Source organism: Amblyraja radiata, chromosome 29, assembly GCF_010909765.2.
Source record: "Amblyraja radiata isolate CabotCenter1 chromosome 29, sAmbRad1.1.pri, whole genome shotgun sequence".
Classification (NCBI taxonomy): domain Eukaryota; kingdom Metazoa; phylum Chordata; class Chondrichthyes; order Rajiformes; family Rajidae; genus Amblyraja; species Amblyraja radiata.
In genome coordinates, this window is record NC_045984.1 from 24,180,167 (window position 1) to 24,324,345 (window position 144,179).

The 144,179-nt window shown below is 41.6% G+C and overlaps 3 protein-coding genes across 10 annotated transcripts; 1 reads left to right on the plus strand and 2 right to left on the minus strand.

Moving 5' to 3' along the window:
* Nucleotides 1-13,676: 13,676 nt before the first annotated feature.
* sf3a2 (splicing factor 3a subunit 2) lies at nucleotides 13,677-25,039 on the minus strand. The gene is made up of 9 exons (XM_033046917.1): nucleotides 24,966-25,039; nucleotides 22,543-22,701; nucleotides 22,380-22,451; nucleotides 21,075-21,121; nucleotides 19,471-19,580; nucleotides 19,058-19,107; nucleotides 17,995-18,135; nucleotides 17,161-17,229; nucleotides 13,677-14,550 (listed from the first exon to the last, which is right to left on the minus strand). Exons 2-9 carry the CDS (start codon nucleotides 22,666-22,668, stop codon nucleotides 13,798-13,800), a joined length of 1,368 nt encoding a protein of 455 aa, XP_032902808.1. The 5' UTR covers nucleotides 22,669-22,701; nucleotides 24,966-25,039; the 3' UTR covers nucleotides 13,677-13,797.
* A 151-nt stretch (nucleotides 25,040-25,190) lies between these two features.
* On the plus strand, nucleotides 25,191-37,768 carry plekhj1 (pleckstrin homology domain containing J1). Its single transcript, XM_033046918.1, has 7 exons — nucleotides 25,191-25,562; nucleotides 27,270-27,337; nucleotides 28,559-28,625; nucleotides 31,853-31,943; nucleotides 33,350-33,413; nucleotides 36,749-36,839; nucleotides 37,393-37,768. Exons 1-6 carry the CDS (start codon nucleotides 25,469-25,471, stop codon nucleotides 36,803-36,805), a joined length of 441 nt encoding a protein of 146 aa, XP_032902809.1. The 5' UTR covers nucleotides 25,191-25,468; the 3' UTR covers nucleotides 36,806-36,839; nucleotides 37,393-37,768.
* Nucleotides 37,769-42,786: 5,018 nt separating this feature from the next.
* dot1l (DOT1 like histone lysine methyltransferase) lies at nucleotides 42,787-120,184 on the minus strand. 8 transcript variants are annotated; one of them, XM_033046909.1, is made up of 29 exons: nucleotides 119,806-120,184; nucleotides 96,764-96,807; nucleotides 96,229-96,303; nucleotides 92,407-92,470; nucleotides 90,940-91,168; nucleotides 90,623-90,717; nucleotides 89,981-90,043; nucleotides 85,762-85,817; nucleotides 83,417-83,496; nucleotides 82,397-82,465; nucleotides 81,283-81,389; nucleotides 80,941-80,982; nucleotides 79,433-79,510; nucleotides 77,740-77,968; nucleotides 76,059-76,172; nucleotides 70,678-70,769; nucleotides 69,454-69,555; nucleotides 66,694-66,831; nucleotides 66,047-66,172; nucleotides 59,581-60,065; nucleotides 58,663-58,801; nucleotides 56,138-56,290; nucleotides 54,866-54,983; nucleotides 53,586-54,220; nucleotides 52,017-52,219; nucleotides 51,306-51,385; nucleotides 49,154-49,333; nucleotides 44,900-45,512; nucleotides 42,787-44,376 (listed from the first exon to the last, which is right to left on the minus strand). In XM_033046909.1, exons 1-28 carry the CDS (start codon nucleotides 119,884-119,886, stop codon nucleotides 44,929-44,931), a joined length of 4,461 nt encoding a protein of 1,486 aa, XP_032902800.1. In that variant the 5' UTR covers nucleotides 119,887-120,184; the 3' UTR covers nucleotides 42,787-44,376; nucleotides 44,900-44,928. The 8 variants fall into 8 exon arrangements, with proteins under 8 accessions (XP_032902800.1, XP_032902799.1, XP_032902801.1 ...); XM_033046908.1 differs by having other exon boundaries at nucleotides 92,407-92,494; XM_033046910.1 differs by lacking the exon at nucleotides 49,154-49,333 and having other exon boundaries at nucleotides 92,407-92,494.
* Nucleotides 120,185-144,179: the final 23,995 nt, after the last annotated feature.

The window sequence follows — 144,179 nt, forward strand, 5'->3', positions numbered from 1 at the left end:
CGCATTTGTCTTGTATCCCTATAAACCCTTCCTATCCGTGTACCTGTCCAAATGTCTTTTAAATGTTGTTATAGTACCTGCCTCAATTGCCTCCTTTGGCCGCTGTTTCGATATACCAATCACTTTCTGTATGGAAAAAGTTGCTCCTCAGGTTCTATAAAATCTTTCCCCTCACACCTTAAGGCTATGTCCTCTGGTTCTTGATTCCCCGAGTCTGGGTAAAAGACTCTGTGCACCTACCTAATGACCTCATACACTTATCACCCCTCATCCTCCCATCCTCCAAGTAATACACGCCTTGTCTATCCTCTCCCGATAGCTCAGGTCCTCAAGTCCTGGCAACATCCTCATAAATCTTCTCTGGACTCTTTCCAGCTTAATGACATCTTTCCCATAGCAGGGTGACCAAAACTGAACAAAATACTCCAAATGTGGTTTCTTCAATGCCTTGTACAATGTAACATAACATCCCAACTTCTATACTCAATACCCTGACTGATGAAGGCCAATGTACCAAAAGCCTTCTTGACCACCCTATCTACCTGTGATGACAATTTCAAGGAACCATGCACCCGCAAGCCTAGATCCCTCTGCTCTACATCACACCCCAGAGCCCTGCCATTCACTGTGAAGGTCCTGTCCTGGTTTGACTCCTCAAAATGCAACATCTCACACTTTTTTGTTTTTTTTTTTGTTTTTTTTTTTTTTGTTTATTTTATTAGAAGTTAATACAATACAAAACAATACAGTGGCACCTAATTTTAGGTGCCAACTATGTCATACCGTAATCCATTCTATGTACAACCTCTAGTTTTATGTTATGAGTAGGCAAGACAAGAAAAAGAAAACAATAGAAAGGGGAAAGAGTGGAAAAATAGATGGTAGAGAGTAGAAAAATGTGAAGTGTGGATATAAAAAAAAAAAAAAAATAAATAAAATAAAAAAAAAAAAGTGGAAAGTAGAAATAGAAGAAAAGGCCCCTTAAAAGAGAATTTTTCAAATCTATATTCGGAGATGTAGATCTATCCACGTCATGAACTGAAATCAGCAATCCTTATGGTACCGCTGCATCACATGATTCCAAAAAGTCGATGAAAGGAGACCAACTCCTTAAGAATTGGTCATATTTATCTATTAGTCGGAGTCTCATTTCTTCAAGGCGTGCTATGTCCATCATATTCCTAATCCACATTTTAACAGTTGGTATGGTTGTATTTTTCCAAAATTTAATTATCAATTTCTTTCCAATTATTAACCCATAATTAAAAAAAACATTTTGGTCTTTATTTAAATTGGTATCTTCTCCTATTATTCCAAATATAATCCATTCCATTTTGGGTTCTATTCTTGACTTGAAGAGCTTTGTAAATATATCAAATATATCGCTCCAAAATTTATTCAACTTTGTACATCCTACAAATGAATGTGTTAAATTAGCGTTTTGAAACAAACATTTATCGCATCTGGGAGAAACGTTTGGATAAAATTTATTCAACCTCGTTTTTGAATAATATAGTCTATGTAATAATTTGAATTGAATTAAATTATGTCTTGTATTAATAGAACAGTTATGTGTATTCATCAAATACTTTTCCCATCTATCCTTCGAGATCTTTATCATTAGCTCATGTTCCCAATCTTCCCTTAGTGCTTCTGTTGAGGGTGATTCTCTATCTAATATATTATTATAAAAGTATGAAATTAATTTTTGTGAATCAGCCTTAATATTCATTGCTTCTTCTAAAGGGTCTAAAAATATAGTTTGAAATCTATGTATATATTTCTTCATAAAGTCACATACCTGTATATATTTAAAATATTGACTATCCTTCAATTTAAATTTTAATTTTAATTGTTGAAATGATAACAGTTTACCCAATTCATACATATCCCCTACTTTCCTAATCCCCAGTCTATCCCATTGTTGATATGTGTTGTCGATGAGAGAAGGTTTGAATGCGGGGTTGTTCACTAGTGGGGTTAGTACTGATAGATTATTTAATTTCAAGGATACTTTTATTTGTTTCCAAATTCTTATTATATTGTGAATAATTGGGTTCTTCTTGTATATTATACTATTCAATTTTATCGGTGAGAGCAGGATCGTTCCTATATCGTGCGGGTAGCACTCCTCTTTCTCCATTCTTATCCACTCCAACTGCTGAGTGGAACTATCCAGCCAGTACATTATGTTCTTAATATGCACAACATCTCACACTTATCTGCATTAAATTCCATTAACCATTCCTCAGCCCACTTGCCTAACTGATCAAGACCATGTTATAATTTGTGACAACTATCTTTGTTCCATTCGATACCACCTACTTTAATGTCACCTGCAAGCTTACTAATCATGCCTTACACATTCTTATCCAAATCATTGATATAGATGACAAACTGCAATGGGCCCAGCACTGATCCCTGAGGCACACCATTAGTCACAGGCCTCCAGACAAAAAAAACAACCTTCCACCCTCACCCTCTTATCCTGCCATGAAGCCAATTTTCTATCTAATCGGCCATCTCTCTCTGAACCCCACATGATCTAACATTGCAGAGCAGCCTACCTTACAGAACCTTATCAAATGCCTTGCTGTCTGTGTGGAATTTGCACGTTCTCCCTGTGACCGTGTGGGTTTCCTCTGGGTAGTCTGGTTTCCACCCACATCCCAAAGACATGCGGGTTTATAGGTTAAATGGCCTCTATAAATTGCCCCTAGTGTGTAAGGAATGTATGAGAAAGTGTGATAACTAGTGTGAATGGATGATTGATGGTCAGCATGGACTTGGTGGGCCGAAGGGCCTATTTTGATGCTGTATCTCCAAACTAAACGAAACTAAAAATCTCTAAACTAAAATTATGTCAATTCACATCTCTTCCTAGAATCACATCTCTTCCTAAAAACAAGAGAGTTTTAGCATTATGTGGATAAACAATAGATATGAAATTCAAAATAAGCCGAGGACAAATATAGCTGTTAGACATGCCTTGAACGTAGCCAATACTACTGCTGCTGCACAACTAAAACATTTTCTGAAAAAAAATTCCTCGACAGTCACAAAATGCATGCAAAGAATTGGATCTCGTGAATGGTTGTCCAGTCTTTAGGCAGAGAAATGGTGACCCTCTATAAGACTGGTGGACGGCTAATAGTTCTGTGTAATAACTCAGCTGGAGCTCTGAGAGTGAACCAGAGCTAGCTGCTGGTGCAAGTCTTGTTGTTGCTTCATTACTGAATTGCCTTTCACCTTCTGTCTGACGGACCCATAAAGGCCACAACAACTGTCTGCTGAACATGGATGTAATAACTGGTTACGTTTCTAAATCCACCCTTTGTTAAGATCTGGACGAGTGAAGTATTCACCTCTGAGCTTTACAATGCAACGAAGATGGACCGCATGAAGAATGGTCTCAACCCGAAACATCGCCTGTCCATTCCCTCCACTGATGCTGCCTGAGCCGCATAATTCCTCCAGCAATTTGTGTTTTACACAACATAAAATTGTTTTAGTTTGAGTTTAGTTCATTGTCATGTGGCCCGAGGTGTAGTGAAAAGCTTTTAGCGACCTTTAGCTAGGGTCTTGAAGTAAATTAGACCTTTCAGCAAAGTTCACATTTTTCAACAAATGAGATAGGAAAGTGTAAAATGAAACTGAATAAAAGTTAAGAGTTTTTGTTCCAATAAATAAAACTCTGAAAGATCTCAAGTGATTCACCCAGTTTATTTCTATAACCCATTCTCTTCCCATGTCATTCACTCATCATATAGTCCTGATTCCATTCATGTCATCCTTCAGTTAAAGTAATCGGACTAAAACACGATAGAGCAGTAGAAATATTCAAGTACTCAAAGGTTACATTTTTTTAAATGTAGAAATCCCTTGCACTACCCACTGGACTAGGAAATATTTAATTTAAACACTGAGGGGGAATCAGATAGGAAGAGGTAAGATAATAATTAAATCACATTGCATTTGGTAACATGAGGTGATTTCCTTTTCATAGGATCACACCAGTCATAAAGTCATACATGGTAACATGGTATTTGGCCCACGGTTCTTCACTGACCATCAAGCACCCATTTACACTAATCCCATATTATTTCCCCCAGATTCTATCATTCATCTACATACTAGGGACATCTTGCAGTGGCCTTACAAACTGTACCCCTTTGGCATGTGGGAAGGAACCAGAACATTTTCTTTCACAGGCTCATGAACTCTACCCTGGTTCTCCCCACCAGCTGTCTACATTAGGGCGTAAATTTGCGGAGGCCAGTTAACCTACCAACCAACATTTCTTCCGGATGTTGGAGGAGGCTAGAGCTCCCTGAGAAAACCCACACAGTTACAGGAAGAATATGCAAACTCCACCCAGAGAATGTTGATGGTCAGGATTGATCCCAAGCTGCTGGAACTGTGAGATGCCACTGTGCCACCTATCTTTAACAACACCTAATATGCGTTCCAACTGAATCTTACAGCACTGTAATATAGATTGAAGGTGCTTACAGCCGCATTTGATCTAGTTCAAATTCAATACAACATAAAACTCATTATTTTGTTCCCTTCTAATTTTATTTCACTTTTTGTGTTAATGAAAAGCATTATTATGAGTTTGGACTATATATCCTAGAGTAAACTCAGAACTTATTGTCCATTAATCAGTACCATTATTAATTGTTAAAAAAAAATATTGGAAGACAATTTTTATTTTCAGTGGAATAAGTTTTTTTTTTCTTACCTTCAGAAAGATGCAGAACCATCAGCCTCACCATTTCTGCAGCAGATTTTAAATGAAATGCCAAATTTCTCAGAAGGAGGAGAGCACTGTGCCTTTGCTTTGCACCAGAACAGATCCCAAACGTGGCCGCATGGCTGTCATTGTACAAAGCCACATCTTCAATGAAACGGCGTTCATACCCAGTCGTGGCACCGATCACTTCCAGGTAATTCATGCTTTGCTCATCACTTTGCAGCCTGCACACTGGCTCTCTAAAAGCACTCGGACTTCTTGGCGGAGACCTCGTATCCCACTCTTCACGTAGGTTTGCGTTTGCTGGTTCTCCGTCAGAAGAGAGCTTGCTCTGGGTAATTTTACTGTCCTCGCTTGATGGTTGTAACAATCTCGGTCCTGCTCCTGGTGCAGAGAGAGAGTCCGTGTCACACGTTGACATGCTATCAGCAGAGCAGTTTTCTTGTGCTTCAGCCAAATGCAAGTCAGAAAAACCATTTGACTGGATGGTGGCCGATTCTACTACATTTTCATCCACTTCCCCGATGTTCTGCTCCACTGGAAGAGCGCAAATTAACAAAAAGAGAAAAGGAGAGACAACAAAAGTTGAGACAGCTTCCATGATTGATCTGGCTTTGTCGAGGACTGAAGGAATGCAATGCAAGTGTTGGCTTTGTCTTTGTAAAGATAAGCCTTGTTGATTGTGTTACATTAAAGCTGGTGAAGGAGTGTTTCGTAGATATTTATAGAACAAAAGCAGACCTTGTATTTTCTTTCATGGATATCATACAATGGCAAATGTGCCAAAAAGTTCTGGATCAACATTCTTTTTTGTGCTACAAGTTTAGCTGCATCAAAATCCTGTTACCTTGAAATGGTGGGATGAAGAAGGAAACTGGTGATGAGATTTGTATTTATTTTAATTGTTATCTAAGGAGCAAACTTAAGACTCAATAACATTATGCCAAGACTTTACTATAAACATCCTAATAAAAATTACACATGTATTGAGCAAGTCAAACAAGTTTTTGATTTTTTTTTTTCTCACACATAATGATCAGAACCATGTTATCAGAATGAGACACAAAAATGCAGGAGTAACTCAGCAGGTCAGGCACTATCTCTGCAGGACTTGGATAGGCCCCATTTCAGGTTGGGACCCTTATTCAGACTTATCATAATGTTATTTTAATACACAAATATGGAACACTGTAGCAGAATAAATTACGGAACCAATGAGAAGAGTCCTTGACTATTGATCTGAAGACATGAATATAAATATCACCAATTTATAGATATAATTCTATAGTTTGTGGTCATTTTCATAATTTCATAAAGATATAAGACCAGAATTAGGCCATTCGCTCCATCGAGTCTACAATCATGAAAACTATATTTTTCCTCTCAATCCCATTCTCCTGCCTTCTCCCCATAACATTTGATGCCCTTACTAATCAACAACCTATCAATCTCTGCTTTGAAAATACCCGAATTTACCCAAAAAACAACCTTGACAGCCGTCTGTGTCAATGAATTCCACGGATTCACCACCCTCTGGGTAAAGAAATTCCTCATCTCCTTTCCACAGGTACATCATTTTATTACATAGAAAATAGGTGCAGGAGGAGGCCATTTGGCCATTCATTGTGATCATGGCTGATCATCCACGATCAATAACCCGTGCCTGCCTTGATTCCGCTAGCCCCTAGAGCTCTATCTAAATCTCTTTTAAATTCATCCAGTGAATTGGCCTCTACTGCCTTCCGTGGCAGAGAATTCCACAAATTCACAACTCTGGGTGAAAAAAGTTTTTTCTCAGCTCAGTTTTAAATGGCTTCCCTTTAATTCTTAGACTGTGGCCCCTGGTTCTGGACTCTCCCAACATTGGGAGCATTTTTCCTGCATCTAGCTTGTCCATTCCTTTTATAACATTATATGTTTATATAAGATTCCCTCTCATCCTTCTAAATTCCAGTGAATACAAGCCCAGTCTTTCCAATCTTTCCTCATATGACAGTCCCACCATCCCGGAGGGTAACCCCATGAACCTATGCTGCACTGCCTCAATAGCAAGGATGTCCTTCCTCAAATTAGGAGACCAAAACTGCACATAATAATCCAGTTTTGGCTTCACCAGGGCCCTGTACAACTGCAGAAGGACCTCTTTACTCCTATGCTCAAATCCTCTCGTTATGAAGACCAACATGCCATTAGCTTTCTTCACTGCCTGCTGTACCTGCATGTTTACTTTCAGTGACTGGTGTACAAGGACACCCAGGTCTCGTTGCACTTCCCTTTTTCCTAATCTGACACCATTGTGATCATAATCTGCCTCCTTGTTCTTGCTACCAAAGTGGATAACCTCACACTTATGTACATTATGCTGCATCTGCCATGCATCTGTCCACTCACCCAACCTGTCCAAGTCACCCTGCAACCTCCTAGCATCCTCTTCGCAGTTCACACTGCCACCCAGCTTTGTGTCATCTGCAAATTTGCTAGTGTTACTTTTAATCCCATCATCCAAATCATTAATCAAACGTCACCTATTTCCTTCGCTCCATAGATGCTGCTGCACCCGCTGAGTTTCTCCAGCATTTTTGTGTACCATCCAAATCATTAATATATCTATAAATTACTAAAAGTCTGATCTTGACCGCTTTTGGCCCACTGTGATGCGATTTCCGAGAGAACGCCGCCACCTACGGCCATCATTTTTGGCCACCTCGCTCGGAACCCCCCTCCGCCTTCAGGGACCAGAGGATTTTTCCCATCGATGAAAAATCAGAGAGATGTTAATGATTTTAAAAAATTCGCCATTCTCTCTGCTGCCCCCGCTGGCGGCAGGGGGGAGGGACTATAAAACCCGGAAGTGTAGTCCCTCACTCAGTCTCTGCCAGACCCAGGAAGCGAGAGGGTCACGGCTCTCTGAGCTGCGAATAACACTGAACGGACGTCTACTCTACGGTGAGTTCCCTCGATGCGGCTGTAAAGTGGCTGCTGCCCAATTGTTTGCCTCGCCTTTTTAAAAAGTTTGTGTTCACAAAATGAATTTTGGTTGTCAGTTGGCTGCGGACCAATTGTTTGCATCGCCTTTTTAAAAAGTTTGTGTTCACAAAATGAATTTTGGTTGTCAGGTGGTGGGCCTGATCTCAGACAACGACGAGAAGGCCTACCGGGAGGAGGTGGAGCTGATCATGGACTTTAGGAGGGCACAAAAAACGAAGGAGCTGATCATGGACTTTAGGAGGGCACATCATCCGAGGACGTACACTCCATTGAGGATAAATGGGGATCCTGTGGATAGGGTGAACTGTTTTAAATATCTGGGAGTCCACATCTCCGAGGATATGACATGGGCATCACACGCCTCAGCACTCGTGAGTAAGGCAAGGCAGCGCCTTTACCGCCTCAGGCAATTGAGGAAATTCAGAGTGTCTCCGAGGATCCTCCAGTGCTTCTACGCAGCGGCGGTGGAAAGCATCTTGTCCGGGAACATTACCATCTGGTTTGGGAATTGCTCTGCCAAGGACAAGAAGGCTCTGCAGAGAGTAGTGCGTTCGGCCGAACGCACTACGGGAACTTCACTTGCCCCCCTGCAGGAACTATACATCAGGAGGTGCAACTCCAGAGCCAACAATATCATGAGAGACCCCTTCCACCCCTGCATCGGACTGTTCCAGCTGCTACGGTCAGGCAAACGCCTCCGTTGCCATGCGGTGAGAACAGAGAGGTTGAGAAGGAGTTTCTTCCCAGAGGCCATTCGGACTGTAAACGCCTATCTCACCAGGGACTAACTCTACTGAACGTTTTTCCTTCCATTATTTATTATGTAAAAGAATATGTGTGTTATGATTGTGTTTATAGTTTGTTTGGTTGTTTGGTTGTTTGTCTTTTGCACAAAAGTCCGCGAGCATTGCCACTTTCATTTCACTGCACATCTCGTATGTGTATGTGACAAATAAACTTGACTTGACTTGACTTGAGGTGGCTGCTGCCCAATTGTTTGCCTCGCCTTTTTAAAAGGTTTGTGTTCACAAAATGAATTTTGGTTGTCGGGTGGCTGCAGCCAAATTGTTTGCATTGGCTTGGCTTTTAAAATCGTTGCAACAGTTGGCTGTCAGCCCAAGAATCCATTCGGCCCACAATGTCTATACTAGCCCTTTGGAAACTTCGGCCCACAACACCCACACTAGCACAACAGAAAGCCCCCCCCCCCAATGGCGAGCAATATTGGAATTGGTGGAGAGATGGAATATTGCGTTGGTGACCAGCCCTCCCGTGTGATGCTGGGACCCAACGGGTCCCACTTAGTCTAGTATTGTAAATAATCACGGCCCCAACACCGAGCCTTGTGGCACTCCACTTGCCACTGCCTGCCATTCTGACAGGGACAGTTTATTCCTACTCTTTGTTTCCTGTCTTCCAACCAATTCTCTATCCATGTCAATACCCTATGCCAGCACATCCTTCTTCAGAAATGGCGCTCAAACCACTCACAATATTGCAAATGTGACCAGCGCCTTATAGATCCTCAGCTTTACATTCTTGCTTTTATTTTCTATTTTAGGGGAATTGATAGGATGAACGCACAGAGTCTGTAACCCAGGGTAGGGGAATCAAGAACCAGGAATGCTGGTTTAAGGTGAGAGAGGAAAGATTTCATAGAAGGTAGGCACAAAATGCTGGAGTAACGCAGTGGGACAGGCAGCATCTCTGGAGAGAAGGAGTGGGTGACGTTTTGGGTCGAGACCCTTCTTCAGTCTGTTAATAAGACATTTGCAATATTTCATCCAAAGTTATTGGATCATTTTCTGCAGAAACTACTGAAGAGAAAATAATCAAATGAGTAACTAGACTGGGGTATCTCACAGTGCCATTACTGCGATCCAATTGTTAACCATCTCAAAGCAAAGCCTTTTCTGACATCTGACATTATGTTACAAGCACCACAGGTTGTTGTTGGAGATTGTTTGAAGCAGCTGTTGCTTTATCAAAATCCCCGAGCTTAATGGACAAGTTCAGAACACAATGCTGATGAGAGATTACATTAACATCTTAGTTTATTTTAGTTTAGAGATACAGCGCGGGAACAGGCCCTTCGGCCCACCTGGACTGCGCCTACCAGCGATCACTGCATATTAACACTATCCTACACACGGGACAATTTTTACATTTACCAACCCAGTTAACCTACAAACCTGTACGCCTTTGTAGTACATGCTTCGACAATTGCTTCTACAAACAATTGTTAAAAAAATTAATTACATTCAAACTTGCAGCTTAAATTCTAGCAATATGCAATTGAGGTTGCAAACCAGTAATTATTAAATGTTTGAATTTTAAATTGAAGTTGAAAACACACCCGTCAACATTCCTACTAAAATAAGCTGTTATGTTGCTTGTTCCTGTACTCCTGTCCATAATTAATAAATACTCAAGTAAACATCTGCAATGGTGTTTCCTAAATGATGTTTCCCAGCTCAGCTGTAAATGAAAAGTGAAATATTGAACTATTAACTGTACATAAAAGTTATATAAGTAAGTAAGTTTATTGGCCAAGTATTCACATACAAGTAGCAATGTTACAAAATTTTGAGATTTTAAAAATCAAGTCTGTAATTTATCCCATCAGATAAAGCATAAAAAGAAGTTTAATTTGACACCTAATTCACTTTCATATCTTCAGTATTAAAAAAGTTATGGCCATTTTCATACTCGGAAATTAGCATCTTGTTCCCTATTGCTTTTCCATTGACTTAACACAAAAGCTGTGATCGAGGACAGTCAAAAGCCCATAACTTTCTTAAAAATTAAGAGAACTGAAAGAAATGTTCAGTTATTATAGATTGAAGCATTCTGAAACAAATATGAAACAACTTACTTAGATGAAATTAAAGCATATAATTAGTTAGTTACCTAATTGTAGCTAATTATAAAATTAAATTACTAGATCTAAACATCTATCAATTTCTTAAGAATAGATTAACATTTTTAAATAGCCTGTGTCCAAATAACATTCACACAAGAATTCACAATATAACATAATTTTTAATCTCATTGTCATGGATTTATAGGCCAAATTGAAGGAATTTAATGTTCAATACCTGTAAATGAATGGCCATTTAAATCATCTTGCGAGTGGGTTTTTCTGGAACGCGATCATTTGGAACGTTGCGGTTGCAGTGAATTTAATCCCCATATCGGCATGAAAAATACTGCCGGTTCGTATGGGGAAAAAAAATCACCGTTTCACAACGTAAAATGTGAATTAAAGGCATCTTAAGGAGCACTTTTATACATAAAATAAACGGCTTTCTTTTACCTGTTCCGTACCTGAAATCCGTCCCCGCTGTCGGCATTGACGGCTTTAGAAGCTGATTTTAAAATTACTCCAGCGCTGAACTTGTCGGGCGATTAAAAAAAAAAAAATACACAGAACGCCCGTCGGAACGATTCTTCAGCAAAAGCTTGCACTCCAACCAAATATATTCCAGGACAAGGTAGGAGAAACCCGTGTTTTAACCCCGCCCCCCCCTCAAAGGCGCCAAAATCCTGGGTGACAGGTCTGTTTGTGTGGCCTTGAATGCTCGCACCGCTGCCTACAACTCGGGCCTGGTATCAGGAAACATGGACGTCTACAAGGCAGAGTCGTACCGACTGCGAAGGGCGGTGAAGGACGCAAAGAGAAGGTACAGAGACAAGATGGAGTTACAGATGGAGCAGCAGGACACCAGAAACCTGTGGCAGGGGCTACGGATTGTAACCAACTACCGAAGCACCCCTCCCTCATCCGCAAGTGCCGGCACCTCCCTAGCTGATGACCTGAACTCCTTTTACGCTCGTTTCGAGAGGGGCAACACCACTCCAGGTCTGCCGACTATCGACAATACCGACAGCGGGCTGGCTACCGAAGCTGAAGGGAGGAATGTGCAACATTCTCGCTGTCCGAGCACGACGTGAGGAGGGCTCTGACACGGGTGAACACGAGGAAAGCTGCAGGCCCCGATGGCATCTCGGGGCGAGTACTCAAGTCCTGTGCTACGCAGCTAGCTCCAGTGCTCACTACATTCTTCAACCTCTCCCTGGACAAGTCCGTGGTCCCTGCCTGCTTCAAAAAATCCATCATTGTACCGGTACCAAAAAATGCCTCCCCAGCCTGTCTGAATGACTACCCTTACCTCGGTAGTCATGAAATGCTTTGAGAGGCTGGTGAAGAATCACATCTGCGCCTTCCTCCCTCGGAACATGGACCCGTTACAGTTCGCATACCGTCCGAACAGATCCACGGACGATGCGGTCTCCCAGGTCTTGCACACCGCTCTCTCCCATCTGGACAGCCAGAAGGGGGGCTACGTGAGGATGCTGTTCATAGACTACAGTTCAGCCTTCAACACGATAGTCCCCACCAGACTGGCCGGGAAGCTAATGGAATTGGGGCTCAACACCTCCGTGTGCCTGGGTCCTGGACTTTCTCACCGCCAGGCCCCAGGTAGTCAAGATGGGAGGGAATACATCGAAGTCCCTCACCCCGAGCACAGGATCACCCCAGGGTTGCGTCCTCAGCCCCCTATTGTACTCCCTGTACACACATGACTGTGTGGCTAGGTTCAGCTCCAACTCAATAATTAAGTTTGCTGATGACACTGTGGTGGTGGGCCTGATCTCAGACAACGACGAGAAGGCCTACCGGGAGAAGGTGGCTGGTCTAGCACTCTGGTGCCAGGATAACAGCCTCCTCTTGAACATCAAAAAAACGAAGGAGCTGATCGTGGACTTTAGGAGGGCACATCATCCGAGGACGTACACTCCATTGAGGATAAATGTGGATCCTTTGGATAGGGTGAACTGTTTTTAATATCTGGGAGTCCACATCTCCGAGGATATGACATGGGCATCACACACCTCAGCACTCGTGAGTAAGGCAAGGCAGCGCCTTTACCACCTCAGGCAATTGAGGAAATTCAGAGTGTCTCCGAGGATCCTCCAGTGATTCTACGCAGAGGCGGTGGAAAGCATCTTGTCCGGGAACATTACCATCTGGTTTGGGAATTGCTCTGCCAAGGACAAGAAGGCTCTGCAGAGAGTAGTGCGTTCGGCCGAACGTACTATGGGAACTTCACTTGCCCCCCTGCAGGAACTATACATCAGGAGGTGCAACTCCAGAGCCAACAATATCATGAGAGACCCCTTCCACCCTTGCAACGGACTGTTCCAGCTGCTACGGTCAGGCAAACGCCTCCGTTGCCATACTGTGAGGACGGAGAGGTTGAGAAGGAGTTTCTTCCCAGAGGCCATTCGGACTGTAAACGCCTATCTCACCAGGGACTAACTCTACTGAACGTTTTTCCTTCCATTATTTATTATGTAAAAGAATATGTGTGTTATGATTGTGTTTATAGTTTGTTTGGTTGTTTGGTTGTTTGTCTTTTGCACAAAAGTCCGCGAGCATTGCCACTTTCATTTCACTGCACATCTCGTATGTGTATGTGACAAATAAACTTGACTTGACTTGACTTGACTTGAAATCGCGCACAGGGCCAGTGGCAGAATTGCAGCGCCGCTGAAGGTAAGTATTGTAACATACCTAATACAAGGAATTTGCCTTGGTGCTCCACCCACAAGTAACATGACATACAGTGACAGTTACGAATGACCCAGAAAACACTAAACATTAATAATAATAAGACATTAATCTAATTCAACCATACCTACTTAGATTAATCAGACTTAAGAGCTTCAATAAAAATACCCCTTATAAATCTTATCATGTTCGGCACGGATATTGTGGGTTGAAGGACCTGTTTCTGTGCTGTAAATCATGAATTACTTTTTAAACCTACTGAGCCATAAAGATCTGAAATAGTGAATACTTACTAATTGGAATAATTACATTATTAAAAATGTTTGTAAATGAACAATAAGGCAGGCACTAAAAATCGCTGTCAAATTTATTTAATGGTCGGTGAAGTATCGCAAAGTATTGTACATTTGCAAGACACATAGATACTACCAAATTAACAATTAAAGGCCAATCTACAAAAGTTATATTGATGTAAAGTTCAGTTAGGAGGAGGGGGCATACCAGGGGGTGGGAGAGGAATAGGAGGTGCCCCAATTTGTACAGACTCACTGGGGAGCGGAGGCCTTAACATTGGCGGTAGAGCTGGAACAGGGGACGGACCCGGAATGTGGATCATAGTGGGCAGTGGAACAGAGGCCGGAGTGGGAATCGGAGCAGAAATTGAAGCTGGAGGCATGCCCTGCGGAGCCGGGGGCGGGCCTTGCGGAGCTGGGGGCAGGATCTGAACAGGGGGCGGGCCTTGTGGGGGTGGGCCTTGAGGGGGAGGGCCTTGTGGGGGCGGGCCTTGTGGGGGAGGGCCTTGTGGGGGTGGGCCTTGTGGGGGCATGCCTTGTGGGGGCGGGCCTTGTGGGGGCATGCCTTGTGGGGGCAGTCCTTGTGGGGTCGGGGGCATTCCGTGTGGGGTCGGAGGCGGTCCCTGCGGGGTCGGGGGTGGTCCCTGCGGGGTCGGGGGTGGTCCCTGCGGGGTGGGGGGAGGTCCCTGGGGAGTGGGTGGTGGTCCCTGTGGAGCTGGTGGCATTTGTGGTGGCACCGGGCCTCCAGGTGGCATTGGCGGCATGGGCATGCCTGCCGGTCGCGGAGTTGGCATTGCGCCTGGCGGCATGGGGCCCCTTGGTGGCATGCCATTGATGATCGGTGGCGGCGGTGGTCTGGTCTTCAGTCCAGGGGGTCCAATGGGCAAGGATTGTGGCTGTAAAGGCTTTTCCATCTTGAAGTGGAACTGAAGGAAAAACTGGGGAGAGAAAAAAAAGCAGGAGGTCAAACTGATCCCAGCACAACATTAAATGAATAGAAAAATACTGAGAGTTAGAAAGGTCACATTATCATCAGCATGGCCATGCAACGTCTCTAACTTTCCGTAGTGTATTGATAACGACGTAATGATATAAACTAAACCAGCTTTGTGGGATGAGATATAGAGAATGGGAAGATATCGCATGGTAAACAGTACAGCTACTGCCTCACAGTGCCAGAGACCTGGGTTCGATCCTGACCTCGGGTGCTGTCTGTGTGGAGTTTGCACGCTCTCCCTATGACCACGTGGATTTCTTCTGGGTGCTCCGTTTTCCTCCCATATTCCAGACGCGCGGATGTGTAGGTTAATTGGCCTCAGTAAATTGCCCCTAGTGTTTAGGAAGTGGATGAGAAAGTGGAATAACATAGAACTAATGTGAAAGGGTGATCGATGATCAGCATGGTCCTGGTGCGCTGAAGGTCCTGTTTCCACGCCGTATCCTTCGATCAAGCAGTAAACAACACAACTGAGCATATAACAGAGAGAAAGAGGATTCTAAAAAAATGTAAATCTGCAAAGAACTGTTCTGAAATGGGCAGTCAAACGATGAAACACACTCCCATTAACCATATTAATTCTTTATTCAGGCCTGTTATGCTGCAGCAAGTAATTATTTCATTATTCCGTGTCTATACATATGATAATTACACACTCTTGACTCTTATCCAGATTCTCAACTTTAATCCTGAACCTATTGTATTTAAATTTGTAAACTCTCATGGTGAATTAAAAATAGATGACGTGGATGGGAAGCTGTAATCTTTAAAAATATATATTCAATACACAAACAATATCTGACAAAGTACATACATGATCAACATGATAGCAAAATTGAAACCCATTAAATAGGTACTGGCAGTGTGGATTAGCTAAAGGACAAAACATGAAGGCACTAATAATTAATGTTTGCTTTTCCAATTTATAGAGGAGGTCTCTGAAGATTTGGAACAGGAATTAAGAGCTGTACCTTTGAACCCTTTGAAGAGCACTGCTGTTATTTTTGATGTATATTAATGATTGTGTCCGTGGAATTATTAATGGCAGAAGATTATTTCAAAATGTTTACAAAACACAGAAACAGAATAGCAGTTAGTTGGGGAGCAACAAGCTTTAAATGAACAAAGACAAACTGATCGTGTGAGCAGGCACATGGTGAATGAAGTTTAATATAGAAGTAAAAAAATGATGTATTTCAGTGGAAGAATGAGTAGCGACAACTTAACTAAAGGAGCCTAATTTTAAAGGCAGTTCAGTTACAGAAAGACCGGGATACTAAATTACATATTTTTGAAGATGATTGGGAAATTCAGCCTAAGCAATTAAAAGGTATACAAGCCAAAAACATGAAATTAAACCAAACTAATAAACAAAAGCAACGGTTCCATTTCAGTTGAAATATTGTTCCTTATTCAGGGCACTACCTTTTTCCAAGTAGACAACAGCAGAAGTTAACCAAAATTACAGTTAGAGCAGTGCTGCAGTGTCAACTATTTACATCAATGATCATGAAGATAAAATTGAGTGTTTTGCAGCCAAATTTGTTGATGGCACAAACAAAGATAGGAAAGCAATTGAGAGGAGAGAGAGTATGCCAAGAGACATAAGAAAGAGTAAGTGAATTGTGAGTAAATGCAAAAATTCTGCCGCTGACGTTTAATCTGCGGAAGACAAAAGAAACATTTTCCTCTGCGTTAAGTTTCAAGCATGCCAGCTTATGGAGCTAATGGAGTAGGAATTCAACAACGTTAATTCTACCAGATATTTGCAAGCTAATTTGCAAGTTAATTCTACCAGATGCTAAGCGCACAGTCTTTTGCCCAGGTTGGAGCATATTAAGAGCAAAGGTTGGATAGTCTGGCTTTGGATCAATTGGACTTCAGAAAAGTGAAACACATAATACACTGAGGAATTTGGACAAGTTAAATGTGCAAAGGATCTTTCCTCCAGTGGAAGGATTTATAACAAAGAATCGTTATTCAAAAATAAGGAGTCGGTTTAAGACAGACGATGTGAAATTCTCACTTCAGGAGATTGTGATTTATTGGAACTTTCTTTCTCAAAGGGTGGTGGAGCAAGCCTTTAACCACTTTAAAGCCGGGGGTGGCCAGATTCTTGATAAGCAACGGGATAGACAGCGATGCAGAGCTGAGGTTTTGTTCAGATCAGCCTTGAACGTGTTGGACGTCAGAGCAAGCTCAAGGGGATGTTAAAGCGACTTTGAGTCCTTGAAAAGCGCTATACAAATAAAATGTATTATTATTATTATTATTATTATTATGTGTGACCTATTCTTGCTCCTAATTTGTTTGTTTGTTCCAATATACTACAAATGAACATTCTGCGAGCAAAAGGCTTCCCGATCTTAGCTTTTTTCTAGTGCTGTTTAAAAGCTATTCTGTTGTGTGACCTTTTGCAGAAATGCTATTATCTAGAGACCTTAATAAAGCTGTGCTGCATGGCTGAAAAGAAGCTAGTCATAATCAAAGAATATAGACAACTTAGTTTATGCAGAAATGATCTGGAATGATAATGCAAACACAAAGATACCTGTTTTGTTTCTCTGTTCCAGTGTGTCCAAAACTTCCCCTCAACTTTATCAATTTCTCTACTCGGTACCTGAGGGCAATAAAAGATGTGTGGAGAAGATTGGTTTGTTACTTATCATTATCAATGATAGATATTTCAGTGCTATAACTAGTTCTTTCAATAGTCTAAACAAAATGTCTGCGGTAGGAAAGATAGAATTTAAGCTTTACTCTGAAATAAAAAGGTGATGAAATAAGCAGACCTGTTAATGTAACATTCACCTAAAGCAATTTATTATTTGAGCGCAAAATAAAATGGAAAAATATGGTCCAAGCACTTTTCCAAAATCAACTCCATTTGTTTAGACTAGTTTATTTGCTGGTTTCACAGTTTCATCTGTGCTCCATTTTGCAAAATGATCCACATTTAACAAATCTCCTCTCATCCCCATTTAACAAGTGTCATTTCTAGCCAAGGGATTTTCTCAAATGTTGCCACAATCAATGACTCCCATTGCACAAGTAGTACGTCGGTACTTAAACATTATAGAAAACGAATAAGACCTTAAAACCGGTTTCAGAACTTTGTTTCGTATGACAAATAGGTTCATAAGACTATAACCTATTCCTCTTAATTTCACCCACAATTCAAATTATTTAAATTCCCTTTGGTCTAAATTTCCACAGATTTTTTAAAAATAGATAAATAAATTATTGGCCAATTCATTTTTTTTAAACTTGGAAAACAAACTAAATATCTGGAATAATGTATAACTCTTGTGCGTGGGAAAACAATATTTATTTTGCCTCTCGTGGCATTCCCGAAATCACCCATCAATTTCCCAAAGTGAAATACCTTAAAGGAAATGGTCTCGTATGGCTCAGCTGCAAACAACAAGTATTGCCAGCGTCTGTCAGGTGGTTCAATTCGTTGTTCGTACGCAGACATAAACCGATGGCGTGGTATTACAGTTTCTGCGATTTCTGGATAATCAATCTAAGCAATAAAATTGAAATGTATTTTAATTAAAGCAGCATGTCCTAGATATATGCATGTAGAATGTGACCACTAATCAAAAGCATAACATAAAGAAAAAGCTTTGAAAGTTGATTTGTTTCCTCACAAGCAAAATGTGATAACTTTTCTCCACCAATCCCATCCACTATAAGGCCAACATTGCATGATACAGGCTGCATAATTCCACATTGTATCATTTGGGGTTTTATTCCACATGAAAGGTGCAGAAAAGGAATAGGCCTTTTGGCCCATGTCAGTGCCAACCATTATGTCATGGTAAACTAACCTCATCTGCTTAAACACGAACAATATACCTCCATTCCCAGCATATCCATGTGCCTATCTTAAAGTCTCTTAAATGCCACTATCGTATTTGCCTCCACCACCAACCCTGGCAGCTCGTTCCAGGCACTCTCCACCCTCTGTGTAAAAGAAAAAGGTCCCGCACATCTCCTTTACACTTTGCCTCTCTCTCCTTAAAACTAAGCCCTCTAGTCTTTGACATTTCCATCCTAATGTAATAGTTGAACAATTCACCTAAGCTTTATAATAGAGGTGTAAAAGGAACAAGTTTATTCAGCCCATGAGTCATACAGACATGGAAGTCAGGTTCATCTCACTATGTTAGCTGATATTTGTTGCACAGTTGTACAATTAAGTTTAGAGCCCGAGGGAGAGGATTTTACTGTACATGTCAGTACCCGACGACCAACATTTGGAATGGATACGATAGCCTGATCAAACACCGAGCCAATACATGAGAATTGATCATTTACTCAAGGTAATAGTAATCTCTTAGATTCACGCTCCACTTCTTTTAGAAATGAACAGAGGATTTACTGAATGTAAGAAGAATGGTTTCTATCGCAATCAAAGCACACAGAGCACAAAAGGATTTTACCTGAAAAAGGAGACTTTGCTGTCCCACTTCTGAATCTCTTTGTTTGGTCACTGTAAAAAGAAATGTTAACCCTTAATATATTTGATAAATTGGGTAAATCCTTTCTCACCACTTCTATATTATCCCACTTTCTCATCCACTCCTTACGCACGAAGGTCAATTCACAGAGGCCAATTAACCGACAAACCTGCACGTCTTTGGGATGTGGGAAAAAACCAGAGCACCCGGAGGTAATCCATGCAGTCACAGGGAAAATGCTCAGATCCTACATAGACAGGTCCTGAGCTCGGGATTGAAAACGGGACTCTGGCACTGTGAGGCAGCATCTCTACCAGCTGTGCCACTGCGTAGCTAAAATTGTTGTAATATTTTTTTAACAAAATAGCAAGCGATTGCCAAAATGTCACAAATACCTTTGTAGCCTGGCCGACCAATTTTGACAAATTTCTTCACCTCCACTTTAACCTTCTCAGGTGCTGGCTGTGCTGGTGATTCCTTTGCCTCTTTCGCTGCGCGTCGTGCCCTGTATTCAAAGCATTGATTAGATCCCTTGGTATGGAACAGCCACACTTGTCATACAAATTCTATCTCTATATTAACTGTCAAAAATTAGTTCCTGAAACAATACCCATTCATCCAAATTTTGCATAAGCATGCAGTATATTATGTTAAATGTCTCATCCCCATATCTGCAACACTTCCATCAACCACATTAGAAAGTAAGTGACCATCGGTGCCCCATTTCTAGAAGGAAGCACATGCAGTAGCCTATATCAATTGTTTTCTAAAATTGCCATTTTTCTGTATTCAGAAATTATTTAACTCTTAAATCAGTCACGGGTATGACTAAAGTTATCTTTCCTGCGTTAGTCTATCAAGAAAATTAAAGTGTGCAGAAATAAACACTTTCAACAAAGCAAGCTTAAACCCAGGCTGATACATTTTAGAGCTGTTGGTTCTTGTTAATAAATCAAGAAGACCCAGCAGATGTACCATTAAAGTCTCTATTTCACCTCAAATGCATAAAGATGTGGTTCTTTATACTTCAGAGATACAGCACAGAAACAGGCCCTTCGGCTCACCATGTCTGCACCGACCAGTAATCACCCCGTACACTAACACTATCCTACACACTAGGGACCATTTACAATTTTACCGAAGCCAATTAACCTACAAACCTGTACGTCTTTGGAGTACGGGAGGAAACCTGAGCGCCCGGAGAAAATCCATGACTGGTCACAGGGAGAACATACAAACTCCATACAGACAGCACTAGTCAGTATCAAACCAGGGCCTCTGGCACTCTAAGGCAGCAACTCTACCGCTATGCATTGTGCCACTGCGGTCTTTTAAGGTCTCATAAAGCAAAAGTAGAGATGTGGTGTAACACAGCACTGTGCATTAGCATCATGGGGTACAGCCTGTGCTCACAATTCCTCGTGTGGAAAACTCTGACATTAGTCACATTATCACAGGAATTGCTTATTTACTGGGGAAGAGATAAAAGGGGATACCATGCAGTGAGCCCATTCGACTACTGAACTGTGAGCAACAGAATGAAAGATGCCTGCACTCTCTCGAATGAACAGCCGCAAGCCTAAAACTCTAATCTTGCTATTGTTTTCTCCTTACCACAGTCAGAGCTTTGGTACCTTGCTAAGTATTGATGGCAAGAGTAAGACATTGAATGCATTCTCCAAATAAACACCTAACTCTTTCACAGAACTGACATTGGCACTTTAATATTTTCCATTTCAGACTTAGGATACCTAAATAATTTATTTCCCATACAATGTTCTTTGGGGGTAAACATGCAATTAAATTTGCCTCCCTTTCCTCTCTCTTTGCAACATTTACATTCAATACCCTGATTCACCGTGAAAGCAATATTCAAGTGCAGTATAGAGATCTTAATTGCATTTGTAGTTAAATCTCTCAGAACGAAAAAGCATGCTTCTTTGAAATACACCAAATGTCTCAAATTATGATTTCACATCCAATATATTTACACACTTACAAATTAGTCTGGTGCTTCTTTCCTTGTGTGTGGGCCAAATAACTCCCCTAGAGAGAAAAATTAAATCAAATTAAAACAGAGGGAATCCATCGCACAAACACATTCATATTGGAAATGCTGGAGTAACTCAACGGGTCAGGCAGCATTCCTGGGGAACATGGAGAGGTGACGCTTTGGGTTGGGACCCTTCCGTTACCTACCCATGTTCTCTCGGGATGCTGCCTGACCTGCTGAGTTACTCCAGCATTTTGTGTCTTTCCTTGGTAAACCAGCTTCTGCAATTCCTTGTTGCGATACATAACTAACTTGTTTATTGAGAAGATATTTAATCGCATTGCTGACTATACACCATTCTGTTTATTTCAATTCCACACTTCCATTCAAACCTCTCCCCCATGACCTCCCAACTCACACAATGAAGATACGACTCCCCCTGGCTTCACTTTTCAAACTGAAAGTTTTACATTCAATTGATCAGCTTCTGTCATTTGTAACATGGCCAATGTGGTCTTCTCCCCCTACTGTTCTTTTTATCTTTTCATTCCACATCCCCTCAAGGAGGCTATGGTTCACCCTTACATCTTCAATAACTTCCCATTCCCTTTCCTGTGCCATCTTGGTGTGCAACTGTGAGAAATAAAAGACCTTTTACCAACTCCCTCCTCACCATCCAAGGCCTCAAATAATCTTGAAGCACAAATCAATAATTAACGTGTACTTTATATTTAGTATCCTGTATTTGCTGCTCATGATGTGGTTTCTTCTACACTAGAAAAAACAAACAGAACTGGGGCTCTTTGGAAATGAAGAACAGGAAGAAATATAGTAAAGGATTGTAGGAATTTACAACATTGATTTTCTTGCTTTTAAAAAAAATTCTGTATAGTCAGCAATGAAAAGTAAAGATCAATAGCTTAGTTTAATTCAGTTTATTGATACATCATGGAAACACACTCTTCAGCCCACTGAGTACACACACCTTTTTGTACTAATTCTATGTTATCCCACTTTCTCATCCACTCCCTACACACAAGGAGCAATATACTGAGGCCAGTTAACCTACAAACCTGCACATCTTTGGGATGTGGGAGGAAACCAAAGCACCCAGAGGAAACCCACACAGGAGTCACAGGAAGAACGTGCAAACTCCACACAGAGAGCACCCAAGGTCAGAATCGAACCTGGGTATCCAGTGTTGTGAGGCAGCGGCAGTACTAGCTCAAGAACCATCTAGGGGTGAGATGAGATTCCATCCCCTTGCAGTTTCAGCTTAAAACAAAATCATCAAAGTACCTTTGAACTTACCTCATTATTGTGAAGAGTTAAGCAAAGTTTACATTCGTAAGAACCCAAGTGATTTTTCATAAAATAAGGATCCTATAAAATGAGAAAAAGAATAGTTATAATGAGGTAGCATGAATGAATGCAAGTAACGCAAGTGCACAAATCACAGGGACCAAAGTTTAACCTTATTTATGTCAATGGTTTCCAACGCTAACTGTCTCAGCCGCTCTCTTCGATCTCGATTGCTTTCAGAAGAGGAAGCGACCCCGCCGCTCCCAGTCTTTCCTCCTGGTCGATGTTGAAAATCCATGGTTACTTGATAAACTTTATCTTAATCCAAAATCTGAAAGATTTAAAAAACAAAAGGGCAGACATATTAGCCCGGAATGCATTCCTTCCTGGAAACATAAGACACAAGGAAATGCTGATGCTGATTTACAAAAAAAAGAAATGCAGCAGGTCAGGCAGCATCTGTGGAGGGAATGGATGGATGCCATTTCCCAACCCAAAATGTCACATATCCATGTTCTCCAGAGATGCTGCCTGACCTGTAAAGAAACATTACTTGCTTCACCAGTGATTTGGAAGTGATTTTAGATCACACCATGAATGGCAATTCCTTGACATGGTGATCACAGAGGTAAAAGCACAATCATAGAGGACATTTAGTAAACCTGACTGGCTGCCACTGATCCCCCATATCTATATAGCTCATTCTTGATTTAGAAAACAGGGTTTCCCCTCTTCCATTACAGATGAGGCTCTCACTGGGGTCTCCTCGATATCCCACAGCTCCGCTCTTGCTCCCCCTCCTCCCATTCGCAACAAGGACAGAGTCCTCCTTGTCCTCACCTTCCACCCCATCAGCCGTCGCATACAACGTATAATCCTCCAAAACTTTCGCCACCTCCAACGGGATCCCACCACTGGCCATTACTGCCCATCTCCACCCCTTTCTGCTTTCCACAGAGACCGTTTCCTCCACAACTCCCTCGTCCCTTCCCACCTAAACCACCCCCTCCCCAGCCACTTTCCCCTGCAACCGCAGGAGATGCAATACCTGTCCCTTTACCTCACCCCTCGACTCCTTCCAAGGACCCTGACAGTCTTTTCAGGTGAGGCAGAGATTCACTTGCACCTCCTCCAACCTCATCTACTGTATCTGCTGTTCCAGGGGTCAATCTCTATACATCGGCGAGACCAAGCGTAAGCTCGGCGATCGTTTCCCTGAACACCTCCGCTCAGTCCGCCTTAATCTCCCGGTTAGTCAGCACTTTAACTCCCCCTCCCATTTCCAATCTGACCTTTCTGTCCTGGGCCTCCTCCATTGTCAGAGTGAGGCCTAGCGCAAATTGGAGGAACAGCACCTCATATTTCGCTGGGGAAGCTTACACCCCAGCGGTATGAACATTGACTTCTCTAACTTCAAATAGCCCTTGCTTTCTCTCTCCATCCCCTCCCCCTTCCCAGTTCTCCCACCAGTCTTACTGCCTCCGACTACATTCTATCTCTGTCCCGCCCACTCCCCTGACATCAGTCTGAAGAAGGGTCTCGACCCGAAACATCACCCATTCCTTCTCTCCAGAGATGCTCCCTGTCCTGCTAAGTTACTCCAACAATTTTGTGTCTAGCTGATTCTTAAATGGTCTTTAAAATACCCAGCAAGCCATTCAATTGTACTATTACCACTCTGGACAGAGAAAATAATAAAACAGTTGTATCAACTGGTATCAACACAGGCAAATTCGAACATGTCAAAGTCACCTCCAACCCTATCAATCTGACAAAGTGAGTCTTACTGACATCCAAGAATTGGGAGAGTTGTCCCACAGTCTAATCAAATGGCAGCATGAAATGGTAAAACACGATTTGATGAAGCGGGCAAAATGCAAGATAGCACCAATAAAGTCCGGGACATGCCCTGTGGGACACCCATAGGTAGCAGCAGTGGTAGTGGTAATGGTGATGTTTTAGTTTTTTAGTTTTAGAGATACTGTGCTGAAACAGGCCCTTTACCGGGAGAGTCTAAGACCAGAGGACGTATCCTCAGGATAAAAGGATGTACTTTATGAAATGAGATGATGAGGAATTTCTTTACTCGGAGGGTGGTGAATCTGTGGAATTCATTGCCACAGACTGCTGTGGAGGACAAATCAATGGGTATTTTTAAGGTGTAGATTGACAGATTCTAGATTGGTACGGGTGTCAAGGATTATGGATTTACTTCATGGATCATGTTGTTGCCATTTAATTCTACCGGCAGGCTACTGCTCGTCATTTACATGAGACAAGCTACTGTTTATATTCAATGTTATCGCATTGTTTGCCCTTTCACTGCAAGTTTATAACTGTGCAAAGGTAGAAGAGTTAAAACACGGTTGAAAATCCTCGAAATGTAATGATGATGATACATTCTTGTGACTAGTGAGAAGTCAGAGGACAGCAGGCCTCGGACGCCTGGCCCCTAGCATCAGCGAAAGGGGGAGCTCGGTCGTCAGGTCCGGAAGCTTCCATCGCGCCATTCCCTTCCCACCCCGCCTGCCCTTCTCCTCTCCGGCGCCGTGAGCTGAGCTGAGCCGGTCCCGGCCCCGGTCCCGGTCACCTTACCTATAGCGGCCTCGCCGATCACACCGGAAGAAGGTCAAAAACCCTACCGGAAGAAGGTCTAAAACCCTACCGGAAGAAGGTCAAAAACACCGGAAGAAGGTAAAAAAAAAAACACCGGAAGAAGGTCAAAAAACACCGGAAGAAGGTAAAAACCCTACCGGGAGAAGGTCAAAAAACACCGGAAGAAGGTCAAAAAAACATCGGAAGAAGGATGTTCTTCAAACAACTTTATTGACACCGGGCGACGAGCGGGAGGCGACGAGGCTGCGGTTTACTCGCTGCCGGCAGGTTAACTCCCCCACTGTTTTCACTTAAAGCGGGTGTCAGAGTTTGTGTACTATGTGCAGCAGTTGTTTAAGGTCTCCCCCCGATCACCGCCGGCTGCAGTAGTCGGGGTTCCGGGGGCCTCCCTCCCTCCGTCTCTCCGTCTCCCCCTCTCCCCCTCACCCCCTCAGTCCGCGGCGGGCGGGCGGGCGGGTGGGGCAGCAGCGGACGCCGCCATCATGAGGTACAACATGAGGGAGCTGCTGTGTCTATCCAAGCAACCGGCGGAGAAAGCTGCCGAGCTCACCATGAGGGGGCCGAAGCGCAGCGACGGTGAGGACGAGCCTGGGGTCGCGGCCGGGGAGAGCTGGCTGTCACAACGGGGGTCGATGGCCCTGTGGGAAGTGGAGGGGCTCCGGGGGGAGAGGGGGGTGTGTGTGGAGGTTCCCAGAGGCTGGAGAGGCCGGTGGTGTGGGGGTAAGGGGTATTGTGGTTATCTGGGGGAGGTGGAAGGGCTGTGGAGGGGGGGCATCTGTGGGCTGGAGGGGCTTGAGGAGGGAAGAGATCAAGAGCAAAAGACCTGTCACAGCAGGGGTTGCTGAGCCGAATTGGCAAGAGGAGGCACTGGGGAGACCTATCACAACAGGGTGGGGTGGGGGGGGAGTAGGGGCTGGTTAGGCAGAAGGGTATAGGGGGGGGGTTGCACGTAAGGTCACTGGGTCATAGGGCTTGACGTACGGAGCCGCTCAATCCATCTGGAGAACATCCGTAACTTCCGGTATATGTTATTAATGCAAGAAACGCGTACTTTCCTACCTGTTAAAAACCTCCAAAATGTTGAATGTTTGTGCTGTAAAAAAACGTGGAAGTCGGGGTAAGTGTGAGAGACATGTACCCAACTTCAGAATTCCAAAAGTGAAGCGAAATGAAGGTAAATAGAAGCGAGAGCTGAAGGGACAACAACAGCTAAAGTGCTTGGCGAACATTGGCTGTGCAGATATCGGAATTGAAAATATTGGGAATTATCGCGTTTGCTCACTGTATTTCATAAAAAGACCTGTCACAACAGGGGTTGCTGAGCCGAATGGGCAGTAGGAGGCACTGGGGAGACCTATCACAACAGGCCGGGGTGGGGGGAGTAGGGGGCTGGTTAGGCAGAAGGGTATAGGGCATGATGGATTTAATGCATAGACATATAAAGTGATGCACACTAGCAGAAAGGAGGAGAGATTAAATGATACAATTCTGAACGAAATGGAGGGGCAGAAGGGACACAGTTTGTGCATTAAATCCTTGACTGCGACAGCGTGAGTGGAGAGATTTGTTAATGGTAGAATATAGAGCAGAACAGTACAGCGCAAGTACAAGAAATGCAAGGAACTGCAGATGCTGATTTACGAAACAAGACAAAGTGCTAGGGTAACTCAGTGGGTCTCTGGAGAGGCTGCCCAATCAACCGTTTGAAAAATGGTCCTTAACTGAAATGTCGCTCATGATTGATCTTTGGAGATGCTGCCTGACCTGTTGAGTTATTGCAGCACTTTTGTCATTTTCAGTACAATTGAAGACCCAACAAAGTTGTGATCAGATCTGTTTTAAAGTTGAATTTTGATATGATTGTTTGTTATTTGGGATTTAAATGAACGATAGCCACATTGTACAGGTTCCAATAAAACTAATAAAATTCACCTAGATTATTAACCCCTGTCTCTGTTTTCTTCCAGCTATTATGTATTTATACTTTCAACTGGGGTAGCTTTAGTATAAAATATTAATTACACTAAGCCCTTTTTAATGGTGCTGTAATTTTTGGCCTCAAAGTTCAGTCAGCTATTAAATGTATGAAAACTAGAAGTTGACTTCCATGACTTCTATCTTAGAAGAGCAGGTACAGGGTTTATCTCCACATCCACCCATATGTCTGAGATTATGCACTATATTCTATATGAAAACATTTAAAGTAATAATAATGCTTTGCACATATGGCTGTAGAACCGTTAACATTTTTTCTGGTAATATCTTCATTTTCCTTTTATTCAGTTGCAAAATGTCGGCTCGTGAAACTAGTTGTCAACTTCCTTTTCTACTTCAGAATTGATGAAGAGGAGGTAAGACTGCTTCATAGTTTAATTAGAATGCAGAATACTTGACACAATTTTATCCATTATCATAATCAATACATCTCCTGTCAAAAAGCCTCCAGTGATACCACAAGCACATAATTCTTCAACAGAAATATTTTGCTGCCTCCCGTTTAATAATAATAATAATGGATGGGATTTATATAGCGCCTTTCTAATACTCAAGGCGCTTTACATCGCATTATTCATTCACTCCTCAGTCACACTCGGTGGTGGTAAGCTACTTCTGTAGCCACAGCTGCCCTGGGGCAGACTGACGGAAGCGTGGCTGCCATTCTGCGCCTACGGCCCCTCCGACCACCACCAGTTTACACTTCTTTGTATGATGCATTCCTGCCTTGACCAGTTTATTGTATTCCTCAATCTGGATATTGTTGTCTGAGATTTTTCATGATTACTCTTCCAACCTACCATAACTTCTCTATAATTTGCTGATTGGCCACAGGTCTAACCCAAAAGTCACCTCTCCATGTTCTCCAGAGGTCCTGCCAGACCAACTGAGTTATTCCAGTCTTTTTGTTATCCCTCTTGTCATGTTTGCATGATATCCCCAGAATGCTTCATAACCTCGCTGCCATCCTTGCTCTGTTACTGTAAATCCTCAATGCTAACACAGGAGCTAGCCGCATCAGTCTATGTATGCATATCCCCCCCCCCCCCCCCCCCCCCCGACCAGCTTTTCTATGGCATGGCATAATTCTTGAGAATACAAGATGCAATATCTACTTTTCTTTACATTCATTTTAAATTTATCGATCAATGTTTTGTGTCATTACAATAGTTTGGCGATGTTTGGATAAATAAAAAACAATTATGACCTGTTTTCTCTTAAGACAGTAACGTACATAAAGGAAAATGTTTAAGAGCTGGCTATTTTCTTGTTCCATCTTGTTGTATAATGCATTTCAGGCCAAACTTTGATAAATATTTAATTTCTTGATACAGTAAGTTATTCATTGACATTGGCAGAGGAGATTAGTTTAACTTGGCATCATGTCTGGCACGGACATTGTGGGCTAAATGACCTGTTTCTGTGCCGTAGTGTTCTATTTTCTATATTTGTTCCATGTCTGCTGAACTTGCCAGTTGAATGAGGGTGGACATATTGTCAATAAGGAAGCAGTAACGATTTTGACAATTGTTTGTATTCAGAAATATGTTAACACACTGATGCCATTTATTTACCAGCCCGTTGGTGCCTTGTTACTTGAGCAGTGTAAAATCCAAAAGGAAGATGACATTGGCTTCTCATTAGGTAACTTGACTTTTACTTCTACTTCCTGTTAGTAATAATTGGCAGGTGAACGTGGATAATTATTAACTTCTCTGATGTGATGCATATTAACGAGGTTGTTGAATGTAATATACAGCATTAAAATATTACGCTATTGATTAAGAACATCATGGTAATAGTCTGTGATCACATTACTGAGGGATTGTACAGTCGGGCTATATGGGTGGAGCTCAGACATAAAATGGGGATGATCTCTTTGGGGCTGAGACTGCCATTGTCCCATGTCTTATATGGGGTGGAGTTTGTCATATGTGTTCAGGCAAAATGTAGAGGGCCCTACAAGGGAGAGGGCAAAGCTTGACCTACATTTAAGGAATTGGGCCAGTGACTGAAGTGTTTAAGAGTGAGTACTTTGGATCAGTGACCATGGTTCTATTAGCTTTAAGATCGTTTTTAAATAAGGATAGGGCGGGTCCACAAGTTAGTTCTAAAATGGGGCAAGGCCAACTTTGATGCTATTAGACAAGAACTTGCAACGGTCGACTGCTGAATAATGAAAGGCCTGGGTAGAAAGGATGTGGAGAGGATGTTTCCACTAGCGGGAGAGTGTAGGACCAGAGGGTTCAGCCTCAGAATGAAAGGGCGTACCTTCAACCAGAGGGTGGTGAATCTGTGGAATTCATGAGAGTTTCAGACTTGCAATAACAAAGTTATTTTTCTCACAGGGTTTTCAAATGCAAAATTTGGAAATTGACAAGCAGAATAAAGTGGTCGGGGGTGGGGGGGAAGTGGAAGAGGAAGAGAGGAGCGAGAAGCAGTCCTGGGTGTTTTCACATGACCTGCCCGTAGTAATTGGACACCATTGTCTCACAAGAACTCAAGCTGGTAGTTTCACCGTGGCTGGCCGTGGAAATTAACAAGTAATCTCTTCCACTGAGAAGTGTGAAATTATACTCTATTAAACAGTGTAAAGTCTAGCCTTTAGTATTTTTTAGCTTGCAAAAAAAAAAAAATGTGACTATTAAAAAGGAATGTGTTTGAAAATCCTGTGGGGGAAAAGTAACTTTGTTATTCCAAGTCCAGAGAATACCTGGATCATAATTTGAACGACTTTATGATCATTGTTGCCCCTCTGGCAATTTCACCGTATTAGGAATCGGTAGTGAATCCTCCCTTGCTAGGCTTTGCATTAGATAGATGAAGATTCTATAGGGTGATTTCACGAAAGGTCACTGGAGCGTAAATCCCCACTCACGTGACCGAAAATTTTAACTGGGGGACAAGCGTCATTTTATGTTAGTGGATGGGAAGTACATGTTAGTGGATGGGAAAACACGCACTTTCACACCCGTTAAAAACATCGAAAACGGCCAGTTTTTGAGCTGCAATTAAGTGAGCCAGTCGGGGTGACCGTTAGGAACAGCTACCTAAATTTACAGATTTACAGACGGATTTTTCACTTTTAATACTTTTCATCTAACAAATGAATAAAGATAACAAAGCCAATAATGCCACTTTTGATGAAATGCAGCGAGCAAACGCGATAATTCCCGATATTTTGGATCTTTAAATCTCCACGAAAAATGTCCGCTATCAACTTCCGCCTTTTTGGCCCCTTCAGCTCCCTCTTGTATTTACCTTAGTTTCTATCTTTTTTTTGGACTGTAAATTTAGGCAGCTGTTCCTCACGGTCACCCCGACTGGCTCACTTAATTGCAGCTCAAAACCTGGCCGTTTTCGATGTTTTTAACGGGTGTGAAAGCGTGTTTTCCCATCCACTAACATGTACCGGAAGTGACGCTTGTCCCCCAGTTAAAATTTTCGGTCACGTGAGTGGGGATTTACGCTCCAGTGACCTTTCGTGAAATCACCCTATACATGAGGTTGGAACTCCTTACCCTATTCCATTTTCTCTATTACGTTTCTGACTGAGCGCTATCTCTATTGCATGTTGTCTTTGACGCTTCAACCCACAATTGTGCCTCCAGTTCAGAGGCTGATGTTGCCTTCTACAATTTAGTGATCATTAATCTTTCTTTATGTTGTTGATTTTTTGTAACCATTGTGACTAGATATTGGAACACAATTCCGCTTGAGCAACTTGTGGCAATGTTTGCGCCGTCGGGCCAAATAAAGTGCTTACCTGCTTAGGGAAACCTTCCAAAAATATTGGACTAATCCCAACATCTTTTCCATTTTCCACTGTAGCTGCCTTTTGTAGCTTTTGGAGGAGACTGCCTCATTATAATGGTGAAGATAGACACACAATGTTGGGGTAACTCAGTGGATCAGGCAGCATTTCCGGAGAAAAGGAATAGTTGACGTTTTGGGTCAAGACCCTTCTTCAGACTGAAGGGGGGGGGGGGGGCAGTGGAGCTGAGGAGGGGGGTTTGTGCACTCGAGATGTACAATTTAGGTTTTGTACAACTTAGTTTTATACTGCCTTTGCTGTCAACAAGGATTTTTTTTCATCTGGTGTGCTGTGTTTGTAATTGTCCCGACAGCGTCTTCCTAACAAAATGCCTTTTTTTTGGTGGCAAAAAAAACCCATTTTGTCCAGTTAAGAAAATGTTTTATTTCTCTCTTTATTTCTCAAGGGGACATGGTATTGGGGGCAGAGACTGCCATAATTCTAAAAATGTTCATTTTCTTTATAGTTGTCCTTGTGTTGATAACTTATCACTTCAACAGCCATCTGCTTTCACAAAATTTGATTATGCAGAAAATGAAAGTACAGAACTTTTGTACAAGTGCTAATGTTCAAGGCTACATTTTTTTAGCTTGAATCACTGCAACACCATGTTGTGCTGGCATGGTTTCTTGTGACTTCTAAACCTGTGGAATGAGCACCTGTAGTTTGTCAATGTTATCATCAAGCTTATTTAAGGAAAGTCTGCTGGTTTAATGATGTTTCTGACATATTTATAATGTTGCAACTTGAGTTTCTGTAACTCCAAATTTATATTTATTTGTGTCAGATTATGGGGCGTTTTTATTTAGTTACAAAATACACTTTAGAGAGGTAGTATTTTTGCCTCGTTTTAGTGCCGATGTGAAATTATATTGGCGAAACAAGAAACTGCAGGTGCTGGATGACACAAAAAGTCACAAAGTGCTGGAGTAACTCAGTCAGTCAGGCAGCTTCTCAGGAGGACATGAAGCGATGTTCTGTTTTGGGACTCTTTTTCATTTATAAATGTGGTGATGACAACAGCCAAATAAACAGTATTTTCGTTATTTGATTGCAGTATTTGTAGATGAGCCAGAAAGAAAATATTCATTTATGTGTGACACTAAAGAAGAATGTGAGGAGTGGATTGAAGCTTTGACAAAAGCTAGGTATGTAAGTGAACAGCAATGTTTGCCACCTTTATTCCTGTAGTCTTAGAGGATTAAACCGTGAGACCTTCGTTAAAATAACTTATGGGCCTATTTTATCAAAGACGCTGTGTACACAGCCTAAAATTATAGTAACTAGTTAATTTTAAGTTTGTTTACATTAAACTTGTCAAGCAGCTACCTATTTCTCATGACTGTTGGGTCATGGATTTATTGTCAATTAGACATCTCAAAACTTGCAGTTGAATTTATGATGGAGACAAAGTTCAGCTTGACTGCTGTGATGAATATTAATGTAGGAAAAATCAGTAGAGCATTTGAAGTGGTAGCAAGCTTCATGAAAAAATACATTTAATGCTTTCCATGTTTTAGTTACAATACCATTTGTTATTTATTGCACAGAATTTTAATTAGCAATGAATTCCATGTTCCAACAATGAAAGTAAATACCTTGACTTTAATAATGCCAAGTGATATATATATAAAACCCACATGGAGAACGTACAAGCTCCGTACAGACAGCACCCGTAGTCTAGTTCGGACCCGATTTCTGGTGCTGTAAGCACTGTAAGGCAGTAACTCCACCGCTGCGCCACCCTTGAATTGCTGATTAATTTTGAATGCTGAATCTGTTGGTTCACTTTGCCGTCAGACTCTGTGTCGAGTCTTGTGGAGCTCCACCTTGCTGAGATATGCTAGCCTTTGCTGTGTGGACTTGTTTACTGGAGCTAGGCACAGCCCCAAACCCTAATGATGTTAGTAAAGATTGCAGGATGCAGAAAATAAGGTAGAGGAGTTCCCTTTTCGTTATAATTAATTGGATTTTTAGCTAATTCTACTTTTAGCATTTTAAATGACATTTAAAACAACTGTTTAATTGCTTCTGTGTCAGACATTCAAAGACATTTAAAATGTATAAGGGCTTTGACAGCCAGGCAATGCTTGAAGCACGAATTTGCCAACTGCCAGTTTGTGGTATGGGACAATCGCTGTATCTTTGGAAGTTATACTGCCATTCAGTTTATGTTGATGAGCTCTGGATGATTCCTATCTGCACTTGACCCATCTCCCTTGGTTTGGCCCATATTCCTCTACACTGCCCATTTCCTGTACCTGTCCAAGTGTCTTAAATGTTGTTATAGTACCTGCCTCTATCTCATTCAGCAGCTCATTCCATATAAACATCACCCTCCATGAAAGTTTGTCCTTCGGGTACCTATTAATCTTGTCTCGCACCTTAAACCTGACCTCTGGTTCTTGATTTCCCTTAGCCTAGATTAAAGATGGCGTGCCAATGGAAATAATATTTGACTTAATGCTTTGGGTGTGAAAATATTACGATTCGAGCATGGTATTAATTTTTCAATGTTTTGGTTTTATAGATTTCAATTGGTTTTGTTTTTCAGCTATGAATACATGCGGAAAAGTTTAATTTTTTACCGAAATGAAATTAAAGAAATAACTGGAAAAGTGAGTTATTTTTAATAAGCTTTCAAATGTGATTCATTACTGTTAAAATCTATTGAATAACTTCAGACGGTGGGCCGAAGGGCCTGTTTCCATGCGTTGTCTTTTTTAAAGTAATGTTTTAGTTGAACGACATCTGAATAGTATAGGAAAGAGTTACAAGCTGTAGACAGTCCAGGTGAGACAGAGGTTCACACTCGCCTCCACTATCCTCATCTGCTGCATCCGGTGCTTCTGATGTGGCCTCCTTGACATCTAAGCACAGACTTGCCAACGATTTTGCCGAACACATGCCAAACAAGACCTACCGGATGTCCTAACTCTTTCTCTCTCTCTCTCCACCCTCCCCCCCTTCCTTCATTGCCATACTGACCTTTTTAACCTTGGTCGCCTTCATTGCCAGATTGAGAAAACACACAAGCTGGAGGTACAAAACCTTATTTCGCTGGGGTATGAACATTGAATTCTATTTTAGGTAACTAACCAAACCTTTTCCTCCCCATCGACATTCATTGTGCCCCGCCTAGACTTGCATTAATTTCTCTGCTCCCACTCCCCCTACATTCCCTCCCCTGGTTTCACAATTTACAACTTCGTCCATCAACTCCCCCCTCCCCTGTATCCACCTGTCCCTTGCTAGGCTTTGTCCTTCCAGCTCTCTTCCCCCTCCCACGATCAAACAGAATTGGCCGGAAGAAGGGTCCCAACCCGAAACGCCACCTTTCCATGTTCTCCAAATTTGCTGCCTGACCTGCCGTGATACTCCAGCACTTTGTGTCTGTTTTGTAAACCAGCATCTGCAGTTCCTTGTTCCTAGCCCACATCCCTTGAATAGATTGGGTATTTTTTAAAGTGGAGATTGATAGGTTCTTGATCAGTAAGAGTGTGAAAGATTACAGTGAGAAGACAGAAGAATGGGCTTGAGAGGGAACATTTTATTTGCCATGATTGAACGACGGAGCATACTCGATGGGCCAAATTGCCTAATTCTGCTCCTTTGCCTTATTTATTTCCCATCTGCTGATGTTGAGGTAACTGGCCTAGTATTTCCAGCTGTCTCTCTCAGTCTCACTCCTTTTTTAATTAATATTATTGCCTTCCAATCTGTGAGAACTCTACCAAAATCTAGGAATTTTGCAAGATGACAACAGAGCATCATCTTATACCATAACCATAATTTTCAACCCCTAATATGCAGGTCGTCCTATCCTGGGGATTTAACACCCTTCAATCACATTAATTTCAGGGGCACTAGTATTTTAAAAGGCTGATTTCCTTGAACTCATTTATTCCAGTATTCTGTTTCTCCACCATTTCTTTATTCCCCGATGTTAATTTCTGTTGTCTCTGTCTGTGAAATCCACATTAACTAAGTTAATCTTTGACCAATATATAAAAGCTCGTACAATGTTTTTGTTTCTTGCCAAAGTGTTCTCGTATCCTACTTTAAACTCAGTCACCCTACTGTTCAGGCTCATTTGGTTTTGAAACTGTTGAGCCTTTAACTTCAATCTAATACAATCTTTAACTTTTACTCGCCATAATTAAACCATATTTCCTGTGGGATTTTTTTGCTTTAATGGGATAAGTAACTTGTAAACTTTATTTTTAAGTTGGCCATTGCTTGCTTACTATCATAGCTCTCTAAGTAGTTTCCCTGGCTCTTCCCCAGTTCATGACTTGCATTTTAATTTAGATTTACAGACAATATGTGCAGGAGTAGGCCCCTTGAACCAGAACCGCCATTCAATGTGATCATCCACAATCAGTACCCTGTTCCTGCCTTCTCCCCATATCCCTTGACTCCGGTATCTCCAAGAGCTCTGTCTAGCTCTCTCTTGAACCAGCCTCCACCACTCTGAGGCAGAGAATTCCACACTCATAACTCGCTGTGTGAAAAAGTTTTTCCTCAACTCCGTTCTAAATGACTTGCCCTTTATTCTTAAACTGTGGCCCCTGGTTCTGGACTCCCCCAGCATTGGGAACATGTTTCCTGCCTCTAGCGTGTCCAAATCCTTAATAATCTTATGTTTCAATAAGATCCCCTCTCATCTTTCTAAATAGTATACAAGCCCAGCCGCTCCATTCTATCAACATAATGACAGTCCCGCCATCCCGGGAATTAACCTGGTGAACCTATGCTGCACGCCCTCAATAGCAAGAACATCCTTCCTCAAATTGGGAGACCAAAACTGAATACAATACTCCATGTGTGGTCTCATTGGGGCCCTGTATAACTGCAGAAGGACCACTTTGTTCCTATACTCAACTCCTCTTGTTATGAAGGCCAACATGCCATTTGCTTTTTTCACTGCCTGCTGTACCTGTATGCTTACTTTCATTGACTGATGAACAAGGAGCCCCTAGATCCAGTTGTACTTCCCCTTTCCCCAACTTGACTCAATTTAGATAAATCTGCCTTCCTGTTTTTGCCACCAAAGTGGATAACCTCACATTTATCCACATTAAACTGCATCTGCCCACTCACCCAGCATCCTCTTCACAGTTCACACTGCCACCCAGCTTTGTGTCATCTGCAAATTTGCTAATGTTACTTTTAATCCCTTCATCTAAATCATTCATGTCTATTGTAAATACCTGCAGTCCCAGCAGAGCCTTGTGGTACCCCACTAGTCACTGCCTGACATTCTGAAAGGGACTCTTTGTTTCCTGTCTGCCAACCAATTTTCTATCCATGTCAGTACCCTACCCCCAAAACCATGTGCTCTAATTTTGCCCACTAATCTCCTATGTGGGACCTTATCAAATACTTTCTAAAAGTCCAGGTACACTACATCTACTGGCTCTCCTTTGTCCATTTTCCTAGTTACATCGTCAAAAAATTCCAGAAGATTAGTCAAGCATGATTGCCCCTTCGTAAATCCATGCTGACTCGGACCGATCCTGCTATCCAAATGTGCCGCTATTTCATCTTTTATAATTGACTCCAGCATCTTCCCCACCACCGATGTCAGGCTAACTGGTCTATAATTCCGTTTTCTATCTCCCACCTTTTTAAAAAAAAGACTAAGGTTTCTTATTGAACTAAGCCACTCCGTACAAAATTCTGTTCATTAAAGGCACTTTAACTATATGCAGCTGTATTAGTTTAGTTTGTGTAGGATAGTGTTAGCATGTCGATGGTCGGCGTGGGCCAAAGGGTCTATTTCTATGCTGCACCTGTAAACTTAAATTTGGCGAGGATAAATATACTGCAACTCTGCTGCCATCATTTGGAATTTAGAATATTGTTTGGGGCTTCTATGATGCAGTGAAGCCCCTCTGGGTGATCGTTTCTCATTTTTGGACTAATGCTTGTTCCTGTTCTCTAACTGCAGGATCCACTGGAACAGTATGGAATTTCAGAAGAAACAAGATTTCAAACCAGATCATAGAGACTGTATTCAAAGGGTACTGTGATTTCAGATGGTAACTATGGATTTTTATCAGCTTTCCACTTCCAAGATCGTGAAACTCTCATCTCACACCCAATCACCTCTCAGCTAGAAGATGTTACAGATAACTGGTACCTATTGAATTAAAAATCAGTAACAGGTGGACAGGAAATTGCTTCAAAGGCAAAAAACAGTGTGGTGATAGTTTTTCTTACTAAAAGGCAGTAGATGGTAGTTTAGAGATACCAACATTGAAGCGGGCCCTTCGGCCCATGTTAACAGGAACAGAGGGCTTAAACTGAGGGAATGGATTGGTTGTGACTCTTTTCCCTGGAATGAATGAGGCTGAGCCCATACACATATTAAATGAAGGGCAAGGTTTGCAGCTGAACCCTGGGTCTAGAGTATGGGCCAGGGTCCATAGTGACGGCTTGTACATTTCACACACTCTTTAAACTCAGTAGGTTCACTGGAAAATATATACTATTGTAAAAGATTTTTTTTTAATCTTGTCCTGAGCATGCTAGAATTAAGTGCTTGACAGATCACAAATTCTAAAGGCCTAAAATTTACTTTTTCTTTTTCAGATTCTTTTGGACCTCTTGCATTTTCCTACCATATTGTTCTTTCAGCTTTCCCACACCATGATGTTTTTTAGTCAGTGAATTTGTGTGCATGTGGTGTAAAGTATGTGGGGTGGGGGGGGGGGGGGGGGGGGGGGGGGGGAGAAGAGAGAGAATGCAGCGGTGGTGGAGTTGGGATGCAAGAGATTGTAATTTAACATTTATAAATAACTTGAATTGGGTCTATTTATTATGTACTTTTTTTTCTAAATGTTGATGTTTGCATGAGATGTTTTTGGGTTTCCTTAACACAATGGACTCTGAACTTTAAACATTTCTGTTGGTTTCATTGATTTTTGGCTGGTTGCTCAATTAAAAATAATTATTCTGACTTGGTGAATGCCTTATGACTGTAGATTATCTGTACTGAATCTTGTATAGTTACTCCAGTTCAATGGGGCTTTTCTTAACCAAATTATATAACTTAACTTAATTTGAAATTTGCATTTATTAAATCTAATTGTTCATTTCTAATCGGCAGAAACAAGTTCAAGTTCATTGTAGTGAAAGATAGTCCCAGCTTTAAAATAAAACAAAAAAGACACAAAGGCTGGAGTAACTCAGGGGGACAGGCAGCATCTCTGGAGAGAAGGAATGGGTGACGTTTAGGGATGAGAAAATAAAACATGTTTTCATTCTCTAGAAATGTTATGGGAATAAAGTGGAATGTGAACACTTCAGAAAACAAAAATCATTATTGGTAAATAAACTGAAGGATCAATTAAATTAGCAAGAATAAATAAAACTGACAAGTGGCCACACCCATTACTGAATCTATTTTAGCCATTGCTGAAGACATTGGATTGCAATGTTTTCCCCCAAACATTTTACACATGCAATATAGTCCAACCAGAATAAGTGGGGATTTTGGATGATCAGCCATGATCACATTGAATGGCGGTGCTGGCTCAAAAGGCCAAATGGCCTACTCCTGCACCATTTTTATGTTTAAAAATAATCCTTATATGTGCTATTCATCTTTCCCATTGCTTTTGTCTTCTAATTTTATTTACCATCACCACTGTCCTCAGACTTTCATTAAATTCCATGAACTGGGTAGGTTAAACAAGTGATTTTTTCTGACCAGTTAATGATTTTGGATAGTAACTGGGAGGGGCAAACTTAAGTATTTTCATTTGTTACTGAAAATGTCAACCCCCATCTAATGAAATCCCTCACCTGTCTTTTTTTGTTGGTAAAAGTATCAAATGGGTTGGAGTTGTAACATTACATCAACACATCTTCCCACTTTCTGATGCTGCTTCTGTTACGACCGACCACATTACTGCAGATGCTGGTAAAAGAACAGTGCTGGAGTAAATCAGCAGGTCAAGCAACACCTGTGACGTATCATGTCCACCTTTCCTTGTTCTTCATATATGCTGCTGCCCTGCTGAGTTACTCAAGTGTCCCTGAAAAAACGGCGACTGGAATGGCGACTGTCCGAGTGGAACACACATACATCACTTCCTTCACCAGCCAGTTATGCAGGCGGGGGACAGGGCAAGCAGGGGGAGCGATGTCTGAGTGAAATTCACACGGTGCAAAGCCAATGTGATGCAGACACACACCACGATGAACAGAAAGGTTGGCACTGTAATTAAGACGGTGAAAGCAGTGTAGGGGAAGGGTCACTTAAGTCCTTTAAAAGAGGGTGGGGGGTGGGAGGGAAGAAGTAGACAACTTTTAAGCCAGAGATACACAGCTGTGAAGCTCGGCGGACATTATCGGTCGGTTATCCTTGGTTCTGAAAACGCAACTTTTTTTCCCCCCAATGAGCCAACTGGTCAGCACCGGCGACAATCTACGACCTCCTGGCGACCCACTACCACTGCACCTACGGCACAAACATTTTCGCTACTCTCCCTGGCGTCAAAATTCTGGTCGCCGCTATGACCAGAATGAAGCTGCGACTAGTTCCGAGAATGCGGGAACTACTCACGACCATGAAGGCGACTACCCGGCAACCACCCATGAACATGTGGCGGCCACAGTCTCCTGTAGTTGCCTAAAAAGTCACCTAAGTGGGACAGGCCCATAAGGGTGGAGCTTGGAGTCTAGCTGAAGATATGACTATCAATGATGGAGTTTAGTGATAAGCCCAATAACTAAAAACGGCCACTAATCATCTGAGATTTATTGTGTGGTGGCTGGAAGAACAGATGAATAATCTCCATACATTTCAAATCAAGTACACAAAGGTGAAATGACTCCTTTCACTACCTGTATATCTTAAATATTTTTGTTTACTTTGCAAAAAGTGACTTATTCAGAAACATTTTATAGAATGAACATTACTCCATTTGGCACTAGTCCAAGCAATGGAAAAACATTTAAACCAGCATGTAAGTTGCATTTTAGGCAATAAAACTGAGCACGAGATGGAAATGTGACTACTTTTCTTGCTTAATAGCTACATTTGAGCTGTATTTTTTCCCACCTTACATGTTTTGTAAATGCAATAATTTTTTTTTGTAATAATTGATACACGTTATATATATTTAGAAATACACAACTTTATTAAAAGCAAAAAAAACAAATGCATTAAATTCTTGGCAAAATAAACACCAGCAACAAAAGATCAAAAATTGGGGTAAAAATGTCAAAACTGCCAAGTCAAGGAAATTCCTCAAAAAAAAATTTAACATTTTAGTAGTTGCAACTTAAATGGATTTACAGTACTTTAACCCCAGAAACAGGTGGAATGGAAAAAAAATAAAAAAAATGGGTAGCACTTTTACTATAACATTACATAAACACTACAAGGTCTTTAGAATGCCTGCAATTTAATCTTCACGTTTCACAAAATTTAATAAGCACTAGGCAACCGTAATCACAAAAGCATCCCCTTCCCTACCACACAGTAAATGCACCGTCTATATTGTGAAGAAATTGAAAAGCTAAATGAACTGGCTATTAATGTTAATATTTAGTTATATTTCAAATTCTACAGCTATACCTAAATAGCCACAAGACAATTCCTGAGCACCATCAGCTTCTCATCTGTACATACTGACTGACTGACTTGTGTGTAATCAAGTTTTTAAATGACCACAGATTTTATTTCCTTAACATTGTGTTTATTTAGGATAGCTTCTTTGCTCTTCCACACCAAGCAACATTATACAAGATTAACTATAGCCACACAAAAAAAAGACAGACTATATTGTACAAGTGCAAAGAACATCTGGTTCATCCTCCACTTGTGTTTTTTAAAGGTAACGTCCATCTTACACAGGATATGTAACCTGATCAAAATGATGCAAATCTTGACATGTTAAAAGCTAGTATGGAGGAGTTAAAGGGGTTGAATGGCTAAACATTTAAAAGATTCAGATTCTTGCATCTTTTTAAAGGAACTATTAATCCAAACTTGTGTAAGAAAGAACTGCAGATGCTGGTTTAAATCGAAGGTAGACACAAAATGCTAGACTAACAGTGGGTGAGGCAGCACCTCTGGAGAGAAGGAATGGGCGACGTTTTGGGTCGAGACCCTTCTTAATCAGTCTGAATAAGCCCATGCTGCCTCACCCGCTGAGTTACTCCAGCATTTTGTGTCTACCTCCTATTAATCCAAACTCCTCTATATGTAAACATTTTGGGGATAATATGTGCCCAAAATAATCAGGAGTTTTAACACCATAACCCCTTTTGTAGTCCGCGATCACAGCAAACTTATATTTATTGCATTTTGTACTACCTGTGTGGTTAATTTCTAGTAGGTAGAGCACCCATGTGATTTCACCTGAAACAGGATTCTTAATGCACCATTTACAATAAATTGTAATATTTTAAAACATGAAATTAGTTATTTACAGATGCATTGCTTTAAATGCTCAATCAAATGCAGTGCAAAGAGGATTAAAATATTTTTTGTATCTCAAACATTTTTCCCAACAGAAGCATTTAAAAAAAATGTTAAACTCTGTTCAAATACCCTTAAGTGCATGTGGGGAAGTGTAAAATGTAAAATATAATTAACATTGAAAATCCAGCATATGATGGACATTATCTTTCAGTGCTGTAAAAATGTCATCTGTGCCTTGTGAGGGTTCACAGAAAGACTTGGAACAGGTTAGATTACTTTTTCCAAAATAGAAAATGCACAATTTATTACAAACAGAAAAAAAATTCTCCAAAGTATTTAGATATACTAAAGAAAATTAGGTAATAGTTTTTAATATATCTCAGGCATTTTGATAATATATATTAAAATAATAGGTATTACTTTATACATTTTTCCTTACAATAAACTGAACTCGATAAATAGTGTACAGATTACAATAGATGCTTTATTCTCAAGGGGCAAATCTCATATACAATTTCTGCATGCTAGAGGCACCCTTGACGGATTATACAAACTGACTTTGTATGCTTAAGTCAAAGCAGTTTGAATTATTAGAAACCGACATAAAATGACGTAAATGCATCTTTTCTCTATTAAGTTATATGGCTCAGTTTTCACAGCATGTAATTACACCTCAATATACCTACAAATTTAAGGCTACTTATGAGAACATCCTGCCATTATTTTAATGTTTACTCATTACTGGCTTACTAGCATTCTACCAGGTACTAGTGTGAATGTCATCTGTCACTGTACAAAAAGTCAGATTTACAACGAATTCATAGCTTTCCCGTAGATAATTGATGGGCATAATTTATTACCCAAGTTAACAATCTGCAGTTAACAGTCCATATCACTGGTTTCTACAAAGTAGGCTCTTTTTTTTTTTTAATTGAAATCCAATCCAAGACCATAATCTTGGATAAATCAGATTTTTTCTTTACTGTTTTAGTGTCTATTTTAATAGAATTGAACTCTGGATTTAACATATTTGACTTCTATCTCAACAGGCAAGTTAATAACACATTGTGACTATTGCATCTGTACCAGCAACAGACTAGAGATCTGAATGTAGGCAACTATTTCCTAGCTCAATTATCCTTTTGATTATTTCAAAAAAGAAGAAAATTAAAGATTACCATCTAGCAATCACATTCTTCCTGAAAGGTTATATGCCTCATTTCATGGGACCTTGCCCCAAAATGTGCCAGAATAGAGAAAGGGGAGTAAAATTCTACAGTACTGCATTAAACTTGAATAAATATTAACCTCAAGTAAATGTCAAGGTATTAATTATGATTACGCACCCAAGCTGATAACCAGTGGAAGGTGTTCAGTGTTTGCACTGGAACACTTACTTGTATTACATTGTGCATAATGTAGCACTAAGCATGTACCTGCAAGGCATGTCACTATTTTAGTGAGCATCATGCAAAAAAGGTGCATGCACATTGACGTCAATTTATCTTAGCAGAACCACAAATCCCCATAACGTAATAAACCAGCATTTCTGCTTTTACAAGCTATCATTTTATTACAATTACTCAGTCACAAACTAAAATTCCCACATAACCACCACTATAACTACCTTCTAGACATTCCAAAGCAAAAAGAGTTAATTCCATCAGGTAAAATATAAGAGTTTTTAAACTGCAATGTGGTTTCAAAACAGTCAGCAGAACTCGAGGACCAGTCCCTCCCCGACCCACCTCCCCATTGATAGCTTTTAATATTAACTTAATATGTTGGATAAAGATTTAAAAAAATTCATGGGTGCCTCTGCTGTAACGCAATAAATACGAAGCACGTGAATCAGCTTCACAGAGGAAGCACAGCTCTTTGCTGGCCTACAAAACCTTTTAAGTCACTCTGTTGCAGAATCCAATCACATTATAATTTAAAAAATGCTTGGCATTGCTCTAAACTGCAGCTCGGTTAGTGAATACAATTACATTAAAAAATCACTGCAATTTCTTTGTTTCAGACCTTCTCTATAAAAAAAATCCTTTAAAATTATTCGATAAAAGAAAAAAAGCTTCAAGCAAAATCCAATGTTGAATTCCTAAACCAGAAAGTTAAACTTTTATAAGGATATTAAAAAAACTTGAGGTACTTCTTAAAAAACTGCATTAGTAAAGATGTCCCACCATTAATATACAAAACTGTGAAAAAGAAATGTTTAAAATACATTTTTGAAATGACAAAGTTTATGAAATCGCACTGCATTTTAAATTTCAGTCTACTTTTTCATATTTTGCTTTCTTGGGTTGTTTATACATAATACATTTTTCAAACAAAATGTGTAGAAAATTGTAACATTTACACTTCATTATATACTAAGCTCACCAGAAAACCAATGTGCTATTGTTTACAATTAAAATTATACACAGCAATAATTAAAATGTATAATAAATGTATCTAATGGTATTAGATTACTTTGTTTCAACTGCAATTTACAATGCTAAAAAACACCATTAAATTAAGAGAATGACAATGAGGACAGTATTTTTCCGTGTTTTAATAACCTATCACTTAACATACAAAAGACCAGAGGCAGAGGAAGAAAGGAGCACGATCATAGTTGTATAAAATAAATTCATGGTTCAGCGATATTTGCATCGTACCAAGCTTAAAGTGATGCAGAATATTACAAGGACATTATCTGCTGCTGAGAAATTCTCAGCAAACAATTCAGCAATCAACCTTTCAGAATAATAAGCACCAGGGATCAGAACCCACAGAGGCACAGTTTGTGATGATTAAATAGCACCGACAGCAGGTTAACAAATGAATGCTGGTGTGTGCTGCACTCCACACCCCAAAGCCTCTATAGGCTTGCTGGAACAACAACTAGCCCCAATCAGTTGGCAAGAAGATAAATAGTTTTTGTTTTAAATGCTGTACAACAGGAGCCTCTTTTTTTTTTGCAGCAACACAAACCAATTCACAGTAGAATATATTTTATTTTATTTTCCAGTAGTAAAGAAGCAAAACAATGTTTGCAGGCTATTCAAGCACCTTTAGTTTGATGGAAGTGGATGAACTTGGTCCACATTGTCCTTGCATAGGTCACATTGTTTTGAGGTAGAATTCTTATTTACCTAAAGATAGAAGGGGAAACGTACATTATCTACCTTCCACAAATAACTTGTTTTTTTCAGATGCAAAGACAAATAATGAAGTTAATAGAGGGGGTAATGTTCCCATTCACTCAGTTGAACAATTAGATACATTTTTAAATTTGGACATTAACATACACCAGATTCAATTTAATAATAATGATTTTATTTTTACTGAGCAAACTTCACTAGTCAATAAAATAATTTTGGTCTTCAATCCATCATAATGTAGTGATGTTTAGTCAGATTGCTAGTACCAAATTTTAAAAGATAAAACCAGCCAATTTTTGTTGCAATTTAAAAATATCGATGGTGATATCTGTATATTCAGTTCAGCTCTTAAGCACACGCACCTGGTACCCCAAGAAAAACAGAAAATTTGTAAAATGATATTTATTTTATATATTTTTTTAAAACACTGCTTAGTTTGCATTTCATCAAGGTATTACTAACACAGCTGCACACATTGATATAGTTATAACCTTGCACATTTGTCTAACCTTACCTTATAAGACTGATAAAGTACGCAAGTTCTTATCGAGGCTTAACCCCAGAGAAATGTGTAGCATAAGGAGGCTGCATGCCAAGTGTGACCCACATTGCAGATGTATTTGTACCAGACTGAGGGATTAGAGGTGCTGCCTGCGCAAGAGCTGAATGTGGCAGAGGTGGGTGATGCACCGTGAAGGAAGGGTGAGATGCTTTGGGCTGCAAAGACGCAAGCTTCAAGGCTAATGCGGTGTTAGCAGATTGAAGCGAAGTAGTAGAAGAGCAAGAGATGGATGGAGGCAAGTATCCATCGCTAACAGAAGACATAGTCCGGAAGAGCGAGGGGTCAGAACTAGTTGAATTTAACAATGGAGGGGGCGGAGGCAAGGAAATATTAGGGGAAGGTATGTTAAGTATGGACTGTGGAGGTGCTTGGGAAAGGTAAGAGCTAACTCTACTATCAGTGGAAGATAATGTACTGGAAGAGACGGAAAGAAATGACTGGGAGGTTGCAGGAACAGATTGTAATGGGTTAAAGCTTAATATTGTGCTACTAGATATTGGAACATTGCTGAAATTGGCTCCAAATTGATGAGAAGAGACTGAAGGCACCACATGGTTAAAAATACCTAAAACAGAAGAGAAAAAAAAACAGCTCAAAGATTTTGGTCTAGCAGAAAGCAAAGCATCATTACAGCAGCTAAGGGCTTTTTTTTTGCCAGCAAGCACAGTTAAAGCAAAAGAAAATAGATTAAAAAAAACAGCAAAACAATTCAGGCCACCCAAAGCAGAGCAACTCTCCTTTTTCATCAAAATCTACCAATTACAAGGAAATGTGTTTGTAATGCACTAAACTTAAAAACAGACTTATTTTAAACTTGGATATTATTTGGATTAACCATACACTAAGGATCTTTATTCACCATACTTTTCTCCTTCCTGTCTCCACCCCTGCTCAGAAATACTTTCTCAGCATGTTGTGTGCATTTAGGTTATACCAAAAGTGCTTGGAATTCAGTTTAATTTTATAACAGCAAATAGAGCTGGCTACTTCATTTCAAATCATTTTATGCATCACCAGAAATATTTTTTGGTCAAGATACCCAAGTGTAAACAATTTTAAACATAACTGAACTCATTGGAGTTCACAATACATTGTGAAACAAATCAGGGTTGAAGTATAATGAGATAAAGAGTATGAAAAACAAAAAGAAAAACACCACGAAAAACATCGTGGTGCCTCAGTCCACGATGAGGCAAGCTTTCTGGGTGCTGACACCAACATAATGACACTTGTGTAGAAAGAGTCGTTTCAGGTCTTCAACCTGAATTTTTTTCAGTTTCCCCTTCCACAGATGCAGCATGACCCGAATATTTCCAGCAGAGGTGAAATTTCTCACATCTTGTTACAATGGCCCCTGGCTGGTTTAATGAGCAGAGGATACTTGAAACTGTTTGGAACAAGTTCAATGAATTTTCTCAGGTGCACACACGAGGAGGAGCAGGTGCTGGAATCTTGAGCAAAACAGTGTTGTAGTCACTCAGCAAGTCAGGCAGCATCTCAGAAGGGAAAGGACGGACAATATTTTGGTACAGCATCCTTTTTCAGTGGAGTGACGAACCAAAATGTTGTCAATCCATTCCCTCCACAGATGCTGCCTGGCCCACTGAGTTAATCCAGCACTTTGTTCCAGCAGTACTTGTGACAATTTAAAACACAAAGCCCGTGAATCTGAAAGTGCAATGGAAACCCTGATGTAGCAGATACATTTTTGAGATCACACTATACAAGTGAAGTACCTTGTTGCTTTAAAAATAAGCCCTTCGATCCACCGAGTCCGTGCTGACCAGCGATTCCCACACATTAACACTATCCTACACAGACTAGGGACAATTTTACATTTACACCAAACCCCAATTAATCTACAAACCTGTACGTCTTTTGACTGTGGGAGGAAACCAAAGAACTTGGAGAAAACCCACGTGGTGAGAACGTACAAACTCCGCACGGACAGCACCTGTAGTCAAGATCGAACCCGGGTCTCTGGCGCTGTAAGGCAGCAAGGCGCAGTAAGGATGCCTGATGAATCTTGAAAAGGCCAGAAGCGATGGAATAAAGTGGCATGAAAACAGCTCTTACCAGGGCAGAAGCTAAAGGTGTTCATATGGAATTTCTTACGATTAATCTATAATTCTATTTTTCTCCACAGATGCTTTCTCACCTCCCTTGGAGATTTGTATCCATGAGTTAAGTCTAACTAAATAAAGTCTGTAAATGTCTTTAAGAACTTCCATTATAATAGCAGATCAACAAGCAAATTGGACAAGACAAGCACAACTGTTCAAGCAACAAAAATGTACAAAAAAAGAAAATGTACGGCCTGAAAAGGACCCGTTTTCCCCCACATGCGACAGCGAGTACAGCAAAGTAACAATCAAGAACATAAAATGCTGCTGTTTTGCAGGTCAAGCAACATCATCCCCAACATGCTGACCATTCCTGCTTGCATCCATTCCCTCCAGAGATGCTACCTGACCCGCCAAGTTACTCCAGCACTGCGTTTTGCTCAAGTTTCCTACATCTGCAGTTCTTTGCGTCTCAACTCTTTCAGCCGCCACCAATTTTATTTGGGGATTTCCAATATCTGCAATGTTTTGGTTTTTGAGTACAAAACTGCTTCTCGTGGCACTTTAGTTAATAGCAGGCAAACTAAATGGGGGAAGAGTCTCACTGGTTTTACGTTTGCCTCTCAGATTACTAGGACAATAGATGGTGTACTTTTGAGAATGGCATTGTGGCCGATCAAGTGAAGAGACTGCTAATGGTGTCAGGGAATAACGTTTTTTGAACGGAGAATAAATACCGTTCTTTAAAATCAAATACGTCTACATTTAAAAAGACTAATTTATTTTTAAAATATTTGATAAATTTAGGAGTTTCTACTTCAAAATCTACAAATCGTAAAAATGAAAAGCCCAATATAATTTCTAGCTGCTAGTCTAACCATATTAATTACATGTTTATGTACAGAGCCCACCCACCACACAACTAGAGGCAAAACCATCTATTAGTCAAAAAACATTGTGCTGGAGTAACTCAGCAGGTCAGACAGTATCTCTGGAGAACATAGGCAGGTGCTCCTTCGGGTCGGGACCCTTCTTCAAGCCGATTGTGTGGGGGAGGGAGAAAGAAGGCTAGAAGAGAGGAGGGATAGGACAAAGGCTGGCAAGTGAGAGGAGGATACAGGTGAGGGGGATTTTGATAGGCAGATGGTTAGACAGGCCAGGGATGAAAAGACCGAAGGTGTGAGACAGAAAAGATTTAAGAGTTGCAAATTGCAAAGCTAGAGGAAGGAATGTAGGTGGAAAGAGTGGGAAAGAGGCAAAATAGGTGCAAGTCCAGGTGGGGGAAGAAATTAGTCAATTCAACTCTAGCAGTTATAACAAGGATCACATGCGATAGATAACTGGCATTGATCCAAGGAAAGTGTTGAACCGTTGGCTCCTTCATGGAACTCAAGCAGTACTTCACAAAATGGATTCCACAGAGTGCTATGATCGCTGTAAGCTGGCCAGAAATAGAACCGGCAGAGGTTGCAAATGTAACTGAGCACTGTGCACGAATAGCTGTGGTCTCTGATGCATGAAGCAACAGCTGGCAAACTGTGGCCAATTAATACTCCTCCTGATGGAGGAGGAATAATCGGCAAAGAGATATGAACTAGTATTGAGCACGGTGCATGGATATCCATGGAGTGGTTGATGTAGAAACAGTAGTTGGTACATTTTACCACTAGATTTTTCTTCTGTTTGGACACAGAGAAGGAATTTTGCCTGCTTTTATTTCCCTTCATATGATTTGTTCATATTTATATTATGAAGCAATGTACTCTTCTCCAGACGGCCTCCCAAAGATAGTTATTCCCATAAATTTTTCTTTACCTTTGGCCCCTTATATGCTCAACTCATCTCCCCTTGCTCCGGCCAACATATTTGGCATCTTGTTTGAGGGGCGATTTGAGTCAATTTTACAGTCTGTTCTGTTTCTAGACAGTCGGTACAACACCTTAAAACTCAGACTCATCTCTGGAACGATATGGGCAAAATAAGTCCACAGATTATTCCTCTGTAAATTGAAGTGCAGATCATCCAGAATAATAATTAAAAGTGGCAGACGAGTGCATGACGGCCATTTTTCTCCAGTGAGATTGAGTTTCGATATGCACCCTCTCATGAGAAACCATTTTAAAATTACTAATGGAAAGGTCACCTGTAATAGGCCTGGTGCCAAAAGGAGAGGCTTGGCATAAAGCAGATGCTGTCTGTGATCCATTGTCAGAGTTCTTGGTCAAATTGGTATCAGATATTGGAGAAAAAGTGGATTTCCATTTACTGTTGTTGTCTGTACTACTGCAACTGAGTCCTTGCTTTCGTATTGTTAAACTTCCAACTAAAAAGAAATTTTAAACCAAAAACATGATCAGTTCAATAAACTGGATGTGAAAGAAATAATTGACATTTACATTTTTAAGGTAAGAACTAGTCATTTATTTGTAGATTTCTAAAGATGATTTGCAGTGCTTTGATACACCAGGATAATTGAACCATTTCACAATTCAAATCACAGGTCACACATGTAACTTTAAACATCTGAAGCCTGCAAAAAAAAAGTTCAATACTCAGAAAACAACAAGATTGAAAACAAAAATTGTGGCTCACAAGATGAATATTGCTTCAGTCAGCTATTCAAGAAAAAACAAAGCATGGACATTCACTTTTCTCACCACCACCTTCCCTAACCAGTCTTGTATTCCACCTTGAAATATGGGGAAGTCATTCCATGTTTTTTTTAATCACTTATTTATTTATTTGTTTTTACACACTCTTTATACATTTAAATCAGCCTACATCCTATTTTTTTTTTTAAATTAAATCGGTCGTGGTTTAGTTTGTCTATATTTGGATAGTGCTACAAGTTTACCTAACATTATAATTTGATGCCATTTCCACGAGATCCTTCGGAATTTCTTTGCAACTGAACCGTGTGATTTTAAGAGATCATTCTCACGTCAGAAATATCTGTTCCCTGGAATGTTGAGCTGCCAACCATAGGCATACAGCACAAAACCAGGCCCTTTGGCCCAACTCACCCATGCCGACCAAGATACCCTTCCAAAACTAGTCCCACAACTCTCTAAATCTTTCCTGTCCACATATCTGTCCAAGTGTCTATTAATTGCTGTTAAAGCACCTGCATCAACTACCTCCTCTGGCAGCTTGTCCTTCCCTCAACCAATTTTATGCAGTGGCTACAAAATCTTAGTTCAGTGTCTCCAAGTTCGTCTGCCTTACCCGTGATACTCCTTTAGACCATCATTTCTGCTGTGCTCATTATCCTGGCCCAGCCCGTTTATCTTATTAAACCTACTTGACTTGACCTACGTCTTCTTCTCAATCACTCCACCTGCCGACCTACTCCTCCCAGCCTTTACCCCAACCCCTCACCTGTTTAACCTCCTGCGAGCAACATGAGCAAAGCTTCCTGCCAGGATAATGGTGACCCTTCCACTTAGGGGCAACTCATCCTTCTTGTACAAGTCCCATCTGCCCTGGACCAGGTATCCCAATGATCCAAGTATTTGAAGCCCTCCATTCTATACCAGTTTTTCAGCCACATACAACTCTATTGTCTTCCTTTTTTTTTGTGAACACAGCACATTTTCACATAACCAGTACATCTTTGCTGTGTGATATTACAATTTCAATTTTATTCTTACAACACCCTTCCCTAAATGGTGATAAATTAGATGAAAGGCCTCCTTCCAGGAACCTCCCTTCCATGGACTCCATCTACATTTCACGCTGCCTCAGCAAGGCCACTAGCATAATCAAGGACCAGTCTCACTACGGTCACTCCCTCTTCCCTCCTCTCCCATCTGGCAAGAGGTATTGAAGTTTGAAAACTCATAACTCCAGATTCAGGGAATTTCTTCCCAGCTGTTATCAGGCAACTGAACGGTTCTCTCACCAGCTGCTAGTGTGTGGTCCTGACCTCCCATCTACTCATTGGAAACTTTTGACCTATTTTTAATCAGACTTTATCTCGCACTAAATGTTGTACCCTTTATCCGTACATTGTGGATAGCTTGATTATAATTATGTATAATCTTTTCTTTGACTGGATAGCATGTAACAAAAAGCATTACACTGTACCTCAGTACACATCATGAGGATATAAAGTAAATTAAAAGGCAAGCATGGAAAGTGTAAAAGGTTAATCGGTAATTCAAAAATAATGTGTTTCACAATACATATCGTCTATGTTGATTATGGAATATGGAGAAATATGCGACAGCGAGCTAATTTATAAAACTTCCAGCTAAAAAGGGCAATTTTAGTGTGATTTCACAAACTCCATTTACCTGAGTCGCCTTCTGCAGAAACAGATGTAATTTCTTTACTCTCAATCGACACAGTGCATTGAGTTATTTTTCTTTCAATCCTTGAAAAGAAGACAAAATGCGCCTTTACAAATAGAGTGTTGATGAGTGCGTTTGTGACTATGCAGATACTGATCCATCTGATAATCAGACATTTAAAAAACATTTATAACGGATTAACCATTAAACCAATGAAAAATGAAATATGTAATTAAACACTTACCTGCACTTGCATGGTGCCAGAAGGAACGTTAAGCATACATAGATGTTAATGGACTAAAATGTTAAGAGGTAGCTGATGTTAAAGCTTATGCACGCTTCAATATGCAATACCATTTCTTATTCATTGCAAACCTTCCTATTGTAATTGCAGATTTGTCCAGTTAAATTAAAATTCAAACCACCCTGCCTTATCACTTACAACTAATTTAAAAAAATAGATCAGAGGATGTACGACCAGAAGATCAGCAGCCACAACTGATAAATTCAGATGTCACCATTTCCTTTAGTTCTTAGCACCATTATTTTGCAACAAATTTCATTATAATTCTTTGAGTCAAAAACATAGAGGTGATTATATATTTGTTATTGCACTGCACTTCAGGGCAATGAATCAACTTCAGTTAAATGGATTCCCCTATGTGGATTATTTAAAAGTTATGAATGCATGAAACTTGGAAGAAAGAGCCCCACCTTCCATTCATTTGTTGATTTTCCTCCTCTTGTTCTTCATCAGAGGTAAGTGGTGAATAATGAACACCATTAGACGCAAACATTTTCTTCTTTTTCAAGTTTGGAGGTCCTTCATTATCCTGATGTGGAATTGGAGAGCTTTTCACTGACGTTTCTGGTGATGAAATTGCTGTTATTTCCAGAGGTTGATTGATATTATTGACCTAAATTGCAAAGAAAAATGAACTCCATCATTTTGTAGCGTTTGTTGCTTCCTGCCTTTGCTAATCGATTACCTTCTGGGTGTGCAATTAATTATTAAAGTGGTCAACTCAGAGAACCATAATGAAAAAACATTAAAACATTCACGAAGGCTGCCAAAAACAAATTCTGCTGTTGTCAGGCAGTTTTATATCCATTCTATGTACAAGTCTGTTAATAATCTTTTATACTTTGGAACAATAACCAAAAATAACTTAATTAGGTATATTTACTAGATTTATCTATAACACTTCTATGACCTCTTGCTCTGTATGCTGGCATACATTTAGGGGTCTTGTTACAGTGATTTCATCATCCACACAGGGAGAAACAGGGGATATAAGCTGGTCTCCAAGTCATAAACCACACCTATCAGGTAACTAGACCCAGAACTAGTATTTCTACGTGATCAATGAGATTAATGATATCAGGCTATCCGCAGAACAAAGGCAGCAACATAAACTTTATTGCAAGAACATTGCCGTTAAAGGTCCCCTACAAAGATCACCCTTCTCAGTCATGGAATTAGAGTGCTGGAAATTCCAAGCGGATGGGACTTTGCCACTGGATTTCATTTGAAGTCTAGCAGTGGGTTGGACTGATAACTGCATTAGGTCTTGAACTTTTACACAGCAACCCTATGGGCAAGTTCCAGCTTTATTGAAGTTTTGAAGGTCTGTTATTCAAGTTTAGAAGGCCTGCTATTCAAATTGTAGCTGCTAACGCCAGCTAACAAGATTTGCCCCAATGGGCATTCAAAAAACTTTTTAAAAGACAATATTTCAATTACCACCTTTTTCCATCTTTATTCTATGATTGATATACCGTTCAAAGCTACATCAAAATGTGTCTCTGCATTCATAGATTGCCATCTGTTAAGAAGTTACTAATTGATTGAAATATACAGCACAGAAATAGGCGCTTCGGCCCTCCGATCCACGCCGACCATCAATCACCCGTTCACAGTAGTTCTAAGTTATCTTACTTTTGCATCCACTCCCTACACACAAGGGGCAATGTACAGAGACCAATTAATCTACAAATCCACACGTCTTTGGAATGTAGGAGGAAACCGAAGCACCTGGAGGAAAGCCACGCGATCGCAAGGAGATCATGCAAACTCTACGCAGACAGCACCCAAGGTCAGGATAGAACCCAGGTCTCTGGCGCCGTGAAGCAGCAGCTCAACCAGTTGCGCCACTGTGCCGCCTTCAGGATTTTTTCTTACTTTGTGGCAATATCTATGTTCATTCAAAATAGGTTTGGAACTCAACGTCCAGATTCTCCTGCAAATTTATCAGTAGAACACAAGTAAATCAAACCACCTACCATTGAATTTATATTCAAAGGAGATCCTGAAGACAGACCCAGAGAAGCAAGCAGGGATTTCCGTTTAGGAGAACTGCCTACATTCATATTGGAAGTCATGGAAGAACGTTTTCTTCTGCCCTTCTTTTTGCCTTCTTGAGACATTGGCTGTCCAGTTTCCAACTTGATGGTTGACGGAATCGAAGCCTGTTTGTTTAAAACCGGCTGCTTTATATTTCCACCATTTGCAGTGGAAAATATTATTCTTCGTTTAGATTCGTTCTCTTGATCAGAGGCACCTTGGTCCGATGGTAAATCTTTATTCATTACCTCCGAGAAGGCCTTTTGTGTGTCTGCATACTGTAAAACCCCAACAATATTCGGTGAACTGGCTGGTGGGTTTTGACAGCTGGGGAGCCTAGGGCTGGCTGAATGCTGCGAAGCTGGACAGTTGTGTTCAGAACTCCGAGGCTGCATCAGCTGCATTGTTGGATGCGGCAAGGTTGTACTCTGCAAGGCAGAACTGTTGGCAAGGATACCTACGCTGGTGGAATCAGATTCTTCCAATGTCTTGTCGTGACTATTCGGTGTTGACTGGATGGAAGAACCAGAATGGAGTCCATTGACTGTCACAGAACCAGCTGAGTAACAAAAACCTACCAAACGAAAAACAATCCCAGTTTTGAGAATAATACCTTGTGCTAATTGGTACATAAGCACTCAAGAAAAGTTTTAAAAAAGTTTCACAAAATCTCGGCAGCATTTTTCTCTCAAAATTAAAGTAATGCAATTTTTACATTCATTCACTGAACTGGAATTGCTCGAAATTTTACAGAATATAGAACAGGATAGCACAGGAACAGGCCCATAGGCCTACGATGTCTGTGCAGATCAAGATGCAAAGATGAATTAATCTCACCTGCCTGTACATGTTCCATATCCCTCATTACTAGCATATTGATATCTATACACATTAGATAACTATCATTAATTTGATTTGATAAATGTGTGATCTTTAATCTCCTTCTGCCCAGCATCAAAATAATAAATTGTGGAACATTCACATTACTATAGAGACAAATTAAGATCTGACCAAAGTATTAATTGAAGTCTGAAGGTCCCAAGCCTCAAACATCACCTATCCATGTTTTCCAGAGATGCTGCCTGACCAGCTGAGATACACCAGCACTTTATCTCTTTCTTTGTAAACCAATATTTACAGTTCCTTGTATCTCCTGTTCATTGTATCAATTGCATTATCATACAGGATAATTAGATAACAAATGGAAAAGAAACGCTACCTGAGGTAGCCAAAGACTGTGGTTTGTTTGCAGCTGCATTTCCATAATTAGCACCATATTGTTTGTCAAGCATCGAAAAGTCACGATTTGAAACATGAATAGGACTAGGTGTGTTTCTCTATAAAATAAAGCATGCCAAATTAATTAGCTCAAAGCAGTAAAGCCGTAGTTTTGATATTACTTCTCGCTAGATATTTAAAACAACATACTTGAGACAAACGGACAAATATTACGTAGCTTCACACAAATTTTGACTGAAAAAATGAGTTGTTAAATATTAACTGCAGCCTTGAAAATCAACTCCCTTGTTGTTCAATAGACTGGTAGTCCAATATATTTGCATCGCGTTTTGCTTAGTATATTTCAACAGTGGTTTACAATTTTTGTCACTGAGGCCTGTTACAAGGATTCATTTTCCTGTCATTGGCCCTCCTGAAGGACTCCTTCTTGCAACAACATAATGGAAGGAATACCGGCATGTTTTCTCATTTGATTTCGGGAATGCAATCCAGGTTTAGGACGCACTGCAGGTCTGCAGATGGAACTACGGCTGGAATGGTGATCAAGCTTTTTTGTGAATTAAATCATCATACTGTTTAATGAATTGATAAATTGCCAAAGATTTTAAGGGAATGCCACAGCAAATGAGAAAATACAGAGAAGATGTTGGTCACTACTGGGTTAAAATCGCATGCTCTTTGAAGAAGTAGCTGCCAATGTTTTTTACTGCGACACTGCAGGTACAGAAAAGTGTGATCCAAGCATTGCTGGCAGTAACACTGCAATCGACAGCAGGTTATTGAGTTATCAGAACAAATTTAATCAACAAGCTCATAAGTGGCATCACCAAAATGAAAAAACAAGTGAGATAAAGGCAGAGGTGGAAGGGCTAAAGCGAGAATGTGGAATGGCTAATGAAAGCAGCGGCATGGGCAACTTCAAGGCAGCAAAGCAAACCACGGCTGCACATCAGAATGACCAAGTCAAAAGAGGGTAAGTCGTTAGTGGGAGTTCAGGTTTGTATGCGATGTTTCAGTGGAAGTTTAACTGGGCATTTAGTAATGTAATGAAAAGGATGGATGAGATTCGTGGAGAGACATGACTAAATAGGAGAGAGATGGTGTTACAGCTACTGATTCATGAAGTCTTCAAACCTAAACAGGGCACCAAACTGGTAAGATTAGCAAAGACATGGGAATATTATTATCCAAAAAACGCTAAACAAATTTAAATTTCTTATGAAATGTAGTGTTTTGAGAAAATGTTACTCACCGCTTTCTCAGCACGAACTGGTAGAACTACACTGGCCAGAGGAATGCTAACAGGCAATTTGTTTGGTTGAACAGTGCTCAATGGAATACTGATTGGTAGGCTGGTTATGGTTTCTGAATTATTAACTGGACTTTTGTTAAACTCTTTCGAAAGCTGTGGGGAAATGAAAAATTAAACATGTTATAAAACAGTACAAAGAGTCAGAAAGTAAAATTAATGCAACCATGTAGAAATTGAGATTAGGTTGATGGCACTGAATTGTGTCAGCATCATTTGAAGTAACACTTATTGATAACAGTGCAAATCTTCCAAGATTCACATAGCTCAGCTAGGAGATAAGGCCATACCTACACTATTCCTGAACAGATGCTGACGAACCATTCCATTCCATTGGACACATCAATGGGACATCTTCATTGGGCCAGTAAATGCATCAATCCAAATGAAGCAATGCTAACCCAGACAGGATTTCCCACTCTCAGGTAACTACTTACTATGCAATAGTAAGGTTACAAAAGCCATTGAAAAAGTATAAAGGAATACACTAAAAATGACAGGCTGGATCAGCAGTTCACTTTCAGCTGTTGGCATTGAAGTCCTTGGCATCCATTGCTACTTGCTGACAGATTTGCAAGGACATGCAAATCTAGCAGGACCCACCTACTCTTGAGACTTCTGATGCCGAGAAGGAAAATAAATAAGTACCCATATTTCCCGGCAATGAAGACACACCTCCATTTTGAGTTGCTAAATTTTGAAAAAAGTCTGGCGGGACAGGATCAAGAGTTTGGTTTAGTCCAGGGGTCGGGAACCTTTTTTGCATAGGGGCCAGGACCCATGTTTGTGAGCGGATGGCGGGCCACATCTATCGCCATAGTTAATAAATGGAGGTAATAATACATACTAATTAAATTAGTAATTAGTAATAATACATACTAATAATACATAAATTAGTAATAATTCATATTAATAATATAGTTTTCACGTCTTTATCAATTAGTTTTCTGCAATTTCCAGATCCCCTGCGTGCCCCAGGATTGGCTGCAGTTCCCAGATCCCTCGCATCCCTGGGACCAGCTGTCGCGCCCAGGTCGCCTGCCCCAGGACTAGCTGTAGTGCCCAGGTAACCTGCTAGCCCCGGGTCTAGCTGCAGTTCCCAGGTCGCCAGCGAGCTCCGGGTCTAGCTGCAGTTCCGCTGTCCAGTCCCGGCGGCCGCTCTCAGCCACCCGAGCTACTGAGTGAATTGCTAGCATGATCCCCGACCCCCTCTTTCTCAATGCTCCTACCGTCCACGCAACTTTACCCCTGGCGGCACAGCCGTGCTGACCCGGGTCTGACTCCCTACACGCTGTGGAAGGAAGGCTCCCCCACCAACAGTGCTGTCCTTTTACAGCCGCTGTACTGAGGGTTAGTCAAGTCTATCTTTCTCGGCTAACAATCTAACCTTCGGCTTCCAAGACGCAGGTAAATTTTCGGGCCTTATTTTCGGATAAAAAATAGCATCTTCATTGCCGGGAAATACGGTAAACAGGATCGCTCAATTTCAATAGAGTTGGCAGGGCAAGGATTTAGGAGGGAAAAGGGAGCATGTTCCTTTACTTAATCTTCACACCTTCATGCTTTTAATTATTGGCAAATGTTTTAGTCATGTATTTTATTTAAATATTTTATTTAGATCAATTTAAGAGCTTTTAAATTTCCTACTGAACTTTAATAGCTGCCAAAACTCAGCCCTAGCTATTCAGCTGTCAGAGTATGTCAGGAGCATTTCAAGGTTGTGTTTATTTACTGTAGTGTTCAGAGCAAGCACAATATGGTCAGCAAAAAGCTGTCAGATGTCACAGTTTGTGGATTCCCCACCCTCCATAACAGTTTATTAAAGTGACAGTGGTTCTGGATTCCTAGCAATACATTAAAAAAAAAACCAATGCAAATTTATGCAGTGCATGCAGTTGTTTTAGCGACGCGAGGAAGTTTCTTGGTGATTTATCATGAATCCGACTGGGATGTTATTCTGTTATTTCAGTGACCAAAAGACTGGAGATTGAAGCCAGTTGAAAAAGTAATAACTTGTATCCTTAAAAACTCCATCGCGTTGGTATCACCAATATGATCCTTATATCACACAACCAAAAACACTTTTCACCATTCTGTTGTACATGTGACAATAATAATAAACTAGACTAAATACAAAAAAAACCTAACACACGCTTGTGTTAGAGATAATGATGACATTGGCTATTCACAAAGCAATGGCTGAGTATTTACTTTAAAAAAAAAAGAAGAAAAATCTTGTCTCATGATTTTACATGCAGTAACATATTGTATAATTGAAGTCAAGCCGCGACTTCTCTCCATACATTTTGAAAGGATTTTTCGTGTTGTGAACTATAAAATACGCCACTCTGCCTAGGCAGACAAGTGAATAATGTAAATGAAGAGCGGGTGACATGATTGGGACTCATTCAGCTAATGTGAATAATGCCACATTGTGTTTATCTCGTAAACCTTCAACATAATAATACCTTCTCGATGCTTTTCTCACATGCCATCTGCTGGATTGTTGGTGACGATGGTTGTAGCTGTTCACTGGAACCATGCTGAATACCATTAGGAAGTCCTGCGTTTGGATGAGGAAGGCCAGTTTCTCTCAGGTTTTCAAACCTGCAATGCAAGAGGTTGTTGCACTTCAATATAACAATGAAACTGACTACACAACTATGCACTTAAAAAGTAACAAATTGTTCTATTTGGGACCCTTAATCGCCAAAAGCAACATTAAGAATGTGTTGTTAATTTCCTACGAGTCAAAGCTTTCTGAAACAAAAGCAGTCCAAACTTTGATCTTGCCATACAGTTGCTTGGAGATTTATCTGTAGTTTCTTGATATTTCTCCTCCATTGATCAAGTTTAGAATCCTTCTGTTGCAGAATTGTGTATTACAGATATGTTTGCGAGATTCTGTGAATTAAATTCTTTGAAAATACTAGATGCAAAGTGATCGTGTTGTTATGAACACAGGCACATTAAAATGCCATTTACCTTCTAAATTTCAGGCGTTTTGGATGCCGTCATGACTAAAACGAATTTAGTTTATTTTAATAGTTCAGTTATCACTCATTTTTCTTATCTTCGATAAATTTAGACTCACTCTTTTGCACATTCATCCTGTCAAAACCGTGCAGTAGTCCAATTTTTAAAAATCTGAATGATTTTAGATTTGGTCAAATCATTAAAAGTGCTGATGGAAGATGGATTACAACATCAAGTACTGTTCTAATTGTAGATAGATTTTAATAAATGCAAGTGAAGATTTATTTAATAAACAGCTAAGTAATATTTAAATCCACAAGGGGGCAGTATTTTCATCTTGCATTTTGGGTAGTGCTAACAAACCACTACCGATGCAGTTCTGATTCACTCTTCACTAATCTGTCACTAACCTCTGGGCACAGGTCAGCTGTGCTTCATGTGCCAGCTTTCCCCCTCCTGTGTGGTCCTGGTTCAGATGTCGGCGAAGTGCTATTTTGGCTGGAGAAAATCTGGTGTAGTCAGGAAGAGAATGACTCAACGATCGGTCCAATTTGTGTTTGCTCATAAGATTTGGCATGCACAGTCCATTTTCCTGGTCTGGGAACACAGTGTTGTATACGTTCTGTGATTTGGAAGAAGGTCGGCTTAAAGAACTGTGAATTTCAAAAGGAGTTGCACTTCCATTAATGGAGAGTTCGGGGCTCAAACCATTCATACTTCCCATTGGAATTTTAGGACATTCAACTTCAAGTTGAAATCTATTTCTTTCGGTATCCATTTCATAATTCTTGTTTTTGTGACGTAACTGAAGGGATACATCATCTGATGGCATGTAAGATTTAAGCTGTATTAATTCTTGCTGTCGTTGACACTTCTCCAATTCCACAATGCTTATCTAATGGTATCAGAGGGAAGAGAATAGAAAAAGCTTTAATCCATTATTGTATTTCTCCGAATTTAACTGTAAACATAATTTTAAGTTTAAAACCTAAATAAGTGGATGCAAAGTTTCCTTTAAAAATAATTAAATGACAATGGAAGTTATGAGTATCAATGGGAATTTGTAAGCTATTATCTTCCCCATAACGTATTTAAATTTCATTTTCAGATTGTCAATTTTTTAAATATTTCACATTACTTAATCAAAACTCAATTATTCACACAATTATCCTTTTGACCTGAAATATGGGTTTCAATCCAATGCAATAGAATCAAAACCTGTTATATCAGTGGAACGTGTGTGTGTCTCAGATGCCAAAAGTGACAAATTTAATATTAACACGTTTGAGAGCCATATTAAAATCAGCACATTCTAATAAGGTTATAAGCTTGGAGTTTTTTTTAAATCTGTGAGAGGAAGCCATTTTTAAATATGCTGAAATGGAATTTCATTTATTTCTCGTTGTGCTCTGCAACCCACAAAAAAAAAAAACAGTTTCTACTGAGGCCTATGCCTCAAACAAGCAAATCCTCCATCCTTTGGAACTCCCTCTCCAATTCTAGCTCTTGACTACACTTTCATTAATAACCCCTAGAACATCTTCAAACAAGATTTTTAACATCTGCTCCAGCTTTCATTGTACGGCCTGCCATTAGATTTTGGATGGCAACACTCCAGTAAAGTGCCTTTATACATTTTTTTCCAACAACTGTACAGTTGCAGTTCTCTGTTTAAACATCAGTTCCAAATGTAATATTATGGGCACATTAAATTAAATTTCATATTCTATCCTGTATATTTAAGCAGCATTAAATGATCCACGATTTTACTGACAAGTCTTCCCGTCAACATTAAAATGTAAATCATTGCTCCCCAAGGACATACTCCAGGATCACAAAACATTAGTACAAATAGCTCATTTTCTAAAATTATTTAAGAGGAAAAAACTGTGCTCAGTACGTTCAAACCAACGTCTGAGAAGCACCAACTATTATGTGATTAAGTATGTATGTTCTTCGTCTTAAAGGAACCACAGTTGCACAAGTGTGTAGTCGCTGCCTCATAGCTCCAGTGACCTGGGCTCACCCCTGAACTTCAATGCTCTCTGTTTGTTCACCCTGTGGGGGTCTCCCCTAGAAGGGAGTGGAGGTGGGGGTGAGTGGCAGGTGTTGGAGGAGTTCATAAATTAATAAGAATTCACACGGACCCCAGGTCTGTACTGTGACCATAACAAAGCTCAGTCGAGTTAGGAACAGACTCAGAAATATGGCTTGTGGGACCGCTGACGTGGACAGGAGAAATATTACATTGACCAACATCCAACACCTGCCATGAGTGAGCTAAGGGCACAGTGCTTTAGTAAAGGTACAGTGAGCTAAGGGTACAGTGCTTTAGTAAAGGTACAGTGAGCTAAGGGTACAGTGGGCTAAAGGTACAGTGCTTTAGTAAAGGTACAGTGAGCCAAGGATACAGTGGGCTAAAGGTACAGTGCTTTAGTAAAGGTACAGTGAGCTAAGGGTACAGTGGGCTAAAGGTACAGTGCTTTAGTAAAGGTACAATGAGCCAAGGGTACAGTGGGCTAAAGGTACAGTGCTTTAGTAAAGGTACAGTGAGCTAAGGGTACAATAAAGGTGCAGTTTAAAGGTCAAGAGGTAGCAGCTGTTGTGAGTCAGATACCTGCTGATTTCTCCCAGCAGTTTCTATTGTATTATACTTGTATCGGATCCAGGGTAAGGCGGGAGAATGACAGCCAGAGCAGTGTACTGTTCGGGATGTCAGATGTGGGAGGTCATGGTGTCGGATGGCCCTCCAGACGTCCACATCTGCACCAGGTGCAGCGAGATGGGGCTCCTAAGGGACCGTATTAGGATCCTGGAGCAGCAGCTCGATGACCTCTGTCTGGTCAGGGAGAGTGAGGAGGTCATAGAGGGGAGTTATAGGGAGGTGGTCACTCCAAAACCTCGGGAGAGAGACATGTGGGTCACGCTAAGGAAGGGCAAGGGGCAGAGGCAGGGACGAGTGAGTACTCCAATATCGGTACACCTTGCAAATAAGTACTCCTGTTTGAGTACGGATGGGGGTGACAGCCTGCCCGGGGGTAGCGAGAGCGGACAGGCCTCCAGCACAGAGACCGGCCCTGTTGCTCCTGAAGGTAGGGACAAAAAGAAGAGGGCGATAGTAATTGGGGACTCTATTGTTAGGGGGTCGGATAGGCGATTCTGTGGACGCAGTCTGGAGACCAGGATGGCAGTCTGCCTCTCTGGTGCCACGGTCTCGGACGTGTCTCAACGCGTCCAAGATATCCTGAAATCAGAGGGAGAGGAGCCTGAGGTCGTGGTACATATAGGTACCAATGACATAGGTATAAAAAGGGAAGAGGTCCTGAAGGGAGGATTTAGGGAGTTGGGAGGAGAGTTAAGGAAAAGGACCAAAAAGATAACAATCTCAGGATTACTGCCTGTGCCACGCGACAGTGAGAGTAGGAATGGAGCGAGGTGGAGGATAAATGCGTGGCTGAAAGACTGGTGCAGAGGGCAGGGATTCAAGTTTCTGGATCATTGGGACTTCTTTTGGGGAAGGTGGGACCTGTACAGAAAGGATGGGTTGCACTTGAACCCGAGGGGGACCAATATCCTGGCGAGGAAATTTGCAAAGGCTACTGGGGAGACTTTAAACTAGAATGGTTGGGGCGAGGGACTCAAATAGAGAAAACTAGTAGACAGAATGGGAGGCAGGAAGCAGAAAAGGGAAGCACTCGGGCACAAGAGGAGAAAGAAAAAAAAGGAAATAAACAGAGAATAAGAGGCGGGGGGTTTCTTAAATGTGCATATTTTAATCCTAGGAGCATTGTAAGAAAGGTGGATGAGCTTAGAGTCTGGATAGATACCTGGAAGTATGATGTTGTGGCGATCAGTGAAACATGGTTGCAGGAGGGCTGTGATTGGAAACTAAATATTCCAGGATTTCGTTGCTTCAGGTGTGATAGAATTGGAGGGGCAAGAGGTGGAGGTGTTGCATTACTAGTCAGGGAAGATATTACAGCAGTGCTTTGGCAGGATAGATTGGAGGGCTCATCTAGGGAGGCTATTTGGGTGGAACTGAGAAGTGGGAAAGGGGTAGCAACACTTATAGGGGTGTATTATAGACCGCCAAATGGGGATCGAGAATTGGAAGAGCAAATATGTAAGGAGATAGCAGATATTAGTAGTAAGCACAAAGTAGTGATTGTGGGAGATTTCAACTTTCCACATATAGACTGGGAAACACATTCTGTAAATGGGCTGGATGGTTTGGAGTTTGTAAAATGTGTGCAGGATAGTTTTTTGCAGCAATACATAGAGGTACCTACTAGAGGAGGTGCAGTGTTGGACCTCCTGTTAGGAAATGAGACGGGACAGGTGGCGGAGGTATGCGTTGGGGAGCACTTCGGGTCCAGTGATCACAATACCATTAGTTTCAATATAATTATGGAGAGGGTCAGAACTGGACCTAGGGTTGAGATTTTTGATTGGAGAAAGGCTAACTTTGATGAGATTTGTTTTATGGGAAGGATGTAGAAGAGAAATGGAGGACATTTAAAGGGGAAATTTTAAGAGTACAGAATCTTTATGTTCCTGTTCGGTTGAAAGGAAACAGTAAAAAGTGGAAAGAGCCCTGGTTTTCAAGGGAAATTGGACATCTTGTTCGGAAAAAGAGGGAGATCTACAATAATTATAGGCAGCATGAAGTAAATGAGGTGCTTGAGCAGTATAAGGAATGTAAAAAGAACCTTAAGAAAGAAATTAGAAAAGCTAAAAGAAGACATGAGGTTGCTTTGGCAAGTAAGGTGAAAGTAAATCCAAAAGGTTTCTACAGCTATATTAATAGCAAAAGGATAACGAGGGATACAATTGGTCCATTGGAGAGACAGAGTGGACAGCTATCTGCAGAGCCAAAAGAGATGGGGGGAGATATTGAACAATTTCTTTTCTTCGGTATTCACCAAGGAGAAGGATATTGAATTATGTGAGGTAAGGGAAACTAGTAGAGTAGCTATGGATACTATGAGTTTCAAAGTAAAAGAAGTACTGACACTTTTGAAAAATATAAAAGTGGATAAGTCTCCAGGTCCTGACAGGATATTCCCTAGGACATTGAGGGAAGTTAGTGTAGAAATAGCCGGGGCTATGACAGAAATATTTCAAATGTCATTACAAACGGGAATAGTCCCAGAGGATTGGCGTACTGCGCATGTTGTTCCATTGTTTAAAAAGGGTTCTAAGAGTAAACCTAGCAATTATAGGCCTGTTAGTTTGACTTCAGTGGTGGGCAAATTAATGGAAAAGATACTTAGAGATAATATATATATAAGCATCTGGATAAACAGGGTCTGATTAGGAACAGTCAGCATGGATTTGTGCCTGGAAGGTCATGTTTGACTAATCTTCTTGAATTTTTTGAAGAGGTTACTAGGGAAATTGACGAGGGTAAAGCAGTGGATGTTGTCTATATGGACTTTAGTAAGGCCTTTGACAAGGTTCCTCATGGAAGGTTGGTTAAGAAGGTTCAACTGTTGGGTATAAATGCAAGAGTAGCAAGATGGATTCAACAGTGGCTGAATGGGAGAAGCCAGAGGGTAATGGTGGATGGTTGTTTGTCGGGTTGGAGGCAGGTGACTAGTGGGGTGCCTCAGGGATCGGTGTTGGGTCCTTTGTTGTTTGTCATGTACATCAATGACCTGGATGAAGGTGTGGTAAATTGGATTAGTAAGTATGCAGATGATACCAAGATAGGGGGTGTTGTGGATAATGAAGAGGATTTCCAAAGTCTACAGAGTGATTTAGGCCATTTGGAAGAATGGGCTGAAAGATGGCAGATGGAGTTTAATGCTGATAAATGTGAGGTGCTACACTTTGGCAGGACAAATCAAAATAGGACGTACATGGTAAATGGTAGGGAATTGAAGAATACAGTTGAACAGAGGGATCTGGGAATAACCATGCATAGTTCCTTGAAGGTGGAATCTCATATAGATAGGGTGGTAAAGAAAGCTTTTGGTATGCTAGCCTTTATAAATCAGAGCATTGAGTACAGAAGCTGGGATGTAATGTTAAAATTGTACAAGGCATTGGTGAGACCAAATCTGGAGTATGGTGTACAATTTTGGTCGCCCAATTATAGGAAGGATGTCAACAAAATAGAGAGAGTACAGAGGAGATTTACTAGAATGTTGCCTGGGTTTCAACAACTAAGTTACAGAGAAAGGTTGAATAAGTTAGGTCTTTATTCTCTGGAGCGCAGAAGGTTAAGGGGGGACTTGATAGAGGTCTTTAAAATGATGAGAGGGATAGAAAGAGTTGATGTGGATCAGCTTTTCCCTTTGAGAATAGGTAAGATTCAAACAAGAGGACATGACTTCAGAATTAAGGGACAGAAGTTTAGGGGTAACATGAGGGGGAACTTCTTTACTCAGAGAGTGGTAGCGGTGTGGAATGAGCTTCCAGTGGAAGTGGTGGAGGCAGGTTCGTTGGTATCATTTAAAAATAAATTGGATAGGCATATGGATGAGAAGGGAATGGAGGGTTATGGTATGAGTGCAGGCAGGTGGGACTAAGGGAAAAAAGATGTTCGGCACGGACTTGTAGGGCCGAGATGGCCTGTTTCCGTGCTGTAATTGTTATATGTTATATGGTTAACCGGTTTGTAAAAATTAAAATGTTCAACCAGTATCATCCTCGTCAGACATGATGCAAAGTCAAGTTGAAGTATAGGAATGGCTATCACAGCTCCTCATTATCAATGCCCGTCTACGACCAAACCATTAATGAACGACTCTGGAAGATCCATCAAATCTGAAATTCGAGTACACGGTAAACACGTCTCTCTCTCTCTCTCTCCTCTCCCCCCCCCCCCCCCCCGCAAAAAAATATATACAGAATAGCTTGAGATTATCCTACCTGAAGCTCTAAGCAGTGCCTCTGTTTTTCTGAGATCTGGCCCTTCAAGGTTTGTTTCTCCTTCAGCAGGTTGTCCAAAGACAGTGAAGACCAATCTAAACTCAGATCTTCACATCGTGCTTTCAGCTGGAGAATATGAACCGCATGAAATGCCCATCAACTGCCCCTCACCCACATAATATATTTATTTGTTTGAAAAATTAGATTACATTATCTTAAATATTTAAGTCCATTGCCCTGTATTACATTCCCATTCTCCTTAAAATTGTCGGACGCTTAAAGCGAATTTTTATATCTGTGAGATCATTAACTTGCTTTACCATACAAGACAATGGAACAATGTTTTATTTTCTTCCTCAACCCTTACTCTGCACCACTGTTAACCAAGTTAGAGTATAAATATTCCTTCATTGACCATCAGAACCAAAGATGTATCTTTCATTGCATTCCCTGCAACATTATTATCGTAAAACCATAATTAATTTATTTTTTATGTACGATTATTATTTTTTGATAAAAACTGATATTACAACATCTACTTTCTAATTACAATTCAACAGATCAAGCCACTCAACCTGCCATTGAATTTTGAAAAAGGCCATGTTTATTTTCAATTACATCCCACTCCAAACCCATTAAATAATTACCAGCTGCAGACTTTGTTTCCTGAGGTCACCATTGTCCTTTTCCAGCTGCTTTGTCTGTTCTTTTAGCTGCCTGTTGTGCGCAATAATCTCTTTCTGTGCTTGGAGTAAATCATTGAACGTCATGGCCTTTATACCCAACTGGAAGAAAACGCAAGGTGTCAAGTGTCAATTTAAAATGCTGTTGAGCAGAGCCAGCTCTTCTCAATTCATTACTGCTCATACACACATTGTAGCCTTATTCAATTATTTACCAAAAACCTCAAATTATTCTGAAACATGAGAAAAATTAGAAAACCAACTTTTTGATTGTCAAGCCCATATACAATTCAGTGAATGGATTTAAAACAATCTAGTGAAGATTTACAATAGTGTATTTGTTCAACCTACCTTATTAAATTATTTAAAATCTACACAAGTTATAGGAGCATTCAGCCACATCAAGTCTACTTCACCATTCAATCATTGCTCAAATCCAGTCCTCAAAAAACTTCACTGGCTTCCCATCTCCCACCGGATCACCTACAAAGTCCTGGTCCTCACCTACAAAGCCCTCCACCATCTGGCCCCCCCATATCTCACTGACCTCCTCTCCCCCTACCAACCCTCATGGTCCCTCAGATCCACATCAGCCTGTCTCCTCTACATCCACAAGTCCAACCTCCGCAGTTTTGGGGACAGAGCCTTCTCCAGGGCAGCTCCCAGGCTCTGGAACTCCCTCCCCCAACTGATCCGCAATTCCGTGTCCCTCACCATCTTCCAGTCCCGCCTCAAGACCCATCTCTTCACCTCTGCCTATCCTTAGCCCCACGTCCCCGGCCCTTTTCATCTGTGCATTAATTGCCTCATACTGTGTTTTGTATTGAATTCTGTCTTTACTTTGTGTACTAGTCATGTCTCTACTATTTATTTCATTCCCCTTACATGTTTTTCCTCTACATGCTCAATTTTTGTAAGGTGTCCTTGAGACTCTTGAAAGGCGCCCATAAATAAAATTTATTATTATTATTATTATTATTGCTGACCTATTTTTATCTCTCAACCCCATTCAGGAGCCTTCTCCCCAGAAGCTCTGATATAAGATAATTATCGGTTTAATTTAGTGAAAGCAGCTGACCAAAAAGGCTTGCCAAAAAAAACCGTGTAAGTACTTAAAGTTAGTAGTCTTGAAACACGTCATGGCAATTAAATAATTACAATTTCAAACAGCTAGTGTCAAGGGACGGGTTTGAGGGATTTGGAGAGAGAAGGTCTATTTACTCAACAAATAGGGCTCAATCAGGCAGGGTAAATCTAGGTCAATTTCTGTAGCTCTACTGAAATAAAACCTGAGAATATTTTGCCCGCTGGCTTCCTTTTGATTATTCAATGCAAACACTACTTGTAATGGCAATTTCTTTCTTCTCCAATATCCAACTTTCCGTTGCCATTACCACACAAGTAGGTAGGAGTGATCATACGCAGATTGCAAAAGAACGGATCTTCTGGTCGTTATTTCCGGTTTAATTGATTCTTTATTGAAGTGGTTGTACAGACAAAGAAATTATCATATCAGGTTCTCCTTATTCTCACACAAGCCGTAACTTTCCGTTTTCTCCCATCTGGTAAGAACTGTGTGCTCTCTCTCCCGTGCCTGGTCTGATCTGGTCACTCTCTGTCCACTGGTTATATGTAACTCCCTTCTATGCGTCAAGTGCCCGCCCCCAAGTGTTCAAAATATATATCTAGACAAAATAATATAATATGCCAACAGTATCTAGCCTAAGCATAAATGGCTCCTACACTACTGTATAGCCTTAAAGGAACCTAACATTATTTAAGTTTGTAAACAGATTCGGTGGAATAAAACGGAAAGAGAATGAGAAAATAATTTGTCTCAACTAGGTTTATATACTACTAATACAGATGTCTCTCAATTTGCACTAAAGCCAATTGTATTCCAGGGTCGGTACATTAAGGATTGTGATGGCTTACAATAGCATCTCATTAGTTTTCACCTAATCACTCACATACTTAATTTTAACTTTACAATTGTCATACCTGGAAATAAAAATCTGAATTAGAGATCTAAAAATAATTTTTAAAAAGCCGTGCCTGCTGTCCAATCTTTATTTTGCTTTTTGCACATCATTAAATCCAATTTATATCTCCAGGTTTATACCTCCCGGTTAAGGCCCTGCACGTCTCAGTGAAGATTCCTCAAAACGTTTGGTTGAAGAGCCTCACAGTTTCTTGTCCTGTTCAGAGTCTCCGCAGAGAGCGCCACACTGAAACAGATGCCAGTTAGAAAATGTCTCCTCAATCCGTGGCAATTGCCAGCGAGGTAACGGCAAGCGAGTGCCTTTCCTGCTAACTGCTGTCAGTAATTAATTTCTGAGCAATGTTTTCACATAATGTGCCCCACATTATGAGAAGCTAGACAGTCTCTATCCTACCTTGTCAACTTTTCAATCAGGTCATTTTACGTATTAAGTGCATACTAAGGATTCAGAATGAAAGCTTTATAAAGGGGATAGGACTCATAACCAACTCTTAACATGTTATGTGACAGCAAGATTGTGTATACAATACAAACACAGCAAATAAAGTTCAGTGCACGTGATACAGGCTAATGCGTTTTACAAAGATTTCCACTTGAAATGTTAACATATTTGTATGATTTAGTCATATTTGTATGATTTAGTCATATATAAAGAAACCTCAAGGCAATGCAGGGCTTAGCACGTATTTTACATTCTACACATGAAGCCACACAATTCATACCTCTTCAAGTTTCTGCTGAAAAAGATGGCGGACCTCTTCCTTTTGCGTCTGACAATGTCTAAACAGCTGCTGCGCTGTTCCTGTCAACTGCATGTTCTTCAACTGCAAACCAAACAAGATTATTACCTTTTGTTTACAGCCACCTACATGGATAGCATCTTCTGAAATTTGTCAAACAAAAGGGATTGCCTCAACCTTTGATCTAATTGGATCACATTCAATGCTCGGGGCGATTCTAATTTCCTCCAAGGTAAAAGATTATTATACCAAAACACTTCCCTAGTGATTTTAGTTAGAAAAATTCAACTACTACTAGTATTGTAAATATAAAGTCTGTTCATTCAGAAGTCAACCGGATAAACCAAAAACTATTTATTCTCCTGCCCCTGATGTGTCTTTGTATGCTTTAACATCAACAGAAACTCCAATGTATACACTGATAACTGCATAAAAGATTGGGACATGCCTTGTAGGAATTTTGCTTGGTGCAGCCCATCACATTTTGTGAATGTTATTGCCAAAACGAGTTAAGAAAGAATCCCAAAATATTATAGTAGAAAAATTGGAAACGCAGTAAATGGAATGAATCGGGTACAGAAGAGGGACAGAGGGAGATAAAAACAAATTTCTAAACAGAGAGCTGGGGCAAGTGTGGGTGTGCAAACAGAGATAGGAAAAATAATATGTAGACATGTGAGAATGAGAGATAAATTAGATGAGCAGTGGTGGTGCTTGCATTGAACCTATACTTTTTTTTTTAAATGTGCAATAATTTACAATATTTTACAATTCATTCATTGCCTTTTAGCAGCCCGTTTGAAAATCAGTAATGCTCAATAAACAATGTCATTGACAGGTTTCACAGCAGCATCAGCCTGTGGCTGGCTCACTGGACATCTGTCAAGGTATTTTGCTGCTGCTTCAAGCCAGAGACTTTGGCAGCTTCAAGCCAAAATCTCGCGCATCGGAGAATAGTGTGTCATGAATGCTTAGTTTGTCTTTGACATCTAGTCCTGGCCCTACAGCTGCAAGGGAAGCAGTACTACACTTTACGTCAAAGCTCACTTTTGCCAAGATGTTGAAAGAACACTAACCTTGCTGCCTGTACATCTAAATCAATACTCCCAAGTTAAGCCTGCACAATCTTTAATCCATTACATCTGCCATATATTTTTGAAACATTAAAGGTTTACTGTCATTTTACAGTTGAATAAAAAGATATACCTTTTCCTGGTCCAGTAACTGCTGCAAATTTGTCTTATATTGAGGTGTCTTCATATATGCCATGAACTGCAGATACTGCAACCTGAAAGACTCTGGATTTGACCAATACTAGTTAATATATCAATATATAATTCATTTAAATGATCACATTCCTTCAATCAAGCAGTGAAATGAATAAAACTTATTGAAGAGACATTATAATTTTTAGAAAAACATTGGAAACATTCAGCAAGTAGTATTGAGCTGCTGTGTCCTTTCAGCATTTTCCATTTCAAAATTTAAAAGGAGGCTTTGGGCATAAAATTGGTAGCATTCATGAATACACTACCAAGCCCAGTGTGTATGGTGTGAACATTTGCACCATACTGCTGAAAAAACAACCTGCCAGTTTGACTATAAAGAAGGTACGAAGCAGGGTAACAAATAAAAGCAAAATTATTACAGGGTTAATTACTTTCGGCCATTTTCCCCTGATCAAAGGTGGCTATCATAAAAATTAAGAGGATCTTGAAACCTAACTTTTAACAAAGAACAGATTGAAGGAATCTCCTTAGTGTTGGCAAATTTTCACTATAATAATTCTCCCTCTGAACATCATCCACATCCTCTATAGCACAACAGTAATCAAAACCACAAACACCGTGCTGTAGAGGTGCAATATAATTCCACATTCCTCACTGAATCCTCTCTACATTCAATGCAACTCCAGGATCCCTCGGGCACAATTCAGCTTGGACACAGTGTGCCGACGTAAAATCAGAACATTGTATGAATAAAAGGAGGAGAGTTCTGGACGCAATCTCCGCAGTGTAAAGGCAATTCCTTTTAAGTCACTTACTTTCAACGGCATAAAATTACACTTTCACATGCATAGACATTCACCTCCTGTACCTCAAGGTTGTGCTGCAAGACTTCAAGTATCTTTTTAGTTATCAAGATATGAATTAATTAAAATTCTTTCCATTTGAAGGATAAAATTGAAGCCATTTCACATCCCATCAACACTCCTACTTCTAGACAATCATCAATTGGCTCAGCTGTTATCTCCATCTGCAACCTTCAACATTCAACTCAGTCACCTTCCAGTGCTGTAACGATATCCTGTCTTGCTCCTTCAATTTCAAATCTACAGATTGTGCTTCATTAGCTCAAAGTTGAATTTCTCCTTCTGTCTGCTTCTCCTTCTGCATCAATACAAACACATGCTAATAACTTAATTTATGTCGATCCACTTTATGTTCAGAATTCACGATGTTTGCCGAATACCATGGTTAAGTGCAGTGTTGCACCCATTTCAACATTTTATTTCTTCTTCTCTAACCTTGCTAAGCGTCAGTACCTTCTCAAGCTCTTCCTCCGGCTGTCCTCCGGCTAAAACACATGTTGGTTCCAAAACAACTGCACTGTGTATTTTGACTTGCACCATCGTGGTCTGCTTTAGCCAGGATAACTGATAATATATTGTATATTTGTTTGCTGAGCTGTTGCGTTGAATCTGCCTGCAAGGTGTACCAAGATAGAATTTAATTGCTCCAGTCATGAAGCCAATGACAATTAAACACTCTTGAAACTGGTCATTGCTTGCTTTTGAGGAGTTCTATCATTCAGACATTATGCTCCAGGCCTCGTATTAGTTCCTAGTCCCTATTTTTTGCTGACTTTCAACACAAGCCCGAAAAACCTATTAGACTTTATCCCAAAGTCACTGCAATTAGTTGAAAACTACATTCCTTAGTCACCAACACAACATCCCTGGCAATTGCCAATGAACTAGAACCTCTGGACACTTATCCACACAACCATCTTGCACCTCCGTAGCATTCCACCACAATACTCTAACTAAGTTGGCATGTGGTTGAAGACCTTAACTAACCCTTTGTTGCTTCTCGACTGACAATGCAGACTCCTATCCAAACTCCATCAGTCAACTTTCCATTAACTAGATGTCACGTTCTGCGCATACTATAAGCACCAAGTCACATTCACCCATTAGCCCAATACTGAAAGAACCACACTGGCTCCAGGTTGAACCATAATTAACTCTGAACATTCTCGTCCTCATTTTCTAGTCCCTCCAAGACTTTGCTCCTTACTGTCTATGCAACTTCATCCAATCTATAACTTTCCAACAGCACTTCGCCAGTACCAGTCCCTATCATTCCAAAATTGAAAAGCTCCATCTTGACAGTTTGTGTCTTAATGTAAAGTATTGTAGAATTTACCCCTTAAACCTGTCTGCAGCTCTTCATTTTTTAGTTTTGAGATGCACCTTAAACTTTTGACTTTTTCATTGTCTGTCCTAATCTTTTTCTTTGTGACTATGAGCAGGTTTTGACTGATAACAATCATTAAGCACCCCTGGATGGTAACATTAAAAGAGCTCTGACGAATACAAACAGTTGTAATTATTGTGCCTTTAGTCTCGTAAATCTAAATTCTATTTTATGCTTCTAGACCGAAGTTTAAGTTGAAACGAGACCAATATAAAAGTGTTTAATCCCTGCTTGATTTAATTGGATGTAATGGAGTCAAAAATAAATCAGTTTTACCAGCAGCATCCCATGTGGTTGGCTGAACCACAAGGGGAAATACTTGTGCCTTGCAGATTGCAATCTTCAGTCAAGATCAGATGACGGTTGCCCAGCTTCAAGGATCCATCCGCAGATTGTGCCATAACAGTGACCTGTCACATCATACCAGATTCTGGTTAATAATGTGTAAGGAATCTGATGGATTTTACATCTGCCTGTTCTTTCAAACTAACTTAAAAGCATGCTACAACTAAAGGCCGAGATGGATTCGCCCAGGTCCATGGTTCCACTTGTTGTGGAATCACTGCAAATGACACCAGCTGAGCTGTGCCAAGATACATATAGCATTGTTCCCAGCCCACAGCATAAAGAAACAAAGGCTTGGGCAGAAATAGTAACAGGCCTAGGTCTGCTTGTACAATTTTCAGTCCATTATTATCACCAAAGTTACACATAGGATGTTAGACAGTCACCTGATTGCTGGATGACGTCAACTAGATTTTTTTATTTACTTGGTTCCCCACAATTAGCTGCTAAAGTTAAAAAAATCAATATCTGCAAACCACCATTGACAGTCTTTATAAATACCAACGGCTTAAAGACTAACTGTTTACTTGGCTGGATTAAAAAAAAAAAAATCACCTAAAGAGTGTTCTGAGATATAGGATATACATGCATTTAGATGGATAAGGGCTGACTGGGATAGTCATCGTGGTTTTGTACATGGGAGGTCGTGTCGCACAAATCTGATTTGAGTTTTTTTAAGATGTGACCAAAAAGGTCGATGAGAGCAGAGCTGCAGATGTTGTATATATGGACTTCAGCAAAGCATTCAACAAGGTTTTGCATGGTAGGCTGCTCTGGAAGGTTAGATCACATGGGATCCAAGGAGAGATAGCTAAATGGATAGAAAATTGGCTTCATGGAAGGAAGCAGAGGATGATGATGCAAGGTTCCTTCCATACATACAGATGAGAACCTACATGGCAAGATTAGCAAGTTTGTTGATGATGCAAAAGTGCGTGGCTTTGCAGATAGTGAAGATGGTTGTGAAAAATTGCAGCAGGATCTTGATCGATTGGCCAGGTGGGCTGTGGAATGGTTGATGGAATTTAATACAGAGAAATGTGAGGTGTTGCATTTTGGGAAGTCTAACAAATGTATCTTACATGTTGTTATAGTTCCTCCCAAAACTAGCTCCTCTAGCAGCTCATTCCATATACCCACCACCCTGTCGTCCGGTTCTTGATTCCTCTACTCTGGGCAAAAGACTGTGCATCTATCGTATCCGTTCCCCTCAAGATCTTGTACACCTCGATAAGATCACCCCTCATCCTCCTGCACAGAATGTAATAAAGTCCTAACCTGCCCTACATCTCGATAGCTAAGGGCCTCAAGTCCTGGCATCATCTTTGTAAATTTTCTCTGCACCCTTTCCTGTTGAATAACATATTTCCTATAGCAGGGTACCAAAAACTGAACACAATACTTCAAATGGGGCCTCACCAGCGTCTTGTAGAACTGTAACATAACGCCCCAATTTCTACACTCAGAGCCCAATGTGCCATAAGCCTTCTTGACAACATTTAAGGAACTATGTACCTGCACTCTAACACTCCCTAGAACTCGGACATTCACTGTGAAGCGCCTGTGAGGTCTAGCCTTGGTTCGACTTCACAAAATGTAAAACCTTGAACCTATCTGCATTAAACTCCATTAGCCATTCCTCAGCCCATTTGCCCAACTAATCAAGATCCTGCTATAATTCTTGATAACCATCTTCACTAACTACAATACCGCTCACTTTAGTAACATCTGCAAACTTACTAGTCATGCCTTACCTATTCCAATGGCTTAGGGAACTCAAGCTGTGTTACTACATGTGCGCAATCAGGTTTTCTGCAATCAATTCAAGATGCTAGTTGTCAACATCAATATGGGTTGCAATTTTCAACAGGGAGGGTAATGTGACCACATTGAATACTAATGAATAGAGATTACAAGGTCGGTGTGAGGCAAAGAATATAATTAGATAAACACAAAAAGCTGGAGTAATTCAGCGGGACAGGCAACATTTCTGGAGAGAAGGAATGGGTGACATTTTGGGTCGAGACTGTTCTTTATATATGATTAGCTTGTTTTTTGAAATTTCTCACATGAAAGTGAGCAAAACAGATGTGACAAAAATAATGAATTTACAGGTTATACATGCAGGTTTAAATCCAGCCATCTCCAACTTTCAAAACTCTAATCAATGCCCAAAATGGTAGGGACTATAATCCATTTGCATAGCAACTATAATTTATCAAAAAAACAAATCATCTTGTCTTTATTAATACTCATCTCAAAACAAATTTACATTTGGTTTAAATCCACCCATCTCCAACTTTCAAAACTCTATAATCAACGCCCACAATGATAGGGGTTATAATCCATTTGCATAGCAACTGTAATTTATAAAAAAAACAAATCTTGTCTTTATTAATACCAGTCTCAAAACAGTAAAATGTCAGGTTTATTGTTTGTTAACTATAAAAGAAAAAGTGTTTATTGAAACAAAAATAGATAATAGTCTGAGGTGAAAACAAAGACTTGACATGTTTGTCTTTAACTGAGCATTTGATTGACTTTGGAAATTGAGACTGAAAACAATTATAAAAGCAAGAGAGAACAAATAGAAAAGAGCAGCAAACATGTGAGATAGAACAATGTTGGAGGTATGACAGCTTTGTAATGATGAAAGCGGAAAGAACCAAATTACAGTTGCAAACAGTCTCGTGGAGCCATGAGATTCTATGCAAACAGATAAAATTATATCCAAGTTCACTCAGTAAATGCTGTATTACTCACCTAGCAGCTTCTGCAGTGCAGGTGGTGTAGGACCCAGTAAAAACTGATTGGGTGAATAGCGTTGCACTTTGGGAGGTAGTTGGTAAAATGGACTATGAGGTGACTTGTATGCATCTGAAAAATGAAAGCAAATGAGTAACGGTTTTCCCGTGCTACAATTTGATAATTATCAGTTGCAATGAACAGAGTGATTCAGCTAAATGGCACCCAAGATAAGTACAAATTGCTCTCAACTACATTAGATTGCCAAAAATGTTTACAAAGCTGAAACAGCATATTGACACAATGCATGCAGGCAAAGCCAAAATTGGTATGAACTCCATCTGTTGCAATTAAAGAATCAAATATGTATACATGAAACAAGGCCAACATAATATATTTAAAACTGCAAATGAATTTTAATAGCAAGTTATTGTGCCAAAGAGCAATGAAACATGACATTCAGCCACATTTAACATCATTGCCTAATCAATATTTTCATTATTTCTTGCCAATTACCAAAGTCTATTTCTACCTTTTTCCATGCAGGTTTAGATATTATATTTTAACAAGTAATCTGATTTTTTCCAATCCTAATAAAGTCCACATTTGTAGATACTGAAGCAAGGATGCTGAGAGAATCTGAGCATGAAAAAGATCCAGTGCCGATTGACTTTTCTTTGTATTTCATTTTGAAATTGCAGTGCTCATTTTCTTGGGGCAGCCTCTTTTTCGAACTGCAATTCTCTTACCTTTATTAATTATTTTGTTTTTACTTTATTGGGATTTGTTTTCAATCCTAATAAAGTCCACATTTGTAGATACTGAATCCTTGTAGATAAAATGGTTATTTTGAAAACAGACTCTCAGAAACATGCAAAATAAAATCAATTGACAGATTAAATTTAGCACAATGTTGTTAACTAATTTTAATTATGTTGACCTTTATTCAATAGTCACCAGATTTTTCTCTGAAAACTTGACGAAACCAGTTATACAATAATTAATAAACCACTGATCTTGCAGTGTCAAGTTAAGTCAAGAGAGTTTATTGTCATGTGTCCCAGATAGGATAATGAAATTCTTGCTTGCTGCAGTACAACAGAGTATTGTAAGCATAAATACAGAACAGTTCAGTGTGTCTATATAGCATAGACCACATACACACACATAAATAAACAGATAAAGTGCAATAGGCTGTACACTGTTTCAAACTGAGGAACTTGTAAATTCTCCTCAGATTATGATAATAGCTCAAAATAATTAAATGCAACTTATCAACAGTGTATTTAGAAATGAAAATATTGAATGCGTTTGGTTTAAAAGATCATGCTTTTCACAATACTGTAATCTAATCATGCGTGCAGATTTTTGTTGATGCATTTAAGTTAGTGAACATAAGTAAAAATGAACAAAAGACCACAGGGTTTATTATGTAAAGAGAACAATTTTCACGTTCCTCTTCAGATCCATAAATCTTATCAGAAGTGCTCAAACATATATCAGTTGAGCCCAAGATTGTTTACTTGATCTTCTGGTACTGAACAGTCTGTCATTTATTAATCTGGCACAAAATTTGGACATAATTTTCACTCGCATGGCCTACTGGTACTGAATAATCTGACATTGTTAGGCACAAAATCAGGACTCACCCGATAGCTCACTCGAGCCAAAACAAAGTCAAGCTGACTGCTGAACTTACCCTGAGGCGAGGATGCTGAGAGAGTCTGAGCATGTAAAAGATCCAGTGCAGATTGGCTTTTCTTTGTATTTCTTTTTGAAATTGCAGTGCTCATTTTCTTGGGGCGGCCTCTTTTTCTAACTGCAATTCTCTTGCCTTTATTAATTATTTTGTTTTTACGTGGTTTAGCAGGTGAAGATGATTTCTTAATTCCGGTTACCCCAATTTTCTCCTCTTCAGGACCAGATTCCTGCCAATGATAGCATTACAATTACTATGGAACACAAACAATATGGAGTCTCCTTTATTGATCATTGAAAATGAAAGCCAAGTTTCTGGCAATTAAATTAGCATTGCTCTTAATACAGACTTGCCTTCCAAGTCAGCTGGTTAAAAGGATTTTCAGGAAAAGCTTAAAAATTTGTATTTCATTTAGTATTTTATCCATAAATACTAAAATATCTAGGCTGTGTCTGCAAGATGCAGAGGTGAGCAGACAGATGTCAAGGAGACAAGAGCATGTGAGTAGAAAGCATACCAGAGTCTTGATTGAAAAATTGATTGAAAGATTCAGCCCACTGAGTCTACTCTGACCATCAATCTGTCGCTCACACAAGTTCTATATCATCCCATTTTCTCATCCACTCCCGACAGGGCAATTTACGGAGGCCAATTAACCTACAAATCAGCACGTCTAGCGATGTGTGATGAAACCGGAGCGTCCGCAGCAAACCCACGCAATCATGGGGAGAAAGTGCAAAGTCCACATAATCAGCACCCGAGGTAGGAACAATCATGGGTCTCTGGCACTGTGAAGCAGAAGCTCGCCCACTTGCACCAATCAGCTACTAAAAACAGAAACACAGGCAACTGTTTGGAATCAAGTGTTCAGTCAGGCATGAACTCCCTCCTCAGCAATGAAAATCTGCCAACCTTTATGGTCTGGCTTTTTTGCAACTCCTAAAATAGCTGTCCCACTTGGGCGACCTAATTGGTGAGTTTAGAAGAGTTTAGGAGAGTTTGAAAAAATGTCATGTTGAAGGCCTCCTTCGACTATGTTGAAGACTAGCTTCGACTAGCTATGACTAACTTCGGGAAAATTGGACACGGAATAGTGGAGAGTGAAGACGACCTCCTTCGATCTCCTTCAACCTCCCTTCAACTATGATGAAGACTATCAAGGACACCTTCGACTGCCCTCGATTACCTACATGCCGACCTACTACGACTAAACCTACGAGTAAAAAAAGTATAGATTTTTCCCATGGCGACCTTTTTTACTCGCGGGCAATTAACATGTTGAAAAATACGCCGCATCCTAGCTGAGGCCTCGAGTACATGGGGACTACTCTCGAGCATGAAGGAGAGATACAAAGACCTCCTACGACCTCGTGTCGACCATGCTGCGAGTATGAGTCGAGGGCAAACTCGCCGGAACTCACGGAGTAGGTCGCCCAAGTGGGACCGCCCCTTAAGTAGTGAATGCTGGTATTTCCAATGATGGTTAGATCCCAGTGTCCACTATCCAAGAAATGAATAAAGATAAAAGGTGCTCAGATAATTCAATAGAAATTTAGAATGTGGAAAGGGATTACAAAGAGAGACGAGTGTGCTTGATGAACCACAAGAGCTATTCAAACAGTATATTGCAGTTACATTTTCATAATCAGATGGTCTATAAAACAGATTTCGTGCAAATTAAACATCACCTCACCTTGGTTGGAGTTGTTGTACTGCTCTTATTTTCTTTGTTTTCCTTTTGTTGTCTACGTCTAGCTGCCTCTTGTTCCTCCTGTAACCAAATATCAAAATTTCATCCATATTGTGTGGTGTACCATTCATGCATTTTCATCACTTCAGATTTCTCATAAATGTAGGATGACATTTTTCAAATGACCAGTTTTATAAATCAGAAAGCAAACATCATTTAAACCTGCAGTAGATTCAATTGCAGAACAACCCCCATAAAGAGGCAAATAAACTTTATTTCAATAGACAATAGACGCAGGAGTAGGCCATTCGGCCCTTCGAGCCAGCATTGCTTTCATCCCTGCTCTGCACAAAATAGCACAAGCAATATCGCTGGAGAGAAGGAATGGCCGATGTTTCTGATCGAGACCCTTCTTTGGACAGGGGAGGGGGAGATACAGAGGTAAGGAAGTGTCAGGTGTGAGAACGAGACATCAAAGGGGATGGAGATCAAGAAAATGTAGAATATACCTATTCTCCTAGTTAGCTAGAAGGAAACAACAAAGCAAACAGAGATAAAATGTAATCAGGGATAGTCAGACTGGTCGGAGAACTGGGAAGTGGAGGGACAGAGAGAGAGAGAGAGAGGGAAAGCAAGGTTTACTTGAAGTTAGAGAAGTCAATATTTATACTGCTGGGGTGTAAGCAAGATGGTTGAAAGAATTTGGATCTATCAATACACAGGACTAAATTTTGGAAATATAAAGCAGAAAACAAATGGTACCCTTCTTTCTATAATGAAGAAATTGCCATGTAAGATGATGAGTGGGGTGGTGGGGAGAACAGATTAAATCGCACAGCAATATTTTACTTTATATGCAGTTTTAGTGACAGTGTGCAAAGGATGATGTTACTGCCCCACAGCTCAGTGACCCAGGTTCAATCCTGACCTCCAGTGTTGTGGGGAGAGTGCACCTTCTCTGTGTCTATGGTTTCCTCCCAGATGCCAAACATATGTTGTATGATCAGTTATATAGCTACTGAAATCGACCACAACTATAATGGGTGGTCGAATTAGTGGGTGTTAAAAGGGCATGAGAGGGGGAACTGGCTTCAGGGAATTAAATGGGAAGTGGGTGACATGGAGTGTGCACTAAGAGCCAAATTAGATTAGATGGGCCTAGGGGGCCTCCTCAAATATGATAAAATAGAATAAATAGGAATTATCTTAAGGCACTCGAACATGGGAATCAGCAGTTATTCATTACAATTCACACAAGTTTTCATTATTAGCAATGCTTAGCATTACATGTATGCTCATGTTTTCCCCAAAGATCTTTCCACAGATTTTTTTTAAATGGAAGAAAGATGACTACACTTCTATAAGTGTAGAGGTAAAAATATTTAGAACAACAAATACAAAAAACACATGTAACAAACATTAAAGTTCACAAATAATATTTTTATTTACTTCAAATTCATGAGTTTGCTATGTTGACAGCAATAATTATAAACAGCTCAAAAATAACTTACCCTGAGTTTTGGATTTTTGAGACTAGAAAAGTAGTTTTCAAGCTGAAATAAAAACAAAAACGATCATTTGTTATGGTCTAGATATGACTCAAAAGGCAATACACAATTTGACTACCAATTTGCCTTCTTATGAAACTTTGTACTAAAAATCATTGTCGGGTTATGAAAAAAGTTACGGACATCTTTAAATCAATAATATTACTCCTGCAGTCATCTAGAAACCCAAAATATTCCAAGCAATACACAGAACCATTAAGACAAACATGGAAATAACAGTGTTCACTGTAGGACAAGCAAGGACATTTCCCAGCAAATGAATAGAAAACCTGTTTTGTTACTTACTATGGTCCGGTCAATTGTGTGTAGATAGTAGGAGACTGGTTTTCCAGTCCATGAAACTGAGCCTCGCAGCGGTGATAACTCCACGACCTTCATGATAGTGCCAATATCTTTGAAGAGTCACATTAAAAACAATTTTTTTTTTGAATTAAAGGTTAAATATTGCAGAAATATTTTGTGTTTTTATAACCAAATTTCAAGTATAGTAACTAAATAGCAATGAGTGGCGCTATAATTACCATAGATTACCGAGTGTAATTGTGTACCTATTGCAATAAATTTAAACTGAACTGGATTTATCTCCAAGATTTCCCCAATAAGAAAATATGAAAATTACCATGATTGTCACCTCCAGTAATTAAAATAACCAGACTCCAGAACATGCCCAAAATGCATCTTCGTTTCAAAACATATATTTTTGATTTCACCAAAACACCTTGAGTATTTTTAGGCTAACTTTCATAAAACCGTCTTAAATTCCCATCTATCATTAAGCCTCAAAAGTCTCTTTCTGACCAGATTCTCCAAAAATAATTAGTGCTCTACATCTGTGCTTTCTAATGCACCGAGGGATGTTCCCTCTATAAAGGCCATAACACCATAATATTGCATGTTGCCAATTACTTATCTAAATTATTAGTTAAATATTTGAGAAACTTGCTTCCCAATTATTCTATTTACTGGAGCAATGTTCATGCAAGATAAGCAACGTCCACTCAGTAATGAAAGTAAATAGTAAAGAATTGATGCTTCCTTCTGGGCAAAGATGTTGAGCCATAAAGCACAGCAGTAAGATAACAAAATTAACTACTCAACTTCAATTAAACAGAAATTAAGTATAAAATGATACTATTATCATAAGCAGAGACAAAACTAATTGATTTCCCGTCCAGCAAAGGACTTTGAAAGAGAGACATGAATATTGACATTCCTAATGCATTTCATCCATTCAATTAAAAAAAAAAATTTGAGAACTAAGTTTAACAAATTAGTCATAAAAATGCAATTTAATTTCTTATCCATGTAAAATTTTGACAAAATAGATTGACGGGTCTGGGGTTGGAGACATATTATATTTGAGATTTCCAATGATATTTCACAACAAGTGAAAACTTACCACTCAAATTCCTGCTGTTTATTCTGAAATTCAATGGTGCAAAGGGCTTGGAAGAAACAATTTTGCCACCTGTGAAAATGACAACAAACACCATTTGTGTTCCTTATCACCATTAATTGCTTGCCTTTTCAAATTAATGCAATTAATATTGATCTCAATTTAAATACAAATGTATGCATAGGTTAGTCAATTAAAAAATTGCAAAACTAGCCTGCACCCAAAACATCCATGACCTTGAACAACCATCAAATAGGGTTCTGTGTCCCGACACAAAGATAGGTTATATACCATAGCTGTTCAATTTAATTTGTTTCTATTGAAGATGGGAGTAATTGTAGATGACCAGACCAAGTAGATCTAGTTTGGAGTGGGGAGATGTGCATAGAACAATGTGAGGGAAATGCAAGTAGAAATACAAATGATTTGAAAGAGAAATTTACCATGGATTGCATAACACACCCAACCAAGTGCCCATATTCACAGAAAACTATTGAACAAGTTAGGGGAAGTATGTGAAAATAAATGTACAGAAAAATGATTTTAAAGTTTTAAGTTGATTACCCTGTTTGCAATCTTAGTTCACTCTTGATAACCTAACAATTATGCTTCACTAATGCACACCAATTTAAGAAAACCCAAGTCACATTTTATCTATAAAATGGAGTACAATGTACACTCCTGTTGAAGAATTTCACTGAATCAAAACAGCACAGAATATATCCGGGCACTTTCAGTTTCTGGTGCTACCCTACCCAGACTTTAACTATTTGCTACAGAAAGAGGTTTAGCTATTTTCATATCATCAATTTGAAATTGAAAACTCCATGTTCACTTAAAAGTATTATCAGGATTGCAAAAATATGAAGCATGAACAACTAGGTTCTAAATTCAGATTAAAATGTGACCAAGATTTATAATCTAATATTACTATTGCAATTTTGCAAAACAAGTTGATTTCAAGCAACCAAGCAAAATTCGGTACTAACAAAAGTTTAGACGAAGGCCAACAGATTTTCTTACCTTCTTTCATATTTGCAAATCGCTCCTTCAGCTGGTGATCCACCTCGGGACCAAAGGCAAAATTATTCACAAACACAACACTGTAAAGAAATACTGAAAATATAATCTTTCAACCATTCAAATTTATAATCTAAAGCAGTGCACATATAATTACATTAATTCATTGTGTTAAATTTTACATTGTACCAAAGCATACAATAACTCAAAATACTAATAATTGAAAACATCTGCATTATTTAACATGGTGCCAAGGATCAGTCGACAACTATAGATGCGAAAATGTCAATGAATTATGAGAAAAATTCAAACAGTTATTACCAAAGTATAAAATAATGAAATAACAATACAATAATAAAAATACAAAGAATTTGAAGCACTCAAGCAGCTGGAGTCATATGGCATGGAAACAATCGCTTTGGCCCAACTTGTCTATGCTGACCAGGGGCTTGTCTCATTTGTCTACGTTGGCCCAGATACCTCTAAACCTTTCTTAACCATCTATGTGTCTAAACGTCTTTTATGCATTGCTACTGTTCCCACCTATGCACCTTCCTCTGGCAGCTTGGTCCATATACCCACCACCGTCCGAGTATAGAAATTGTCCCTCGGGTCTCTTAAATCTTTCTCAAGCTTTGAAGTTTTAAGTCTTCTACTCTTTTCATGGCAATTGCCAAATGGAAGAGTAGCTCAAAATTTTCTATTATATTTCATAACATGTACTACATTTATTTCAGCAGTGACTTTATGAACGTTAATTTTCTTTTAAGCCCAAAAAAGACTTGATTCCAAACTAAAAATGAAATAAAACTAAAAAACCCTGCAGCTACTGCAGATCAAAACCCTCAATTCCGATGGGAAGGCAGATTTGAAGATAGCAAATTCTAATTCAAATTAAACTATGACCATTTTAGGAGGAAAATGAGAGGGTTCCGAGAAAAAGTCAAATCTGTCTCAAAAATTTGGGACTACATGCAATCCTAATGCCAATTTTCAAATACTGAACAGATTACCTGAAGGTAAAAATGAAGCATTTGTCAGATATAAAATCATGATTAGTACCTGGGGATGTTTTACTAGAATGAAGAAAATGGGATTCAAAGAGAAAAAGAACCTTCAAATCAAGTCTGGGCAAGCTACCTAGCGTGAGAAGTCTATTTTAAATGAACATACATAATGCTGCAACTATGCATTCCAATTAGCAGTCTCTTAACATACTTCTCAGCAACCTTGGCATTCAAGTTAATAGTTTCTTTGCCATCTTGTAAACATTGTCATATACATTTGTGCATGTGTTCATTAAAAACATAATATAGTTGCAATGATTAAATGCCACTTTTAAAAATGAGAACTGGTTGCAAGGCATTTTTTTTTTGACAATACATTGATCATTATACAAAAGACTACTAATGCATAGCTGAGATGACTATCACAAAGCACAATAGCACATGTGACATGAATCAGGAATATGTTTAGGTTTTGTTATTAACAAATGGAAGGATACTTCATACCAGATTATAGAAACAATGAGATCATACCAACAACTTTGCTTGTGAGCACAATCAAGACTAGTCATTAGCATTACCAGCCAGAAAAGATGCAGTATTAGTTCTGGTTCAAGGGTTAATCAAGGAAAAGACCCAAATATCAATAAGGAAATATTCAATAAGGAAATATTGGAAAACAAGTTTCAATTAACAGACTCCTTGTGGTCTGGCAGACAGACCATATTCACTCCCAAATGGAGGCCACTAATTGCTCATCCACACATGCACTGCATGCACAGTGGAAGATCTCCTTGAATCATTGTAAACATTTACGTGCAACCATGCGTACTGCTATCGTGCTTCAATGGGCTGTCAACCACACTGATGTCTAACAGGCGTCATCAGTCAGTGAGAATGGTTGACGATGGCCAAATTTATATTCTAAAATACATCAGTGAACCAACGGCAACGATCTGAAAGTTTCAAGGTGGTTTTCAACTATGGAGACTTTTTACTTCCAGAATTTAAATAAAGCATTACTTCAAATTCTCAGATGGTTACAGATTTGAAATCACTCTTAGAACCCTCCAGTTTCTGGATTACCATTACAATAACTATTATTCATTTCCTAGCACATTTTTCTGGTCTTTTTGAAAGAAGTGTTGCCCATGATTTGTGGAGATGGTGTAGAACATATTTGAATGCAACTTGGGTGCAACTTGGGTGCAAAGTCTGTTTGAAATGGCACTATTTTTCTTCAAAGTTACAGTTCCTGTTTGCAAAGACCAATGCACAAACCTCAACAGCAACAATAAATCTTAAATCGTAAATTGAAATATATTTTGCTGTTGGACTGGTCACCTTGTACTTGCAATTTTTTCTTTCCATTCTTCAGAAAGGAAATCACCTTTTTCCAGCTGAAAGAAATAAGAGGCAGCTCAAGTGGGTTCCCTTTTGAACAGAATGTTCCTATACATTGGAGAAAAATACACGCTTGCCAAGGCATGCACGTCAAAAAAATTCTTCAACAATTACTGATTCAGAACTTATTGTTCGCTGTCCAGGCTTTTCAGTAACATCGCTATTTTTTTCCCTGCAAATATTACAACCTTGGAATTTTCAACATTACCAGACTATTACTAAGATCTTTTATAGAGTTTTGTACATACGCTCTTTTTCACAATATGCCTGAGCCCTATTTAACAACTGTGGGAGGCAAGTTTAATGTTCCAACATTCTATAATTAAAAAATCACTCACTTACAACAATGATCACAATAAGGTTGATGAGTCACAAATAGTCTTGGTCTATTATAATCCAGCCTTTCAAGTGAAGAAAGGATTGTTGATCTATATTTAGATAGACTTGCGAGTAAAATTATATTCAGCAAAATAAGAATATTCATGTGCAATGCCAGAGAATGCATACAGAATGTTAACCTGGGGTGAACAGACTGAAATTTAGCACGCAAATTAAACACACAAAGAGCTAACTCAACTGAAACAACTCTAAGATTACACAAAATCAAAACTTAGTTAGCAAGTCAAAAGGTTCTGGAACTAAAACTGCAGCGCAAGCTGCATTACATACTGGTGGTTTCAGTACAAAATTAAGGAGGGTGTGGTAATGCAGGCAAAAGACATCTAGGATACATTGCACAATGCCTCCTTGTTATTCATTTAGATGGATGTAAATTAAAGAGTTATGGTGCTCTCTCGATAACTTTTCAGCATTCCGGTTTCAACAGATTCCAGGAAAAAAATTCATGCTTTCATTAGTTTCTTATTGTACACAATTGTCTGCTTTTGCATACTTAATTGCACCTCCAAATAATCCAGTTAAAAAGCCAGTAATATCGTCATGCAAGTTCTCCTTTAAAGTATAATTGAAAGGCATCGTAGCACGATATAGAGGTAAACCAGGCTTTGCTAAAAACCATAAGATGTTAATAGGAGCAGAATTAGGCCGGAGGGCCCATCGAGAATACTCCGTCATTCGATCATGGCTGATCTATTTTTCCCTCTCAACCCTATTCTCCTACCTTCTTCGCATAACCTTTGGCATCCTTACGACTAAAGGCCTCCACAGCCATCGATAGCAATGAATTACACAGATTCATCACCTTCTGGCTAAAGAAATTCCTCATCATCCCTATTCTAAAGGTGCATCCTTTCATTCTGAGACTGTGCCCTTTCCAACCATTGGAAACATCCTCTCCACATTCACTCTATCTCGGTCTTTCAAAACAATCCTTATTAAGCGGTAAAGGTGATGGATTTGGAAAGTTTGGAACCAGTTTAAATGATCACCATCATTCCTTTGTTTCACAGCAGTGCCAGTGGTGAAGCGATGGGACACATGCAGACAAGAGGTCCAACTGAGAGTAACAGAACACGTTAGAAGATGGATTCAAATGGCGATTTCATTTAAATGGGGCAGGAAGAATCTTGCAGATCAAGAGATTTAAAATGTAACCTATGCAACACTAGCAATGTTGGTTAGCAAGTGCCTCTCTGATCATAAGCTTATACGGTTCACCATCCCTTCTCCAACACCTCGCCCCCGCTTCCTCCGAGAAATCACCTTCCGTAATCTAAAATCCATTGATCCCCACCATCTCTCTGACCTGCTCTCCACCACTCTCCCCCTGGACTCAACCCATATCTCACCTGATGATCTCACAAACCATCTCAACTCCACCTTGTCTACCTCCCTTAACACTATGGCCCCCCTCAAAACAAGAACCGTAACTTTCAACACATCTTCACCCTGGTACACACCTGCACTTCGTAAACTGAAACAGACTGGTCGCCGACTTGAACGACTCACAAATAAATCATCTCTCACAGTCCACCTTGAAGCTTACAAACTCCACCTCACTGACTACAAAGATGCCCTCATTGCTGCAAAATCTGCCTACCTCTCCTCCATATTCACCGATCCCTGCCTAAACCACAGAACCCTCTTCTCCACAGTGGGCAACCTCCTCAAGCCTCGAGCCAACACTCTCCCTACCTCTACTCTGGATCTCTGCAACTCATTCCTCCACTTTTTCGCTGATAAAATCAGCACCATCTATCAATCTTTATCCCCTGTACCCGACTCCCCAGCATCTACTCCACCACCTACCGAGGCCCCTCCTTTCAACATCTCCACTGACCTCCTTACCCCTCCTCCACACTGCTTCCTCTCCCAGTTTGACCTGGTCACCCCTATTGAAATCTCCGAACTCATCAGCTCTTCCAAACCCACTACCTGCTCCCTCGACCCTCTCACCACTCCCCTGCTGAAGTCCTGCCTCCCCGTTCTCTGCCCCTACCTCACTAATCTCTTCAACTCCTCATTGTCCCAAGGAATTGTCCCCTCCGCTTTCAAAACTGCTGCTGTCACACCAATCTTAAAGAAACCTGGTCTTGATCCCTCCTCTCTCATTAACTACCGCCCCATCTCAAACCTCCCCTTTCTTTCAAAAACCCTGGAGCGTATCGTTGCGTCGCAACTTCATTCCCACCTCCTTGCGTATAACCTACTTGAACCCCTCCAATCTGGCTTTAGCCCCCTCCATAGCACAGAAACTGCTCTCCTCAAAGTCCTCAACGACCTCCTCACCTCTGCTGACACTGGTTCCCTCAACATCCTCATCCTCCTCGACCTGAGCGCAGCCTTCGATACAGTGAGCCATAACATCCTGCTCACCAGATTCAAAGACCTCGGCATTGAAGGCTCTGCACTCAGCTGGCTCCGTTCCTACCTTTCCAACAGATCCCACTTCATCTCTCTCCACAACCACACCTTTGCTACAGCCACAGTCACTCAAGGCGTTCCCCAAGGCTCCGTACTCGGCTCCCTCCTCTTCATCATCTACATCCTCCCCCTTGGTCAGATACTCCGCCACTTCAACCTGGACTTCCACGGTTACGCCAATGACACCCAGATCTACCTCGGCACCAAATCCCCCCACAACCCCCCCCCCCCTCTCCCATATCAACTCCTGTTTGTCAGCTATAAAAACCTGGATGCAACATAACTTCCTCAAACTCAACAGCGATAAGACAGAATTCCTCCTCATAGGCTCCAAAGCCACACTCAGCAAAATCAATAACCTCAATCTCACCATCTACGGCACCACTGTCTCCCCATCTCCCCAGGCCCGCAACCTTGGCGTGATCTTTGATTCCACCCTCTCCCTTGAGCCTCACATCCGCCATGTCATTAAAACCTCCTTCTTTCATCTCCGCAACATCGCCAAACTCAGACCCTCTCTCACACCTCCCGCTGCTGAAAGACTCATCCATGCCTTCATCTCCTCCCGACTGGACTATTGCAACTCACTTCTCCTTGGCATCAGCTCCACCTACATCAACCGACTCCAGCTGGTCCAGAACGCAGCCGCCCGACTCATCACCCACACCAAATCCTGGCATCACATCACTCCAGTCCTCAAACAACTTCACTGGCATCCCATCTCCCACCGGATCACCTACAAAATCCTTATCTTCACCTACAAAGCCCTCCACCATCTGGCCCCCCCATATCTCACTGACCTCCTCTCCCCCTACCAACCCTCACGGTCCCTCAGATCCACATCAGCCGGTCTCCTCTCCATCCACAAGTCCAACCTCCGCAGTTTTGGGGACAGAGCCTTCTCCAGGGCAGCTCCCAGGCTCTGGAACTCCCTCCCCCAACTGATCCGCAATTCCGTGTCCCTCACCATCTTTCAGTCCCGCCTCAAGACCCATCTCTTCACCTCTGCCTATCCTTAGCCCCACGTCCCCCTCCCTTTTCATCTGTGCATTAATTGCCTCATATTGTGTTTTGAATTGAATTCTGTCTTTGCTTTGTATACTAGTCATTTCTCTACTATTTATTTCATTCCCCTTACATGTTTTTCCTCTACCTGCTAAATTTTTGTAAGGTGTCCTTGAGACTCTTGAAAGGCGCCCATAAATAAAATTTATTATTATTATTATTAATTATAGCATGTAGGTGGCAAAATTTAACTGCAAGAAAACGCTCATCACTTAAATTAAACTAATATTTTTGGAGCTTGGGGCTAAAGCTTAGCATAAAACGCACTTACAGTGTACTCCCCATATTTCTTCCCGTACCATCGCATCCATTTCCTGAACTCTGTATCCATTGCCTTTGTAAGAATGAGAAAAAATAATATCATGAATATTTGGATTATACACACAGTGGTTGATCAATTAACTCAAGCCTGCTTCAAAGTTATCATGCCAGATCAGAGAAATTTTCATTATTATTCATTCAAGGGATGTGGACTTTGCAGGCTGAGCAAGAAATTTAATTGCCCTTTTAATTGCCCTTGAAAAGGTGGCAATGATGAGCTGACTTCTTAAACTGTTGCAGTCCTTGAGGCATGGGTAAACCATGCTGTTAAGGAGGGATTGTAACTCAGCGACTGTGAAGAACACACACACACAAATATATATACACATATATACACGCACGTATACACATACATGTATACACACATATATATATATATATATATATATACACACGCACATACACCAACCTTCTCCCCCCAAATACCACAAAGTCTATAGTCAACAAAAATCTCATCACTCTCAGATTTAAAACTAATAAGTGAACCAACATTAAATGCAATTTTGTAAGAGTTCCAAATGTTTAACATTCTTTTCATATCAAAGTGCTTTCAAACTTAATTCCTGAAAGAATTAGCCAGATTTTGCACTACCTCAGCATATTTTGCAGGTATATCTGCCTTTTCAACACCATAGTAATGCTTGCAGTGTGTAGCTGCAGCAACTTGCAACACGACTTGACCAACTCCTTGAAGGGAAAAGGGAAAACAAAAATCAGTTGGCATTCAATAAAAATGTACACAAAAATCAATGTGACGCAATCAGTAAATAAGCCAGAATTATTATTTCCCCCCCCCCCCCACTATAAATTACTTATTAACTTGGGTAAATGATACATTAGATGACACACAAAACAAATTCTTCAGCCTTTTCCCCATAATTATCTTGATAAAATAATAAAACTTCTTACCACTTCCCAAATCAACAAATGTATCATCTTCAGTCATCTTGATCTCATCAATCATTTGCGCGACTAAATCAAACGATGTTTCTCCATAAACTTCTGGAGAAAAGGGTTCATAATTGTTCAGTTTCTCTGGATCAGTTACTGAGTGGTTGTAGACCTGTTGCAGAATATGTCGTAGCAGGCCTTTGCTAGGGCGAATATTCAGTTTCATAGACTGTGTTGTCCCTTTCCACTGTATTAAATGGAAGATGTACTTGGTTAGAAAGGCCACTCTTCTGTGCTAGTCTAAGCATAAATCAAGTACAATATGCAATAAGTTGGAGCTTCAATTAAACATCTGCTCACCACAAAATAGCATTTGAAGGAAAACAGAAAGCCATATATGATCCTCTCAAATTATATCCTAAACTGACAACTCAACTAATCCTCAAGTTACCCCTCCGAACTATAACTACTTGTATTTACAAAGTGGTGTGACAACAGTACAATCATTTCCCAGGATCACTATTGGATACATTTATAATAGACAGTGCCCTCCATAATGTTTGGGACAAAGACCCATCATTTATTTTTTTGTCTCTGGACTCCACAATTTGAGATTTGTAATAGAAAAAAATCACATTTTTATACATTTTGGTTTCACCATGTAGAAATTACAGCTGTGTTTATACATAGTCTCTCCATTTGAATGGAGCAGAGTTTATTTCTAAAGCATTAATGCAAAGGCAAGAAATTAATGCAACCATTATCACTATTTTTTTTTTTTTACTTTCAATGGGTTTCAGTCAGAGATGCAGAGCAATCTCACCCCTTCCAATAAATTCCAAATTCGAAAACAGCAAGACAATGCTTCTTTAAAGATGTCAAAATACAAAATAGACTACGAGAAACCATTGTGCTGCTGCCGAGTCCAGGGAAAGAATGAATCACGTATCTCTTCAGTTCCTCCATTTGATAACACACCGAAGAGGAGATCCTTATTAAATGCATCCATTTAGGAGCAGATGGCAGCTTAAGGTAGTCAAACATGTTCCCTACCTAACTTTTGCATTTCAGTACTTGCCAATGGTTTCCTTCAATACCTAATGTCAACTTTCCTTCTCACCACTTTTCCAAATTAAAGTACTACTAATTATAGGAAGGGCATGTTAGACCATACCTCCAAATATAATCAAAACCAACTCTAAACCCCAATTCGGCTCATCACACAGTGTACCTCAGATGCAATGTATCTCAGACTAGTTTGTGTACTCATCTGGAACCTAGATCTAGCTAAAGTTGAGATACATGCACATTGTAAGAATGGAAAATTATCTAAAAAAGCAGGGAAACAAAAAAAATTGGCCAAGGCAATGAAACCAATAAAATCAAAGATGGGTTTTGGGCTGAATGTTGGACAGCTTACATTTTTTAATTAATGGTAACTTTTGTTTAATTGTTTAAATACAGTAAATAATTAAAATCGCTCACCAACTGCTGAATGCTATCCATGGCCCGGTTGTACTTATCACAAAGCTTTTGCATACTCTCAAAACTAGAAGAGTAAGAGTGTAAATAACTGAGAAACCAAAGTGAACATTGAGTAAATATGTTAAATGATTAATCATCCTGGTTATATGAGAGAGTATTTACAAATGACTAAACTTTGACATGCAATCTTCGACCTCCAGTATCACTGTACATAAAAACATGTACCTTGAATACTCTGAATAAGGATCTTTAAGAGTCAACATAAAAGTCAAAAATCGAACTATGATGAAAATAAGTATTTGTCAGATCCCAGTCATTTTCAGATATTTTTAAACCGCTCTAGTGAAATTTGTTTTATCAAAGTCTGTAAGTAAATTATCAAAGCCTGTAAGTAAAATATTCATGCTCTTCTAAACAAGTCCAAATGGATTCTGTGGCTTTCTTAGCTTTATAGATACAGCTATGGAAACAGGCCCTTTGGCCCACCGAGCACGCCGACCAACGATCACTCTTACACAAGTTTTATTTAATACACTAGGGACAAATTACAGAAGCCAAATAACCCACAAATGGGCTCTTCAATGGAATGAGGAAGGAAACCAGAGCACCAGGCTGCGGAGGAGCAGCAGCCAGACCAGCGAGTGAGTGGATTGGCTGAAGGAAGGTTTTCTCCTAGGTTAGTAAAGTTCGGGAGGTTTAAAAAGAGCGCACGGGGCAATAAGCGAGTTTGGTATTCCGTCTGCGCATGCCCGTGTCATAGGTCACTAGCTACAAAGTCTCGGCAACGGTGGTGCTGCATTATGTGCAGGCTTGCGTTTCGTCCGGGGTGCTCTTGTTGCTGCTGGGCCGTCCCCGTCCCCTCCCCAGTGTCCCGTCCGGAGGTGTCCGGGGTGGTGGGGCGGCCCCGGACTTGCAGCCGCTGGCTCCAGCTCGCCGCTGCCGGGTTGGCCTGCAGCCCTCCACCTCTACCCCCCCCCCCCCCCCTCGGTCTGACACTGGGATCCTGCAGAAGATGGGCAGCCGTCAGCTGGATGAACTGGCAGGGGGTACCATAGGGGCAGAACGCAGTTCGGCCAGGCCGTGGGTGAACTGGCACTTGTCGCCGTAGCGGCCCATCGGGGAGCGAGTCCCTCTGTAGTTGGAGCGGGGTTGGGGTTGGGCTGGAGTTGGCGCTGGGCCTGGGGGCCGGTGTCCCATTGGTCCAGACGTCTCCAGTCGCCACTCGAGTGGGGGGAGACTCGAGTGGGGGGAGAACCGGGGACGGTCCAGTGGCGGTTCGGCAGCGCTTGCGGCTGCAGGGACACGGGTTTGATCCTGGCTGCAAATGAGGCGCAGTTCTGCGGATGTGAGCCCGTCCAGTCACCCCCCCCCCCCCCGCCCAATCTCTACCAGCAATCAGAAGCCAACAGAGTAGGAAATTACAGTTGCAAATCACAGGGCCGGCGGAAGATGAAATTAAACATACTTTGGATTGAAGCCTTCAAATGTTTTGAGTAACCAGTGAAGAAACAACTGCATTCAACATCAAACTAATTTAGTTTAATCTTGTGGACAACAAGAGACATTTTCTTTATTCAATTTACATCCACAAAGGTTTTTGGAGAATTTGTAAATCTATAAATCAGCTGAAGAAATAAAATCCACCACAATTGCCCAGTCTTCAGCCAAATAATGGTCACGTAAGTAATCTCAAGCAGGAAAATTGAAGCTAAGCATTGAAAATGCGAGACAAACATAAATGTGCAGGTTATACAGACTGAACATTGATACGGTTACAGAGTACTGTGTTCCTTGACTAAATATTCAGAGAATGAGAATTACAATACCACAATTTGGATGTAGTGTTAAACAATTAGAACATGCGAGTAAGAACCTGTCAGAGGGGTCAAAAAAACAATTAGTTCAATGAATTGCAATAACACACCACCTAACTATGCAGTCAGGATTCTGGATCATTAATCACGAGACAAGTTTGAATATCACAAAGACACCCGTTGAATTTTAGTTCAAGTAATTAAATTAAGTTGGAATGTAGCGTCAACAACTGTAATTCTGAAACTTCAGTAGACCATTGCAAAAGCCTACTTGGTTCACTAATAACCTTCGGACAAGAAAATCAGACACGTCTCCTCACCTCAACACCAATGAGGTATGGACAATAAATGCCAGCATTTCCAGTAACATCTTTGTTCCCTGAATAAATATATATATATTTTTTTCAAATGCATAGATGCCCTTGCATAAAGAAAAGCTAATCTCAGTATAGTCTGACCAAAAAAAAATCCCAATTCAGGTGGGCTCATCTACATAGAAAATCTCTTAATTCTACCAAATCTATCAGCAGTTCGTGTAAATAGCCCATAATCCTCTGTGTGTCAAAGTCTTTCAAGTAAATTTCATATTAAAGAACCCTTACATAAACTTTACTAATCACCACACAAAGAGTATTTAAGAATGCACTATTTTTAGAATCTCAGGTCTGCCTATTCCAATAAGTGGCTCCTGGTTTTCATCCCTTAGAATGAACAATGCAGTTTTGAGAAAATCTAAGAAAAAATTGCTGGAAATATTCAGGTCACATCTGTGCAAAGGGAAATAGAGTTAGCATTTCAGTTTTTGTTTGTTTTGTTTTTAATATTCTAGGATGGATATATGGAATTTGTTCAACTGTCTTAATTTCCACTATAGGTGGGTCTGTTACAACACGATTGTTGTGTTGTAAGAAATCCCACATTATAGAAAATTCCTTTGAAAACAATTTGTGTCAAATAGGGAGGAGGTGGTTAGGGACTAGAAAGTGCTTGACATTTTTTTCCTGCAGAATTTGCAAAAACAGTTTTTTTTTTAATATTGGAAGTTAATTTTGGTTACTGCAAGCTAAAATTATTGAAAGTTGTAGGTTACATTGTTTAATATAGTATAATTGCACCAGTATCAATCAAAGTCATTGCTTGTTAATTTCACTGCCCACAAGCGGTGAAACTAGTTGATAGCCTCTATGGAAACAGTTCTTCGTCACTGTGACAGTTTTTTTTAAACCAAGACAGTGTATTTTCTGCTCATCAATTTCCAAAGTAACTTAGACACGAAGAACCACAGATGCTGATTTATAAAAAAAAACTTAGCCGGTCAGGCAGCATCTGTGAAGAAAGTGAATAGGCGATCTTTCAGGTCGGGACTCTGCTTCAGACTGCAGAAGAGTCCCAATCCAAAAAAACACTTTATTCTTAGAATAAAGGGGAGGTCATTTAAGACTGAGGTGAGAAAAACCGTTTTCACCCAGAGAGTTGTGAATTTATGGAATTCCCTGCCACAGAGGGCAGTGGAGGACAAATCACTGGATGGATTTAAGAGAGAGTTAGATAGAGCTCTAGGGGCTAGTGGAGTCAAGGGATATGGGGAGAAGGCAGGCACGGGTTATTAATAGGGGACGATCAGCCATGATCACAATGAATGACGGTGCTGGCTCGAAGGGCAGAATGGCCTCCTCCTGCACCTATTTTCTATGTTTCTATGTTACCACCTATCCATTTTCTCCAACATTTTCTATCCTCCAAAGTAACTCAAGTGGTTTTCTAGTTACCGTTTGAAATAGTTTCATAAACAATTCGGCCTGCATATACAAATAGTGTTCCCCAATTCATCAGTCGCATTATATCCCATTAACATTATGGAAACACATGATATAGCAGAACTACCTGTACTCATAAACTAGATATAATATTTCAAAATAACATACATCTCTTCAGCATCAGCATGATTCACATTCAAATGTTAATTTAATTGTTAATTAAATTCAAAATTATCAGAAGACATCCTTACCATTTGGTGTCATAGTCCACTAGCACGTAGTTTTCCATAGCAAGCTTAAGGTCAGGGACTTCTTCACAAACCCATCTGAAACAAAATATGATATATGTTCAGCTTATTACTCGGCATCTAAGTGGCCGTCAGAATGGCACAGCTGCTGCCTCATAGCGCCAGAGGCCTGGGTTCAATCCTGACATGTGCTGTCTGTGTGGAGTTTGCATGTTCTCCCAATGTATCCTCTGCATGCTCTGGTTCACCCCACTCATCCCAAGGCCATGCAGGTTTTTCCCATACAATCCCAATAATTAATTAATTAATTCAATCGACCAGGGTATTGAACAAAGATATGCATCATGGCGGTCTTTGCCTGGGGTGGCTGAAAGTATGATTTTAAATGTGCGTGCTCCATTTATCAAGTATTCAACCTGATTCTTTCAGCTTCATTACATTTTAGAACAAATCTTAATTAAAATTTACATCTAAATTACAAGAGATAACTGGAATAGAGAATACAAAAAAAAATTAATAAAACCGCTTCAATTCTTACCGGATGGTTTCGATAATTTCATGAGCAGCGTCATGATGTTTGTCCTACAAAGACAAAAAATACAACAATATGACAAATGCAAGATCATTAAGGAATGAAACAACTTGCTGTGCAATTAATAAGCGAGTTCGGTTTTCCGAAAAACGCAAGGAATCATGGGATCTATCAAAGGTCAACGCTATAAAGAAAAATCAACGAAGCGCTGTCGATACAGTGAGTATAGTTTGGGTCTGATTTTTTTGTCTTATTTCTAGCTTAGGTGAGACATTCTCAGCAGCTGCACGCACACAGACCCGGGCCTCATCCGCAGCCAGGATCGAACCCGGGTCCCCGGCCCCCGCGGAGAAGAAGCACCAACCCCAGCTCATCTCCGCCTCTCCCACCGGACCAACCTCCAGCCCTGGACCATCGACACCAGCGGCCTCAGGCCCACAGCCAGCGTGGAGAAGAAGTCAACTCCAGCTCAACCCCGTTCCAACTCCAGAGGACCCCACTCCCGATCGTTCGCTACAGCGACAAGTGCCAGTTCGCCCATGGCGTGGCCGAGCTGCGCTCCCTCAGCCTCCACCCCAAGTACAAGACGGAGCCATGCCGCACCTTCCACACCACCGTTTTCTGCCCCTACGGTACCCGCTGCCACTTCATCCACAACCCCGAGGGGGAGCGAAGGCCCCGGCCTCGTCTGTGCCAGAGCCCCAGCCTGGGCTCAGCCTTGTCCGGCCCGGCGCTCGACTGGGCCGCGCTGCGGGTGGCCTTCAGCCCCGACCTGGAGTTAGTGCTGGCCCGGAATCTGGGCTTGGGCAAGCGAGTGGGAGGTTGCTGCTGCCGCCAGCACCACCAGCACCAGCAGCTCCAGTGGGCGCCCGGCCTGCCCATGGCCGGCAGGAGCCCATCTGCAGACTCTCTCTCTGACCAGGTTGACTCCAGCAGCAGCGGCTCCGAGTCGCCAGTCTTCGAGCAGAGCTGGCAGCTGCCCATCTTCAGCAGGATCTCCGTGTCGGGCTGAGGGAAGGGGGGTGGAGGTGGAGAAGAGAAATGAATCAGGGTGTTGCCTCTCCCAAGCTGTGATTGGGTGCCGTCTCCCATAGGGTGTCACCCTCCCCTCCGGCTTTGTGGGGGCTGTTGTACCCTAGTGTGAAAGACTGGAGGGGGAAAGGGGCCGTGGCATCTTTCCCATTGAGAGAATGCAAGTTCGCAACAGCCACTGGAAAAGGCGAGAGGCACCGGCCCGCCGGGGGAATGCCCCCCCCCCGGCCGGAGCCAGAGCAGAGCCAGCGGACAGGGACGGCCCAGCAACAACTCAACAGCACCCGCAACGCCAGAGACCCGACCATGGATGAAACGCAGGCCTGCACACCACAGTTGCCGAGAATGTTTATAGCGAGGGACCTATGACTTGGGCATGCGCAGTCGTAATACCGAACTCACTTATTAAATGCAGATACTCCTTTGACAAATAAGGTATGGACTTAAAATATGGATGTGCAGAAGTCCCTTAATAATGTTTTAAATCTTAACTGGGTGCAGCTCAAATACACAGGAGTGCCTAAAATATTTGCAATATGAATACTAACACTAAACTGAAATACATGTAGGTTAGTTAGCGGCAAGCATACGCCAGCCAGTTAGATCACACTGATTTGCTCCGACCGCACCCCATATCGATAGATCTGCCAAATACAATATGGTAATCTCAAACCTTGAAAAAATAATTTCACATTGTTTACTGAGGGTGATGGTTGTGAGAGTGAATAGATCGGGGTGGGAAGAGGCATTGGAAAGGAGCCTTTGAGGATTTGCATTATAGAAGAAAGGAGCTTCCTGGTTTTAATTCTTAAATGGTCCAGCCCTAGTTGCAATACACTCTATTAATCAGAAGTCATCCAGAGGACAGATTTTGCACAGACACTCTACTAAATACTTGTCAATACAAATACCTTGGTTAAATCACCTTCAACAATTTAAGCTAAAAGGAAATGCAACTCATATGTCTGCCTCATTTCATAGATTTTTTCCAATCATGTCTGAAATCTTTTGAACCATAGTGCCATTCTGGAGATTGCTATATTTGTCTCCAAGTCTCAAATGTCCTCCAATATGCACTATTCCGAACCAAATACAAATTCCAATAGTCAATCTGCTAGAGATGAAGATCAGTTTGCCATTAGCTTAAGTATGAATCTTATGTCCAAAGTGGATGACATCATAATTTACAGTGGTCCAGAACTTGCTGATAAATACCATAGCTCTACTTGAAAATGCAACCAAGTTCAGGATTTCAGCTTAAACCTATCGAAAGACAAAAATACCAGAGGAATCTGTTGCCAAACTCCCCCACTGGATTATCCATGGAGTCAGCAAAGCACAACGTGCATGGGATCTCCATGCCTACTCATATGAACAGAGATTTTAGGGCTCCAAGGAAGAAAGGTAAGAATAAGGCATCTTATTCCTCAGCCATTATGTGGATCAGGCTTGCACAGATTCTCAATGCCCCATCTTTTAGGAGCCAAACTTGAATTCAAACTCAAGGCAAATTTAAGTTCAATCTTTTGAAAATGAATTCAGTGAGTAAGACTAAAACCAGTCTTAGGCAGCAAGTGACAAATTTATACACAGCAAAATCTGGTCCCTTAATTCCATCTGCCACTGTATCTGTCATCTCTCATTCAGTTTACATTCCCTTTGATGTATACAGCTGTGTCACAATATCATCTGCAAATTTGGATTTATTATAATTTCATCATCAGTTCCTATTGAATTAATCTAAGATTCCTTTGTGCAGGTCCTTAACTTTCTCTGCAGAAAGAACAAAGTTTGGATAAAAAGGAAATGTTGGAAATATGTAAAAGGCAACAGATTCAATAAAACAAATCTATGAAAAATTAACGTGGATCAATCAATAAAAGAATCAGTTAACATTGCTTGACCTTGTTAACATTGTTTAACAAATGGTGAACGTGGTTTTATGATCTTTCGTCAAAAGAAGAAAAGGTGAGAAAACAAGCATGTTTTAAGATGTAAAGCAGGGAGAGGGTTGGAGAGAACAAAGGGAATGTCAATGACAGAGTGGACACCAAGGCAATCCAGAGGGTATTGAATAGAATGGTGTGTGAAAGAGGGCGGCAAAGGTTTGTTAACACTAACTGCTTTGTCCCATGAGATGCAGGAAAACAGAGCAAAACAAAATACTGGAACTGAGTGTTAATTGGAAATATTAAATAAAAGAATATTCAGGAAGTCAGGTGGCATTTCTGAAGGAAGTAAACAAAATTAATCAACATTACAGGTCAAAGACCTGGCGGCAGAACTGGTCAGTTTTGACACACACTGGAAAGGTTGGCTATCCGATTGCTGAATTTATTGTCGAGTCCCACCCAATAGCTGCAAATGGCCGTCTCAGAGGATGATGCGTGCTTATGCTTGTGTTATGCTTCATTGGAGCAGTGCGAGCTTTTAAGAAAGAGATCAGAGTTTGAATGGGATGGAGAATTAAAGTGACAAGCAACTGGAAGCTTATGGTTGTCCCTGTGAACTGAAGAGTTCTACAAAGAAGTCACCTAATCTGCATCTGATTTCTCCAATATAAATACGACAACAAAGTGAGTACTGAATGTTGCTCGTTAAATTGATATACAAGTGAATCACTGCTGGTTTCCCTGAATGGTGGGCAGAACAGAGTTAGAAAGGAGAGTGTTACAAGAGAAGGTACAGCGATGAGTTGTTCAGGGCTTGGAAGACTAAAACAGAGTTGAGGAGGGGGCTGCTCTTAAACTTTAACTACTGCCTTCTCTCCACACAATTGTTGACCATTTTCAGCATTTGATTGTAGATTTCCAACATCTGCAGTTAATTGCTTTTTAATCAGAAAAGTTTTAATTTAATAAAGTACCTAACATTATTGCCTACTTGTCTTTAATAACCTGCGTTGTCCCTTCATTAAGGGAGAAAAACCTTGTACGGTTTTAACATTTGCACATTTTAATAGCAGCATTTTGTATCTCACTGCACTCTCTGCACCTGTTGTTTCTCCAATTCATTTTACTTTGACATGCCTCAGTCTCCCCTTGGATCCTTAAGTGGTGCCTTTGCACTATTGTGGCTAAATTCTGGATTTGTATAGTCAGAATTTTGACCATACATCCTTTGATCTTCACGGATATCCTCAACAGGTGTTCATAAGTTTTCCATTAATTGATCCATCTGGTTTACGGTCTATTTCTCACAGTGAAAAAAGACTCTGGCCCGCTTCCTACAAACACTAAATCAACTTCAAATCAAATTTTGATCACGTTATTACTTGCATAGGGTCAATCAACACAGGTTCATCAATCATGAAATGCAACGTGTCCCAGTTCAATCTCTTCAGATCACACCCCAACAGCAGGGTCGGCTGCCAGTGTGGCAGTACCGTGGTGTACACACAGGAGTGAAAAGGCCCAGAATTTCCTCGCGGCAATCGCAGCAGGTCACCTAGCTGTATCAGAGTGCTGCCTTAACATCCCGGCATGACAACTCTAGCATCTGGTTGTGCTCAAAACATACAACAGTTCAAAAGTGGACATCCATGAGTCATTCAGTGTGGACCATCAGCAACAGAAATGTACTCCACTGTTAATGTAATAAGAAACCCCAGCCTATTCCTCATGTTAATATTACAATCTAACCAAGGGATCAATCCTGCTACAAGACTACAGAAGAGATCAACACCATAAATTAATTTAAAAATGGAGTGTCAACCTGGTGAAGCCGCCACATAAAACTACATGCATGGTAAAGAGCAAAAAGCCCTGCAACTAGCCAGGACTAACCAATGCCAAAAATAATGCATCAGATGAATGCTCTGTAGCTCAGTTAAATTCAGGAGGTGAAACATGAAACAGTTAATACGATGAAATGCTAAGAACATCCCTATACTCCACCATGGAACAATCCAGCGAGTGCTGAACACAAGGGTAAAGAATTTACAAACATGTTCAGCCAGAAATCCCAAGTGGATGATCCATCAAACGCCTCCCGAGATCACCACCATTATAGAAGTCAGTCTTCTGCAGTATAATTCAGTCCATGCGGTATAAAGAAACAGCTGAAAGCCCAGGAGACTGTCAAAACCCTGAGATTAGACATTGTGATTATAGTAGTAAAGATTTGTGTTCCAGGACGAGCTGTCCCAATACACTGGCAATGCTGATCAGCACGAGCAATGAGAAAAATTGCCTACATTATGTCCTGACCACAAAACACAAGAGACATCCAATTTGGATGATTATCACCAGGTCTACTCTCAATCATCGTTTTAATGAAATATTTCATCAGCAATACTATCAAGTTGATCGTGAGCTTGACAATTTCTATATTTTCATATATTTTGTAGCTCCAGTGAATCAGAAAAGTCACAAGTGCCACAATCCAATTTCTCATAATTAACAGAGATCTCAAAATAATTTTAAGTAGATGCAATATTTAAGTATGTGCAATTTATTTAATTGTGCTTGGAAATATCTTCCTCAAATTTTATATTCTTGGTCATGGAAAATAAGATGCAATCTACACGTGTGGGCATTTGATGGATAGAAGGTAACCAAAGTAAAGTAAGCAAGAAACGTTTTGTCTCCATTGTGAAGTCACATCCAATACTTTTGGAAAAAAGTAAATTCCACATCTAAAAATGTACAAGCTACATGCACTTCGCCAAACCATTTCCCATTGGGAAAGAGATATTTTAATTTCAATTTTAACATGGATATAAGGTATTTGGCAGAAACAATGCAAGATTATTTTTATTGGTGAAAATCTGAAGTTTGTGGCGTTAAATTGACAATTTCAATGAAATCAGCAAAGCTGTGGAGGACCAAATTGCTGGATATTCATATATCTGGCAGCTCCAAAGAATCAGTAATGTCACAAACCCCATAACTAAGAGACCTCAAAAACATTTTAAGTACAGTCCCCTCCATAATTATTGGGACAATGACCCATCATTTATTTATTTGCCTCTGTACTCCACTATTTGAGATATGTATTAGAAAAAATGGGGGAAACCGCTTTGGTCGCCTCCTCCATGGAGAGGCGACTTTTTCCATGTCGCCTCCCCCGTGGCCGAACATCGAGGATCGGTGCGGCCTTTCCCGGAGAAACGCCCGGGGCTTCAGCAGCGGGCGCAGCCAGAGGGGAGCGCTCCGTTCGCTGGCCCGCGGCAGCCTGAAGCTGAGCAATCTGGCAGAGCAATACAGGCCTGGCAGAGCAATACAGGTCTGCAGAGCTCCAGTTGGCGCGGCGTCCGGAGCCTGGGATCCTTCGTTGGGGACCCAGGAGAAGAGCTCCGGCCGGCGACCAACTTCTGGCTGCGGGGACTTACCATCCAGAGCGGGGTCCCTCGCCAGGGGTCCCTGGAGAGGAGCTCCGACCGGCGGCCCTGCGGTTCTTCTAGCTGCAACGCGGCGGGGACTTTAGATCTTCGACCGCCGGCCTGCACCATCTTGAAGCCGCGGTCTCCAGCAGGGAGGCACCAATGCAGGACTTAGCTGGACCTACCTTGTCTGCACATCTGGACGCCCACAGCGGCGACTGCAGAGGGTTGTGGTCCCGACCACGGGGGAAAATGGAGGAGGACTGACCAAACTTTGAACCTTCCACCACAGTGATGAATGCTGTGGGGAATGTTTATGTTAAACTTTTTGATTGTGTATTGTGTGTTTTTTTTTATTGTACCACTGCTGGCAAATTCATTTCACTGCACTTTAAGTGCAAGTGACAAATAAAACTTGACATGATCATTAAGAAGAGCACTGCTGAGCTTACTAATCGCAAAGGAACTAGCAAGCCAAGGAAGACCTCCACAGCTGATGACAGAAGAATTCTCTCTATAATAAAGAAAAATCCCCAAACACCTGTGACAGAACAGAAACACTCTTTAGGATTTATCAATGACTACTGTCCGCAGAAGACTTCATGAACAGAAATACCGTGGCTACACTGCAAGATGCAAACCACTGGTTAGCCGCAGAAATAGGATGGCCGGGTTACAGTTTACCAAAAAGTACTTAAAAAGTGCAACCATAGTTCTGGAAAAAGGTCATGTGGACAGATGAGACAAAGATCAACATATCAGAGTGATGGCAAGAGCAAAGTATGGAGGAGTGAAGGAACTGAAGGCCCAAGATCCAAAGCATACCACCTCATCTGTGAAACACGGTGGTGGGGGTGTTATGGCCTGGGCATGTATGGCTGCTGAAGGTACTGGCTCACTTATCTTCATTGATGATACAACTGCTGATGGTAGTAGCATATGAATTCTGAAGTGAATTCTGAAGTGTATTGACACATCCTTTCTGCTCATGTTCAAACAAATGCCTCAAAACTCATTGGCCGGCAGTTCATTCTACAGCAAGACAATGATCCCAAACATACTGCTAAAGCAACAAAGGAGTTTTTCCAACCTAAAGAATGGTAAATTCTTCAGTGGCCGAGTCAATCATCCGATCTGAACCCAATTGAGCATGCCTTTTATATGCTGAAGAAAAAACCGAAGGGGACTAGCCCCCAAAATAAGCATAAGCTAAAGATGGCTGCAATACAGGCCTGGCGGAGCATCACCAGAGAGAGAAGACACCCAGCAACTGGTGATGTCCATGAATCGCAGACCTCAAGCAGTCATTGCATGCAAAAGATATGCAACAAGATACTAAACATGACTACTTTCATTTACATGATATTGCTGTGTCCCAAACATTATGGTGCCCTGAAATGGGGGGGGGGAACTAAGTATAAACACTGCTGTAATTTCTACATGGTGAAAACAAAATGTATAAAAATAGCCTTTATTAAAATCTGATAATGTGCACTTTAACTACATGTGATGTTTTTCTATTACAAATCTCAAATTGCAGAGTACAGAGGCAAATAAATAAATGATGGGTCTTTGTCCCAAACATTATGGAGGGCACTGTATATGCAATATAATTCAACTCATTTCAGACCTTAGAAATATATCCCTCCAATTTTATGGAAAAAACAGATCAGTGTCAAAAGGAGAGGACCAAACTTACGCTACAACAATTTTAAGTTTGGGGGACAGCAGTAAATATATTAGCAATAAAAATTGAATATAATTTTTCTAAAAACAATATTACTCAAAACATAGCTTACAGGTCTTGCAACTGGCATGCTACCACAACTTCCGAAATATCCATCATAAATCCATCACATAAAGCAGAGAATATCAGTGGTCTAGAAGCCAAATGCGAAGGGAATGGGAGATTGAATAAATCAATAAACAATGTACTTACATACCAGACTGCAGAGTCAATATGAAATTTATTGGAGCTTTGAACATTTCAGATATGGCGCAGATATCAAATTTTTTCCTTGTCCAAGCTTTTATTACTACTCTCCAAAAGAAGTGTCCTATCAATAATAAGCGAGTTCGGTATTTCAACTGCACATGCCCATGTCATAAGTCATAGGTCATTCTCGATAAGCATTCTCGCCAGCCGAGCTGCTGCGTGTAGAGAGACCTGTGTTTCATCCGTATTTTCCAGTTTTGCTTCTTTGAGGTAAGAAAATACAGATTTCAAAACTATTAACTAGGTGTATTTATGGTTCATTTGAACAAAACTATGACGATTTTGTTGGTTTTATTGCTTTATGCTTAGGTGTTTTATTGCTTTATGCTTTGGAGCGTATAACTGTTATACTAGTGTCTCAAACTAACTGCCATGTTCAGTAGACATAATATTGCTTAAAGCTCATTGCAGTTATTAGTGTGCCTGGTAAGAACTTCAGCAAACAAACTTTTACAGTATTCTGTGATATATTTGGATTTGTTCACTCCTAGCGGTATAGTAATGTAACTTGTAATCATACATACTGCCATAGTAATCAATGGCAGTATGTAGGACATTGGCAGTAAATGCGGGGATTATTTAGGTCGCTTTGTGTTTTATTTTTTTAACTCAGCTGAAAATAAATAAACTGTTGAAACAGACTCTCACTCTCGCTACTGCCGTTGCAGTGTCAACCCTTATGGGTCCATCATTTACATGCCGCTGGAAATTAAATCTCGCCCCACACTCTATCTCACATTCATCACGAACAGCCACCCGCTACAATAGGTGGAATGGTCTTTCTTTTGTTAATCCTGCCCACAGTTTCCGATGGGGCCATTTTCACAGACTTAACCGTGACCGGCCACGTTTAACCAGGGTTCTGGGAACTCGACATCTGATGGGGACGAGGAGGGTTCCAGAGGAAAGGCAGGGACAACTTAGAATCCGGCAGCAGAGTGGCTCTGTTAATGGATTCATTCAACAGTGAGTTCAGTTCAGAAAGAACACACGCCGGTAGATCCGCAGCCACTGGTTCAGGAAATCGATCCAATTATTGAACAACAGGCGGTGGAATCCGTCTGTGACAGACTCCACAGCGAGACGTGTCCACAGGAGCGGGTGTTCACTCTGATCAATAACTCAAGCACAGTGAACTTCACAATGTAAAACCATTTTAGTCAAAACTGGCCCGGAGAGCTGCCTTACCGAGCACTGGGACAACTCTGGGCAAGGTCCCACTGAAGGTAAGAACAACATTCGAATTTTTTTTAAAACACCTGCAGGCTGGATGATTTCAGGTTACAGGCCGGATCCAGCCCGTGGGCCGTAGGCTGCCGACCCCTGTCTTAACAGTACATTGACATCACCTGTAGGCAAAGCATCAGCCCACATCACACTGATACAGTCGCTGCCTGCCTCAGATTAAATATATTTTTACACATAAATCAATAAAGATAAGAAAATGTTTCAAACACAAGTAATATTTTCTTATTCCAGTAGCAAACACATTAAGGATTAAATGAAAATAATAAATTCTTTAACTTTTTGAATATCTCATAGTTGCAGATTAATGAACTGAACTAGAACAGGGACTGTGCAAATAGCGTGTGAACAGCAGAACAAGAAAGGAAGCTATTGAGTTGACAGAATTCTAGATTAATTAATTGGTAGAATAGTTAACACTTTATTCACAGTTTATACAGCGCTGCATTCGCTTTTTTCCCCCCCCGAATGACCTTTGACAAATCCCATAATTCCTTGCGTTTATCGGAATACCGAACTTGCTTATTCTTAAAATGCTCCATTTCTCAAAAGTAAAATTTAGCAACTGATGTAGCATATTATAGTTGGTATCTGATTATGCATTCGAAAGCCACTTGAGGCTAACAGCCCTTATACATTTATAAAACTAACCTTTAAATTTTAGCTGATGATGAATACAATTCTTTGAGATTACTGCACAATGGGCACTTAAACAAAAAATTTCAAAGTATTTGATGAATTACCCTATGAAATACCATTGATAGATTAAAGCCCAGATTAATGGTAAAAATGGCCAAGTAAAAAGTCACAATTTCTCATTAAGGGATTATTTTGGATTGTGACTCACCACCAATTCTGTAATCCTTACCATTCTACGTGTAATTAAAATGATAAAAAATTCCAACAATAATACTTCTGCGAACAGTGCTCAGGAGTAATAATGGACCATGCTCAGATTAATAAAAATGGAAAGATTATCAAGGACAAGGCAGCAGTACAGTACAAATTCAATGGTGCCTCAGGATTAAGGATGACTTGCACTTGCTTCCCTTTGCAATGTGGGAACCAGACCATTCCACAAATGGGGAAAGGAGATATCCGATGGAACAGATGGTGTAAAGTGGTATGCTGTTATCCCGTTTCATTTGCTCTTCTGTGTGCTCCCAACGGATGGACTCCCAAGATCTGAACACCATGCCAAATGAAACCTCTCTGCTTCAAGTAGTCTTGGGAATAGGGAATCCCAGGAGTCCGTGGAGGTGACTTGTTTTCCCCAGGTTTTGAGAGCATCCTTGTCAGAGGAAGCTCTGTCCACTTGATAATCTCTTTCAATAGCAAAGTTTAGAATAAAGTGCGGATTGAGCACTCAAAAATTGTAACCTGGCCAACAGAGCCAAATAAGTGTAATTAAATTTTCAATGGTGGGAATGTCGACCCAATATTGATTTACTTATCTTTTCTATGGAGTAAGAGGATTTTGTAAATACCTCGCAAGCAGCAGCTTTTCAGTGACGCCTGCTGTAGGTAGTCCATGTCTCAGAAACACATGCAAAAGGATCTTTGCTTTGGTGGTATTGATCAGGGAGGACAAGACCCAGTTCCCAGAGTTTGATGATGAGTTTGGAAAGGATGATGGGTGTTGAACACAGTGCTGTAGTCAATGAACAACACTCCGACGTACATATTCCTGTTGTCCAAGTGATCCAGCACAGAATAGAGAGCAACATCACAGCCACTATCAATCTGTTCTGGCTGAAGGCAATTTGAAGTTGGTCCAGGTCATTGTTGAGGCAAGAGTTGACTTGCATCATAATCAACCCCTCGAATCACTTCTTCACATGGAAGAGAGTGCCCACTGGCCTGTAATCATTGAGATTACTTGCTCTTCTTGGGCTCCAGAATCACAGAGGTACAAAAGTAAGTGGGGAGTAAGTTCCTCGGATTGTAGTAGTAAGAGGTTGAAGATGTCCACATAACTTCATTCATGTTGATCCGTGCAGCTTTTTGGCCAGCTGCACCAACTCAATTTACAAATTCACAGGCAACACCACCGTAGTGGGTCAGAGATCAAATAATAACGAGACGGAATACAGGAATCAGATTATAACCTGGGTGTCAAGATAACAACCTTTCTCCCAATGTCAGCAAGACAAGGACGTAGTGATCGACTTCAGGAAGCGACGCTGAAGTAGAGATAGTTTAAAGCTTCAGGTTCCTAGGAGTAAATATCACTAACAACTTATCCTGGGCTAGCCAGATCGAAGCAATGGCAGAAGAAAACACAAACGCCTCTACTTCCTTAGAAGGCTTATGAAGTTCAGCATGTTCACAACATCTCTCACCAACGTCTACAGATACACCATAGAAAGCACTTTATTGGGATGCACCGCAGGACCACAAAAAAATTGCAGAGAATTGGGGACGTAGCCTAGACCATCACACAAACTAATCGCCCTTGCATTGAATCCATCTACATTTCATGCTGCCACGGCACAGCATAATCAAGGATGAGTCTCACACTTCCACTTCTCCCCTCTCCCCTCTCCCAATAGACAAGAGGTACAGAAGTGTGAAAACACTTGCCTCCAGAATCAGGGACAGTTTCGTCCCAGCTGTTACCAGGCAACTGAACCATAGAATCACGAACTAGAGAGCAGTCCCAAGCTACCATCTACCTCATTGGAGACCCTCTGACTATCTTTAATTGGACATTACCTTGAACTAAACATTATTCTCTTTATCCTGTTCCTGTGCACTGCAGACGGCTTGATTGTAATTATGTATAGTCTTTTCGCTGACTGGATAGCATGCAACAAAACGACTTTCACTGTACCTCGGCACACATGACAACAATTAAACTAAGACCAGACACTTTCCAAGGGTTCACTGTTGGTGGTCTCGGAGATTGAGATCACAGGGGCGTTGGAGGCCATGGGAGGGCTCGTGAAAATAAATAATTTTTCTCTCTTTTGAAGCAAGATTCCAAAATCGAGAATGCCCGTGTAACGGTCTTATTATTTAATAAAAGTAGTATTAAATTAGATGAATATATTGTTTCCAAGACTTTAAACAAACAGAGCAGCTGGGCCAGATGCTCCCCACCCGGGTCCTCAAGCAATGTGTTTTGCAAGCACTGCAAGCATATTTTCCAAAAGCTTACTGCACTGTGGGATGGTCCTCACAGAATCTGGAGAGACACGAATCATCTGGAAAACACATGAACACTGGTATCCCATGGGGACCGATGTCAGGTGCATGGATCTTCACACATAATCTGAATAGGGGTGGGGGATAAAGAGATCCCTCAACAAGATTTGAGTGTGTCAGGGCAAAGGGGATATGTATGTGCTAGAACAATGAACTCATGTTTGGCTTGGACAAAACTCAAAGTAAAGTGGGTGGGTGAATACTCAACAAACAACCCTCAATAAATAAGTACGAAAAAAGCGGAGAGATCTAAACACTGTAGTACAAATATCTCTGAACATACATAAGCAATAACATAAAAACAGATAGAGCTGGGCTGCTTTGCTGGCTTAGGTATTTCATACAATTTCTTATTGTATATCTGGAGTTTGTACAATACCCGAGCTCTATATCTTGTTGCAGCGTCAGTGTTACAACATGCAAACAGAGCCTTCCGCCCATGCCGACCATAGATGACCTGTTCGCACTAGTCTATGTTATCCCACTTTCTCATCCAATCCCTACACACTAGGAACAATTTAGTGGCCAATTAACCTACAAACCTGCACGTCTTTAGGATGTGGGTGGAAATTGGATGACCCAGAGGAAATCCATGCAGTCACGGGGAGAACGTGCAAATAGGTCGGTGGGGGCTCTGCAAGCCGGCAGCCCTGCCAGCAGCGTGTTAGATTTTTCTACTTCTTTGTTATTTTAGTGTGTTTTAATGTATGTGTTTTGAACGACTTTTTTCATGTCGCCTCCCCCGTGGCCTAACATCGAGGATCGGTGCGGCCTTTCCCGGAGACGCGCCCGGGCTTCAGCTGCGAGCGCAGCGTGGACTCTCGTCGCCGAGCGGGCGAGCCCTCACCGGGGCTCGCCAGAGGGGAGCGCTCCGTTCGCTGGCCCGCGACAGCCTGAAGCCGAGGTCTGCAGAGCTCCAGCTGGCGCGGTGTCCTGGGCCTGAGATCCCTCGTTGGGGACCCGGGAGGAGAAGAGCTCCGACCGCCAGTCCGCGGCCAACTTCTACCGCGGGCGCGGCGGGGACTTACCATCAGGAGCGGGGTCCATTGCCGGGGATCCCCGGAGGGGAGCTCCGACCGCCGGCCCTGCGGTCTGCGGTGCTTCCGGCTGCAGCGCCGCGGGGACTTTTAAATCTTCGACCGCGGGCCTGCGGCCTACACCAACCTGAAGCCGCGGTCTCCGGTGGGGTGGCACCGATTCAGGACTTACCCGGACTTTACCCTGTCCACTCATCTGGACGCCCGCAGCGGCGGCTGCGGAGGGTTGAGGTCCCGACCACGGGGGAAAATGGAGGAGGACTGGCCAAATTTTGTGCCTTCTATCACAGTGATGAATACTGTGGTGGATGTTTATGTTAAATTTTCATTGTGTTTTTGTGTATTTTTTTTCATTGTACCGCTGCTGGCAAATTCATTTCACTTGCACTTTATATGCAAGTGACGAATAAAACTGATTGTGATTGTGAACTACACACAGACACCACCTAAGATCAGGATCAAACCCGATTCTCTGGCACTGGAGGCAGCAGCTCAACCAATTGCGCCACTGTGCGTCCATATTACTTAATCCGCCCTGGGCCTCCCCCAAGGCCAGAGTGAGGCCCACCGTAAATTGGAGGAGCAGCACCTCATATTTCGCTTGGGCAGTTTACACCCCAGCGGTATGAACATTGACTTCTCCAATTTCAGGTAGTCCCTGCTTTCGCCTCCCCTTCCCAGCTCTTCCTCAGCCCACTGTCGCTGCCTCTTCCTTTCTTCTTCCCACCCTCCCCCCCCCCCCCCCACACACATCAGTCTGAAGAAGGGTCTCAACCCGAAACATCGCCATGTCTTTCGCTCTATGGATGCTGCCTCACCCGCTGAGTTTCTCCAGCATTTTTGTCTACTGTCCATGTTACTAATGTAAGTTTAGAGTTGTTTGTACTGTGATGTTTAGATCTTTTTTCCCCACCTTTTAATACCTCAAAATACTGTTTTGGTTTTGCAACAGACATCAGAAAAAGTGCAGGGGAGGGCAATAAAGAATTCCTAGTAAAAACAATAAAATATAGATGAATGAGTTGGATCCTAGACAAGCATTGACTTTGGCCTGATCACAGCAGGTTTATAACCCGTTTCAAGATTAACTGTGCTTCAGTTTACAGTCTGTTCCAATTATATAAGTTAATCAAGGACAAGGCTTAACTTTAAATTTTGCAATTCAGAATTAGGTTAGAAGTCAGGAGTTTCATCCCCCTCCCCCCAGAGAATAATGGACTTCAGACTTCTTGAACAGACTGCTGACTTGTGCCGTGAAAGCCAACTTACTGAATCACATCAGTTTGTTCTTGAAGATCCTCCTGATCATCTCAAATCAACTTTTGAAACACTTATGCATGCATCTCAGGAAATTCAAAGCCAGACCAAGACTCTAGATGAGCTCTGCATGGTCCAGTCTGAAGAAGGGTTTCGGCCCGAAACGTCGCCTATTTCCTTCGCTCCATAGATGCTGCTGCACCCGCTGAGTTTCCCCAGCAATTTTGTGTACCTTCTAGATGAGCTCTAATCATCTTTATAGGTTGGAAGTGGCGGCGCTGTTGGCAGCTGCGTCTGTTTTTACTTATTTTGTTGTTTTCTTTTGTCTTGTTCTAGTTAAAGTTTAGTTTATTAGGTTGTGTGTATGTGTGGGGGGGGGTGAAACATGTTTTTTTGTCTCTTCCTTCGGGGGAATGCAACTCTTGTCATATCCCCTTCTCTGCCTCCGTCTGCGCTGAGGCCTAATGGCGGAGCTGACGGCCTCCAACTGCGACCGACCTCGAGGCTCCGGAGGCTTACCAACTTACCAACGCGAGGCTGGCCGAATTCAATGCTGAGGCGACGTTCCGGCGTTGGCGACCTGAATTTGGGGCTCGGCCGCGGGCCCAGTGGACGGCATCGTCGGGAGCTCGCAGGTCACAATAAGCAGTACAGTATTGATTAAACTGAAGACAAGAAAATGCACGTACTGAAATAAGAAAAACTATGTGCTAAAGAAAATCCGCATGCCACACATCTGTCAATGGGAATGGTCAGGCGATGTTTTAGGTTAGAATCCTTCAGAACGAAGAAGGGTCCAATCTCATAACATAGATTGTCCATTCCCCTTCACAGATGCTGTCTTGCCTGCTGATTAACTTATATGTTTGCAGACAATGAGGCAACATCCAAACCACTTTGCATAGTTTAACTGATAGTTTAATTTATTATAAAGTGGGGACTACCGGCTTTCAAGGACTGCGATGGCTTATGATCAACTGAGTAAAAGTACTAGTTGATATGCCCCAAAGGCAAACCAACTCCACTTGGCCATCAGCTCCAGACTTAAATGAATGATAAGAAGGGATTAACAAGTGTTTCACTGCTGCCTAATTGTATTCTGGAAACTACACAAATTACAGATGTATGTCAGCCTACATATGTTTCAACTAATGAGGATGTGTCTATCAAAATTTACTGCTTTTAGTTTAGTGATACAGCATGGAAACAGGCCGTTTGGCCCACGCCGACCAGCGATCCCCGTAAACTAGCACTATCCTACACACTGGGGACAATTTACAATTACCAAAGTCAAATTAACCTACAAACCTGCACGTCTTGAGTGTAGGAGAAAACCAGAGCGCCCAGGGAAAACCTACGTGGTCACGGGGAGAACATTAAAACAGCACCCGTAGTCAGGATGGATCTCGGGTCTCTGGTGCTGTAAGGCAGCAACTCTGCTGCTGCGCCGACCTTGAGGCCATGCATTTTGTATTGTATTGTATTCAAATTTATTGTCATTGTCTCAGTTAGAGACAACAAAATGAATTTCCCTTACAGGCAGTATCATAAAAATAAAAATAAATAAATAATAATAAATAATAAAACATATTAAAAATAAAATAGAATTTTTAAAAAAGCACAAACACTGAAAGTCCACGACACAACATAACACAGTGGCACCAAGGTGAGGAAGGCACCTTGAGGTAGCCTCCTTGTGCATTGCATTGCATTGAGGTAGCCTCCTTGTGGAAATACCTCAATACTAAAAATCAACACTCAACAATGTCTTCAGGAGAAAAAAAACATGCACAGATGCCTGTTAAGCATATCCAAGCACTTAGCTCTGCAATTCCAACTAAAAATCTCATTCCCACTCAGCAACCCTGCTCAGTCAACCAATTTCATAAAACCTGTATTGTATTTTTAAACAAAACCTTCTATCACATGCACACAATTTCCTTCATGATCATACTAGCAGCTTGGGAAACTAGATAGACAACGTATAGTTTACATAGACAGCAGATAATGAAATCTTGAGCAAAGAAAAAGTGCTGGCAAACTCCACGGACCAGGCAGCATCTGTGAAAGGGAGTGGACAGATTATGTCTTAGGTTGGGAACCTTTGGACTGATTTCCTTCCACCCCATCTCCAACCAAGTACCTCCAGCACCGTTTTTTGCACATTATTTTTATTTATATTTGTGTTGAGGCAAAAGTTTATTTTGTTTATTTATATAATGCAAGTTGCTATGGATAATTATTTATAATATATTGAGAATTGTTAAAAGTTTTTCCAAATGGAGAGAGCTCTAGATAAATATTATTACCATCGCTTAGCAATATAACCTCCAAGCAAAGTTAAATTTCACTGGTATCATCTTAGGTCACACTTTTAATCTGGTGTGTGCTGGTACCTATATTTATCATAAAACATCACTCTATCCCACAAGAGAAGAGACAAGGACTTGTAAGTGGGATACCCATATTGGATACATATTGGAATATTCCATGAAATTGAATGTAATATTAACGTTGCCCATTACTCTAAAACAAGACAGGCATGAGGCTTTAGCTCAAAACTTTGTGGGAGGCAAGAACCAAAACATGAAAGGTACATTTTGTTTTTGTGTAACATCACAGTTCTAATTTTCACTACTTGGATCCTCAAAACAAGCTTCACAAGAGAATCATTTTATGTTTATAAAGTTCACTAAGTAATACTTGAACCATAAGCCACAATAAGTTTAATTAACTCCTGCTGAAACTTGCCAAGTGTTTATCTCCCTTTCACATTTTTCCAAAAAACAAAATGGAATGTAACACCTTGTAGTTACGTGTATTCTGCACAATAAAGTTAATTGTGTAAATAACAGCTAACCCGTGACATGAAGAAAAATAAATGCAGGCAAGACCAATAAGCCCCTTCGCATACATTGCATCTTTCCATTAGGTCATGGCTGATCTTTGATTGGTGTTGGTTTATTATTGTCACATGTACCAAGATACAGTGAAAAGCTTTGTTTGGATGCTCCAGTCAAACCACACTATACACGAGTACAATCAAGCCATTCACAAGTACAACAGGTAATGCAAAAAGAGAAAAAATACCAGCGTGCAGAATGTAGTGTTACAGTGTTGTAACATTGCAGGTACAGAGAAATTGCAGATTAAAACAGAGTGCAAGGCCACAATCATATTGGTTGGGAAATCAGAACGGCACCCTTAATAAATGAAAGGACTGTTGCGTAGACTGATAACAGCAAAAAAAAAAAAAAGCTGTTCCTTAATCCGGTGGTACTTGCTTTCATATCTTCTGCCCAATGAAAGAAGGGAGAAGAGGGAATAACTGCGATGCAAATGGCCTGTGATTATGTTGGCTGCTTTTCAGAGGCAACACAATGTATAGGGTGATTTCACGAAAGGTCACTGGAGCGTAAATCCCCACTCACGTGACCGAAAATTTAAACTGGGGGACAAGCGTCACTTCCGGTACATGTTAGTGGATGGGAAAACACGCACTTTCACACCCGTTAAAAACATCGAAAACGGCCCGTTTTTGAGCTGCAATTAAGTGAGCCAGTCGGGGTGACCGTGAGGAACAGCTACCTAAATTTACAGTCCAAAAAAAAGATAGAAACTAAGGTAAATACAAGAGGGAGCTGAAGGTGTAAAAACGGCGGAAGTTGATTGCCGACATTTTTCGTGGAGATTTAAAGATCCAAAATATCGGGAATTATCGCGTTTGCTCGCTGCATTTCATCAAAAGTGGCATTATTGGCTTTGTTATCTTTATTCATTTGTTAGATGAAAAGTATTAAAAGTTAGAAACCCGTCAGTAAAATTGCAAAATCGCCCATGGTTCTCAGGTGGGTTTTAACATGCAAAATGAAAACGCTTCTGAAGCTACATTCACCATTTAAATAATCGTAAGCTTGCATCTCAGTAAAATTGATTTCCAAACGCATTGAGAGTTTACGATTATTTAAATGGTAAATGGAGCTTCAGAAGCGTGTTCATTTTGCATGTTAAAACCCACCCGAGAACCATGGGCGATTTTGCAATTTTACTGACGGATTTCTAACTTTTAATACTTTTCATCCAACAAATGAATAAAGATAACAAAGCCAATAATGCCACTTTTGATGAAATGCAGCGAGCAAACGCGATAATTCCCGATATTTTGGAACTTTAAATCTCCACGAAAAATGACGGCAATCAACTTCCGCCGTTTTTACACCTTCAGCTCCCTCTTGTATTTACCTTAGTTTCTATCTTTTTTTTGGACTGTAAATTTAGGTAGCTGTTCCTCACGGTCACCCCGACTGGCTCACTTAATTGCAGCTCAAAACCTGGCCGTTTTCGATGTTTTTAACGGGTGTGAAAGTGCGTGTTTTCCCATTCACTAACATGTACCGGAAGTGACGCTTGTCCCCCAGTTTAAATTTTCGGTCACGTGAGTGGGGATTTACGCTCCAGTGACCTTTCGTGAAATCACCCTATATGAAGTGTGGACAGGAGGTGGCAGTGAGTGGAGGAGGTTGATTTGTGTGATAGTTGCACCACTTCTACAACTCTTGTAATCTTGGCAGTTTTGTGCAGTCTTGGGGAGAACTGTTACAAAACCGATATGTAATACATCCTGTGTTAGGATGCTTTCTTCGGTACATCTGTAAAGGTTGGTGAGAGTCGTTCAAGACATTTTGAACTTCCTGAATCTTCTGAGGAAGTAGAAGCATCAGTATACTTTCTTAGCCATAGTTTCAATATGGTCAGTCCATGACAAATTGGTGGTGATATTTACACCTTAAATATTAGGGAATTTCAAAGCTCTCGACCATCTCTCCACTTTGGCTCCATTAATGCTCCTTTGTCAATAATTAGCTTATTCGTCTTGCTGACATTTGGCTGTAGGTGTTGTCTTGACACCATATTACATAAGCTCCCTACCTCCTTCCTCTACTCCGTCTTGTCGAGTTCTGGCCCACTACGATAGTTGGATCGGCAAACATAGAAATGGAGTTTCAATTTGAGTTTCTCTAGAAATGGAGGGGAATTTGGCTGCACAGTCACAAGTGTACAGTAAGGGGTTGAGAATCTATTCTTGTAGGACACTGGGGTTGAGAATGATCATACAAGGATGTTGTCACCTATCCTCACTGATCGTGGTCAATGGGACAGTGGCTGACTCCTAGGTCCCAGATTTTGGTGATGTTTTTGGATGGGATTATGGTGTTGGGCAGACCTAGAATTAATAAATAGGAGTCGAAAGAAGTTCTCCTTGTTATCCAAACGTTCCATCGGAAAAAATCGGTCCCTGCGTAAAATCTATTTGCTAACTAAGCCTCAACCATCCGAGCAGAAAATTCCAGTTTTGCTACTCTTTCAATGAAGAAACTTCTCATAACTATGTCCTGAATTGTCAACTCATCTTGAAGTTGTGATCTTGCAGATCCAGACACTTCAACTGGGGAAATATTATCCCTGCATCAATCCAATTAAAAAAAAACTCAATGGATCAGTGAGATAATCTCAAATTCTACATAGGTTTTTTAATTGTTCTTATGACACAGCAGACCAAATCTATGATGGCTCACAGAATAATATCCCCTCATTCCCATCAATCCCCCCCCCCCCCCAATTCTACCACTCTCCTACAGGCTAGGGGCAATTTACAACAGCCAATTAACTTGCCAACTCGCATCTTTGAGATGTGGAAGGAAATAAGAGTATGGGTGGGGCTGTACATCCATGGTCACAAGGAGAACAGGGAAACTCCACATAGACAGTACTGGAACTACCAGCTATGCCACCACGTGGGAAGACTGCTTAATCTTCCCCATGCTAAAACCTACCCCGATTAAGAATTAATCCTGTGAACCTTTCTTACGCTCCATCTATTGCAAGTATATCCTTCTGGTTGAGACTAAACATGCACACGTTACCACAGATGCAGTCTCGCCAGAGCCCTATTTACTTTAAACATGTCAGATGACCTCAATTCATTCCAATATCCTGTAATAACTTACTGTATGACTCCATTGTTCACAAAGGTTGTGTTACTCTTACAATGGCAACGGCGACACGCATTAATATTTTGTAAATTGCGTGGGAAAAACGAAAATACAAACAGTTGTCTCAACATAATAACGAAAGTAATTCATAACTGAATCAGATCGTAAGAACACTACATTTCTAAAAAATGACGGTGTAATTACGTTCTAATATGATGTGGTTTTATTGGCAATAAGACATTAACGCAAGACAATATTCAACACAGGCAGGGAAAACCCCTCGACTTTTCCCTTAACTTGACGAACATGGAAAGGTTTTGAGCCAACAGCTGTGTAATGCCGATCAGCGAATCTCCCCTCCCACCACTGCCTGCAAGAACGTCAGCAGAGCAGTGTGCTATCAAACCATAACAACGCCTGGTCATCAAACCATTGGCGCAAGCAACACCGACACCCAGGCTGGTATCGTTTGATTGCCGTGTAGAAAAAAAACATGGCAACTTTAACATACGAGTTGTTTTTTTAAAGATAAGAATGTGGTCGCTCTATCTTAACTTCACTGGAGCAGACACACGCCCGAAAAAAAAACAATCGCTCATGAATTCCAGTCATTCCGAAGTCAAAACAGGCAGTAGAGACAGTTTCCATACTAGCATGGAATCGTGATCAGAGTTTAACACAAAACCGTGCAGAATAATCAAAGCTGCCGACAGGGGAAAAAATATAGCACGTGGTAAACTGTTATAAACTGAAAGTAGAGATTACACTTCCATAAACGGCTCACTGAGAACCCAACCGTGTTAATATGTTGAGCCGGGCCTGCCGCTCTGAACCAGGTCAGCACAAAAGAAGTCAGCATGGGGTCACATTTATCTTAGGCTGTCAACAAACGCCAGTGACTAAAGCCATTCGATACTCAATAAGCAAAACACAAATTGCTGCAGTGACTCCGCGGGTCAGGCAGCATCTGTGGAAGGAATGGACAGGCAACGTGTTCGGGCCGGGACCCTTCATACTGATGGCGTAGACCCCCCTACTCCACCAGTCATAAGTATAATATATAGAGCTGGGACTCCCGATATAAAGCAGGTCAGCACAAAACCAAACGTCAGCTCAGGATCACATTTACCTTAAGATTGCAACAAACGTCAGTGACTGAAGCTATTCACAAATCAACGGGGCAAAAAACATTAAAAGGTGGAGGAAGGCGGGTTAGGCAGCATCTGTGGTGAGAAATGCTGCCCATTCAGCCGGTAGAGCAACTTATATGGAGCGGAATGCTGCCCAGAGGGTTAGGCAGCGTCTGTGGAAATAAATACTACCAATTCAGGCGGTCGGGCAGCTGCTTTGGAAGGCGAAATGCTGCTCCTTTAGCCGATCAGGCAGCTTTTGGAAAGGGAATGGAAAGTTTTCCCCTTCCCAGACACTGCCCGAGCCCCCACAACACTCTGTACACCGACAACTGCAGACTCCCCAACACAAAAAGGACTGCCCGTCCTGTTTAGCAATAGCCTCCGCAAATCAATCCGACAAAACCACCTTCCCTGGCCGTGAACATTTAATTTAAGAGGTTTTTCTTTCAATCACCGCTTAAAACCTTAAGCATGGCCGCTCCAGCTCGAATTAACTGAGCCGAAAAAGAGAGGAGAGGGAAGGGGGAGGAGAGGAAAGGCGCTGAGACAAAGAGAGAGCCCGGGGACACCGGCTCGGCTCAGGACATTCCCTCCTCAAACACAAACACACAATTTGCCCGCAGATATTTACAGTCAGAAACGCCGGTTTTGGGGGGGGGGAGATAATTTCGAGGAGGGAGATAGGGAGTCGGTTGTGAGGGAGCAGGGGGAAGATAAAGGTTGGGCTCAATTAAATTCGAGCTGGGCCCGAACCCGCGCCTCCCCGTCCCCTCCCCGTCCCCTCCCCTGCCCGCCGCCGCCGCCCCAAAGCCCGCGAACACTTACATAGACCGGCAAGGGCCAGGGATACACAGCAGCTTCCGCACCCACTGGGCTTTTAAGACGCAGTTCGTGCTTCTCACCCATTTTCTTCCTAGCACTATCATGCTACGTCTTGAAAAAGGTTTTGGTGGGGACAAATTAAAAAAAAACCCACACACTAAATATGAGGGTGGAAAACGGAGAGACACGAAATGGAAGAGCTGAGGGGAGGAGGAGGCGGGGGGAAAGGGAAAGGAGGGGGGGGAGAGGGGGCGTTGATTTCTTATAATATATGACTGAGTCAAAAAAAAAAAGTTCAAGCGTAATTTGTCATCATATCCCTTTGGTGAGTCGCTGCCGCCAGAGCCCGGTCCTCGGCCATCTTGGGCCGGCATGAACTGAGCGCTCTGCCGCGGACCGCACCAACTCCCCGGCCCGGGGGGAGACCATCTCTTTACGCCGCCCCAATCGTCAATTACACTGGTTTCCTCGGCCTTATTCGACAAGATTAAAATCGACAAACGTTTCTAAAATCTCCAGGCTTCGATTCAGCGCCCTAAAATGTTTTGTTTGTTCTGGAAAACGTTGGTTTGGCGTTAATATGCTAGTGCATTGGAGATTGTACCAAAACCGAGTTGTAGGGGTGCGCTTTGACAGACAGCCAACCCAAAGATTATTTAGCTCGGGCACGTGATGCGGATAGACCAGGGGAGGACTGAAGGGTCGCTTTATGTTGTGAAATGTGCACAGGTTAAATTATGTGAAACCATTGAAATTTGCATTGTCTTAAATATACACACCCGGCGGAAGGCTATAAACTGTGTACATGGTTGCAAAGGAAGGTTCAGCCACTGCGGCAGAGAAACTGATTGAACCAGTCCAGAGATGATTGGGCAAAATACAAAAGTGCTGGAGGAACTCAGTGGGCCAGGCAGCATCAGTGGAGGCAATGACTTCAGACCCATTGACACAATTGTCTTTGTAAAGCAATTTTGGAATGATGGGGGGATGGGATGGGATGGGGGGGGGTGAGAGCTGGACAAAACTTAAATGATGATGGGTGGATACAGGTGAGGGGGAAGTGATTGGTAGATGGGTGGAGTGGGTGACAAAGGCTAGAGGTGAAAAGGAGACAAAAGGGTGTTGGATGAGATGAGGAAGAGTGAAATGTAAAGCTAGAGAAAGAGATATGGATGGTTAGGGAAAGGAGGAAATAAAAGAGAAATGGGGGGGGGTCTCGATTTTGGAACTGAGAACACACCCTTGAGAAACAGGAACATTGAAGCTCAGGGTGGAGAGATTGTTATGACCAATTCTATTTGATTGCCGTTTGCTAGGCAATCAAATACACTTGGTTCAGAAGGTCTTTATAACCCTAATAAACACTACCAATATTTATATATAGCATATTTAGATGTAGAAAAATATTGCAAGCATGAATTCAAACAAAAATGACGATGAACAAAAAGTGATATTAGTTCAGGCGCCTGAGAATTGGTCAGCAGTATATTTTAAGCACGATTTTAAAGAAGTAGATAGAGGTGAAGAATAGAGAAGTGATGGAAGGAAGCTTCTGATCTCTGCTTTGCGATCTCAGTGTTGTGAGGAGTTGCGGAATGATGGGAATGGGGAATGCGTAGGAGACTAGAGGCGCCTTCAAAACCATACTCCCAACAAAACACACCTGCAAACACCAGGTCCAAGGCGTCGGTACTTACAATGAGTATACTTCTGTTAAAATAGGTTTAATTTAAGGAAAGGAGTGTTGTTTCTTGACTTGTGCAATTTGTTACGCTTACTTGTATGCGGCTTGCCATACTGTTAGTTTGCCAGCAGGGAGAGTCTGGAGGAGAAGGTTAAAGGCTACATCCAGATGAGCCCAGTGCATGGCTCAGTATTGCTCTATTATTATAATTAGAGGAGATTCTGTAGGGTATAGAATGGGGGTGAGGTGTAGAGGGTGCAGGTGAAAGATATCATCAACAATAAAAAGGAGAATAAACAAATTACTATGATTTAAGCAGCTTTGGTGAAAATTTGCTGGTATTCCATACAATCCTTAGCAATTTTCAATAGCATATCTTAAATCCCAAACATAGGTGGCACAGTGACAAAGCTGGTAGAGCTGCTGCCACACAGCGTCTGAGACCCAGGTTCAATCCTGGTCTCGGGTACTGTCTACATGGAGTTTGCACGTTCTCCCTATGACCACATGGGTTTCCCCCGGTTTCCTCCCACATCCTAATGACGTGCGGGTTTGTAGGTTAAATGGCCTCTGTAAATCGCCCCCTTGTGTGCAGGGAGTGGATGAGAAAGTGCAAATAACAGAACTAGTGTGAACGGATGATCAATGGTCAGAGTGCACTCAGTGGGCTGAAGGGGCTGTTTCCACGCTGAATCGCTAAACTAAACAGGTGTTACTATTGACAGATGTGGATGTAGTAATAAAGACGGGGAAGCTTTCATGCCAACTTTTGCACAGCAAGAGACAAGCTGAACAATATGACTGAGTAAACTGTTCAATCAAAGTTTATTACCCTGAAAATGAAATTGTAATGTTAGTTTCCAACGTGCACAGAAAATATGCTGTCTTCAAGAGCGATCTGAAAATAGCAACAACACGTTTCACTCAGTTATCCTGAGTTGAAAGATAAACTGTTTCAGACAATAGCGGCAATGACAAAAGCAGGAAATGACATGCACAGCAGATTTCTTTGTACAGTCCCACATCACACGTACATACTGAAACCAAGTTCATACTCAGAACAATGCGGCAAGGAAGGAACTAATTTCAGCTTTCTCAGTTGCGTACATTTCCTGATAGGAAATCTTCAATTAAAATAAAGAACAACATGGGTATAGATTCTTCATTAGTATGGGTGTCAGGGATTATGGGGAGAAGGCAGGAGAATGAGGTTAGGATGGAGCGATAGACCATGATGAATAGACTTGGGGCGAATGGCCTAATTCTGCTCCTATCACTTATGACCTTATGGTGTCTAGTGCCATTGTGCCTGCATTATAGCACTGATCTTCACAGGCAGTTGAAGGCAAGATTCAACGATTTAACCTTGCCTAGACAGAAATGAATCAGATATGTTTTGCACTGATGATAGCTACACATGCACAAATTAACTACATGCATTCTACTAAACTGCAATTTCCCATTTTAATTACTTAAACTGCTTCAGCTTTGAGAAGAAATGCACCAAAAGCATTAAAGATGTCCTATCATGTTTAGTCGATATTAACAATCATTTTAGTCACCATTAACGATCACTCCATAACCCACATTGTATTAATATACTACCTTTCACAACTACAGCTGTTTTACAACTAATTATGTAATTTTGAAGTGTAGCTGCTTTACATTGTAGGAGACACAGCCAAGTTTCACAGTCATAGAATTGTACAGCATTGAAACAGACCCTTCAGCCCATCACATGTATGCTGACCTTTTTGCCCATCTTTGCTAATCCCATTTGCCTGCATTTAGTCTGTATCCCTCCAGGCCTTGCCTGTTTAAGTCCCTGTTTAAATGACTTTAACTTTCCCTGCAAATCATATTTAAAATTCCTATCTCTTACCTTAATCCTACGTTGGGAAAAAGTTTTTGACCATATCCCCTACCAATGCATCTTATAATCTTAAGTATTTCTACCAGGTCACATCTCAGCCTCGTTCACTCCAAAAAAACAAACCAAGCCTATTAAATCTCTCCCACAACCAAAAGTCTTCCAATCCAGGTAATATTCTGGTGAATCTCTGCAATGCACCCACATCCGTCCTTTAATGTTGCAACCAGAACTACACATAATACTCCAGGTGTGACTTAACCAGTGTTTTGTCAAGTTGCAACATTGTGTCGCAACTTTTATGTTTTGTGCCTAAAGGGGCTGTCCCACTTGGGCGACCTAATTGGCGAGTTTAGAAGAGTTTTTAAAAATGACATGTTGAAGACCTCCTTCGACTCTGTTGAAGACCTCCTTCGACCTGCTTCGACTATGTTGAAGACTAGCTACGACTAACTTCGGGAAAATTGGACACCGAATAGTGGAGAGTGAAGACGACCTCCTTCGATCTCCTGCAACCTCCCTACGACCTCCCTTCGACTATGATGAAGACTATCTACGACTACCCTCGACTACCTTTGACTACTCTCGATTACCTACGACTAACATGCTGACCTACTATGACTGAACCTACGAGTAAAAAAGTATCGATTTTTTCCATGGCGACCTTTTTTTACTCGCGGGCATTTTTTAACGTATTGAAAAAAACGCCGTGACCTAGCTGAGGCCTCGAGTATGCGGAGACCACTCTAGAGCATGAAGGAGAGTTATGAGGACCTCCTACGACCTCGTGTCGACCATGCTGCGAATACGAGTCAAGGGCAAACTCGCCAGAACTCGCGGATTAGGTCGCCCAAGTTGGACAGGCCCTTAACCTAATATACTGTAAACCTTCCTCACCAGCATGGCTCCCCGTATTGCCACTTTGGATAAGAAAATAATGGATTTGAATGCACAGATCTCTCTGTGAAACAATGGGTCTGCCAGGACAAAATCCACAAACCTGACTGACTTGGCAGACCCATTGTTTTTGCTTGTTCATGTCCCACCAAACATATTTCCACATACCTTGATTCCATCCCGCCCCACCTATGTCCAAGACACCTAACATGCTCTTCGTCTCCTTCATGACTTCTGTTTTCCAGGCCCCCGTTCCCTCATCTTCACTATGGATGTCCAGTCACTCTATACCTCCATCCCCCACCAGGAGGGTCTTAAAGCCCTCCATTTCTTCCTCGACCGCAGAACCAACCAATCCCTTCAATCTATGTAAGGTGTCCTTGAGATGTCTGAAAGGCACCCTATAAATAAAATTTATTATTATTATTATTATTACTAATACTCTCCTCCGCCTAACGGATCTGGTCCTTACCCTCAACAACTTTTCCTTTGACTCCTCCCATTTCCTCCAAATCCAAGGCGTAGCTATGGGCACGCGCATGGGCCCCAGCTGTGCCTGCCTCTTTGTAGGGTACGTCGAACAATCCTTGTTCGAGGCGTACCGTGGCCCTATTCCCGAACTCTACCTCCGCTACATTGACGACTGCATTGGTGCTACCTCCTGCACCCATGCAGAACTCACTGACATCATCCATTTCATCACTAACTTCCATCCGGCACTCAAATTCACCTGGACCATTTCTGACATCTCCCTACCGTTTCTAGACCTCACCATCTCCATCGCAGGTAACAGACTACTGACCGACATCTACTACAAACCCACTGACTCCCATGGCTATCTGGACTACACTTCTTCCCACCCTGCTTCCTGTAATGACTCTATCCCCTACTCCCAATTCCTCCGTTCATGCACCCTCTGCACCCAGGATGAGGTGTTCCAGACCAGGGCATCGGAGATGTCCTCATTCTTTAGGGAACGAGGGTTCCCCTCTTCTATTATAGATGAGGCTCTCACCAGGGTCTCCTCTATATCCCGCAGCTCCGCTCTCACTCCCCATCTCCCTACTCGTAACAAGGACAGAATCTCCCTTATCCTCAACTTCCACCCTATCAGCCATCGCATACAACATATAATCCTCCGACATTTTCGCCACCTCCAACGAGTTCCCACCACTGGCCACATCTTCCCATCTCCTCCCCTTTCTGCTTTCCACAGAGACTGTTCCCTCCATAACTCCCTGGTCAATTCGTCCCTTCCCACCCAAACCACCCCCTCCCCGGCTACTTTCCCTTGCAACCGCAGAAAATGCTACATTTCTCGCTTTACCTCCCCCCTCGACTCCATCCAAGGACCCAAGTTGTCTTTCCAGGTGAGGCAGAGGTTCACCTGCACCTCCTCCAACCTCATCTACTGCATCCCCTGTTCCATGTGTCAACTTCTCTACATCGGCAAGACCAAGCGCAGGCTTGGCGATCCCATTCACCCAACAACTCCACTCAGTTCGCAAAAGTCAACCTGATCTCTCGGTGGCTCAGCACTTCAACTCCCCCTCCCATTCCGAATCTGACCTTTCTGTCCTGGGCCTCCTCCATTGCCAGAGTGAGGCCCAGTGCAAATTGGAGGAGCAGCACCTATATTTTGCTTGGGTAGTTTACACCCCAGCAGTATGAACATTGACTTCTCCAATCTCAGATAGTCCTTGCTTTCTCCCTCCTTCCCAGTTCTCCCACAAGCCTACTATCTCCGCATCTTCCTTTCTTTTTCCCGCCCCCCCCGACATCAGTCTGAAGAAGGGTGTCGACCCAAAACGTCGTCTATTCCTTCTCTCCATAGACGCTGCCTCGCCCGCTGAGTTTCTCCAGCATTTTTGTCTGCCTTTGATTTTTCCAGCATTTGCAGTTCCTTCTTAAACAATTGATCTGTTGAAGTTATGTTGGTCAGGACACCAAGAAAACACATTACTTATCCATGAATAATAATGGTGTGTATCTTCTTACATAAGTAACCTCAAATGTGAGATTGGCCACTTAAGGATAATGTCCTGCCTGAAAGAGTCTCTTAATCCCATTTATTTCCAACAATGTAGGTAGTATTCCCTCAATAGTACACAAAGTTCTTAGCTTCTGGAGTGAGGCTTGAACTTATGGCCTTCTGCCTTAGAACTTAGCTTCCTAGTTGTGACTACTAATTAAAGCCATGATGGGTACAAGAAACAGAACAAACAGTACAGCACAGAAACAGGCCCTTCGGCCCGCAATGTCTGTGCTGAACGCAATGCCGAGATAAATTAATCGCATCTGCCTGCATGTGATCCATATACCTCCATTCCCTCTATCCATGTGCCTATCTAAAAGCCTCTTAAACACCAGAATAGAAAATAGTTCTTCCTCTGAGCCAGCCTGGGATCTGAAATACGGCAGAAGAACTTGGAGAGAAAGAAATGTACAGATTCTGAGTTAAAACGTGTTCTTTCCTCTGGGCTTTCCTCAAGGCTCTCAGTTTACAAACTAACTGCAAACAATGTGAATAGTGCACGACTTGTTTGAAGACTACTTCCAATACTAGCTGCTTAATTGGAACTGGAGTTAAGTGGTCTGATGATGTTGAGTGGGAAAATATCCAAAACTTGCTCGGCACAGTCTTTCGATAAAACACTGAAGACCAGAAGTGGATGAAACAATGCTCTGGTACACCAGGTCATTCAAGCCGATGCACTAATGCAGTGGTTCTCAAATGGGGGTACGCGTACCCCTGGGGGTACCTGAAGGCACTCCAGGGGGTACGTGAGATTTTAAAATATAGGCCTACATATATGTAGGCCTATATTTTTGCGCTGGTTAGGGGGTACTTGGCTGAAAAAATATTTCACAGGGGGTACATCACTGAAAAAAGGTTGAGAACCACTGCCCTAATGGATGCATTAAGTAATTTATAAGCTATTTTTATGCACTCAATAAAAACCGCAGTAAAATATTCAAAACTGCTAAATCAAAGAGATGCTTTCTATCAGATCCAATGATCCCTTCCAGTTCTTATTGTAATGCTCAAAGGCTAAAGCAAATGACATCATGACTAAAATTACCTTGGTAGTTGATGACCACACTTCAGTAGTTCTTCATTAAGATAGTCACTATAGGACATACTGGATTCATTAAAGGCTGAAGTCCTTCATTCTTGTTCCATACATTGATGCACAATGTCAAGACTTTAGTTCTCCACCACCTGCAATCGGGCGACAAGTGGCATAGCTGGTAAACTGCTGTCGCTTGAAGGACCCAGGTTTCATCCTAACTTCTGTTGCTGCTTTTGTGGAGTTTGCATGTTCTCTCTGTGACTTTGTGAGTTCTTTGTGGTTCCTCATACGCACAAGGGTTGGTAGGCTCATTGGCTATTGTAATTCACCCTTGGTGTATAAATAAGCAGTAGGTAACATAGAAACATAGAAATTAGGTGCAGGAGTAGGCCATTCGGCCCTTCGAGCCTGCACCGCCATTCAATATGATCATGGCTGATCATCCAACTCAGTATCCCGTACCTGCCTTCTCTCCATACCCTCTGATCCCCTTAGCCACAAAGGCCACATCTAACTCCCTCTTAAATATAGCCAATGAACTGGCCTCAACTACCCTCTGTGGCAGAGAGTTCCACAGATTCACCACTCTCTGTGTGAAAAAAGTTTTTCTCATCTCGGTTTTAAAGGATTTCCCCCTTATCCTTAAGCTGTGACCCCTTGTCCTGGAATTCCCCAACATCGGGAACAATCTTCCTGCATCTAGCCTGTCCAACCCCTTAAGAATTTTGTAAGTTTCTATAAGATCCCCTCTCAATCTCCTAAATTCTAGAGAGTATAAACCAAGTCTATCCAGTCTTTCTTCATAAGACAGTCCTGACATCCCAGGAATCAGTCTGGTGAACCTTGTCTGCACTCCCTCTATTGCAATAATGTCCTTCCTCAGATTTGGAGACCAAAACTGTACGCAATACTCCAGGTGTGGTCTCACCAAGACCCTGTACAACTGCAGTAGAACCTCCCTGCTCCTATACTCAAATCTTTTTGCTATGAAAGCTAACATACCATTCGCTTTCTTCACTGCCTGCTGCACCTGCATGCCTACTTTCAATGACTGGTGTACCATGACACCCAGGTCTCGCTGCAGCTCCCCTTTTCCTAATCGGCCACCATTTAGATAATAGTCTGCTTTCCTGTTTTTGCCACCAAAATGGATAACCTCACATTTATCCACATTATACTGCATCTGCCAAACATTTGCCCACTCACCCAGCCTATCCAAGTCACCTTGCAGTCTCCTAGCATCCTCCTCACAGCTAACACTGCCCCCCAGCTTAGTGTCATCCGCAAACTTGGAGATATTGCCTTCAATTCCCTCATCCAGATCATTAATATATATTGTAAATAGCTGGGGTCCCAGCACTGAGCCTTGCGGTACCCCACTAATCACTGCCCGCCATTGTGAAAAGGACCCGTTTACTCATACTCTTTGCTTCCTGTTTGCCAGCCAGTTCTCTATCCAGGTACTGGGAGATATTGTTAGGAATGAAGTTAAATAGAATAACATTGGATACATTCCTGAATAGTCAGCATGGCCTGTTATTGTGCTTTATGGCTCTCTCTCATTTTTCATTAGGACAATCCACTTTTTGGCTGCTGCTCAAAGTAAGTAGAAAAAATTAGTTAACACAGTGACACAGCTGGTAAAGCTGCTGCCCCACAGCACCAGGGATCTAAGTTTGATCCTGACCTACGATGCTGTGTGGAGTTTGCATGATCTCCCTGTGATCGTGTGGGTTTCCTCCAGGTGTTCTGGTGTAAGATGCAAAACACAAGTTTTATGCCTTCATGTTTAGTTTAATTTAGTTTAGTTTAGTTCAGAGATAGAAACATAGAAACATAGAAAGTAGGTGCGAGAGTAGACCACCAGGTCCGTCGAGCCCGCACCGCCATTCGCTCATGGCTGAACACTAAACAGACACACTTACCCACAAACAGTAGACACAAGACACAGAACACAAGACACTACCCTCCCCTTTATACCGCTATCACCCCTCTCCACCCCAAGAACCTCGCGATCTCCTGGGGGAGGCAAAAAACCGGTAAAAACCCAGGTCCAATTCGGGAAAAAAATCCGGGAAATTCCTCTCCGACCCCAATCCAGGCGATCGACACTTGTCCAGGAGATCACTCAGGTCTTACTATACTCATGGTACAGCATGGAAACAGGCCCGTCCACCCACCAATTCTAAACTCCAAAGATGTACAGGTTTGGTGGTTAATTGGCAACTTGCCCCCTAGTGTGTAATAATAATAATAATACATTTTATTTGTATAGCGCTTTTCAAGGAATCAAAGACGCTTTACATGGTGAGTCAAGAACAAAACAAAATAGAGCAGTAAGACAGCGATGCAAAGGGGCGGGGGACATGGGACTAAGGGTATGCATAGGTGAAGAGATGGGTCTTGAGGCGGGACTGGAAGATGGTGAGGGACTCAGAAGTTCGGATCAATTGTGGGAGGGAGTTCCAGAGCCTGGGAGCTGCCCTGGAGAAGGCTCTGTCTCCAAAAGTGCAGAGGTTGGATTTCAGAATGGAGAGTGTAGGATAGTATTAATGTACATACTACATTAGTGGGCATGGACTCGGTGGACTGAAGGGCCTGTTTCCACACTGGATCTCTAAAGTCGAACACCTATTAACTGGTGTTAACTGGTGTTTTAAAAAATAACAGGAATTTCCATTTTGAAGTATGGTGTATATTTTACATGGGGTCAAACTTACCAGCGTCATGGGACAAAAGCCACCTCTTTACACAGAAACATGTATCTTCCTGATAAGCTACATGCAGTTTACTATCTAGAGATAAAGAGTTATTTTAGAATCAAAGACTGCATATTTAATTTGTTGCATTTGAAAGTGAAAATGCATGCAGGTTATTTAAGCACAACAGCAAGCAGTAAGCAGAGTTTACTCTGGATTTCCTTAAGAGGTGTATATCAAGAGAAAAGTTCTCATCTGAACAAGAATATCTAAATTGATCAATTTCTCCCTCCATCTACCATCTCCCCCCCCCCCCCCCCCCCCCCAACCACAGTAACCCTGCTCTTTTCCCCTCCATCATAAATCTCCTATCCCTGAGTGTAGACACAAATGATGGAGTAACTCAGCAGGTCAGGTAGCATCTCTGCAGAGAAGGAATGGGTGATTCTTTCGACCATTTGAAGAAAGGTCTTGTCCCAAAACATCATCCATTCTTTCTTTTCAGAGATGATGCCTGTCCTGCTGAGTTACTCCAGCATTATGTGTCTATCTTCGGTGTAAACCAGCATCTACAGTTCCTTCCTATTACATCCTATCCCTGTCCCCAATTTTCCTTTTATCCCCTTGTATTCCTCTTCCCCCTCTCCTTCCACCTATATCCCTCTCTCTGGCTATATATTTCACTCCTCTTTGCTCCTTGCCTGACACCCTTGTGCCTCTATTTCATCTCTCGCCTGTGTCACTTACTCTACCCATCAAACACCCCTTCCGTCCCTGTATCCACCTATCATTTGCCAGGCATTGTCCAGGCCCCCACCTCTCTTTTCCAGCTTGCTTTCTCCTCCCGCTTCAGTTGGTCTAAAGAAAGCACGCAACCCGAAAAGTTATCAGTCTATTCCCTCCACAGATTCTGCCTGACCCGCTGAGTTCCGCCAGCACTTTGTGTTTTGTCCTAAATCCATTAAGTTAGTCTTGGCATTCCATCATTCACAGGCTGAAGATGACGTACTGCTGCTGAACAAGAACAATCAGCAGTTTATGACTCCAAAGAATCCCTCAAATAGTTCAGCTATTTATAACATTCACGATTATTGTACAATAATTTCAAACTAATCTTGGGTTAGTAACAGCTTGGTGTGAAAGCCTTTTGAAATAAATATAGCAAAGAGGCTTAACTTTGATTTTTACAGCATGGTTCTTTTCATGAGTGTGACTCAAAAGTGTTCTTTATCAATGAGTCATTTGTCTTCCACCTGTTATGCGAGATGGCAATTACTATGAGTCAAAGATGTGGGAGTTTTGGTCTTAACGTTAATATGACACAGTGTTTTTTTAAGCTGGATCATACTTTCGTGATCATCCCACACAGAAGGCGTGACTGAAGCATCATCATTATAACTGCTCAAATATTTCTTCCATTCAGCCTGCAAGTAATTTTCACATGCATGTCGTGGTTGTTTCAGGTTACACAATAGTACAAGTTCATACAACAAACTGGCCAAACACGATTTACAAATTCCCTCTTACTGCCGTGTACTGTATATGAACTTCGGTAAACCTACAGAAACAATATTTGTGAAAACAAAAGAATTGTTGACAGAGTGACGCAGTTGGCAGAACCGCTGCCTCACAGCGCCAGAGATCCAGGTTCGATCCTGGCCTCAGGTGCAGTCTGTGTGGAGTTTGCACGCACTCCCTGCACCGCACGGGTTTCCTCCGGGTGCCCCGGCTTCCTCCCACATCCCAAAGAGGTGTGCGTTTGTAGGATAACTGGCCTCTGCAAAATTGCCCCTAGTGAGTGGGGAATGGGATGCGAAAGTGGGCTAACATTGAACATGTCAATGGGTGATCGATGGTTGGTGTGGACCCGGTGGGGTGAAAGGCCTGTTTCCATTCTGTATCTTTCAATCAATCAAATTCAGTCAAATTCAATGTGAACTATAACATACAGCACTACGGTATCAAAGGAGAATGTGGAGTAAGTGTCTTGACACTGGGGCTAGTGGGGTGCGTCCAACACACTGCCAGTGCTGGTGGTGGAGGCAGATACAATAGTTGGCGTTTAGGAGGTTTTGTTCATTGTCACTTGTACCAAAGTACAGTAAAAAGCTTTTTCAATATGGATCACCTACAGGCAGAGAAGAGTTGGTATTGCCATCATGTTCAGCACATACCTTGTAGGCCCGATCCCTGCCTAAACCACAGAACCCTCTTCTCCACAGTGGGCAACCTCCTCAAGCCTCGAGCCAACACTCTCCCTACCTCTACTCCGGATCTCTGCAACTCATTCCTCCACTTTTTCGCTGATAAAATCAGCACCATCTATCAATCTTTATCCCCTGTACCCGACTCCCCAGCATCTACTCCACCACCTACCACGGCCCCTCCTTTCAACGTCTCCACTGACCACCTTACCCCTCCTCCACACTGCTTCCTCTCCCAGTTTGACTTGGTCACCCCTATTGAAATCTCCAAACTCATCAGCTCTTCCAAACCCACCACCTGCTCCCTCGACCCTCTCCCCACTCCCCTGTTGAAGTCCTGCCTCCCCGTACTCTGCCCCTACCTCACTAATCTCTTCAACTCCTCATTGTCCCAAGGAATTGTCCCCTCCGCTTTCAAAACTGCTGCCGTTACACCAATCCTAAAGAAACCTGGTCTTGATCCCTCCTCTCTCATTAACTGCCGCCCAATCTCAAACCTCCCCTTCCTTTCAAAAACCCTGGAGCGTATCGTTGCGTCGCAACTTCATTCCCACCTCCTTGCGTATAACCTACTTGAACCCCTCCAATCTGGCTTTCGCCCCCTCCATAGCACAGAAACTGCTCTCCTCAAAGTCCTCAACGACCTCCTCACCTCTGCTGACACTGGTTCCCTCAACATCCTCATCCTCCTCGACCTGAGCGCAGCCTTCGATACAGTGAACCATAACATCCTGCTCACCAGACTCAAGGACCTCGGCATTGAAGGCTCTGCACTCAGCTGGCTCCGTTCCTACCTTTCCAACAGATCCCACTTCATCTCTCTCCACAACCACACCTCTGCTACAGCCGCAGTCACTCAAGGCGTTCCCCAAGGCTCCGTACTCGGCCCCCTCCTCTTCATCATCTACATCCTCCCCCTTGGTCAGATACTCCGCCACTTCAATCTGGACTTCCACTGTTACGCTGATGACACCCAGATTTACCTTGGCACCAAATCCCCCCACAACCCCCCCCCATCTCCCATATCAACTCCTGTTTGTCAGCTATAAAAACCTGGATGCAACATAATTTCCTCAAACTCAACAGCGATAAGACAGAATTCCTCCTCATAGGACTCCAAAGCCACACTCAGCAAAATCAATAACCCCACTCTCACCATCGACGGCACCACTGTCTCCCCATCTCCCCAGGCCCGCAACCTTGGCGTGATCTTTGATTCCACCCTCTCCCTTGAGCCTCACATCCGCCATGTCATTAAAACCTCCTTCTTTCATCTCCGCAACATCGCCAAACTCAGACCCTCTCTCACTCCGCCTGCTGCTGAAAGACTCATCCATGCCTTCATCTCCTCCCGACTGGACTATTGCAACTCACTTCTCCTTGGCATCAGCTCCAACTACATCAACCGACTCCAACTGGTCCAGAACGCAGCCGCCCGACTCATCACCCACACCAAATCCTGGCATCACATCACTCCAGTCCTCAAAAAACTTCACTGGCTTCCCATCTCCCACCGGATCACCTACAAAATCCTGGTCCTCACCTACAAAGCCCTCCACCATCTGGCCCCCACATATCTCATTGACCTCCTCTCCCCCTACCAACCCTCACGGTCCCTCAGATCCACATCAGCCGGTCTCCTCTCCATCCACAAGTCCAACCTCCGCAGTTTTGGGGACAGAGCCTTCTCCAGGGCAGCTCCCAGGCTCTGGAACTCCCTCCCCCAACTGATCCGCAATTCCGTGTCCCTCCCCATCTTCCAGTCCCGCCTCAAGACCCATCTCTTCACCTCTGCCTATCCTTAGCCCCACGTCCCCGTCCCTTTTCATCTGTGCATTAATTGCCTCATGCTGTGTTTTGTATTGAATTCTGTCTTTACTTTGTGTACTAGTCATGTCTCTACTATTTATTTCATTCCCCTTACATGTTTTTCCTATACATGCTCAATTTTTGTAAGGTGTCCTTGAGACTCTTGAAAGGCGCCCATAAATAAAATGTATTATTATTATTATTAGGCCAAAGGGCCTGTTCCTGTGCTTTACTGTTCGACGTTTTATGTTCTATGTTTATGAAGAGTGAAGGATGCCTATGGAAATGTTTGGCAGCAAGAGAACACCGAAGCATTTCATAGAATGTATAGAAAGGGTTTTAAAACCAACAATGAGATTTAACGGATACATTTAGCCAGGCAAAGAGAACCAGTGGCAAACCCAGAGGTCAAAGATCAGAGGACTATGGATGATATGCAGATAAACACACGTGACAAGAACTCCCCCCCAAAAAATTAAATCACCACACAAATAGTTGGCTAGAGCGACATTAAACAACTCTGTAAACTAATACTAATCATGTTTAGGGATGTGAAATGTTGTATGCACACCGCTGTTCTTGTCTTCTGCTGACCCAAATACTTGAGTATTTTGTGACAAGACGGAAAATATGCTTTTTGTGATATCTTCTGTCAGGCCGATCTGAATCACCATTGGTGGTGTTGTCCCACACTGAAAATATATTGAAGGCTCAAACTGGGGGTTATTTAAGGGGCCTGGCAGATCTGCAGCACAGGAAGCGTGCTGTGTAACTCTACACCAAACACCCTTGATGTAGACTAGCTCAGTCTGGCATCACCCAATTAGCAAGTGGTTTCATCAGTTTGCCAGGCAAACTTAAATGGCCAGAAGAAATGTTCCACATGCGTGGAGGGTGGCACAGTGGCGCAGCGATAGAGTTGCTGCCTCACAGCGTCAGAGGCCCGGGTTCAATCCCGACTATGGGTGCTGTCTGTGGGGAGTTTATACATTCTCCCTGTGACCACGTGGGTTTTCTCTGGGTTCTCTGGTTTCCTCCCACATCCCATGTTTGTAGGTTAATTGGCTTCTGTAAATTGCCCCTGGGTGTGTAAGGTAAACAGGGAACTCGTGTGCAGCTGATCAATGGTCAGCGTGGACTCGGTGACCGAAGGGCTTGTTTTAACTCAACTCAACTTAACTAAATTAAACTAAACTAAACCAAACCAAACTAAACTAAACTGCGTCATATCAGCGATAACCATAAAACAAGCAGAATGCATCTTGCACTCATGGAAGTATGATGACCTATGGATGAAAGCCAAGAGCTGCAAAATGTCCCTTCCAGCTGTTGGCATAGATGTTGGTGTTTTCATCATTGAAAATAGCGCATAAATGACACTGTCTCATCAGGTCATTTTGTGAAAGATACTGTCATAGCACCACCTAGCTCCTGGAGAACCGAAACTTAAATACAACAGTAAATGTAGAGAGTAGTATCAATTACCAATGGGATGCAATTTGAGCCTATTTCAGAAAGGCATATCTGACACGCATGATGAACTCCATGAGATTGGAAGGAAGTGTGCCAAACCGGAAGTGCTGATCGATGCAAAATATCCGATAATGTAAAATTACCAGATATTATATTCATATCAATATTCATTTTGTTTTTCAAGTAGGTTCTTGTTTTAAGGCAGAATGGAAAAGAATGCAGGTTGTATGAAACTCTGAGGAAATTCCCATTTCTCCAGGCTTCTGCTTCCCGAGTTTCAGATATTTCATTGTTCTGAAGTATCTAATTCCATGGTAGAGAACTATAATTGTGATCTTTAGAATAAAATACAAGATAGTTAATATAGATGAATATTAATTAAGTTATTCCCATGCATATCTTGGTGTAGGTGCAGCCAAGATATAATTCAGCATTCATGGGGCAAGACTTTTATTATTCAGATTCAACCCAAATATGAAAGACTGGAGGGGACATCTTTAAGGAGAGAGGGGCAAAGTTTAAAGGAGATGTGCGGGGGCAAGTTTTTTTAATTTAGAGAGCAGTGGTTGCCTGGAACACGCTGCCTGGGGTGGTGGTGAGAGACAGATACCATAGTAGCATTTAAGAGGCTTTTGGATAAGCACGGAATGGAGGGATTCGTATCTTGTACAGGCAGAGGAGGTTAGTTCAGCATGGTATCATGTTTGGCACGGACATTGTGGGCTGAAGGGTCTGTTCCTGTACTGAAGTGTTCTATGTTCTACGTTCCAACAATACGTTTTATATTCCAGAGTTACTGTAGGATTCCGAGCAGTATTGGAAATCTTGAATTTATCTATTGGCTCTCCTGTACAATTTCCATCTTTTAGAACTGGGCTGTTTCATAAACCATTCATGTTTGATGCAAGTACACCCTAAAACCACCATGCTACAGAAAAAAAGGCAAAGCCACAAATCGGCATTCTAAAATAACTAAGTACTGTATTCTTGAGCACGAAACAAGCATGATTTATTACTTGGCCAAGCAGGATAGTGATTACAGTGTTTCCATACATACTTTAGGCTATATTTAGTTTTTCAGCGTATGCCGGATACAGAGGCGCTAGCAGTCAGCGGCTGACAGACCTGTTAGGTGGAGCTGATGGCAGGAGTGGTATTAAAATTAGAATACAGCACAGAAACAGGCCCTTCCCCCACCGATCCGCGCCGACCAGTGATCCCTACATATTAACACTATCCTACACACACTAGGGACAATTTACAATTAAACCAAGCTAATTAACCTACAAACCTGTGCGTCTTTGGAGTGTGGGAGGAAACCGGAGATCCCGGAGAAAACCCACGCAGGTCACAGGGAGAACGTACAAACTCCGTACAAACAAACACCCATAGTCGGGATCGAACTTGGGTCTCTGGTGCTGTAAGGCAGCAACTCTACCAATGCGCCACTGTGCTGCCCTAGGCACCTCCCCAGGCAATCACAACTAAGTGATCACAGTGCGGTGCATACTGTGTAGTGGGGGATATTGTTGTTTGCTTTTTCAGGGCAGTGATTTTGAAAACAATTTAAGCATAAGATGCATCAATTACGGTGGTCTGCACAGTGGTGCAACAATAGAGTTGTTGCCTTACAATGCCAGAGAACTGGATTCAATCCTGACTATGGGTGCTGGCTGTACAGTATTTGTACATTCTTGCTGTGATCGTGTGGGTTTTCTCCTGGTGTTCCGGTTTCCTCCCACGTCCCAAAGATGTGCAGGCTTGTTGGTTAATTGGCTTCTGTAAAATTGTGCCCATGTGGCTAGGATAGAAGAAGGGTCTCAGCTCGAAATGGCACCGATTCCTTCTCTCCAGAAATGCTACCTGTCCCGCTGAGTTCCTCCAGCATTTTGTGTCTACCTTTGTTTAGGATAGAACTAGTGTACAGGTGATCGTTGGTCCGCGCGGAGTCGATGGGCCAAAGGGCTTGTTTCCACGTGTATCTCCAAATAATTAAAACAATTTATTGAATAATAGAACTTGTGTTCCAACATTATTGACATGATTAGGATGAATAATGTTTATGTATTGTGCATATTCACTGTTCAGTTCAGTTTAGTTTATTGTCAGTTCAGTTTAGTTTAGTTCAGAGGGAGAATAAGAAGAGACAAAGACTTAAGACTTTTGCCTTCCATCACAGTGAGGAGGTGCCTGGTGAACTCACTGTGGTGGATGTTAATTTGTGTTTTTGTCATTTTTTTACTATATGTAGGACTGCAAGGCAACAAAATTTCGTTCAGACCGCAAGGTCTGAATGACAATAAAGGCTACTTTGACTACTTTTACTTTGATTGTCATGTGTACCGAGGTACAGTGAAAAGCTGTATTACCTTCAAATAGATGTCTAGATTGTAGAGTCATAGTCATACAGCACAGAAACAAACCCTTTAGTCTACCTCATCCAAGATGACCACGATACCCCACCCAAGCTAGTTCCCACCTGCCCGCGTTTGGCCCATATTTCTCAAAGCCTTTCCTGACCAAGTGTCCAAATGTCTTTTAAATATTGTTATTGTACCTGCCGCAATTACCTCCTCTGGCAGCTCATTCCATATGCCCAACACCCACTGAGTGAAAAAGTTGCCCCTATTAAATCTTTCCCCTCTCACCTAAAACCTATGTACTCTAATTCTTGATTCCCCGACTCTGGGTAAAAGACAAATGAACTTACTTCCTAAGAGTAAAGAGATTGAATTAATCCATTGCAGGTCCACTGAATAAAGTCACATGGAAAAAAAGATTTGGTGCAAAATATCGTTAATCTAGTGACATGATACCTTCACTAATTTGGCATCATTTTTTAAATAAAAGATTTCTGTAGTGTGGCAGCTTTAGCCCTGTCCGAGGGTATGATTCATTCCAAGAGATCTCCCGAGTTTGCCCTGATTCGAACTCGGAGATTTACGGTAATGGCCACTCGTCGGTACTCGGGGCTCTCGTGGACATTTTGAAAAATCTTCACGAGTCTTCCCGTGCTTACCTGCTGTTAGCGAGTCTTCCCGAGTACCTGCCGTTAGCGATACGAGCCGCTAAGGGACGTCCCCGAGCTCCGACGTACCCGCTCCGTTCATTCTCCGTGCTTACCATGAGTTAGATTTTTTTTTTAACTCGGGAGAGCTCGTGGAATGAACTCGTACTGTGGGACAGGGCTTTCTTTGTGTTTCCACCAGCAGCTATCATTTAGCAAACAATGTTATTTCACTGAGTCCTGAGTTATTTCAGTACTCTGGTGCCTGATATTTCTTGGGTTACTGAGTTTGTCACTAAAGCACGACAGAGTTATCATAAAAAATATGATATATAAAGCCATCACGTTATCTTTAGATATTGTGAGGTATTTTTAGGCACTGTATGTCTGTGGTTCCTTTCTTAATATAACCAGTGCATATAACCAGACTCATTCAGCCCAATCTTGAATGAGGCAAGTGGAAACCGATAACGCAAGTTCTATCTTAAACAATATGGTGCATGACTGAAGATCAGTATCACTGATGCAATCAGTTCAGTTTCCATGTGGCACAGGTTTGTAGGTTAATTGGCTTTGGTAAAATTGTAAATTGTTCCTAGTGTGTAGGATAGTGCTAGGGCGGCATGGTGGCACAGCGTAGAGTTGCTGCATAACAGCGCCAGAGACCCAGGGTCGACCTGACTTTGGGTGCTGTCTGTGCGGAGTTTGTACATTCTCCCCGTGTGGGTTTTCTCCGGGACCTCCGGATTCCTTCCACAATTGTAAATTCTTCTTAGTGTGTAGGATAGCGTTAGTGCAGAGATGATCGCTGGTCGACGTGGACTCGGTGAGTTGAGGAGCCTTTTTCTGTGCATTATCTCCAAAGTCTAGAGTCACAATAGTATGCAGCAACGATGAGTGCATTTTATCGTTGACCAATGACCAGGATCTCCTCTGGAACCAAGACAGACTATTAGTCCTGCAAGTGATTACTGCTTCATGTCTATTAAAGGCTCCATCCAGTTCCTGATCCTTGCCCAAGCTCCTTCGAACCATACCCACAGCAGCTCCGTGAAATCTTGCCTGACGGTGAGGGAATGAAGGATTTGTGTAGGAAGGAACTCTAGATGCTGGTTTGCCACAAAAAAAGACACAAAAGTAATCCTTGCATTCCCTCTCTCCCCCCCCCCCCCCCACCGTAGTCGTCCCATATCTGTTTGTATCCCTTCATTATCACCTCTGCCACAGCCAACAATGGACCATTGTGGGCTCGACCTTTCCTTTGTCAGCGTTGCCGGCTCTCATTTGTTCTGTAGCTTTACATACCTCTAGTTTCCCTCTCCCCTGACTCTCAGTCTGAAGAAGGGTCTCGACCCGAAACGTCACCTATTCCTTTTCTCCAGAGATGCTGCCTGTCCCGCCGAGTTACTCCAGCTTTTTGTGTCTATCATCGGATGGTTTGGTTAGTTCAGCTGCCAAAGAAAATGACCTCACATTTGCTCCAATTACCCAAATGCCTGCTGAGGCCAGTGGGAACTGTTCACAGATGCTATGTAGCCTGTGGGATTTTGCAGCATTACAAAGCTTGCACTCATCACTATTTCCATGTCTCCTTCCTTTGGGACGCAGACCATCAGATCCTGGGGAGTTATCAAGCTTCCAGTTCCACTTATTGCTTTGGTGCTCTTCCTCAGCTGCGGGGGCTGACAACAGGGACCTCCTTTAAAGAGATGTCCCTGTTGTCAGCCTGTGAAAGGCACAGGCAGGTCGGACTAGTGTAGGTGGGGCAGCTTGGTCGGCATGGGCAAGATGGGCCGAATCACCTGTTTCCATGTTGTTTGACAACATGACTCCATGACTTTATGACATAAACTTGCTGTTACCCGATTTTCCTTCCTTTCCCTCAACATGTTCTCAACCGATGGCCTGGACGGATGTGGGCCATTGACCCCAGCACCCCCTATCCCCCTACCCCACCCCCCCCCCCCTTTTCCCGCCCCCTCCCTCATGCTTTACATTTCACCTATTTATTCTTCCCTCATCAGCACTCTGTTGTTTGCTTGACTCCTCAGTCGTCTTTAATCCCCTTTTACCTCCTTTTCATCTCCAGCCTTCCTCCATCCATCTGCCAAACCCCCCCCCCCTCCCCCCCTCAACTGTATCCACTGATCCTTCATCAATCTAATGAAGTGTTCCAACCTGAAACATCACCTATCCATGTTCTCCAGAGATGCTTCATGACCTGATGAATTACTCCAGCACTTTGTGTCTTTCTTTGTAAATCAGCATCTGCAGTTCCTTGTGTCTCCACCTATCAGTTGCCAGGCATTGTCATGCCCCTCCACCTCGCTTTTCCAGCTTTCCTTCTCTACTCCAATCAGTTTGAAGAAGGCTCTCGACCTAAAACGTCATCTATCCATTTCCTGATTCGCTGAGCTACTCCAGCACTTTGTGTTCATACGTTCATATGTTATGTTCATAAGTCATAGGAGCAGGCCATTTCTTCCATCGAGCCTATTCCACCAATTAATCATGGCTGATCTATCTTTCCCTCTCAACCCTTCTCCTGCCTTCTCCCTGTGACCTTTGACGCCCTTAATAATCAAGTACCTGTCAATCCCTCCGCTTAAAAATACCTAATGACTTGACCTCCGCAGCCATCTTTGGTAATGAAATCCACAGATTCACCACTCTCTGGCTAAAGAAATTCCTCCTCATCTCCTTTCCAAAGGCGTCCTTTTATTCTGACGCAGTGCCCTTTGGTCCAAGAGGAAACATCCTCTCCACATCAACTCTTTCCAGACCTTTCATTGGACGATGCTTTAATGAGATCTCGATGAAATCTCTCCTGATTCTTTTAAACTCAAATGAGTACAGGCCCAGAGCTTGTGTTCCATACAACATTCCAGCATCGGCAGTTCCTTGTGCTGACATTGTCTTTTGTGTCAGTTCCCTCTCTAATTGCCTGTGTGCAACTGAAGGAGCATTGTAGACAGCCTATGTGGAGGTGGCCTGAGGACGTACACACCATTGAGGATAAATGGGGATACTGTGGATAGGGTGAGCTGCTTTAAATACCTGGGAGTCCACATCTCAGAGGATCTGACATGGACATCACACGCTGCAGCACTGGTGAATAAGGCAAGGCAGCGCCTTTACCACCTCAGGCAATTGAGGAAATTCAGAATGCCTCTGAGGATCCTCCAGTGCTTCTACTCAGCGGCTGTGGAAAGCATCTTGTCCAGAAACACCACATTTGGTTTGGGAACTGCTCTGCCCAGGACAAGAAGGCTCTGCAGAGAGTAGTGCGTTCGGCCGATCGCACTATGGGAACTACACTCGCCCCCCCTGCAGGAACTATACATCAGAAGGTGCAGCTCCAGAGCCAACAAGATCATGGGAGACCCCTTCCACCCCAGCAACGGACTGTTCCAGCTGCTACGGTCAGGCAAACACCTCCGTTGCCATGCGGTGAGAACGGAGAGGATGAGAAGGAGTTTCTTCCCAGAGGCCATTAGGACTGTAAACTCCTATCTCACCAGGGACTAACTTTAATGTACCAATTTACTGCAGTGTGATGTCTTTTTTAAATTGCTGTTTTTTCTTTTTTTTCCTCCCACAAATATGTAATATGGGAATATGTGATTCTGTTCCATTCTGTTTTGTAGTTTTTTGCACAAATCCGCAAGCATTGCCACTTTTCATTTCACTGCACATCTCGTATGTGTATGTGGCGAATAAACCTGACTTGGCTTGACCACATTGTTTGCAGCACCATCTCCCCTATTTATGGTCTGGTGGGTTTCCTGTTTGCAATCTCTTCTGAAGATAACAGTGCAGGTGGGCGCTACATGTCCAGGCCCAACGTACATCCAAAGGTCACGTTATGACTCTATTTTTACTGCAAGGCAGTGCAGCTTTTAGTCCTTATCCAATCCTGAGCAGTGTGGTAAACCAACATTAACCTGCTCACTACATATCTCAGTGCGTTGGACAAAGGTCAGTAACAAAGGATCACCACTATTTCTTTACTTTAGAGTTTAGAGATACAGAGGCCCTCAGACCACTGAGTCCGCGCCGACCAGCGATCACCCCGTATACCAACGCTATCCTACACACTTGGGTCAATATAACAATTTTACAAAAGCCAATTAACCTGCAAACCTGTACTGTACATCTTTGGAGTGTGGGAAGAAACTGGAGCACCCAGAAAAAACTCACGTGGTCACATGGAGAATGTACAAACTCCGCGCAGACAGCACCCGTAGTCAGGATTGAACTCGGCTCTCTGGCGCTGTAAGGCAACAACTCTACTGCTGAGCCACTAGGTCGCCCCTCAATGATTTCCTTCATGAATGTACTGAATGATTGGAGCTTCATTCTTTTTAAGAGGACTGACTCATGAATGATGAGGCTTCATCACCATTAAAGATCTTGAAGAACAAGTTTATACAATTCCAAGAAAATTCATTGATCCACCTGGGTAACTTCCAAAGGATATTGTTCAACAGTATGAGATTACATTACATCCAGTTACTGTGAAGCCATTGGAAATAGCTCGTTCACAGATCCCACATGGACTGGCTGCGTTCCAGACAGGGTTTAGCTCAGCTCACTGGACTTGCTACTCTCATTCATTTGTCAGCAAGGCCAGTATTTAGTGCCCATCCCTAATTGTTCCTCGAGAAGGCCGTGACAACCAACTGGCTTGCTAGGCAAATTCAAAGGCATTCAAAGCGTCAACCACTTGGGATGAGGCTGGAGTCACAGGCTGGAGACCAGACCAGGTATGGATGTCAGTTTTCCTTCCCTCAGAGATGTGAATGAATCAGATGGTTTCAGATGAGAATCTGCTGAAAGCTAATTCTAGCTTACAGATAATTACCTGAGAAAGACACAAAATGCTGGAGTAATTCAACGGGTCAGGCAGCATCTTTAGGCTTTAGAGATACAGCATGGAAGCGGGCCCTTCAGCCCACAAGTCCGTGCCAACTAGCGATCACCCCCGTACACTAGCACTATCCTACACATTAAAGACAATTTCACAATTTTACCAAGGCCAATTAACCTACAAGATTGTACGTCTGTGGAGTGTGGGAAGAAACCGGAGCACTTGGAAGAAACCCACGTGGTCACAGGGAGAATGTACAAACTCTGTACAGACAGCAGCCATAATCAGGATCGTGCCCAGGTCTCTGGTGCAGTAAGGCACCAACTGTACAACTGTGCCATGATGCAGCCTCGGAGGCAGCATCTCTGGAGAACTTGGACAGGTGATCTTTCAGGTCAGGACCCTTGTTCAGCCTGAGGGAGGGATGAATCCCGACTCAAAATATCGCTTATCCGTGTTCTCCAGAGATGCTGTCTGACCAGCTGAGTTTCTCCAGAATTTTGGATCTTTCTTCGGTTAACCAGCGTCAGCAGTTTCCTTGTTATTAGATAATTACCTGAGATTAAATTTCATTGTTGACATGTCATAGATACCTCAGATTGTTGGACCAAATCCCTGGATTGAATGGAATACTTCACTTTATTGTCACATGGGCCAAGCACAGTGAAATTCTTTGCTTGGATACTCAAGGTATGCAAATAGTCGCCACATACAGCGCTGACAAAGTTACAAAGTACCCCCGCCAGCTCCTCCATTGTTCTTCCCCTTCCCTCCCTCACGGTGTTTCCCC

Coding starts and splice junctions, on each gene's coding strand:
- dot1l (XM_033046908.1), bottom strand. CDS start 119,886: ATGGGTGAGAAGCACGAACTGCGTCTTAAAAGCCCAGTGGGTGCGGAA. Junction 90,718..90,939: donor ATTTGTTGATTTGGGAAGTG/GTAAGAAGTTTT, acceptor TTTCCCTTCAAG/GAGTTGGTCAAGTCGTGTTG. Junction 90,044..90,622: donor TACCTGCAAAATATGCTGAG/GTAGTGCAAAAT, acceptor ATTCTTACAAAG/GCAATGGATACAGAGTTCAG.
- sf3a2 (XM_033046917.1), bottom strand. CDS start 22,668: ATGGATTTTCAACATCGACCAGGAGGAAAGACTGGGAGCGGCGGGGTC. Junction 21,122..22,379: donor TAACTCTTCACAATAATGAG/GTAAGTTCAAAG, acceptor TTTTCTCTCTAG/GGGAGTTATTTGGCCCACAC. Junction 17,230..17,994: donor ACGAGACCATTTCCTTTAAG/GTATTTCACTTT, acceptor TATTGCCCTCAG/GTACCGAGTAGAGAAATTGA.
- plekhj1 (XM_033046918.1), top strand. CDS start 25,469: ATGAGGTACAACATGAGGGAGCTGCTGTGTCTATCCAAGCAACCGGCG. Junction 25,563..27,269: donor GGGGCCGAAGCGCAGCGACG/GTGAGGACGAGC, acceptor CCTTTTATTCAG/TTGCAAAATGTCGGCTCGTG. Junction 31,944..33,349: donor GAAGCTTTGACAAAAGCTAG/GTATGTAAGTGA, acceptor TTTGTTTTTCAG/CTATGAATACATGCGGAAAA.